The following is a 144179-nucleotide window of genomic DNA, read 5'->3' on the forward strand; positions in this document are numbered from 1 at the left end:
TCTGCACTGGCTACCTGTAAAATTATAATTTTTTATTTTTTTTGGAATGGGCAAAAACCTGATTAGGCGCAATTGGCCATTGTATATAGGGTGGGTTTTAGGTTTGTTGGGGAGGAGTAGGGGCACGGGAAGTGGGTGATGGGTATTGGGTTGGGATAGTGGGTTAGGCCTCCTGGGGAGGGGCAGGTTTTAGGGGTTAAACCCTTGGTTACCTTAGCGGTTAGTAAAGCATTTCATGGGAATTGTTGAAGCCAAGGGGGTACGGTGTATTTTTAAATTTGTATTAGCTCCTTTGTTTCCCATGCTATACCTTGGTAACCACAGGCATCAAAGTGGTTAATGTTATTTCAACTATTGGGTTCTGTAATATTAGATTACAGAAGCCTACAATATAAATACTGTAATAGTATTGCAATCGTGATGCAGTAATTAACGCATTTTTAACGTCGTGTTAATTCCTGCATTGCGATTCAGGGTAAAATATTACACCCGGTATTATTACCGCAATCTTGATGTATACCATTTTAAAATTGCAGTAATAAGACAAAAAAACAATCTTACAGGGTGCGTTATTAACTCCCTTTTAACGGAGTTTGATGTATCTGGGCCAACGTATCTTTTCAAATGCTTGGTCATATTACTTTTAATTTTTAGTTTGCATCAATTGTGGATTATTTTGGGACTCTAACAAAATAAATAATGTTGAAAATGATTCAAATGACAAAATTCAGTTCTTTCCGAGTACAATTCTGATGATGCCAGGATTCTATGATACCTAATAAAACACATTTTCCTGTTTAAACAGGAAGCTGTCAGGCTTCTAGAGGATATTAATGAAAGGCTGGGTGAAGCAGGAGCCCAATGTAAAGAGCTGCTGACAAACGCTTGGGATGAGTGCAAAGTTTGCCTGGAAAGTTCCTGCATGAATTTTTATACAACCAATTGTTCCCAGGGTTTTCAGTCGTTTGCTAGTAAGGTAAGAATAAAAAATACTACACTTGACACAACGTTTGATTTCCAAAAGGGATCTGCAATGTGTTGCCAGCTCCTCTGGCAGCAAAAAGGATTAAAGCAGCAAAACGGGAAAAATCCTATGGTTTTTTTTTAATTAATCGGTTCGGTATTATTAACTAATGTCTACATATTTTTTTTTAAACTCCTTTTTTAATGATTTATTTTAATGATCTGATCATCTTTTGGTTGCTACAGCAACCATTTAGAAAGTCATATCCACTTCCTCTTTTGAAACTGCCTCTGACACACGCCTTTTTGAGCTCTGCCCTTTGGGAACAAAATATCACAAACATAACTGTTGTTGTGTTCCAAACAGCAGACTGTCTATTATTCTGAAAGCTGTAACAATATTGTGCTAGACTTCGTAATATAATGTTACATATTAGCTGCAGCATTAAACACACTACAGCACAAAGTTAGAAGGTGGCCAATCAGGATTTTACAGATTTATAACAGAAGCAACAACTTGTCAGTTTAGGTAAGAAATAAAAATAAGAAGAAAATTAAAAAAGGGGGTAAAGGGGTCATTGCTGCTTTAAAATGATTGTATTGGTCATGGTATGATTTTGTAGGTGCTGGACATGGTATTGTTTGTAAGAGAGAAAAGCTCTTTTCCAAGTCCCATACAAAACTGCATTGTAACTTTGTAAAAAGATCTGGGACCCTAATTAAACATAGGCCTTGGGCTCATACATGTAAAAAAATAAGAGTTTTAAAGCATAAAGTATAATAATTTACAGAACATATACATTATTGTTTTGCTTCAGTGAGTCCAACTTTTCACTACACTTTGCATTGCAGGATTGATTGATTTTTGACCTTGTGAAATGAGCATTACATCTCTATAGCGTAAAAGCCTTGACTGTTGAACAATGTACTGTATATAACACCCAGTAATTCTCAATACATATCTTTTTGTTTTGTTATTTCAATCAATCCATTGGATATAATAATATAGAAGGGAAGATGGGTGTGGGTTGTTTAGAAAGACATTGTGACCTCTACTAAAATTAACAAAACTTTAAAAATCCAAGTTGTTGCAATACCAAGTCTTACAGCAAATCGGTTTGAAAACTCTGTTCCTGAATTAAATAAAATGTAATTGCACAAATGTTATGCATTTATAGTATTGTTCATCATCATATAATCTTTTTTGTACAAACACTGTATGCAGGTTCAAGGTTTCTTTAAAGAGTGGTCTCCATCAAGTCTTATTTTCCCAAATGGTGAAGAGAAAAACCTAATTGAAAGCTATGACAAAGAGGCTGTCCAGCTTATCCAAGAGGAGAACTCATTCAGCCAACTGGTTTCTGAAGTCAGCTCCTTGTTTAATCAAAGCATTGGGTTTTTCAAAAATATCCACCAGGAGTTTGATCAGTCATTTCAGAGGTATTTTATGTCTGATGTGAACCTTCCAGGTCCTGATACTTCCATCACTGTGCTTGACAATGGTCCTGTGAGAAATTACAACTTTCTTGATCACTGGGATTTGTCAGGCTGGGTTCAGTCTCTGTGTGACTTTGGCCAAGCTGTTTTTGAAGGTGTTAGTGCAGCTGTCTCCACATTGTTCAAGGATCACAGTGACCATTCCAAAGGTTATTCTGCACCACTGAAAGGTACAGTAAGCGTCCTGTTGATACTGTATATTCTTTTAAATATAAAGGGCTGCATCTGACAGATAGGGGTAATGCCTGTGGCCTGATAAAGATACCTTTTGTGAGCATCCACTATCAAAAATCTCGTTAACACATTTCTTACATTTGATTCAGACAAATGGTCTCACAATACATGAATAAAGAATAAAAGTGCAGCATTTCCGTGCACAAATATGGGCAGCCAGAGCAGTTTGGCTTTAAAAGGCTGCTCTGGAGAGCAAACCACCTACCAACAGTATGTGTTAAAGCAGTGTTTCTCAACCGGGGTGCCGCAGTACTCTGCTAAGGGTGTTGCGGTCCCAGGTACAAACACACTGGTCGTTGCTCAACAGGCGCACCCGCACTCCCTGAAGATGTAGCGGCTGCAATCATTGTGTCCAGGAAACAGGAGAGAAAGGAGCCTATCCATCTCCAGACACTGTGGGATGCACACCCGAAGCAGCTGACATGTTTTAGGTGTGAGGGAAGAGGGGAGGAGTGAGGGCTTTCTGAGGGGAGGAGAAGTTGATGGCTTTGTGTGAGAGGGGGAAGTTGTGTGGTGTAAGTAAGAGTAGGGCGGGTGAATGTGGAGTGTAAGATTGAAAAAGGGGGTGAGTGATGTGTGAGAGGGGGGATAAATGTGTGTGTTGAATAAAAGGGTACGAATGATGTGTGAGTGTGTAAGAAGTGAGTGAGTGAGTGAGTGTGGTGGGTGTACTCATGTGAACAAAAAGGGGATGAGTGAGGTCTGATTAGTAGGGGTGTCCCGAGATTTTAAAATCCTTCAGGGGTACCCCTGCTCAAAAAAGGTTGAGAACCACTGCCTTAAAGAATGACATGGTACCTACTGACCAATACAACACTACTGTATCCTCATCTGCATAAAACATTTGCAAACCATGGCAATCTATTACAAATGTGCTAAGTTTGAGCTTTAATAAATCAAGTGGTACATTTACTGTGCTGATTTATCCAAATGTGTATGTGGCCAGGTCTCCTGCTGTGCTCCCCCTTGGCCCCCCTTACCTCCGCGGGTGGTGCGGGTGCCGCCAGAGGTTGCAGTCAGACCGCCGTAGGTAGGGAAGTTGTGCAGGGGCGACTGCCGGAGATCCGCAGTGGCTCCCTTTGCAGGACGTCACCATCTTGATAGTGCGTGCGCATGCGCAGTACAGTTGCGCAAGCGCAGAAAGGTGTCGGGAGTTGCGACCGCCATTACAGGTGCACACATGTGCAATGTACAGAGGCCATCTTGGGGAAGGTGCTCCGCGGGGACTACAGCCCCCAGAAGGCCATGGGTCTGAAGATCAGATGGGGAAATAAAGCCAATAGGGCTGCAGCATTGCTCCTGCCACAAGATTGATACATTTGGCGCGCTGCGAGCCACGCCAGTCGGAGCTGGGACATCAGAGGGTATGGGTGCGTGTGCAGGGTGTCTGTAGGCCCCTGCACTAGGCCAGAGACCCCTATTGGGCCCTGACTCCCCTGTAGATTGTGGCTGCTACAGGGACCGGCCCCATAGATAGGGACACGGCTCAGTAGCATTCCTAGTGTCAGGGACACAGCAGAGAATGCTGCGCAGCAGATGCGGCCTGTGATCTGGGACCAGACCACCACTGCATACAGATTCTCTTATGGTGGGACCCTCCAGCTGGATACCACCCCATGTGGAGGTGGACGCCATCGCGGCCCACATTGCTGGATCAGCGGATCCCTGTCACCATTCTGTCGGCGCTACCGGGTGTTGGAGCACCCAGCAGGTATCACACCTCCATCTACATGTGCACCAACTCTAACACTGGTTGTGGGCAGCGATGTCACACATACATTGGGTGGGTTGACTTCTGTGGACACTGGGAGGTTGAGTGCCCAGGGCACCTCAGTATTTTGGGGAAAACCCCACCAGGATGTGGATAGGGTGTTGCACAAAGGGTGTGGTGTGTGGGTACGGCAGTGCGAGGCCACGTTCTATAGTTATTGTATTGCCCATTGCATGTTAGTAAACCTGTTATCTATACCATTGTGTGTATTCTTGTATTGAGTCCTGTGACGGGGTTATCCGACAGTTAGGATCCCGCACAGGTGGAGGCGCTGTCACCAGACAGATCAGCTCCACCCCAGGCTCCCAGCAGCGGAGGTTCAGACCTCCTCTGAGCCACAGGTAAAACACCACACACACTCAGTAGCCACCACATCTCCCATAGGGTGGGGAAAACTGTGCTACATGTACATGAACTCAGTTACTGATGTTCACTAAGGCCAGCTCTTGAAGTTGTAGTTACTTTTCCCTATTAAATGGATTGTTATATGAATGAATAGAACCCACCATAACAAAGTGTGCTAGGAGGTCACATAACTAAACTGTGTGGCTTTTTGCAAGTTGTGGCTAAATTGTACTTTGAGATCCTCTGGTAATATTTTAATGTAATCTCCACTCAAGTACGAAAACCTTTCTTTGAGAAACTGATTTATATTACCACAATGGGTATCATTTGCATGTCGGGCAGATGCTAAACAGTTACAATACGGGGGCACCAGAATCTATTAAAGAAAAAAAAAGTCAATGTTTAAACTGGATTATCTTCTATGCTCAATCTATTGCTGTTTTTGGCATCAATTTTACAGCCGGGAGACTTTGAAAAATAAGCTCCCAGTGTCTGCATTAGCTCTTTTGTTTGGCTCTCCCTGACTTCAGTGTTTTCACTGCATAACCAGACTCGTGTGCCCTATCTTAAGCAGTGAACTTTATCTTGAACTGACTCTCAGGAGAGTAATCATTGTAGATACAGACATTTGTCTCTGGTAAACTTGTCATGTCTCTGACTCAAGCAGTTGATAGTTAGAAATCCACAGAGAGGAAAAATACAGGCCAAACTGTATGAGTTATCACTTTTTTTTAATCCCTTTGCCACCAGTGCAGTTTGCATTGAAATGATTGTGCATATACTGTACAAACCATGAACTATATCCAAAACTCTAGCCTGGAATGAAGTCTACACCTCATATTTCCTAAATATTGTGGGTGAACAGCTAAAACCGTGCACGTTGTAAATAAAACAGATGTAATTTGCTTACATTATAACAGTGATTTTGTATTACTTATGTAGAAATATTTACAAAGCTTTTGTATAAGGAAAATATTGCCAATTATGTACAGAAAATTATGCAAAACATACATATATTTGTATGTACAAAATATATACTAATGATGGGAGCAATTTAAAATATCCCACTAAATGTAAAAAATATAATTACATGTTACAATTACAAATGATTCCATGTTGAAATTCCAACCTGCAGAAGTTTTTGCAAAGCCTTGATTTCCACCTTTTAGTGGAACCTTAAATTACAGCTTAGAATAGCAAACTGTGGCACTCTAGCTTTTCCTCACAATGATAAATGCTATGCAGAGATTGCCTCCTCCCAAATCTCCACCAGTGCTGGTATAGGTACAGTCAATATAGAAAAGGACAGCAACATACCGTAGCCTCAAAATGTAAAACATTTGGTTGTTTACTTTTAATAAGTTTTGTGAACATATAGTGATTAAAACATTTCTCCTTTCCCATTCGTGTTTGTAAAAATCCTCAGTACAGTATACTGAATGCAACTGCTTCTAGTAGCCAATTCTCCACTCCAGCTCATTCTTTGTGGTGTGTAAAGCCACTGCTGTTTATTACCTGTAATTTAACTTTGGACCGGCTCTCCAGTTTTTACTTTGTTGACAGACAGAAAAGTCACAGTAGTTCATAATCTGGTTTTATTTTACCTTATTTTCTAAAACTTCCATCCATGAGATATCAAGAGGACAGATCCAACGCAAGAGGAAAAGAAAAGATTGAATCAGAGACATTATTTTGAACTTAAATGCATTGTGATTTCTTATTTTTGAAGTGATCAACAGTAGTTTGCAGTCTCCTTTTATACTGTAGTTACTAAAATATGATGCATAAAATGCATGTGTATTGCTCTGTATGTTAAGCCTGTAGTTCTGACACTATGCATGTATGTTGCAGGATCTGTAAGTCCTTTTGGAGGAGTTATGCCCAAACCTAACAGTATGCCATGTAAGGAACTGCAGAATTCCTCAGGCTGTTTGCAGTTTAAGGAGAGATGTCAGCTGTGCTATGACACTTTGATGAAAGGTACAGTCAAATACTGCACACAGATGAAATATGTCAGTGTAAATAACCTATTGTTCATAAGAGGACAAACTCTCGCTTAAGTCCTGTACAAGAAATAGAGAGGACCACAAAATTATCTCAGAAAATACAACACCAAAAATACTACTGGTACTGCCGACAGCCACAGGTACAATTGTAGCACAAAGCAGATATGCACTGTGCCATTATATCACAAGAAAATATTTCTATAGTAATACGTGCATTGTGTCAATCACACAATCACAACATACCATGACATGATAACCAAGAGAGCGAGCTCATTTCTTCTTACAAAAAAGATGATTATAACATTTTCTTCTATACAGGCATACCCCGGTTTAAGGACACTCACTTTAAGTACACTCGCGAGTAAGTACATATCGCCCAATAGGCAAACGGCAGCTCGCGCATGCGCCTGTCAGCACGTCCTGAACAGCAATACCGGCTCCCTACATGTACGGAAGCTGTGCGCAAGCAGGGAGACTATAGAGCCTGTTACAAATGCGTTATTTACATCAGTTATGCACGTATATAACGATTGCAGTACAGTACATCCATCGATAAGTGGGAAAAGGTAGTGCTTCACTATAAGTACATTTTCGCTTTACATACACGCTCCGGTCCCATAGCGTACGTTAATGCGGGGTATGCCTGTAATCAGATACACAAACTGGCTTTTCTTGCAAAGCAGAAGCATACCAGAGCCTTGCTATATCCTGGGCAGATATACATGTTATAGTATATACATGTTAGATTGACATTATCCTATTTCTATTCTTCCTGTCATTCTGTTCCTTCTGAATTGCATATCTTCCATATACTTCTGCACTTCTAGTAATGAAGCAATGAAATATGTTACCAATAACTACTTTCATCAAAGACAATGAGAGGAAATGCTTAGGACTTCACCTGTATACAAGGAGGGTGGAGGAGAATATGATGTAAAAACTTAAGTACCAGAGAGATCTAAATAACGAATGTAGGGAAAGAATTTCGCGGACTGAGAAGCTTAAATAATCAGTTGTTCTCTACTGAAGCTGGAAGGAGGGGGAAAATGGGAAATGTGACAAAATATGTATTTATCAGAGGAATATGTTGAATGCGTAGGTACAGCGCATGCAGGAGAAGTGATGGAAACTCGTACAGTAAAGGGTTTAAAACCCACTCAAAATAGATATAGTGATACATAAGAAAATAAGGAGTAGGAAATATATGCTGGAAAGTAAAGGAGATAGAAGGGTTTATAATAAGCGCGAGGAATAGATGAACAAACAAAAACCTTATTTGCTATCAATTAATATGTATCTTTTTTTTTGTCTTGTTTGGTTGTGCTTGCCTGCTGATGCCAACAAGACTGCCCTGATGTGCTAGAGCTGCACGGAAAGTCTGGAGAAGCCTTCAAACTGGTCAATTTGTCTGAACAGCAGTATGAGGATCTCCTACTAATTGTTCACCGTCATGCTGAAGACACCTCCAACTTGATGAGCAAAATGAAAGAGCGATTTGGATGGGTGGCTGGGATCACCAATATTACCTTAGGATCAAATAACATGTTCAGTATAGAAAAGGTAAAAGCAAACGAATATAATTACGTACAATTATAGTGCCACAGTATTTGAATTGTAGTTAACAATTTAATCTCTTTCAGGATGTTTTAGCTTGTCTTGCCTATGTATTTGGTCATTGTATACATAGGAAAGACAGGGCTAATGCCATCCTGGACTATGTGAAAAAATATAAAACATTTTTTTTTAAATAGGTTTGTAGCAGCGGGTTCCAGGAGCTGAACCCTGTTAATTTCAGCTTCAGGACCCCATGCTTCCTGAGATACCAGCAGCCCTGACGGAGGTGTGTTTCTCTCTGCAGTTTAAATGTCCCTGTCACGGCTTCCTATTGCCCACATGACCAGGAGATTTAAACTGAAGAAAGATACCGGCACCCTCTCTGGACGTCTGTATCGCGGGGAGCTAAAATTAGCGGGGGTCTACTCCGGAAACCCCTTCCTTCAACCCTATCTAAAATAATCATTTTTAAAAAAAAATAAAAAAAAAGGATTTTGGAGTAAATCTGTATTATTAACAATTTCTTATGCCTAATCCGTGGGCAGTTTTTGGTGGGGGACGGGGACGGATTTGTCCTAAAATATCAGGGAAATTCAGGGGAACGAATCTGATCTGTTCCGCCGATCTCTAGTGGTGATGCTATGCTAGTACCTAATTTTGCATATCATTTTCACTAACGTCCGTCATAGCTATTGCTATGTTCTTTAACGTGAGAAAACGTGACTTAACGTTTCAGTATTTTCCTTGGATAAAACAGTGTTACTATTAACGTGACATTAACTTCCCGTTAAGTGGGTCGCCGGAGCTTTGAGTTCGGATTCCTTCTCGCTCCTCCCACAACCTGAGCATCTCCAATTCTGGAGATATCCTTTGATAAAAATGTGCCTCCCTGGAAGGTTAAAATGCCTGCTGCCATTCACAATTACAAAGGCAACAGAGTTTTCATGGAAACAGCGGATGTCAAGGAGAAATAAACAGGCGCAAACTGAGCAAAGAATGACGATTACAAAAGAAATACAGTACAAGTTAAAAATAGAATACCACAACATAACCTGATTTTATGTTTTGTGGCGGTGGGGATTGCTGCCTTAAAGGAAAGTTACACCATCATGGGGCAGGGTTACCACCTTCTACTGAAGGCCAACGCAGAGAATTATTTTTTTAAATGCTGCGCTTACCTTCAGCGGTGTCTCCCGGCATCTTTCCCCTGCAACTCTTCTCGAATATGGCTGCGTGGCGTCACATGGTGCCGTGTTGTCATGACAATTACCTACACGGCGTCAGCCGTCGCCGTTGTAATTGCGATTCCTGCCCTATGGTGCAGGAGACAAGAGAGAGAGACTGGGGGGGGGCGTGGCAGAGGCGTGGCCGTGAGTGGTCCGCCCTCATTGGCTGAACCGCTCACGTGCCGCTGATGTCACGTGGCGATCTCCGAAAAAGTCAAACTTATTTGACTACCGCCGATCACGACCGCTCCGTCACTCTGCAGCGCCGTTGCGGTTGCGCCCACTATGGGCACCCTTGACGGACTGCATGTACTTGCTCCGGTGCAGCGCGACGTTGCAGTCGCCGTAGCCAGCACTATAAGCACAGCCTAAAAGAAAGAGGAATGACCGGATTGCTTGTTGAACCATGGGACTGTGAATAGTCTTTTGTAGTACTTTTTAACATTGAACTTCAATGTTTCACAGGCTGACAATGTTATGTTGTAAAATTCCCTCCACTGCTATTCACTGACCGAGAGTAACAACTAACGGGAGCATTATACTTTTCTCATTTGCATTTCTAAGCCATAAGACACTTCCCATCACTAGCATACATTTTACAGCGCATTATGTTGAATGGACCAGGAAGGTGTCTTCTGCTGCTATGAAAGTGACCTATGGCAGGGGTCTCCAAACTCAGTCCTCAAGAGCCGCCAACAGGCCGGCTTTTATGGATATCCCTGTTTCAGCACAGGTGGCTCAGTGAAAGACTGAGTCACTGATTGAGCCACCTGTGCTGAAACAGGGATATCCATAAAAGCCAGCCTGTTGGCGGCTCTTGAAGACTGATTTTGGAGACCCCTGACGTATGGCATTGCACCACTTTGTAACTATGGGCCTTAATGTAAACATTGGAGAACAGCAATAGTAATAATTGAGCGGAAGCTCTAGAATGTTTTTAGGAAACCAAGACAGAAAAAAAGATTCAGAAAAGTGGGAGTATTTAGCACTAACCTGCATTGCATCATACTCCAGAATCCTGTTGGTTAAAGGTGTTTCCTCCTAGGGCATTAAAAAAAATATATAGGTATGAAGCAGGTGGTCTCCAGAGCGGCACCCTGTTAATTTCATCTCCCGGGACCCCCTACTTCCCTTGATACTTTCTCTGTAGCTCATGGCAGTAGCAGCCATGGCTAGGCACGCCACCTCATCCATCATGGCTTCCTATTAGCCTGCATGCCTCGGGACATTTAACCAGGAAGTAATTGGCATGAGCTTCTCTGGTATGTATCTCAGCAAACAGGGGGTCACGGGAGTGGACATTATTGGCTCTAGGAGACCCTGCTTCATACCTACAGTCATATTAAAAAATACAATTTCAGGAAATGCTACTTTAATATTGTATTAACTTTCATTTCTTTGCTTTGTTTTCCAGGTGTCTATCAATCGAAACAGTGAATTTTCTACTTTCAATGAAACTGTCGTAGAAGTGAATATATTGACTTCTCCCACTTTTACTGTGAGAGTCCCTGGTCATTTAGATTTAGAGAGCCCAGAATTCATACAATATGTAGCTGATAAAGCATTACAACTTTACAAAAAGAACTTTTAAGTACCATACCCCTTAACACAGGTTGTCATGTAATGAAGCCTTTCAAAAGCTCCCAGCATTGCTCGATTTTCATCAAATGTACTCCATGTTTCACATTCTGATTACACAAACGTACACACATGTTTCACGGACTAGTTGAGGTGTACTGATTTCATACAACAATGGATCTGATGAGGAGTCATCAGGCACTGCATATGCTTATGAGAAGGTCATTTACATGTATCACATTAGTGGACACATGAACATGGTTGCATTAGTGAGTTTAACAGTGCAGTCACATTAAAGTGGCAAGTAATGCATTGCTCTTGATCTTAAATACAAAAGGAGGAAATCATAAGATCTCCCAATGATCCCTATTTACTGCACTCAAAAGACTTTCATACTATATACGGGTTAAATACTCCCAGACTCAATCAGCTAGATTGCTAATTTCAGTACAATAGTAAATGCTCCCAACAATCGTCCTGTATATAATTAGAGACATGTGAGTGTAGATCTCCAATATAGCTGGGTGTATCTGAGTGAGTAGCAGGTATATAGCTCGCTAAATCACCACATATATCAAATGCAACACTTGAATATTAGTTACATATATTGGCAGTATTATGCCCAGCTCTTAAACATGTAGGGATGTGGATAATGAATTATTATCTATCCATTAACATAACCATATTGATGTACATAGCACCAGATATAGCACATTCCCAGGTTGTAATCAATAATAACAGTGCTATGCCTATGTCACACATTTATTAGTATCAGTTGGATACATGCAAAAGCAAAAAGCTTGTGGGTCAACATGTAGCACTTAGTATCAAGACGCACAGTGTAGCAGCAACAACACCAAATTTGTAATAGCCAAGTACAAAGTACAATGTATAATGATATCAACTTGATACATATAAAGGCTGTTAAGACAATATGTAGCGCTTAGTATCCAGACCCTCAGTGAAAAAAACAGCACGCTTCTGGTAGCCTGAGTAGATGGTACACTCACAAATCATTAGCGTGAATCACCCGCTAACCATATACAGCTAAATGCATTGCCACGATAACTCAGCTGCTTAAAATACATAGCTCAAAGCACAGGACAGCACTATACAACCAGTCACCAGAGACCAGGAACGATTCCACCCGTATCCTCCAAGACATCAACGCAATTATGTCATGCCCGACGTACGTTTCGCATTCGGGACTCACGCTTTCTCAAGTTAGGAGACGTACACTAAGACAGCGTGGGTGTCCTTTATACCTTCGTGCCAAGAGCATTTCCTAAATGTATCCAATCACATGGTTCAGTGATACATAGCCAATCATCTGGTGCTCCACGCACCAGTGTCAATGAGCAATAGTAGATTTACGGGGGAATAACCATACATAAACTAAAAACCCCAAAAAGGGAGAAAAGCCATCATTGTTTAACATCAATCCCCGTAAATCTACTATTGCGCATTGACACTGGTGCTTGGAGCACCAGATGATTGGCTATGTATCACTGAACCATGGTGATTGGATATATTGAGATCTTATGATTTCCTCCTTTTGTGTTTTAGTTCAGAATAACTATCCCTATGTGCATTGGGTGTATATATATTAGATCATGATATTATTAGGTGAGCCTGTTGTGTAAGCAATTGCTCTTGATCTTTTAATCTCCCGTAACCTTTTTCTAAAGGATCTTCCTGCCTCCCAGCTTTGTCCCTTGCAATCTATTAACATACTGCATACTGTATATCGTTCTCATTATCACCTGCATCATGCGTCTCCTCTTCTGAAATCGCTATACATTAAATCATGGGTAGCCAACTCCAGTCCTCAAGAGCTACCAACAGGTCAGGTTTTCAGGATGTTTCTGCTTAAGCATAGGTGGCTCAATCACTGGCTCTATCAAAGACAACATCACCCGTGCTGAAGCAGGGATATCCTGAAAACCTGACCTGTTGGTAGCTCTTGATGACTGGAATTGTCTACTCCTGATTTAATAGTGTGTTAACTACAAACTTCTCCTACCATGATGCCCATAGTCTCTTGTTCTCTTTTTAAAGCTTTTTACTTTCTGCTTTACTTATCTCTGGCTGTCTGAATGCATCTTCATTGTAGGGGTGGGATGGCTTGGGAGGAAGAGAGGCAAATGATTTTTATATGTTGGTCTGGTTGCTGCTGGGAGGTCAGTGACCCTGAGGATGGGCTGCTGCTGCAGTGTGGGGTTACAGCCATGTGGGGGCACATCAGAGCTTTCCTTGACTGGCCTCCCTGCTCCAGACCAGTAAATGTTTATGTTGGTTGGTCAGTATAAGTGTTATGTAAGTACTAATGTGTGCAGGGCCGCGGACAGATTTCCCAGGGCCCAGGACTACAGTTACGACCAGGCCTCCCTCCACCCCCCGTGTGAGCGATCTTGCAAGCCCCCCATTTAACACCTCGCAAGCCCCCTCTATTCCACCTCCCCTTTTCTCATGTATTTCTCGCCCCTCTGTCTCCGTCCCACTCTTCCTCACTCACCCCTTCTCTCCTCTCACTCTCACCCCCTCCATCAATTATCTCACTCAACCCCCCTCCTCACACTCATTCCCTCCTCCCACCCCACACTCATTCCCTCCCCTTATACACAACCCCCCCCCACAAAATACATAAATACATATTTTAAATAAACAGCCCCCCAAATACAAAAAGCTTCCCACTCCCCAAATACATACAAAAACATACCTCCCCAAAAAATATATACAACCCCACCCTCCCACCACATACATACAAAAAAAACTACCAGCAAATGCATACAAAAAAAACACAACCCTCCAAATACATAGCCCCCAGAAAACACCCTTGAATACATACCCAAACCCCCCACCCCCAAAATACATACAAAAAAGAAACCCCCAGCCCCAAATATATACCAAAAGTCCCCCACCCCCCAAATACATACAAATACCCCCACTCAGCCCCAAATACATATAAAAAATCACACCCAGTCTCAAATACATATATAAAGAAAAACACCCAGACCCAAATACATATATAAAAAAAACACCCAGTCCCAAATACATTTTTTTTTAAACACCCAGGGCCAAATACATGTTGCCATGCCACCTTTGGCTACTAACCTGCCCTACTCCTGGCAGTAAGCCCTGCTAGAATCAGGCTGCCAGTAGTCAACATGGGGTTTTCCCCTTCCTTGATGCTGCACTGGAGTGACAGTGGGAGGCGGTGACATCAGGCCTGAGCATGACCAATCATGGGACATACCCGGTGCCCTCCTCCCAGGTGTACTTAAGGGCAGTGCCGCCCCAAATTTAGTAGTGCCTCTCCACTAGGCAGGGATCACACAGGATTGCCTGGAGCTTGGCCTCCCCTGTTTCTCTTCCCCCTGGGGGAGAGTGAGTGATACATTATACCTCTGGTCTTGCTAGAGGGCCAGGGAAGAGCCAGGACAGCTGCGGGGCCCTGACCTTTAGTGGTAATCCAGGGACCATCCTCAAGTTGACCATCCCAGAGACTGCAGTGGGCAACCTGCCGTGTTCCTGTACTGCACAGACCAAGAGAATAAACCATTCCTGTTATTATACTCCCGCCTAGTGTGTGATCTATCACCTATCTGGCGCCTAAAGCAGATGGAGGCGCTGCACTGGTGGAGAACCATGTGGGTAATGTACCCCAGAAACCTGATCCTGTGTCCCTACTACCATCGGCGGACAGCTCAGCCCTCCTGTTACCAGCAGGTATCATGCACCACACGACCAGTAATGGCAGAATCTTCCAGAGGGTGGGGGAAGCACCATTACATACATATAAAAAAAACACACAGCCCCAAATACATATATAAAAAAAAACCCTACCCAGCCCCAAATACATTGAACAAAACCACCCCCCCCCCCTCAAATACATATATTAAAAAACGCACCAAATAAATACAAATTTACCTACTGTACCTTGGGGATGGACTCCTGCCTCTGCTGCCCCAGCTCTCCCCCAACGACTCTACCTGCGTGCCAGTCCTCTCATTGCCGCCGGGCCCGGCTCTCCCCAGCTTCAGGCCTCCCTCACTGACTGTCCCACGCCGAGCCTCTCTCTCTCATGCCAGTGCGCGCCGGAAGTAAACTGGGCTCAGGGTCCGCCACGCTACAGAATCAGAAGCTCAGTAACAGTCAGGGAGGGAGGCCCGCAGCTGGGGGAGAGCCGGGCAAAGAAGTTGGAACCACGACACTTGTCCTAGTTCTCTCCCCCTGTCGGCAGCCCTGAGTGTGTGTCTGTGTTTATGTACAGTATGGTTGATGTATTGATGGGTGTGGAAGTTGCATGGATCTGATGTATAAGTATGGTGCATGCATCTGGTGTGTGTGTGGTCAATGCATCAGTGGGAAGATCCCCAGAAGACCGTTAATTACTTAACTATATGTTAACTTCAGTTAATGTATTGTTAAGTGTTAGCAGGGATCTTCAAAGCTCTGTGATGGTGCGTTAAGTGCTGTTTTCAGCCATAACGAGCCCACGCGTTATTATAATGAACATTCAAGCTAATGATATGCAGAAGAGGCGTTCCGTCTAACAACGCATATCCTCAGAGCTCTGTTACAGTTAACGCACAGATTTAACATAACGTTAGCAAAAGGTGACGTTACTCACATCCAGACCCTGGAATAGGACTTTTACAGGATTTGGAGGTGTAAAACCATACCTATCGTATTGTTATTTACCTGGCTCTCCTGGCTTCTCTTTTTAAACTTTAATTAAACAACTATTCAGGAACCTGATAGAAGTAACGCCATCTATCGCTAAGACATGCTTAACGCCATATTATTTGAAGCTATTATTTTAAGCTAACGCGAGGCACTGCAAATGAGACAAATAGTGACCATTATTTTTGCATGTATTTAGCTTTGAGAATACCCCTTAAACCCGGGGAAAGTAACGTCCGTTAAATATTTAGGTAATGTCACATTAGTAGGCCAGATTTAACAGACTTCTGACGATCTACCCGTGTGTGAATGGTTCCTTTATCTGATGTGGTTATGGTTTAGGTAGTATGTATCTGATGTTTGTATTTGTGTGTATATTGCATATATCTGATATGTATGTTTGTGTACAGATGTAACAGATGTTTTTGCAGCCATTAATGCCGTGAGTTGTGTTTTTGCTGGCTTGTTATTTAACAGTAGTTCTATTGAAAACAGTGGTAAAGGATAACACATGTTGTTTGTTGCGTTATGTTGTGCACAATAATGTCTGCTACATCTGTATATTGTATGTTTATGTATTGTGGATGTATTTGATGTGTATGTGTATAGTGCATGCATCTGGTATATGTGTGTGCATAGTGTATGTATTTGGTGTACAGATATAGCAGACATTATTACCCCATTACCACACAAAATAACGCATTAAATAACGTGTTATCCCATTAACCATTGTTTCAATAGAACTACTATTGCATAACGTGCCAACATTAACAGTGCTACATCTGTATGTGTGTGCATGGTGCATATTTCTGGTATGTGGTTCATGCACCTGGTGTGTGTGTGTGTGTGTGGTGTATGTACCTAGTAAGTGTGTGTGTGTTTACACTGTAAACTTTACAGCATATACTGTATCTGGTGTATGTGTCCTAGGTGCATATATCTGGTGTGTGGTTGCAATTATCTGTTGTGTTTGTGAAGTCGGGTGAGGAGCATGACTCCTGGGGTGTGCCAGCATCCTCTACTTCACTTACTGTCCGTCTGCTATTCACATTTCTCACTTGCAACAGGATTAAAACTTTGCAATAAATGTCTACAGTTATTTCTGCATAGTACAGGTTTGTAATATCTTTAGGGCCCTTTCCCCAGTGTTTACGTGCCTGCTTGATGCTTTTTATTGTGTATGTAGTTCCCATTATTTGAAATTGTATGAATGATTACACTGTAAAGTTTAAAAATAAAGAAATAATTAGGTTTGTTCTAAACTTACATTACAGCAGATGCATGACTGATGTGTGTTCTTTTTATTATGTGTAAAGGGCATATGTGTGAATGTGTAACTTTATTGTATTCACCTGAAACTGTTTATTTAACATTGTATTAGAGTTTCACGTTCTGAAGTTAACCTACTTTGTTTTATTATAATATTCTATCAAACATTCTATATATAGATTCGTTTTTGCCCAGACCAATTCTTTTCTATTCGATTTGGGGGGTTTTCCATTCCCTCAGCTAAATTTTCTTTTATAGCTTTACTGTATGTTGTTTAAAATAGAGAGAAAAAAAAGGAGGCATAAGGAGACATGCTTATAAAGGAAGAGATGAAGAATAAGAAAGGAGGAAAGGAAGCAAAAAGTTCTGATTGTGTGGAGAAGAATATCCAGGGTTAATCCTGACTCCTAAATGACATTATAACACATAGTGGTACTACTAGTAGTTTTTACTGGCACTAGCAGGTGCAGCCGTACTATAGTCCTAATAAAATAGGCCAGTGTTACCATTGCCACCACGTGTACCATTAATAGGTTTGGGTCTGGTGTTGACTCTAGTGCCACACCATCACCAATCATACCAGTTACCAACTTGCTATAGCCACCAGTGCCACCACTATCAAATAGAGTTTAAAAAGGTGAAGAGCTTCTTTAGAGCCCCCTTACTGTGAGCATGTTTGAAACTGTTAGCTTGTTGGAAAACTTGGGGCAGCGGCAAGAGCTTGGGGCAGCGGCAAGAGCACTCTACTGCTTGAACTGTTATTGTGATGAGGTGGAAAGTCAGTGTGGGGACAAGGAGACAATGTGTAAATAGCAGTGGCAGCAAGGCAGCAGTGGTGCAGTATTGGGGCTGGTGGACAGTTCTATGTATGTATGTATGTCTTTATATAGCACCATTAATGTACATAGCGCTTCACGGTAGTAATACACGTGGCAATCATATAAATAACAAATAATACAAATAACAGATAATGGGAATAAGTGCTTCAGCCAGAAAAGTAACATTTAGGAAAAGGAGTCCCTGCTCCGAAGAGCTTACAATCTAATTGGTAGGTAGGAAGAACGTACAGATACAGATACAATAGGAGGGCATTCTGGTGAGTGCATCTGCAAGGGGTCAAGCTTTATGTATCAGGTGTATAATATTAGCCATGGAGCTACTCATATGCTTCGTTAAGCAGGTGTGTTTTAATGTGGGTCTTAAAGGTGGACAGAGAGGGTGCTAGTAGGGTATTGAGGAGAAGGGCATTCCAGAGGTGTGGGGCAGTCAGTGAGAAAGGTTTAAGGCGGGAGAGGGCTTTAGATACAAAGGGGGTAGAGAGAAGACATCCTTGAGTGGAACACAAGAGTCGGGATGGTGCATGGCGAGAAATTAGGGCTGAGATGTAAGGAGGGGCAGAAGAGTGTAAAGCTTTAAAAGTGAGCAGGAGAATGGAGTGTGTGATGCAGGATAACTTCTCAAGTGGTATGGAGTATGGTGAATGTGTGGCACTGGCAGGCAATATTGGTCTCGGAAAATGTCAGCCTATAGTCAAGCTATATCTTGGGTCTCCAGTTTATCAGTGAAATATGACATACATTAAATGAGCTAATCACAAAAGTAAAATGTCCAGGTGTTATGTTACCCATGTCATGATAGTAAATTAGCAAGCTGCCCGCTCTTACTCATTTATGTCTGTGGTATCTATCTGCCTCTTCCTTAATGACATGGAGATAGGGAGATTACAGTACTTGTGAATAAAGTTTATTTTAATAAAAGTAAGCCATTTACTCAGCCACTAGACCAAATGATCATACAAACTGTGGCATAGAAAGCAGCTGCACAGGTAGGCAGTTGCGTTATACTTGATGCCATGCTACCAGCTCAGGCCACACTGCCCTTTTTTCCCACCCATTTATTTAAGGGGTGGGAAACAGTAGGTCCACGGAGCTGAGCCGTGTGATCTTCATCTCCGTAGATTCCCCAGTTCCCGAGGTACTTATCATTAAAGTACCACTAGTACTTCCAGGTTTTTAAATCCATCGTGTGACACAGGCCAGTACAAAGCAGCACAGAATGATGTTTAAAGAAATAAAATAACGGGAACTGCTGCTTTAAGGTAAGTGTATGTATGTGTGTGTGTATTTGTGTGCTAAGGCGAATGTGTATTTTATTTGTGTGCTAAAGAAAGTGTATATTAAGTGGAGTTGTGTGCTAAAGTGTGTGTGTATTTGTGTGCTAAGATGACTGTGTGTGTATGAGTTTGTGTATTTCTGTTCCGAGGTCGTTGTGTGTATATTTGTGTGCTATAGATTAATGTTTGGAACACATCCGCTCCTGCTGGATCTCTATGAGCCTTCGCTGGCTCAGAATGAGCTGGTCTCAGTGGTTGGGGAGGCTGGGTTTACCCAAGACCGATCACTCTGAGGTCATGACCTGTCAAAGCGGGGTGGCCCCTCTCCAGCACGTAGGGACGGTTTGCCACACATTCGGCCGTGAGTTTCCCTGCATCACACAGGGTATGCTGCTTTAACCAGTTGGGCAGCGATGCATAAACAGCTCCCGCACGATCAGGCGCTGGTAGTCCTTGAGGGTCTGAACTGCCCTGCTGGTGACTCATCTAGTTTTTACCTCTTCTGTATTCACATGATTTTAATCCATGTATGGCATAGGTCGGAGGCAGGCGGCAGTGTATCGCAGTCAGGTCACGGGCAGGGGTCAGTAATGGGAATCCACAGGAACAAGACAAGGAACAGAAAGGAACACAGAGAAGATTACAGGCACACGTCTCATCCAAACAGTGACGGTAACCTGCCGGTGCTGGGTAGAGATAGGGAAGACCCTGCAACACCCCAATGAATCACAGAGACGGAGGAAAGCATCCAGACACACGGACTTGATAGGTGATTTATTCAGCAAAAACTTCCTTTTCGACTGCCACGCAGTCTTTGTCAAGGTGAGGGCTAAACATCTAACCAACCCGTGTACTTAAATACCTATGTACTCACCTATCTCGCCTCGCTACAGGTGTCCAACGGCGCGAAAGTTGAATCCCCCATGAAGTCACGGCGCCTACGGAGGTCCACGCATGCGCACAATGAATCAGCCCAGCGGAGGCCTACTGCGCATGCGCACGGCTCTCCATCAGTAAGCCGGTGCCTAACAGGGAATCCAGGCATGCCCCCCTCAGCTGCCATGGTCACCGGATGTTCAACACATGAGGAGCAGGCAGCACCACGATAGTAGAGAGTAGAGCGGCCGGACCCCACAGAGACGTCACCGTCACCGACAGCAATCCACATGTGCACAGTGCAACAGCCTACTGCACATGAGCATGGCTCTCCACCAGTTAGCTGGCATCTAAAAGGGAATCACAGCACACACCCCTCTGCTGTCATGGCAACCTGACGCTCCCCACAAGCAGAGCAGGCTCGACAATGCAAGACAGCGGCGCATTAGCGAGGCGCATAGCTGAACCCCACAATGATAGAAAAGAGAAAGACCAATCCCACCTACAATGTCCCTGTGTACAGTCCCCAAAAAGTTAAAGGTATAACACCTATAAAATCACAAAGGAGGCAACAAAATATTTGAAAAAGTAATAACCAAGTATATACAGTACACAAACATGAACACATACTGACTAAATGGAACCCATGAAAATAACATACAGAAGAAACATAAACAAACTAACATGACTACATGAGATTAACAAAAAGGAAGCAGCACAAAAATAGAGCCAGTTGATGGTATAAATCGTTCTGAATCTATATTAAAACTTCCAGTATGTATCAAACAATGGAGAGGATGACGGAGGTGCAAAAGACACAGGTCCACTACTGACAAATAAAGTTACTTATTTTTTCTGTATGTTATTAGCGCTCACCTTGACAAAGACTGCGTGCCTGTCGAAATGTTGGATTTTTTGCTGAATAAATCACCTATTATCAAGTCCGTGTGCCTGGATGCTTCCTCTTCCACATAAAACAAAGGCCAGGAGAAACAGAAGACCGGAAACTATAAAGGCAGGGCAAAGACAGAATACAGGGAAACACAGGAGAACCAAGAGAAGACAGAGGCAACCCCAGAGCAGACAGAACCAGCAGCACACCCAGTGGACAAACAAAGGAACTGTGTGGGAGCAGAACGTCCAGGAAGAACCTGACAGAGACTTGGAGAGATTGAAGTGATAGAATTGGAGGGGGTGGGAGTGAGAGAGACTTGGGGAGCGGAGTGATAGACTTGGGGAAAGAGAGTGAGACTTGGGGAGGGGGGAGTGAGAGAGTTGGGGACATGGGGAGTGAGAGACTTAGGGGGGAGTGGGAAAGACGTGGTGAGATGGGTAGGGAGAGAGACTTGGGAAGAGGGGGAGAAGACTAGGGGGCGTGAGAGATTGGGTTGGGGATGTGAGCATCATGCACAGGCTCCGCCCCCGTGAAGCTGTGGTCGCCTGATTGGCTCGATCCTGTCTGCTGCGCAGATCTGCTATTTATGCTCAGCCTCTTGCACCAGGAAGCATAATCTCTTTGATGTATGCTGGTCACAAGCACTTCTGCCTTGCCTTGACTCGCTGCTTTCTCCAACCGTTGGCCCGGCTAGTGACCCTTACTGCCCATCTCCCTCTGCTCCTTGCCCGTGGCTACCGACCTCTACAATCCGTTCCACTCCACTCCTCGACCTCCGCTTGCTCACCTACTACTCTATCCTCTCCTTCCCTGACCCGGCTACCCACGAAGACGAATCTCGCGGCTTCATGTCAGTGTATCAATATCCCACCTCGGCCTCACGGTTCTGTCCTGTTTGTGGCTAGCACCCGTTACACAGGGGACGTTGTTGGATGGCGCGTCGAAGCGGCGGGCGCGTGCACGACTCGGAGTGGCAGCTGCAAGGGACATTGACGAGGGTACGCAGGACTCATACATTTAAAGATGGTGCAGGGGTCGGAGCAAAGTCAAGGGGAGGAGCGCTGGTGGCGGTTTGGTCACGGTCTAATGTCCAAAACCATTGTCCAGGACCGATTTTAGAATTTTGACGCCCTGGTCTCTTGCAGTGTCCCGATGTCACGTCGCATTTTCATGACAAAGGGACGCCATTTGCCATCACATAGTCATGCAACACTTCAACATGTGACATCACAGTGTCATTTGACGCCGCGATGCTGCAAGAGAGCGTCGCTGGAGGAAGAGATCTTTACAGATGCCCCACGCTCTCCTTCGGCAATCAGTTTAATTTTTTGGGGAAGAGAGCGGAGCCTCTGTAACCGCATCACCGGTCCCTCCTGAAATTTGCCCCCCCCCTATTTTTGCCACCCTATGTGTAAATTCAGGCCTGTCATTGTGAACTAGCCCTGCAGAAGAGGCACCAAATTTTTAGTCTGCCAGGGCGCAATAATGTCTTGGTCCGACCCTGAATTTAGGGAACAAATGTCTATTGCAAACAGCTACTACCTGGAACTTGTTTTCACTAAAACCTTTGCTCTCTGACTTCTCCGTTTCCCCCTTTCCCTCACTGACCAACATCTTATCTCTTTTCTCTCTCTCGCTTCTCCCCTTACATCTACCCCTTGTTTCTGCTAAAACCTGTGTTCCATTAACCTCCTGGCTCTTTACTCCATTTTGCGCTCCTCCCTTTCCTCTCTCAGCTCTGCTACAGACTCTTTACAACCTGGTCAAGAACTACAACTCTGCCCCATCCTCCTCTCTCGATCTACATGCCCCTCTTTTCTCTCGCGCTATAGCCCTTCTAACCCCAGACTCTGGCTAAACTGCCAAACATACATGCTCCTGCACTCACTCCTCTGAACGCCTCTCGAGGAAATCTCATACTCTCGCAGACTTCCTTCACTACAAATGTATTGTAGAGGGAGAGGGGCGTTTGTCCGGTATTAAAGGGGTTGCACCCCATATGGCCTCCCCCTGACCTCACCAGGGAGGCGAGGGGTTAACTGGACTGCGGTCCAGGAATGTGGCTTACACCTTGTCATGTCAGGAAACTGTATGTTCCCATGTTCCCATGTTTCATTATAATCCTGTATTTTAATGTTTTAAAGTGCATTTCTGTATCTCCAGTTCTGGAGGTCGCAGAGAGTTGATATTTGGCCAATGTGTGGAGTCACTGTAGGCATTAAGAACTGGCAAATTTCGACCCACTGAGCCCACCAGAATGGAACTTATTAATATGTGTAGATATTAAAGTATATATGTATGGTATTTTGGATCTGCTCTGAAAATGCAGACCATCTGCTATGCTAATAGGTCATGAAGGGCAGCCGGCTGATTGAGCCTAAGCACTGTGATCAAAAGTTAACTGCCCGGATTGTTTACACTAAGTACTAATCAACAGACCAAGTACTAATCAACAGACTCTGCCACTCTAATTGTTACCTGAGGGTGGAGAATCATCAAACTGGAGTGGTTTGTAAGTGTTATGTCTACACCTACAAACAATGCAGATACTTCATTTGGTAAACTGGTCGTCGCCCCTGATTTAATTATGGGGCTACCCATAGAGTCCCAGTACACATGGGCTAATTAGCTGGGGGGCATGGGTTAATCTGTGTCTCCACGTTAGGGATTGGATACAGATAATTGTTCACCAATAGTCTGTATTCAATGTAAGAATAGGGTTACACAGGTATATAAACTGTGTCAACCCTACAGTTTTTAGTTGTTCTTCTGATTCCACCTGGGATGTCACCGGATTGCTGGAGAATTGCTAGCTGATACTTCTCCATCCCCCAACCCTAAGTAAGTGTTACCTTCTTGCCTGTTAATTGTACTATATTGCTGTGTTCACCCTTTTTAAGGAATAAATTATATTTTATTATATCTAAGCCTCATTCAGTTCAACCCAGATATTTGGTGTTCATTATATCTTGTCATAAGCTACCGTGACAAGCTCTATAATTAACTGGTGGCAGCGGCGGGATTGAACTGAACCTATATTACAGTGTTCTGTGGGATTCTGTCATATAGTGGGAACTCGAGAGTAATTGCGAGTTCCTGGGACTAAAGATATTGAACACACAGTAGTGCAACAGTTACTACAAGTTGTAACACCACCTCACTGCTGCGGCCGTGAACCATGAGCGAGGCGGAAGGCTCATCCAACATGAGGACCCGAGCTCAGCTGAAGGACAAGTGCAGTGAATATGGACTGCCCTATGAAAACCAGGAGGTCGCAGACATGGTTGACGCAATCGGTGACTATGAAGCCCGGCTTGCAGAGCCTCAGGATACGGCTCAGCTTGCCCTTATACAGCCACCCGGAGATCAGGGAAGGAACCCAGTGCCGGGGCGGCGGAATCTCGGGGAGGGAACGAGTGCACCTCCCGGGAGCAGTGCAACAGGAGGGGTACTGGTTGCTGCGGCTACCAGTCCGTTCATCCCTGAAATGTTGGCACTGATTACTGCATGGGGTGACAGAGGGACACCGGAGGAGCGGCTGCAGTTTATCACTATGGCAGTGAACAGACCCATTATTGCCCCCCTGTCCAACCCAACACAGATGAACTCAAACTGGATCAGCACAGTCTCACCAAGTTCGTGGAAGGTACTGATCAGATAGACAGTTTTCTAAAGAACTTTGAGACACAGTGTCGGCGGTACAAAGTGCTTCCCCAGCATAGGGTTGCACGTTTGGACCCCTTACTGTCCGACTTGGCTAAGCAGACGATGATGGCGCTTCCAGATGAGTATGCTGATGACTATGACCACCTGAAAGAACTGTTACTGTTTCAGTATGGTTTTACCCCTGAAGCCTACCGGGGTAAATTCTGGCAGGAAGAGAGGCAGCCCCAGGAGTCCTATGTTACCTACGTGACCCGCATGGCTTTGTACGGGATACGCTGGGTGGAGGGCTATGAGGCACGGACTTACCAACGCCTGCTGGACCTCATCTTTCAGGAGCAGCTCATGCAGCAGTGCCCGCCGGCGGTGAGGGCTTGGGTGTACGACAAGAAGCCCAAGACTTACCAGGAGGTGGCGAGGCTTGCAGACGACTATGTGGCCAGCCGAGCCCTGATGACCGCCAAAGCAGTAGCCAAGGCGGCGGCGGCACCGGCCAGAAAGTCTGCCAATACCCCCCAATGGACTCAGAGGCCGCCTGCGGGCAGCAGTCCACCGAAGGCGGGGGAGCTCCGGCACGAGCGCCGGTGCAACAACTGCAACCGCCCTGGTCACATCAGACCAGATTGCCCGGAACCCCTGCGTTCTGGCGGACCCCATCAGGGGCAACGCACCCCAGCTGCGAAGCCGGTAGCCCGCGTGCGGGTGGCTTCCACCACAGACTCCAGACCAGTCATGGAACACACTCCCAGCGAGATGTCCCATACAACACCTTTCCCGGTTTCATCGGTGCCTACAGCCAGGAGCGGAGGACATCTCAGCGCAGACCTGCAGCAGACGGACGGCCGGAGCAGACATCTCACCCCGGTCACAGTCGGTGACCGGCAAGCAGTTGGCTTGCTGGATTCAGGAGCTGCAGTGACCCTGGTCCGACCTGATATGGTCCGGCCAGAGGAATTGATCCCAGACCCTGGGATACAGATCACTGTGGCCGACGGAGAGACACGTTTCCTGCAAGTGGCCAAAATCTTTTTGGATTGGGGGGAGGGCCAGGGTTTGCGGGAGGTGGGGGTTTTACCCGGTTTGGATGCCGATGTTCTTCTTGGCAACGATCTGGGACAGATGACCTGCACCTATGACCGAGTGCCCAAGCCCGCTGCAGTGGCGGCGGTTACCCGGAGCCAGACAGCGGCAATGGCGGCGGCACCAGTCCCCCAGCCTTTGGGAGCAACGTTAGCGGAGGGCGCAGAGGAGCCCGGGGAGGTAAGCCAGGATCAGTTGCAACCACAGACTGACTTACTGTTCCCCCTCACCCTTCCCCATTCTCCGGACAATGACATGACGGGGGGGGGGGTGGCCAGAATTAGGAGCCCAGTTTAGGGAGGCAGTGAAGACAGACCCTACCCTGGCTGGTGTGAGACTTCGGGCGTCCGAATCTCAGGCAGGGGAAGGCACTGAGCACTGCCTATGGTATAAGGGACTCCTGTATAGAGAAGAAGGGAACCCAGGGATAGAGGAGGGATTGACCGGTAAGCGACAGCTAGTAGTGCCCCAGGGGTACTGACAGCAACTGTTGCGAATAGCTCACTCTATTCCGTTAGCAGGACATCAGGGGGTCAACAGAACGCGAGCCCGGTTATTACAGCATTACTACTGGCCGGGGGCATCTCGAGATGTAGGCACTTTCTGCCGCTCTTGTGATGCCTGCCAGCGAGTGGGTAAGGCGGGCGACCGTGTGAAGGCACCCCTGAAACCCCTACCGATAATAGGGGAACCCTTCCAGAAAGTAGCGATGGATCTTGTAGGACCCCTTATGATTCCTAGCAGGTCAGGGAAGTGCTACATCCTCACGGTGGTGGATTTTGCCACCCGGTACCCTGAGGCGGTAGCGCTTGGCACCATAGATGCCAAGACAGTGGCAGCAGCTTTGCTGAACATTTTTTCTAGGGTAGGTTTCCCTAGAGAGGTCCTAACCGATCAGGGGTCGCAGTTTATGAGTGAACTGTTACATTGTCTCTGGGATGCATGCGGTGTACAGCACCGGCGCACTACCCCTTACCATCCCCAGACAAACGGATTATGTGAGAGGTTTAACGGTACCCTGAAGCAGATGCTTCGGACCTTTATAGAGGCAGAGGGGAAAGACTGGGAGATTCATTTACAGCACTTGCTGCTTGCCTACCGAGAGGTACCGCAGGAATCTACAGGCTTCTCCCCCTCCGAGCTACTATATGGCCGCAGGGTACGTGGACCTCTGGACCTATTCCGTGAGGGATGGGAAGGGGAGGCTACTGCTACTGATGCTTCAGTGATCCAGTATGTAGTAGATCTCCGAGACCGGTTAGAGATGCTCATGGGGGTGGCCCAGGACCACCTCAGGGCCGCTCAGACCAAGCAAAAGCAATGGTATGACCGGAATGCCCGTAGCAGAGAATTCATCCCAGGACAGCAGGTGCTTGTTCTCAAACCCACTCGGGGGAACAAGTTGATGGCTGCCTGGACGGGACCGTACCTGGTTATCCGAAAGGTGAATGAGTACAACTACGTTGTACAGGTAGAGCCTGAGAGGCATAAGACATATCACGTCAATATGCTGAAAGAATACAGAGCACCGAGTATGGGAGCAGTAATGGCCATTTGTAGCCCACTGCTGGAGAATCCGGCGAGCAATGCTCTGCCTGATCTCCTAGGGGAGGCTAGGCAGGGAAACACTGTGGAGCAGGTAGAGATAGGGGCACAGTTGAGTGCTAGGCAGCAGGTAGAAGCCAGGGACATGCTAGATAAGTTTAGGGCCCTCTTCACTGACATGCCAGGGACCACACATCTCACAAATCACCCAGTGCACACAGGGGATCTGCAACCTCTGCATAAGCACGCTTACAGAGTGTCAGCAGAGGTCAAGACCAGTATGGAGAGGGAGAAAGAGGAGATGCTGGCCCTAGGGGTAATTACTCCGTCCCAGAGTCCTTGGGCAAGCCCGGTAGTTCTAGTCCCTAAGAAGGACAAGACCACCCGGTTTTGTGTGGACTACCGCTTGCTCAACGCTGGGACGGTGTCAGGTGCCTACCCCATGCCCCGCATGGATGAGTTACTAGATGAACTCGCGGGGGCAAAGTATCTGACCACTATGGATTTGAGCAAAGGCTATTGGCAAATCCCACTGACCCTGGAGGCTAGGGAGAAGTCAGCATTCATCACTCCAAGTGGCCTCTATGAGTTTTTGGTGATGCCATTTGGGATGAAGAATGCCCCGGCTACCTTTCAACGCCTGGTCAATAGGTTGCTGGAAGGGATGCAGAGCTATGCCAGGGCTTACTTAGATGACATTGCTGTCTTTAGTAATTCCTGGGACTCCCATTTAGGACATGTAGCTGCGGTGCTGGATAGGATCAGGGAGGCTGGGCTTACCTTGAAACCCACTAAGTTTATGGTAGGGATGGCAGAGGTCCTGTACTTAGAGCACAGGGTGGGTGGAGGGCACCTCAAACCAGAGCCAGCCAAGGTAGAAGCCATAGTTCAGTGGCCTGTTCCAAAAACCAAGAAACAGGTCATGGCATTTTTGGACACCGCAGGGTACTATAGGAAGTTTGTCCCACAGTACAGCGCCGTGGCCAAACCCCTGACTGATTTGACTAAGAAGCAACTGCCTGTGCTTATCACCTGGACTCCTGCCTGTGAAACTCCTTTCCAGGCACTGAAAACTGCGCTTGCTGGGGCCCCCATACTGGCTGCCCCGGACTATACCAAACATTTCCTTATACAGACTGATGCCTCGGACTATGGCATTGGGGCTGTGTTGAGCCAAGTGGGGGACGACGGTAGAGAGCACCCTGTGGTGTACCTCAGCCGAAAACTACTCCCCAGAGAGGTGGCCTATGCTACCATTGAGAAAGAGTGCTTGGCCATTGTGTGGGCACTCAAAAAACTCCAGCCCTACGTGTATGGAAGGGCTTTCACGGTCCTCACAGACCACAACCCCCTGAGTTGGCTGCAGAGGGCATCAGGGGAGAATGCCAAGTTACTAAGGTGGAGCTTGGCCTTGCAAGAGTTTGAGTTTACTATTCAGCACAAAAAGGGTAGTGAAAACAGCAATGCTGATGGACTTTCACGTCAGGACTATCCCTCTGAGACTGAGTTCATTAAGGGTGCCAGCAGTGCCCCACTCCCCATTAGGGCCAGTGGGCCACAGGTCACCCATTAAGAAGGGGAGGTGTAGAGGGAGAGGGGGGTTGGCCCGGTATTAAAGGGGTTGCACCCCATATGGCCACCCCCTGACATCACCAGGGAGGCGAGGGGTTAACTGGACTGCGGTCCAGGAATGTGGCTTACACCTCGTCATGTCAGGAAATTGTATGTTCCCCTGTTCCCATGTTTCATTATAATCCTGTATTTTAATGTTTTAAAGTACATTTCTGTATCTCCAGTTCTGGAGGTCGCAGAGAGTTGATATTTGGCCAATGTGTGGAGTCACTGTAGGCATTAAGAACTGGCAAATTTCGACCCACTGAGCCCACCAGAATGGAACATATTAATATGTGTAGATATTAAAGTATATATGTATGGTATTTTGGATCTGCTCTGAAAATGCAGACCATCTGCTATGCTAATAGGTCATGAAGGGCAGCCAGCTGATTGAGCCTAAGCACTGTGATCAAAAGTTAACTGCCCGGATTGTTTACACTAAGTACTAATCAACAGACCAAGTACTAATCAACAGACTCTGCCACTCTAATTGTTACCTGAGGGTGGAGAATCATCAAACTGGAGTGGTTTGTAAGTGTTATGTCTACACCTACAAACAATGCAGATACTTCATTTGGTAAACTGGTCGTCGCCCCTGATTTAATTATGGGGCTACCCAGAGAGTCCCAGTACACATGGGCTAATTAGCTGGGGGGCATGGGTTAATCTGTGTCTCCACGTTAGGGATTGGATACAGATAATTGTTCACCAATAGTCTGTATTCAATGTTAAGAATAGTATAAACTGTGTCAACCCTACAGTTTTTAGTTGTTCTTCTGATTCCACCTGGGATGTCACCGGATTGCTGGAGAATTGCTAGCTGATACTTCTCCATCCCCCAACCCTAAGTAAGTGTTACCTTCTTGCCTGTTAATTGTACTATATTGCTGTGTTCACCCTTTTTAAGGAATAAATTATATTTTATTATATCTAAGCCTCATTCAGTTCAACCCAGATATTTGGTGTTCATTATATCTTGTCATAAGCTACCGTGACATGTATCCTATCCTGTTTCAATGCTGCCCTCTCCCAGGCTAAACAAACATACTTTTTGTCACTAATCAAGACTCACAAGTTAACCCACGCAGACTCTTCTCTGTTATTGACTCTCTACTCAGACCACCACCTGTTACCTGTCTTTCTTCCTTTATTTCACCTCAGGACTTTGCTGACTATTTCAAGACAAAGGTGGATTTTATTCGGCAAGACATCCCCTCTGTATCCTCCTCACATTGTACACCTCTTCCTAACTCTCTTTCTGCCTTCCTTGACTCTATTTCCTCTGTCATAGAGGAGAACTTGTCGCTGCTGATCGCCTCTTTTCCCTCTACCACCTGTCCTCTTGATCCCATTCCCTCCCATCTCCTCAAACCTCTTGCTCCTACTGTAATCCCTACACTTACACCTATTTTCAACTCCTCCCTCTACTCTTGTACCTTTCCCGTCTCCTTCAAGCACACACCAGTTATACCCTTACTCAAAAATAAGCTTGACCCTACCTGTCTCTCTAATTATTGCTCTGTCTCCTTCCTGCCTTTTGCCTCTAAACGCCTTGAATGCATTGTATTGATTTGCTTGCTCCATTTTTACCTCCTAAATCTCTCCTAGCCCCCCTACAATCTTGCTTCCACACTGCTTACTCCACTGAAATAGCCCTCACCAAAATAACTAATAACCACCATGCTGCAAAAGACAAAAGTCATTACTCTTTGCTCATTTTACTCGACCTCTCTGCAGCCTTTGATAATGTGGACCACCCTCTTCTCCTTCACATTCTCCATACTCTTGGTATCCGTAACAGAGCTCTATCCTGGCTCTCCTCCTACCTCTCCCATCGTACTTTCAGAGTGTCGTTTGCTAGCACCACCTCTTCCTCTGTCTATCTCTCTGTGGGTGTATCCCAGGGGTCTGTCCTGGAACATCTTCTCTTTACACACTTTCTCTATGGAACCTTATCACATTTCTAGGTTTCAAATATCCCCTCTATGCTGATGACACACAAATTTTAACTTTTCAACTCGACCTTACACCTGCTGTACAGACCAAAGTCTCTGAATGTCTCTCTGCTATATCATCCTGGAGGGCCCTCCGCCAACTCAACAGGGCCAAGACGGAGCTCCTCATACTTCATCCCAAGGCTGACCCTACTGCCCCCTTCTACATTACTGTTGGCAGTACTATTATAGGCTCAGTATCACAAGCATGCTGCCCAGGGATCACACTTGACTCCTCCCTCACATTCTCCTCTCACATTCACAGTGTAACTAAAACCTGTCATTTTGACCTCTGTAACATTGCAACGATACACCCTTTGGTGCTTTGTCCCTCTACTGTTAAAACTGTCCCTCTACTGCTAAAACTCTAATGCAGGCTCTCATTCTCTCCCGTCTCGACTATTGTTACCTTGTACTGTCCGGTCTTCCTGCCTTGCCTACAATCTATCCTAAACGCCGATTTGAGAATCACTTTAATCTCTTCTAAATCTGTCTTAGCGTCTCTCTCGCTGAAATCCCTCTCCTGGCTTCCTAATTAAAATCCTTATTATGTACAAAATTCTCCTCCTCACATTTAAAGCTTTACACTCCTCTGCTCCTCCTTACATCTCAGCCCTAATTTCTCACTATACACCTGCCTGACTCTTGCATTCTGTTCAAGGATGTATTTTGTCTACCCCTTTTGTATCTAAAGCCCCTCTCCCACCTAAAACCATTCTCACTCACAGCCACTCACCTCTGGAATGTCCTTCCCCTCAATATCCTACTGGCACCCTCTCTCTCCACCTTTATGACCTATCTAAAACCACACCTCTTAAGCGAAGCATATTTGTCGCTCTACTAGCTGATACTATACATCTCAGATGCACTGACCCCTTGCAGACGCACTTAATATAACTCCCTCCTACTGTCTCTGTAAGTTATCCATAATTACAACTTAGATTGTAAGCTCTTCAGGGCAGAAACTCTCTTTCCTATTGTTACTGTAACATCTGAAGCACTTATTCCCCTTATGTGTTATATTATTATGTCACGTGTATTACTTCTGTGAAGCGCTATAGAAATAAATATAAATACATACATTGCTTTTGATGAATTAATTTTTTTGAAACATGGTGCTAGTTTTGATTTATCAGTGGCAAATCAAATGACAAGAAAAAAGGACCAAATGAATAGAATTTTGGAAGTTTAGACAATTAACAATGAAATTCACATGGTAAAAACTGTCGTTTCAAAGTGTGAGACCTCACTGGATATTATGACTGACTCCACAGTGATAAGACTGAGTATAACTTAGGTCCGTAATATAGTGGGCGCGCACATGACACACACTTTTTGTTTGTATGGTCCGTGCAGCTGTGAGCGAGACAGGCTTGGAAGGGTTCTGTGTGTGTGTGTATATTTTACAACACAGATAGAGAGAGAGAGAGAGAGAGAGGGAGAGAGAGAGAGAGGGAGAGAGAGAGTGAGGGAGAGAGAGCAAATAAAAAGATCACTTGTGAGCACATTCACATGTCTTAGGGCACGTCCAGGGTGGCGCTGAGCGGGCGCGCACAGGCCCATCTTAACAACATTAGAGGCCCCCGGGCAAAGCAGAGCACGGGGCCCTGCCTACACAATCACTCACCAGCCTCCCACGCGCTCACTAGCAGCAGCAGGCACCGGAAGTGCTGCACTGCTAGGCTGCGAGCGGTTGTGACGCGCGCCGGGGTTCCATTTCCGGGCGGGGAGAGAGCGAGCCCTCCTAGCTAGACTTAGAATGGTGGGCACGCATGGGGCCCCCCTATGCTGTGGGGCCCCCGAGCAACTGCCCAGCATGCCCATACGTTAAGACGGCTCTGGGCACGCACGATCACGCTAGACACATTGCGACAATGCACGTGTCCTGCGTGAGCGGGCACATGCGCCTGCTCGGCGCTCAGCCACTTGCCCTGCGAGCAAATTTGAATTTGCTGTTCGCAAGCGCGTCACGTGAGCGGTTCGCCCAATGAGGGCGAACCAGCGCTGTAATGTAGAGGCCGCGCCCCCAGACGCACGCACACCTAGCCAGTCAGGAATCGCCCGGCCGAGCAGGGTGCAGCGCTGGAGCGCCAGCGCGCCTCTACCCACCCTGGACGAGGCCTTAGGCAGGTCTGCAACCCTGCCTTTCACCATTATCACCCAGCATGCAGTGCTTTCACTGCAGCAAGGGATTCTGGGAAATGACATGCAAATGAGCAGACCGTGTCACCTTTTGCCTGAAAAAACATTGTTACATGGAGCCCATATAAGCGAATGCTTGCTGTTAACACAGCTTTAAAGCACAGCATGGGAATCAGATGCAACACCAGAGAAACCATTCACAGACATGTTTCAACCTTAATGGGTATCATCATCAGTGTGAAGTTGGTTGTACTGCTGGCTTTGCAATTTTCAAGGCTGTAGGGTTTACCATCATGTTAGGTGAAATGGGCTCCATGTAACAATCGTTTTTCAGGCAAAAGGTGACACGGTGTGCTCATTTGCATGTCATATACCAGAATCCCTTGCTTCAGTGGAAACACTGTATGCTGTGTGATAATGGTGAAAGGCAGGGGGCAGACCTGCCTAAGGCCTCGGGCATGGTCAGCGCTTATGCGCTGACCCGTGCTGCTGCTCGGCAGTGAGCCCCTGCAGCCGCAATGAGAGCGGCTTTAGCAGGGGCTCACTTGCGGAAGCGTGTGTCTTAGCAACATTTTAAATTCAAGCGCTCCAGGGAGCGCAGGGCCGATCACGTGAGCGGTTCGCCCAATGAGGGCGAACCAGCTCCGTAACGTCACAGCCCCCCCCCCTCCCAATACGCCACGATACGAAAGCACCAGCTTTCCCTCAGCCTCAGCGCGCCTCCGCCCAGCTCCATTCACCCTGGACGCAGCCTTAGACATGTGAATGTGCTCTCAAGTGATCTTTTTATTTGCTATATGCAATACGGTGGAGGTTTCTTGCTGCCTTTTTCACCCACCATAACTTAAAATGTATATATATATATATATATATATATATATATATATATATATATATATATATATATATATTGATACTATATATATATATATAATTTGCACGTTTCTACATACTGATTCTATTGCATATAAAATGGAAATATGCATGTAGTTCACCTTATGACACGATGCTGACATGAACATTACTAGGAGACTTGTGATTTGCACTGCACAGGCTGTGTAGACATCTTTTAAATTCACTAAATGTTTACTGTTACTGAAAGGTTCTTGTAGTGAAGAGAGTGAGAGAATATTTCTTATTTTCGCACACGTGATAACCAGCTCATTACTCTTGGCTAAGCCTAGTGTTGCTATACAGTATATCTTTTATATCTAAACAATGTTGCCTTTATTGGATGTATTCAATGTTCTTGCTGACACTGTTTTGATCTAGCTGGTGCCATTAAACTTGACCCTTGATAAATTGTCTTTATTTTGCAGTTATATGCATGGATACAGCTCAACAAATATTTATTTAGATATTTAATGAAATATATGAATGGGGCCGCTGACCTTTTAGGAATGCTCATTATACTGTAGGGTGTCAGTGGAGTTATACATTAGTTTTATAGGGCACTATTAAGAGGATTTACATAGAAAGCTATTAGTCAGTAAATACTTTATGTTGAATTTTACTGTATTTTCCAGGGAAATTAGAGTGTAGACAATTAATTTCCAGTTGCATAAACTAGATCAGAAACTAATCTCTTTTGATATCATCAGCTTTATTTTAGCGTTTCGGCAGCTAAAGTCTGGCAAATATGCACTACTCTCTAATACATTGCTAGCAGCTCATGCAAAAGTCTTCAATATGCTTCGATTCTGTAAAATAAATATAATTTATATCACACATATACACCCACATACAGTACATACACACACATACATTGCAGACACTGAGCGGTAGCGGCGCAAATACATACTTTTCGGAGTCTACCCCCCCCCCCCCAATCGCCCGGCTCCACACTCACTACCATGCGCGCGCGGCCCTAGCATACAATGGCTGGCTAACCACAGCCAATTATAAGTGCCGCGCGCGCCCACTATATTACAGGTCTTAGGCTGTGGCCAGGCTGGGAGCGCGCGAACTTGGGCTCCAGCACCATAATGTCATGCGCTCTGCTTGGCCGTACGATTCCTTGCCAGCTAGTTGCGCGCGTGTGGGGGCATGTTGGGGGGCGCAGCCATGACATCACATGATGCACCAGCGAGCGGCAGAAACGAATGTACTTGTCTCTGCAAGCAGCTGAGGGCCGTGTGCTCATGGGCATGCGTAGGCGTGCGCTCGCGCTGGCCACACACATTGTAGCAATGTGTTTTATCAGGGTGAGCGCCCGCTCAGCGTCACCCTGGCCGCAACCTAAGACTGCCTAAGGGCTGGCTCAGACAGGGCGCTACGCCTACTTGTTAGCGTTCGCGCCCCCGCCGCTCACTCCAGCAGCCCAGCGATCTGTGCTCAAACTGCAGGAAACAGATCGCAGCGTTTGGGGGCGTGGCAGGGGCGTGTAACGAACGCGTCACGGAGCTGGTTTGCCTTTATTGGCTGAACCAGCTCGCGTCAGGCGACTGTAGCCCCAAATTTCAATTTGGCTTGTGCCGGCAAAATGTCGCAGCGACAAAGCTGCACTTTGCCACCGGTGAAGTCGGCGCATGCTGCGCAAGAAATCAGTTTAAACTAATTTCTTGGCGCGACAGGCCGGTCACGTGAGCGGTTCGCCCAATGAGTGCGAACCGGCTCCGTGACGTCACTGGAACGCCCATAGACACGCCCACGGACGGCGCGTGTACCATGGCCAGGGAAAGCACCCACTTTCCCTCAACCTCTGCACGCCTCAACACGGCTGAAATTACTGTACCATGGACGCAGCCTAAGGCCTGGGACATAGTACAGCAGGCCGTGCTCGTGCTGAGCCGCGCTGAGCAGATGCACTTACCCACTGCATCTGTGATCAGCGCGGCTTTAGCAGCTGCTTCCGCACACTTCCCCATGCGTGCGGAGGCTCAGAAATTTTGAGGAGACAGGTTTGTTTGAATTTCGGCGCTGAGGGGAGCGGTCACGTGACCGAAAACAGCCAATGGGAGCGAGGGACTAGCCCCGCCTCCCGCCACGCTTCCGCTCCACCTTCGCCCCCAAAGCGCGCTCACTGCCTCGCCTGCCAGGACGCAAAAATGCTCCTGCTTGAGCAGGCGAGGCAGAGTAGGAGCGCGGATCAGCGCGGCCCGAGGCACCATGCCCGAGGCCTTATAGAACGGCTGGCTAACCACAGCCAATTATAAGTGCCCCGCGCACGGCGAAGCAAGCGCGCCCACTATAGAACAGCCCTTAGTCGGTACAGTGCAGTCTGAGGAAACATGCACTGGACCTCTGACTAGTTCCTAGCAAAACTAACTGAAAATTATTAATTACATTGAGATTATTCAACAGATTATATTAATAAAAAAGAAAAAATGAACGATATGCTTCATATTGCAGCGAAGCCGTTAAAGAAAGAAAGGGCCGGTCACATGAGCCGGACGTAGTACAACGTATATACTGGCAACAACCCAGTATCCGGAGCGCGGGAAAATAAAGAGGCAAGAAAGGGGGGGGAGGAGGAGGAGCTGTAAGTGTGTAATTAGCAAGCATGCCAGGGGTACCCGAGGGAACAGCAGCGCGCGGCGCCCAGGTAAGCAGCGTGTCACATGTAGCCGTGCGTGATATGCTTGGAGGAAGAAGCGGTCACTCGCAGACATGAATGCCCATCGGGTCACACCACGGCCTGTGCGAATCCGTCTGCCGTCGTCATCTGCGCATTTCTACTCACATGCCATGTAGGAGCAGGAGGGTTTTTTGTTTTTTTTGATCACCGCCTGTTATTGTCACTGACTTAATCCAAAAATGTTCTGTAATAGGAAATGACAAGTATGAGTATCTCGCGCGGTTACATAGCGCGCACCGTTACAGGTGTGAAACCCTTTTGTGATTTCTACGTTGCAGGAGCAGGCAGGGGAGCAGGAGCAGGCGGGGGTGCAGGAGCAGGCGGGGGTGCAGGGTGTCTCTGTGCCACACGATGAGCTGCAATACTTGGACCAGATCAGACAGATCCTGCAGCGCGGACACCGCAAGGAGGACCGGACCGGAACCGGCACAGTGTCTGTGTTCGGGATGCAGGCCCGGTACAGCCTGAGAGGTGAGAGGAGGAGCCCCTGGGAGTAATAGCTGCTGTAGGTTGTGTTTAATTATGTGTTGCCGGTGCACATGGACACCCGTTGCAAGGACTGCACCAGAAGCTGATGACAAATGTACCACTTGTTATAGTAATAGAGCCTCAGTGAAAACCGCGCTGGCCTGTGATGTTACAAATAGTGACTGCCAATGAGTTGCGCCTGAAATATGTTCCCTCTTCATTTATTAGCTGAGCAACCTAAAGTTACGGACTGTGCAAGCATTGAAAGTATTGAAATAATACAAAAAAAAACCCCCACTAAATTGGTGGCATTATATATATATATATCTATATAAAAAAAAGTATATTTACCAGATTGGGGTCCAGCAAAAAAAGAGACGGCACACTGCATGTAGTCTTCAGACAAAAAACTGTATTGAATCACAGGGCACTGCAACCAACGTTTCGGTCACCCAGAGGGACCTTCATCAGGGTTGTGCCAACTGCCTTCTTTTTTTCTATATATATATATATATATATATATATATATATATATATATTCAAAGGCTCCTTAGGACCGAAACGTTGGTGTTTTGTACCTGCTTTACTAATACAATTCTTTTTGCTAATAAGTGTGCAGTCTCTTCTTTGCTGTGCCTACTTTGGATTCCCTGGATTCTCTGGTCTGCCTGGTAAGGAGCCTTTGATTATATTCATTCATATGGGACTAAGCACCTGTCTTCATCTGTATTTGTGTGCCATCTGCTCTGTTATATATATATATATATATATATATATATATATATATATATATATATATATATATATATATATATATATATATATATATATATATATATATATATATATATAAATAAATGATCTATCACAGTGGTCGACAAATCACCCCAAAATCTACTCGCCCCCAGGCCCGCTTTAAATTTTTTTTGAATAAATTCCTAGTAAGAACAACAACATTCGTTTTTGACATAAGTTTATTTATTGTATTACATTATATTACAAGTGGCTATACGTTTGGGTGCAGCATTTTTGTTTTCTTGTCTCTGGAGTGGAAGAAATACATAATAGAGCATGATATTAGTAGTGTAGGACCTACTGAAATGTGTCTACAGTGACATGGTGCAGGCTTAAAATATTTTGGCCATAGTATTGAACTAAATGACCTATATTAATGAAGTATGAATATAGATGAAAGACAAATTAATGTATCCAATAATTGTACCCAATGCATGTAGCATTGGGGCCTTTTTGTATCTTGTGATATTAGGATATCCAAGATACTTGTATTGTGTGTTTTCTGTGACTAATCATATATATAGAGGCAGCATAGATATTGTTGTATACACTCGTTAAGCCTACTCTTCATATGTATGGTCTTTTGACTGATATATACCAAAACAGTGCAGAATCACATTTATGTATGTATGTATGTCTTTATTTATATAGCGCCATTAATGTACATAGTGCTTCACAGCACTAATATGTGACGATCATATAAATAACAAATACAAATAACAGAACATGGGAATAAGTACTCCAGACATCAAAATTAAACTTTAGGAAGAGCAGTCCCTGCTCCGAAGAGCTTACAATCTAATTGATATGTTGGTCCTCTGCCAGTACGTTCTTGCTGTGTGACTATCCATTTGGGTGGCTACATTAGGCTTGTATTATACTGGGCGCGCTAGCGTGTGTACAGGCAAAGCTATGTCGCACGTGCCTAGGAGACGTGGCCATGACGTCACACGGGCAGGCTCCCTGTTATTGGCTCACAGTGTCACGTGGCACGGCAGCTGCTCGAAAATACAAATTTCTTTGTATTTCCACCAAGCTGCCGCGCCAACGCTGTCTGCCGTGCGCACACGCGTCGGCAGTGGATACAGTGTCATAGGCAGACGGGTATCTTTCATTGCCGCGCACGCGCTTACCATAATACATGCCTTAGGTCGCTGGGGGAGGCGCCTTCGGATGCCTGTGTAGCTATTTGTCATCCGCTCCAGAACGCTGGCTGAGCTCTCCCTCCTGGATTTGGGCCGCACCTGTGCTTGATCTCTGCTCTCCATGCATGTTGGACGCGGTGACGTCATATATGACTTGCCTGCCGGTATGTAAATCGAGCAGATTATTCTGTATAGTTAGCACCAAGAGAAGGGTCAACGGTGTCCCGTGGGGGCAGTCCTCCTACAGATGTGGGGTGTCAGGGTTACTAACTGTTGTATTCCTGTTTTTGTCATCTATTTTTTTTTTCACTCTGGTTTTTCCTGCCATAGCTGTTTAATGTATGTTTCTAAATGAAGTTGCGTTTTCTCTTGAGTACTGGAACCCTCTTTTTGATCGTTCTTTCACACATTATGATGGCATGTGGGTGGTTCCCTTGTACCTTATTTGTCTAATTATATATTGTAGTCCGGTGCTCTGTCTCCTTTTCTTTATTTACAAACAATCCCATATACTGGTAAATACACACAAATCCACATCATTGGTTTAGTGATACAATTAACTTTTTTTTTTTTCCCCCACAGACCAGTTCCCTTTGCTGACTACAAAACGTGTTTTTTGGAAAGGGGTGCTTGAAGAACTGCTGTGGTTTATTAAGGTAACAATGTGGATTGTCATTTTGTAATGCAGGTGGCATTGTGGAAGAAGTACTTTGAATTGGTGTGTGAATGGTTCGAAGCCCATTTTTTTTTTCCTGTTAACATCATTGTAGATTTTGATTCTTTTGAGAAAGTTATCTTATACATTTATAGTGCTATTTATTTCCCAAAACGTTGATGTATTTCTGGTCTGGCGTTGAAAGGTTGGTGCAGAAGAAACAATATTTAAAATGACCACTTTGAGGTGGATAAGCAAGATGCACAGATTATTAATGGTGTGTGTGTCTCTGACACACAACTTTATGTATTCTAATCCTTTTAATCATGCAAAAACATAAATTGGATCAACATTACATTATAAACACGTGAGCATAGATTAATTTTACCATACATTCTACTAAGTTGTAAATACTTTGCATATACTGGTAGCTGTCAATATCATACAGAAGCCTTCTAAACAGGATAAAGCAGAGACGAAAACGAATGGCGGTGCTCAGCACAAAAATATCCCAGACGTGTACTGCAGAGAGTAACTAAAAAGTATTTTATTGGCACATAGAAAAGTTCAGAAGGTGGAAACACAAGTGTGCTTCGCGCCTACTATGGCGCTTTGTCAAAGAGTAAAGGACTCCGACTGACTAACGTTCCTTAAAACGTCATCGCACACCTGAGTCGCTGCCCACATCATTCCTGGAATTACATTAGGTGAACAAGAAGGGGCGTGAATTTAGTTCGTTTGTGGACAACAGCTTGGATATACTGACGACCTGACCACTCGCGTGAAATAGAATGTATGCAAGTCTAAATATACTGACATATTTATGAATTCAAAGTGTGGATATATTATATTACAACTTTGTGTATTTTCACTATGAAAAGCATAGAAAACAGACGCATTTCTTAGCTGCAATATCAACTGTGTGTGTTCGCGCTAATCCTCAATGGGAAATTCCCCATTCTCTAGCAAGACATGCACTTATCATTAATGCTATGATTATTTCAAATTGAATGGGGTTCATTGGGGTATCCTTTTTCACCCTCTTAACTGTGGACAATTATATAATATATCTTTATTTTCTCAGAATGAATGTATTGATGTCTGGACATTGTTGGCTCTATTAAGCATTACTTTTTTTCCTTATGTTTGGTTGTGCACTATGCATTATATATTGCATTAATAGTCACTAGATAAATAATTTATGAAAAATAATCAAAGAACTAAAGTAAGTTGTGATTTTAGATGTTATATTCACTATTCTTGTAAAAGAATAAATCTAATTTAGGATTGGTGTGTTGTATATTAAAAAAAAAATCCCTAACCATAGAAACATCTTTTGGATCTGGATTTGAGTATAGTGTGTCAAAGTCCAATACAAAGGTATTTGGATAGTAATGAACAACCATCAACAAACTAAGATCATTCTATACACAAACATATCGACTCCCAAGGTGTCGCCCCAGCAGCAACTGTCCCATAACAATCCGTTAGAAAAAGGGAAATGGGACAAAATATATAAAAATGAAATATTAAAAAATGACAATACATTGACAACGACAGTATATCAAGACGTGTAACATTTTAAACATCAGGAATTTATTTTAAAAAAAATTGGAGAACAATGACATCTCAAGTTGTGATCTCAGACTATATGCTCGTGAATCCAAGTATCTAAATATTAAAAGGAATATTTTTCCAAAAGAAACCCATTAAAATCCCTTAAAGGTATGCACCCACTTGAAATATCATGTTCTAACAGTAACCCTTAACCATAAAATACAATAAAGATGATAATTCCTACGTGTATTGGGAAATAATTGAACAATAATAGTTTTACAACAAATGATTTTACAAAAATTGTTGAAGCTCCCAATATCTATTAATGCCAGACGGGGCAAGGGTGTCTGTGAAGATATGAAATGTTCTGGTACAACACATTGTCTATCAACACCTTGAATGGGCTGTGGGACATGTTCAATCCCTGTGAACTTCAAGTTACTTGGTCCACCTTTAGGGCACTGAGAGAATGTCTAGAAACCAGATGTGTAATGTCTTCTTATTTTTTTAATAGAGGATACATGTTCCATTATTCTTTGTTTGAGGGGCCTGATGGTACTCCCCACATTACTTTTTGAAGTGTGGTTGCGGAAAAGGTTACCATAGTTCGTATTGCAGTTGATAAAGGTTTTCATTTTGAAGTCGGATCTCATTCTATTGACTCTGAGTGACTTAATACAATCGGCACATTTTTACATTTGATAATGCTCACATTTTAAAAAAATTCCTTGAGGAATCCCAACAACACATCTACTTCGGTCTTGGACCGAACCTGTTTATTTATTTCATTACAAGTGACTTTTTATTGATTATCCAACGTGGGAGCAAGCATAAGAACTGTACAGGGTCTGGGACATTAAACATCAATCCCATACCCCAATACCTGCTCTCGCCAAGACATGGTACAGCTAAACCCCGTTATAACGCGCCTCGTTATACCGCGATTCGGTTATAACGCGGTTTTCCCGTGGCTCCCGTTTTTAAAAAAAAAAAAAAAAAAAAAAAAAAAATTTTTTAAAAAATTTTTTTTTTACATTTTTTTTTTTGCACACTGCACACACTCACTGCACACACACTGCTCATTGCTCACACTGCCACACTGCACACACACTGCACACTGCACACACACTGCTCATTGCTCACACTGACACACTGCACACACTCACTGCACACACACTGCTCATTGCTCACTGCCACACTGCACACACACTGCACACTGCACACACACTGCTCATTGCTCACACTGACACACTGCACACACACTGACCACACTCACGCACACTCACACACACTTACGCACACTCACGCACACTTACGCACACTCACGCACACTTACAGACACTCACACACACACACACACACACACACACACACACACACACACTTACACACACTTAGACACTCACACACACTCACACACACTCACACACACTCACACACACTTACACACACTTAGACACTCACACACACTCACACACACTCACACACACTTACACACACTTACACACACTTAGACACTCACAGACACACACTCACACACACTCACACACACTTACACACTCACACACACTCACACACACTCACACACACTTACACACTCACAGACACTCACACACACTCACACACACTTACACACACTTACACACACACTCAGACACTTACCCACACTCACACACCCATATACACACACACACTTTCTCTCCCATATATACATACACACACACTCTCTCACTCTACACAGACGGGCCGCGACCAGCACCACCACCCGCTCCCCCCCCTCCTCCCGCGCAGGCAGCGGGAGCACCGGGGACAGCGGTGGGGAGAAGAAACCCCCCGCTACAACCTCCATGTAGGCAGCATGGTTCTGAGGTAAGCGGCGACCTGAGGGACATCCCCACTCCCATCTCCTGCCCCGCGGCCTGTCCCGCGGTGACAGGGTGAAGCGGGGACAGGAGGGACATCCCCGCTCCCATCTCCTGCCCCGCGGCCTGTCCCGAGGTGACAGGGGGAAGCGGGGACAGGAGGGACATCCCCGCTCCCATCTCCTGCCCCGCGGCCTGTCCCGAGGTGACAGGGGGAAGCGGGGAGCGGAGGGACATGCCCGCTCCCATCTCCTGTCCCGCGGGATGAATATGCGCTAAAGCGCGGCGGCCATTTTTTTTTCTCGCGACCCCGTTAGTAACGCGGTGGTCTCGGGGTGGACCCCGAGACCCGCGTTATAACGGGGTTTAGCTGTACCATGTCACATGAAACTTCCATCTTGATATTTTCAGAATTGTACTTTTACTACGATCCTTGTCATTGCCTGACTGACGGAAGGCCTATTCTTTATAAAGATATCCATATGTCACAGCCACTTCAGATTATTCTGGTTGATCGACGCATTTATATGTAGTTTTTGATGCACTGAAGTTGGTTTTTACCTTTTTTTTTTTGCTGTAAACTGGATAAATAATAGGTGATCTTCAATACACACGAAGTGTATTCCATGTTCCATTTGAAGATATTTTTGAGGTCCGAGTCTCCGCCTGTTCATAGTTACTTCAGTGGATGGTGCCACTATTTTTTAACCAACTGAGATAGAATGAATCGGCCCACTGCAGCGTTTAAATTAGATCTAGTTGTGTGATTTATTACTATGCACAATCGGGGGGAGGGGGAGTTGGACAATCTTCGATCTGTTTTGAGAACTTGAACATGTTGGTGAAATAATGACAATGTTTTAGAGTAAAATGTGATGTGCAATGCATATTTGTATTGATTATCAATTTATCTCCCAAAGTACTTCATACAGGGAGAGAGGGAGAGAGAGACACACCACTCATAAGCAATCTGCAGGGACCACTCCGGATTCTTCAGCACTATTAAATGACTCTGCCATTAACAACACAAATCTCAATGTAGAGAGATTAATGTAATCTTAACGAATTTGTGCTGCTAATTTAGGGTTCTACTAATGCAAAAGAGCTTTCTGAGAAAGGTGTGAAGATCTGGGATGCGAACGGCTCTCGGGAATTTTTGGACAAGCAAGGCTTCACTGCTAGAGAGGAGGGCGATCTAGGACCTGTTTATGGCTATCAGTGGAGGCACTTTGGTGCTGAATACAAAGACATGCATACAGGTGAGACAAATTTAATTATTATATGTAGAACAGACCTGCAGCTTAATTATGGAATCGTGTTATCACTACACAGTTTGAATGCCGTACAGACTGAATATCAGAAATAATATAAACAAAACAAATGTATGGTCCCACAGCTACAAATCAGCATTTAACAGCGATGTATAGAGTGCACAGGTTGGAGGTCAGAGCTGCCTGTAGTACATTTTTAAATGGGAACCAACACTTAAATCTTTGGGGAGCACAGATTGAGAACCACAACTGTACAATAAATCTAAATGTGCTAACTTATTCCATGTTACAAGTATCCATAATGTATTACTTGGGCCATGCATAGTATAAAGCACCACTCTCGCTCATATTAGATCTTGTGTAGGTGAAAATCAAATTGCTGTAATTCTTTAACATGTTCATTTAGCTGCTCTCCCAAGTAAAGAATGGGATGTTAATGCAAAGTAAATATATGAATAACAAACCTACAGTAGCTGTTATTGCCCTCAATGATGCCCAAACCAGGGTGGTAACAAAAAGAAAAGTTGCCCTTTTTAGTTATTTTTTTTTATTCATATTTCTGTTATTTTAATGGAGAACATGTATAAAAATAAACTGTTTAGCACATTATGTTCATTTGTGCATACTGTACATTTGATCATATTAGCTTAATTTTCATTCTTTGAGCTGTTGTACACATTGCTATGTGCAGGCACTCATTACAATCACATTCAAGTTGACCTGATTTGACCAATGTCACATGGAGAGTAGACACTGGGATCCAAATAAGGTCCACCTACTTTTAATGGCTGTGTTCTTACCAAGTTGTTCCTACAATCAATAGTTAACTAGGGAAGTTGATGTTGAGTGAAACTGTTTGGCCTTTCCAGCAGGGAACAATTGTATTGGCTTGTCTGTTTTTTTTCTGTATAAAGGAGGAAGAACATATAAAACAAAAATGGTATTTGTTCAATTTGTTTTTTTAGACCATCTAATTTTCTGTACTTGTTTATGTAACGCCTCTAATTTACCTCACACTAACACCTACTGCAGAGGCGGGGGCCTGAGGCCTCCTTCTATATACCTTACATGTGGTTGTAGGTCAGACAAAGGGAGGCAGACTACAGTAATGTTTAACACAAAGGTATTTATAAGTATTCCTGTACCCAGATAAACCTTTATGATCTTCAACTAGAGGATCATTTAATACACATACAATACAGAATAACCTAAACACTCCCAGCCAAACGTTGTAACGTAAGCGTGTGTCCGTGTTTGTATCTATTACAGATAAATATAAGGTTATGCATTTGGGAAACAAGAATAAATCGATAACTTACAAATAAAATTGGGAAAATGTAGGTGAAACCTTGATGGAGAAGGATTTAGGAGTGCTTGTAGACAACAGGCTTGGCAATAGTGCCCAAAGTCATGCAGTAGCTGCAAAGGCCAATGAGATCTTATCTTGAATTAAATGGGGAATAGATGGAAGGGATGTAAACATAATTATGCCCCTCTATAGTAAGACCACACCTCGAGTATGGAGTATACAGGGATATACCTAATAAGTAAACATGGGAAGGATGCTGATCCAGGGAGAAATCTGATTGCCAATATTTGGAGTCAAAATACTGAATAGTCCAGCACTCCCTATATAAAGAAATCAGATCACTGATATAGAACCAAAAAGGTAAGTTTTTTTTAATATATGCACAAATGAATCAAAAAAAGCATACAATACCACACATGGGAAAACTACAATAACATAAAGGTAGTACCATATACAGTATGAGGAAAAAAGTGGAACAAAACGGGGGGGGGGGGGGGGGGCGCAACAGCAAAAAGGTGGGTATACAGGGGGGGGCAACGTTTCGGGGATTAACCCTTCGTCAGGCCCGTTCCCTTCAGTCCCAAAAGGGTACTTCCCTGATCCCACAAAACCACAAATAGGCCCCAAATGAGAGAGAATAAACCCTCCACTTATTCTGATAGCAACAATTGGTAAGTCTAAATGAATAAGTAATGACAAATATATATCCTCCACTAATCTAAGTGTTCAATACTAGACAGAGATAAACATAGTGAGATTAATGCAAAATCTAAACATATCGATCATAAACAGGATGCAGCACTAGGCGTTCAAAAGTCATAAGAAGTAGGTAGAATAAATCAACCCACAAGGTTCTCTGCACAATAATCAGAACGCCTCATCCTCAACCTCATCTACAGTACTACTGTATGTAATGTAATACCACCCGACTAGGTGTAAGGGCCTGTGTGAAAGTGCCGCACTCTGTTGGAGCTCTGAATTGGTGTGTTTATGTAGCAGGCTTGTACTTTGCAAATGCTTTGATATCCTATACACACAATAGGGTGGGGGCTGACCAGAGACTTATGGATCTTTGGGAGATGGTGGAAAATAGATATGACTGAATCTGGCACATTCAAATGTTCTCTCCTGATCACTATGTACTTGGCGTATGATCCTAAGTCTAATACATTTTTCTTATCTGACACAAGAATGTATTGGTTGGATCCCGTTTTCATTTCAAATATGAATGGTGGTCTTTTAACTGTCTGAGAGCCCCATTGCTATAATTGCAATTTTGAATTACTATTGCTCGTTACTAATCAGCATTTTTAACAAGAAGATTTCTGTTCTTTTTTTTTTTTTTTTTTTTATTTCATTAACTTGGTTTGTTCCTCTTTTGTAATATTTGTGTGTCTATTAAGGGAAAACCTAAGCCCTTGAGCCAATATGTGTAGGTCCTATTCGACAAGTTTTTCAAAAGTCTGTTTTATGGGGTCCTTCGATGTATGTGGGATAAAACACTGATTTATTTTTAAACCCTAAACTTGTGGAACCTGTCAAGAAAGAAACCGCTACATCCTTAATATCACCGTCGACAACCTGTTCAAGTAAGGCATTCATATCCTGCAACGCACAAATCTCTGAAAGTGGAAAGCTCGCATCAGTCATGGCTGTCCACAGGGTGCTGGATCGGGGGTACCCTGGACCACCAGGTAAACCCGATCCATACCAGTGAAGAACAGAAGGGTGACCTGTTATGCCCGTGCCCGTTATTTATGCAGTGGTCACCCCTCACCCCATACGCATTTTTAGATTGACCCCATGACTGTGGAGTATCCTCCCGGTACAACAAATAGTTCCCTTCTTGACCCGGAACAGCAGTTACCATTATATATGGAGCACCGGAGTTGAACCACTGTGCTCTTGTTTTTTTCCATTCTTCAGTAAGACACCATTTTCAAAACGAGCCATCAGGCTAAAGGCATATAGTACTCACTTTTTCTTCACACCCACCCGAGGGATGTTAGCCACAGTGTGATCAGCTGCAGGGACTAGTTCATAGATCCATCAAGAGACCCCGTCTCCATTTGGCTGTGCGCTGCTTCAATCCTTTTTTTGAATCTAACAATTTGATGCTGTTGTCCTCAGATTATTCAGATCAGGGGGTTGACCAGCTACAGAGAGTGATTGACACAATCAAAACCAATCCTGATGACAGGAGGATCATTATGTGCAGCTGGAATCCCAAAGGTAGATGAGTATTTGTGCACAGTTTTATTTTGTTTTCTAAATGCAGTAACAGTGATGAAGTGACTGAATAATATATATCCTGTTTCAGCTCTATAAGTAAATACAACTGTTACATTTTGATCTGAAATCGCTGGACGCATACATTTGGTGTAAAATTATTTTTTTTAATGAAATCATAATTTTAAATAGACCATTAGAAGTAAATTGCTCTTAAAATGTAAATTCCTGTGTTTTCTGTTGCGTCTTGCAGAGAGTGAGTGTAAGTATATAAATAAATACATTTGGGACATGCATACTTGCCTTACTTCATATACTAATAAAGAACAGTTTATGCAGCGAAGGCTTTAGTGAATAGCCCATGCTCCTGGATATTGTGATACTGCTCGGAGTATTTAGACAGTCTATATGGAGCTTTGCTTTTGTACAGAAAAGTGATGCTTTATCCGTCTGGATATTTGTTTTGCTTTTTTAACAATTGTATTTTATTGGCATATACAAGAAACATTTTACTCTACATACAATTACTTGCGTTGTTCAACATGGACAATGTAAGATTTGGGGGGGGGGACAATGGACATAACAGAATGGGGTGGGGGGAGTACAGAAATAAAAGTGGGGTGAAAAGAGAAGGTGATAGCTGCAGACTGCGAATGTACACCTGATGTCAAATCCCATACATATGTGGTAAGGTCGTTTAAAACAACCTTTGGTTGAGGTATGTACACATAACTGGTTCAACCAATAGTCTACATGCCTGATCATAGCAGCAGTAGTTCCCATACTCGAAGAATTTTCGCTTGGAGTCATTTGATATAGCTCGTTAGCCTCTCCATCTACATAACAAAGTGAATCTAGTTCTGTATGTGAGAAATCATCCATCTCTGACTGCAGTTTCTCCAGCACACGGGGGATGATGTTGGTTATAGGACATTAAGCCTCGCTGGGGTGATATACCAATGGTAGAGCAGTTTGTATTTTTTTTTTTTTTATTGTGGTACACAGGGAACTAGTGGCTGTCGTCTCCTGCCAATCTTCGCATTCTAGGTTCTGACCAAACTCCTTTCCCAAGAAAGCATATATTTCTCCTTTTTAGTGTCATCACTTGTGAATAAGTTTTGGTAGATCATCGATGTTCGTTTACTTTTATCTAAGGGATGTCTACAAAGGTGCTCAAGAGGCACCATAGGGAATATCCTGTATCTTAAATTCTTTGTTTTATGAAGTTCCTAATTTGCAGGTATTTGAAAAAAAAAATTTTCACAGATAGTTGAAAATGATTTCCGTGAAAAACCCGCCATTATATCTTGGACTCTAGAGATTCAATTTCTCATCCAATTCGATAAAGTGTTATTTTCGCATCCTGGAGAGAAGTCAGGATTCACCCTCAGGGGTCATCGGGGAAGGAAGAGAGATCAGTTTGGCCCTGGACCGTACAAGGTCCCAAATCTTGCGTAAGTGCAAGATGACAGGGAAAATTCTATGTGTTGAGGGTCTATGCTGTTTTTTGAGGCACGGAATGTCAGGCAAGGCCCCATTCCCACAGAAGTCTCTTTTTAAATCTCGACCCATCTCAACCCACACATTACGTGCCGCATGACCATCTGGGCCCAGTTGTGCTGCCTGGTCCACCTTTATAGTCTGGAGTGGAATATTTTCCTATTAACTCTTGGATTGACGTTGCTCCATACAAATGTTGTAATTCCATCCTGGATTACTGAAATAGGTAATACGTGGAAGTGGTATAATATGTGGGGCAATATCTTGATTACATTTATGCGTCCTATCCATGAAATTGGGAACTCGATCCAAGCTTTCATGTCTTTTAAAATAATAATTGCCTTGAAAAGGGGAGGGTGATTGGCATCATACAAACGAACGTATTCCCTGGTAATCTTGACTACTAGGTATTTAATACTCTGTTTACACCATTTGAAATCCATTTTAAGATTAAACAGTTTGGGAGTGCGAGACGCAAGGTTTATGGTTAAGGCTTCCGCTTTTGTATTGTTTATCTTAAAGCTGCAGTAGTCTCCGAATTCCTGTAAAACGCTTATGCGTTTGGGCAAGGAAATCGGGGGGGGGGGGGGTTGTAATTGTTAACAGAATATCAACCACAAAAACAGACGGCTTGTACTCCTGGCCTATCTGGCACCTGGAATTATAAGGGTTGGAGCGAATGTGTTTACTCAGATTCTATTGAAAGGTCAAATAATAAAGGGGGTAGCCCTGTTTAGTACCCTTAAGAATGGGGAAGTAGGCTGATGTTGTGCCATTAATTTTAATTGTGGCTGAGGGACATTTTTATAGAAGGCTCCTATTCCCTCCATCAGCCTTGAGCCAAAGCCGAAACGTTGGAGTGTGGCGAACATGAAGTCCCATTGGTGCCTATCAAAGGCCTTATCTGCGTCATGGGCCAGGACCTTCAAAGGCGGACTTCAACCAGCCTCCTAGTTTTATCTCCTACTTATCTATTTACAATATATCCCACCTGGTCTGGAGGGATTATTGTAGGTAGGATTGAGTCAAGTCTGGTGGCAACCACCTTAGCATATATCTTAATATCTGTATCTAATGAGGAAATGGACCGATAACTACCACACCCTCCCAGCCTTCATTGGGAATCATAACAACATGCGCCTGGGCCATGAGGTCTGAAGGGACAGAGCCTGCGAATAATTCATTACAGAGTCGGGCCAGGTGGGGAGCAAGCAAGGCACGACATTCTTTTTATAATATGCGTTCGTGAACCCATTTGGTCGTGGGGCTTTACCCTTCTTCAGCGATTTTTATGGCCAGCGCTATTTCTTCAGTGGATATTGGCCTATCTAGGTCCACCTGGCCTTCTGGTGGGGTTCTGAGGTTACAGGAATCCCAGGAACACCTTAATGCTCTGTCTCTTCTGGACTTGGTTGTTTGGCCTTTTTGGCAGAGTGTATGAGGCTTCATAGAAGGCCTTAAATTCCTTACATATCTTAGATGTATCGTATATCATGGACCCCTGCCTGCCCCTCAGTACGCTCACCTGGGTGTGCATCTGTTTATGGCGCAGTGTAGTAGCTAGGATCCTATCTGGCTTGATGCCCTGCTGATAATTTTTGGTGGGACCACCATATGGCCTTTTCCGCCTTTATCGGTCATGAGTGAATTGAGCTTTATCTTACATTCCAGAACCTTTGTCAAAGTTAGTCTCTGAGGCTCCAAGTTGATGATTGGTGACTTCTTTCCTAATTCAATTGACAGGGTATCTATCACCCTTCTCTTCTGCCTCCTTTTCCAGGCTGCTATACAGATTACAAACAGTGGAACGTGGTATATAATGGTGCTCAAAATCACAATCACTCATAAAAAGTTTTTTTTCAAGTATCCATATAAATCCATGTAAATATAGGATGCTGTATTGATTGTCCACAATTAAACAGTCAGTGTATGTTTGTACTAAAGAGGCGTAAGTCCCTAGCCGTGTCAATCAGGTAACCAGAAATTATGGCACACGATACCCTCTATAAGGCATACAATATATGGAATAATATTAGGGTAGGGTAACAATTTTTAGGACTAAATAAAGCCCATTACCTGTTGGCCTCCCTCTCGGGTCAGTCCAGCAGATCAAGGGCGTGCATTCCGTTGGGTAGAAGATCCAGGAATTGGTTTGTAGAATCGGAGCACAGCAAAGATATCCAGAGAGAGAATAAAGGCAATCCAGGACAACTCCAAATAAAAATAATTTATTGTGCAGCTCAAAAATGGATAGCAGATAGAAAAAGCACCTACGCGTTTCGTGCGCAAGCACTTTATCAAGGTGTAAGGTAAAATGGGACCTGCAACAAAAGGTGCAAATGGTATGTATTTAAATGCCTATTTTACCCTACACCTTGATAAAGGCTCTGATTTTGGCATCCTCTGCCTTTTCCTCTAGTTCAGCGGTGCGCAAAGTAGGGGGCTGGGGCGTGAGATTATCTGTGGGGGGCACAGGGTTTACAGAGGTCCCGCGCGCTTCCCAAAGGCATTTAAATTAATACCGGGAAAGCTGCAAGTCCTCTGTAAACTTCTCCATACCTTGATTCAGACGGCTCCTGGTGACACAGCGGGGTCATGTGACGTTGCAACGTGATGCCAGGCCGTCTGAGTTAAGTGGGGGGGGGGGGGGGGGGCGCGAGGAGAGGGGACAGCCAGCAGGGGAAAAAGATTGCGCTCCCGTGCTCTAGTTGGTCGATCCGCCGATTCAGGGAGAGTAGCTCCTATCAGCTACCGTTTGGAACTGCAACACTTCCTCCATGTGGTCCTCTACATGGCTCGCCTGCTCCCCCAGTGAGGTAATTTCCGTTCTCATCTGGTCCATGGATTTCTGCGTCGTCTTCTGGAAGGTGTCTTTTTGATGTCCTGGACAAATTTGATAAGTTCTTGTTGTGTGTGTATAGACCCCCTTGAGTCCCCTCGTCCCCCTCAGATTCCATGTCACTTCCCGAGGAGCCTTTGCCATTTTCGACTGCGGAGGCCGCACGGGAGTCCCACCTGAAAAAATTTGACATTTATTGTGCATTTGGTTCGCCCGTCCTATTTTACGGTTTTCAGGTAATCCTGTGGCTCAGATTAGGTTTAAAATGGTGTGGCTTTTCCGCTCCCATGGGTCGTAGCTATCCTACACGTCTGCACTCGTGTCCTGTCTGGATGTTTTAAGCATACTCCTAACGAAGGAGAAGGTTGAAAGCACCTCTAGAACTCAAGATATTTAAGATTTTCTCTTCTCCACTCAGATATTTCACTCATGGCGCTGCCCCCATGTCATGCCCTCTGCCAGTTCTACGTGATCAACAAAGACTTGTCATGCCAGCTGTATCAGCGATCAGGAGACATGGGCCTGGGAGTGCCCTTTAACATAGCCAGTTATGCCTTACTCACTTACATGATTGCACATGTCACGGGACTAAAGGTATGATTCATCTAAGTGGACTCAATGCTGTTGTAATGTATATAAGCATACTGTACACTAGGTTGATAGGAAAAGGGACAATCATTTTTGTAACCTTAGGGCTTGAAAGGATGGATTGAATGTGCAATCTTGCTCCGTTTTTTGTTCTTGCATATTCTTGTTTTTTTTTTTTTTTTTTTTTCTCATTCGTTTTCTACATGTGGAAAATTAATTTCATTATTTAGAAATCACTTATTTCCATAAAAAAAAGTTTCCTCATTTTATGTTGAACTTTTTAAATATCAAAAACATCAACAATTGTCTTATCTTGTTATTAGTTGTTTTCCCTTTTTTCTAAATAAAGCCTAGTAAATGTCTAGAACAGATGGCAATGAATTATTGTGAAAGTGTTAAATTACCACAATCTTATTTACATCGGTGTTTACTAGTTGTTACTCTGCTGTTAAGTAATATGGTGAATTATAAAATCCAGTCCCTACAGTTTTACATAGCAGTAACAGTGGCGTATCATTCACTTTTGTGTGAGTATGCACACACAAATGTATAAGATTTGCATGATTCATTGTGAATTTGATTGCTCCTTTGCAGCGCATTTAACAGCAACCCGAAGGAACATGTGCAGGAAACAGATTTGTTAGAACATACTGTATACATGTGTTTTCTGTTATTCTTTAGACCTGCTGTAATAACCTGTGCTTTTCTTGTTTCGATGTACAACCTGTGTTTTTATTTATTTATTTTTTTTTGATTCCTCAGCCTGGCGATTTTATACACACCATGGGGGATGCTCATGTATACCTTAATCATATTGATCCTTTAAAGATACAAGTAAGTTTCTTGTTTTGGAGGTGGTAGACTAACACAAACATGTTCTGTAGTTGGGTTGTAGGCCCTGCAGAACTTACTCAGTGTCGCTTGCTCCTGTTATTGTCTTGTTATCGTAACAGACCAAGTGATGCGGTGCCAGCAATAATTTATTTTATTAATTAATCTTTAAAAGGGATAATAAGGCTTTTTGAACAGTGCTAACAACAATTCAATATGTCCAGTCACAGCCAGCAACAGATCTTGCGGGAACTCAATTGGTATGAAAAATGTGCAAAAACTTTATTCAGGACATACTGAAAAATACAAAAAGGTAATCCCACGCGTTTCACGCCAAACGGTGTTGTCTCAAGGAGTAACGAGTGGAGAATGAACAAACATACTTGTTGTGGGGAGTGGGATATTTATATGTAAACAGTGACACAAATTATCAAGTTATAATATTTAACATTGCTACAATATATGGAGCAACACAACTGTAATACATATATGGAGTGACCCGATTGAATACATATGTAATGACTGAAAATAAACATTTATCTCCTTGTGAAAATACAGATTCTCTATTCCAATAATTATGGTTCGACACAGGTTTCTTGCAGTTCCAAATATCATATATTCTTGAGGCAGTTTATAAAACCCAGCTTAAGTTGGTATAGGAAAGGACATAAACAGGCATTTTACAGGTTAACAATGGAGAACAGACTTGGGCATCAATTTTCTGTTTTTGTTTTGATGTATCTATTGAGAAACTTGATCACAATTAAGCAGTAATAAGATTAGCCGAGAGCTGCGTATAACAAAAATAATAAAACATAAACAAAAGCCTGAGCATAATAACCGTTAAGGAAATTAAAGTGTTAACCCTTCCCGGGAGGCCTAACCACCCACCCTGGGGCAACTACAACCTTAACCCACCCCCTCTACCACCAACAAACTGGGTACTGCTGTTTAACCCCCTTCATTACCTTGGCGGTTAGCCACTAAAGTAATGAAGCTTGTTATTTTTATTACACAGGATTAAAGTAGTCTCTGGAGCTGAACCGCATTATTTTCATGTCTGGGGACCCCTTGCTTCCCGAGTACAGGCCCCTGTGTGGGGTGCCGGTATCTCTTGCAAGTTTAAATGTTGCGGTCATGGAGACAGAGACCGGTTTTCTGCACAGCTCTTCGAGACTAGTGCGGCCCTGTAGGATTAACGCAATGGTTTTTGGGCATGGGGAAACTGCAGTCGGGCAGAGGGGCCAGGTTATGTTCAGCTGCAGTTTTCTTGCAGCCAAACTTCAAATAAGTGATACTGTATAGATGGCATTTAACAATTATCTGCTCGAGACCCGAATCTTCTCTTCCTCGTCTAGTTTTTAGTCAAGCAAATCAACAAGATACTGTAGATTACGCCGATCATAAACTTCAAATATGTCTCTTCATCCCCATTGTGGGCAGGCAAACCATCACTATCACTCCGGCCGCAGGTTGTATGCGTGACCACAGAATCAGTAGATGTCTGATTTGAAAAATCTTTTCAGAGGGAGTTTACTGATGTACATAAATATATCTATAATGGTAAACAAACAAATCAATATAAGCCCTCTAAAAAGCGCTGGCCTACACACTAATTAAAGTGAAGGTGGTTATATCAAAAAATGTGATTGACAATAATGTGATATAAATATAAAGCAGCCTAAGGAACAAAAAAACAGCAGATTATTCCAAATCTGTACAAACAATACTAATACACAAATTAATCGTTCCTGGCGCTGTGAATAAAGTCCAAAAATACCGTGAACCAACAAGGCAGTCTCTAGTATAGGCTTCCTTAGGCAGGTTGATGGTCTTTATAGTGATATTTCAGACAGGGGAGTTGTAGTCCTTAGGAATGATGTTCAGCTGTTTCTGAAATAACAGAAAAGACAACAGGGCACACCAATTGCGTAGTGTGTTTCTTCAATTGTCTCCCTATCTAAAATCCTAGAATCCTACTTACAGGATATGGGCTAGCAACATTCAGTTGAGAGAATCTGTGACATCCGTCCCTTTCCTTCAGATCATCTCACGGATCCCACGTGGTCTGGTCTGCTGGAATCTCCCTCACTCAGTGTCGATTTTTCACTCCAACACTCCCACAGGTTCAAGAGTGGGAGGGGGGGGGGAGGGGGTGGAAATTAAACAATACTAGTGTGATATCGTACAGGATTTAATAGCTCAAGAAAAAATGTTAAAATCACACTTGCATAAATACAGGGTATCAAATACCGCACAAACTGCCGTCCGCAACCTGCACTGCTCCTATAGACTGCCGAGGAGAGAATCGCCGCACGCTACACTCGATACCGGAACCTCGAGTGACGTCAGCGATGCCGCAAACCGGAAACTGGAAACCGGAACTCTCCTCGCGTCAGGAACTACGGGTGCTCAGACGTTCCAAATCACTAAGCTCCTCCTCCCTACGCGTTTCGTGACCCGTTGTCACTTCGTCAGGGGATAATGGAGCTTAGTGGATAGGTTTTTTATATACAATCCTAAATGGAAGGACCTTCCTATAAAGGGATGGGCTAGGCATTTAAAGCTGTACACTATATGATTCTACAATTGATTGAAAAGTAAAACGGGATCAAATAATGGTGCCTACAACTACTATACCTAAAATTCATCAATAGTATAAACAAAAGGGGGAAGAATATTAAGGAGGGATACCTTAAATTACTCCTGTGGCCTTTAAAATGAATAATTAAAAAGTTACACTTAATTTGGACAAATATATCAACTAAATTAAAACATTACATATATATAGAAAAATTAAAAATTAATTGATAATATTGAATGTAGATATGGAGAATTGTACATTACTGTCAATAACATTTAAACAATTCAAAAACAGTTATATGGAATTGTACACTATTACCTATATACTAAGACATTTACAAATGGTTATTGAAAAAGGTTAAAAGACACCAGTAAATCGCTAAAACATTATTAATGGCCTGGTTTTAGGAATCTTTTAAAAAGGCCGCTAAGTCAAAATCGATATTCAGGCCGTGGGGGGACAATGTTTCAATAACCATTTGTAAATGTCTTAGTATATAGGTAATAGTGTACAATTCCATATAACTGTTTTTGAATTGTTTAAATGTTATTGACCGTAATGTACAATTCTCCATATCTACATTCAATATTATCAATTAATTTTTAATTTTTCTATATATATGTAATGTTTTAATTTAGTTGATATATTTGTCCAAATTAAGTGTAACTTTTTAATTATTCATTTTAAAGGCCACAGGAGTAATTTAAGGTATCCCTCCTTAATATTCTTCCCCCTTTTGTTTATACTATTGATGAATTTTAGGTATAGTAGTTGTAGGCACCATTATTTGATCCCGTTTTACTTTTCAATCAATTGTAGAATCATATAGTGTACAGCTTTAAATGCCTAGCCCATCCCTTTATAGGAAGGTCCTTCCATTTAGGATTGTATATAAAAAACCTATCCACTAAGCTCCATTATCCCCTGACGAAGTGACAACGGGTCACGAAACGCGTAGGGAGGAGGAGCTTAGTGATTTGGAACGTCTGAGCACCCGTAGTTCCTGACGCGAGGAGAGTTCCAGTTTCCGGTTTGCGGCATCGCTGACGTCACTCGAGGTTCCGGTATCGAGTGTAGCGTGCGGCGATTCTCTCCTCGGCAGTCTATAGGAGCAGTGCAGGTTGCGGACGGCAGTTTGTGCGGTATTTGATACCCTGTATTTATGTAAGTGTGATTTAAAATTTTTTTCTTGAGCTATTAAATCCTGTACGATATCACACTAGTATTGTTTAATTTCCACCCCCTCCCCCCCCCCTCCCACTCTTGAACCTGTGGGAGTGTTGGAGTGAAAAATCGACACTGAGTGAGGGAGATTCCAGCAGACCAGACCACGTGGGATCCGTGAGATGATCTGAAGGAAAGGGACGGATGTCACAGATTCTCTCAACTGAATGTTGCTAGCCCATATCCTGTAAGTAGGATTATAGGATTTTAGATAGGGAGACAATTGAAGAAACACACTACGCAATTGGTGTGCCCTGTTGTCTTTTCTGTTATTTCAGAAACAGCTAAACATCATTCCTAAGGACTACAACTCCCCTGTCTGAAATATCACTATAAAGACCACCAACCTGCCTAAGGAAGCCTATACTAGAGACTGCCTTGTTGGTTCACGGTATTTTTGGACTTTATTCACAGCGCCAGGAACGATTAATTTGTGTATTAATATCTATAATGGTAATTAAAGAGATTAACGTTTTTTTGTTTGGTGCAAAAAGAAAAGTCCATAGTTAAAAACCTGTAATTCTGGTTGCATTAATGTAAAGTCCAAGATATTAATAACATTAGTACCCTCAATATTTTCTCCTTTTCTTCAACTCCCAATGCTTTCCTCTTCCTATTGTGTCCAGATTTTCTCTGTCTTTTGAATAACGATTGGATGAAGAATCCTAACCTCGACTCCAAAAGATCCTTCTGGGGAACTGAGCCTCGTCAGCTGAAGAGGCATTAGATTAGTTCCCTGAAAAGGACACTGTGAGAGAAATGGTCATAGTCAGGTGTATCTGTGTCTGAGCAACTACCAGTATTGTATGTTCCTATTGGTGATCTTTTTCAGGATGGACTTAGCCAGTCGTGATGTCCTCCTATTGAATTTATTATATGGAGATTTCTTAAAGGGTGTTTTCCTCAACATATAGACCTGGTTGTGCGCATAATCAAGCCCGTCTCTCATTTATTCTGTCTCATTGATATTGTTTTTTTTTCAAGTGTATATGTGCTTCTAAATCCGTAACTTCTTTTTCAGCAATCTATTTGTCTTTCATTGTGTTGAATTGTCAAGTCCATTAATTTAAATGAACGTTCATCAAGTGTCAAGCTGCATTGTGCTTCAAACTCACGGTCCTCAAAACCGTGCCTTGGTCATACGCAGTCCTCTCGGAATGCGCTTACTTTTGCGATCGTTTTGTAGCGTCACAATGTCCCACCAGATCCGCAGGTACTGAGCTATATATTTATCTAGGCGAAAAAAATGCATTTTGAGATCTTCTGAGTCCTCAGTGTATAGCTCTTTTATTTGGATCGAACACACTCTGCTTTTTTTTTTTGTTCCTAGAAGTTCTATTCGAACAATTGAAAGTAAAATGTGACTTACTTATGGATTCAAATCCATGATTGTATTCAAGTGTAGACTGTTGTGCTCCTGCAGTCGGTGCCACTACACCAAGCTCAGCAGTTAGAGGCCCCGTGCTCTCCCCCCACAACAATGAAACTGATTACCATGGAGGGTGGGGCCTCTGTAACACTCTTACCTTCTCCTCCGGTATCTCCCCACATCATTATGGCTCTGTGACATCAAATGGCACCTCGTTGCCAAGATAACGGGACCCTGGTGACGTGGTCATGCCAATGCCATTTGACGTCGCAGAGCTGCCGCCGGAGAAGGTAAGAGCCGAGCCCGCACATGTGACTGCACTGAGCCACACAAACATCCCAGCTTGAATAATAGAATAAAGATGCCTGAATAAAGTGTAGTCCGTTTACCCCCTCCCTAAGTTAGATTAAGTCTGCTACTCCATTTGTACTATACTGTGGTGTGGTGCGTACCTGCGAGGTAACAGGAGTGCTGAGCACTTCCGCGGTGCTGTGGGGAATCAGGACAGGTTCACAAGTTACCGCTGTTAATTGGTTGCAGCACCTCCAGTCAGCATGGATCCTCTGGATAGAAGGATGGTCCAGACTGACACCTTTCTTTAGCCCAAGTCAGTGAATCACACTGGTATCTGGTTCCATGGTATTTATTGGTGTTCAAGATCACATGAGACAAACGCATCCCCCTACACCATGTGGGAATTTTTCTTCTTTAAACATTCAATGCTTTATTGCTAATGGTTCAATTCCTGCATGTGTATTATATCAAATATATTCATATTCAACTCCCACATGGTGTAGGGGTGTGTATGTGTATATATACACATACACATATATATGTGCATATATTCAGCATCACACGCGGTACAAGAGACAGTCCTGTTGGCGAACATTTCTCTGACTCTGGCCATAAGATGAACGATCTGAGGGTTGCCATACTCAAAGGTAATCTTAAAACCCCGAAAGAGAGACGGTTGCATGAATACAAATTTATGCAACTGTTCGGGACACTTAGCAGTGGCCTAAACAGAGATCGAAATTTTATGAGTCATTACTGACAGTAGTGAACTCTCGTCCCATAAGCGCTAAAGGCCATGTCTGTACATACTGTGCTATATGTATGCACACACAGCTGTCTCTCACACATACTAATACTCCTTGTTTTTCCATCCCTATACACCAATAGGGACCACTAAGTATCCACACACACTTTTAGTTGTGCTACTAACTCTCACATTTCCACACCCACCCACATCATTTATATCCAGTCCCACTCCACACACACCTTGTGTTAAGCACTGTATATACCGTGGGCTCTCCATTCATTTTTATTCACACTGATACACATACACACTCTTTCTTCACTTGCTTTCAGTAACCATTTAACACCTCTAGCCATAAAACACATCCACACCGGGGGAAGGAACAGCACAGATAACATTCCAAGAGACACTGTTTTTAAGTTTACCTTTTGCTTCATTCATTGTAACATCGCCGGAAGAAGAGATCAGTGTATCTCGAAAGCTCACACAAATAAAAGCATTTCGTTAGCCACAGAACGGTATAATCTATTTATTTTTTAATTTTTTTGATTATTGAAGCTCGGCTAACACGGTACTGATACCTCTACGTGTGTGTGTATATATGTGTGTGTGTGTGTATATATGTGTGTGTGTGTGTGTGTGTGTGTGTGTGTGTGTGTGTGTGTGTGTGTGTGTGTGTGTGTGTGTGTGTGTGTGTGTGTGTGTGTGTGTGTGTGTGTGTGTGTGTGTGTGTGTGTGTGTGTGTGTGTGTGTGTGTGTGTGTATATATATATGCAGTGGTTGACAAATCACCAAAAAATCTACTCGCCACACAAAAAAATCTACTCGCCACCTGGTACCAAACGTGTGCTGCTTGGGCCAATATTTACTCGCCCGGGGGTTAAATCCACTCGCCCGGGGCGAGCAAATGTATAAGTTTGTCGAACACTGTATATATATGTGTGTGTGTGTGTGTATATATATCACACTCACACACACACACACACTGTTCGACAATCCTATACGTTTACACGCCCGGGGCGGGTGGATTTAACCCCGGGCGAGTAAATATTGGGCCCAAGCAGAACACGTGCTTGTTTTTTTTAAATTTCCCTGCTCGCGCTGAAGAAAAAAAATTCCCCCTACCTGACTGCTGATTGGCGCGCGCTCCCAGGCTTTGTGGGCGCGCGGCCACGCTCTATATGAGCCCGCCCCCAACGAGCGGCCATTCTTTCTGGCCGGAGATCTATTGGAGGGTAAGTACTCTCCAATCTCTGCATGCTGCGGCTCCTCTGCTCCTTCCCTGCGATTCCCCCTTACTCCCCGCTTCCCACGCAGGGCAGGAGATGGTAGTGGGGTGTCCCCCCTTCTGTCCCTGTCCCCGCTTACCCCGACTTCCCGTGCGATCCCCGTGAGGGGCAGGAGATGGTAGCGGGGTGTCCCCCCTTCTGTCCCTGTCCCCGGCTTCCCTCTGATCCCCGCGCGGGGCAGGAGATGGTAGCGGGGTGTCCCCCCTTCTATCCCTGCTTACCCCGACTTCCCGCCGATCCCCGCGCGGGGTTGGAGATGGTCACGGGGCAGTGGTGGTGGTGCTCCGGTCTGCCCGCCTGACCACAAGCTTCATGCCGTCGAGGGGAGCAGGGCAGTGGCGGCCACGGCGGGGCTGACTGTCCCCTGGGGCGCCCGCTGGGGGACACCTCGCCACGTGCCTCCCACCCACCCTGCCACCTCCCCAAAGCTTCCACTACCCCCAGTCAGTGTCAGTCACCCCCCACCCCCAGTCAGTGTCAGTCACCGCCCAACCCACCCATCCAGTCACCCCCCGCCCCACCCACCCAGTCACCCCCCCGCCCCACCCACCCATTGGAGGTGCAGGGGGGGTCTTTGGAGGTGCAGGGGGGGTCTTTGGAGGTGCAGGGGGGGTCTTTGGAGGTGCAGGGGGGGGTGATTGGAGGTGCAGGGGGGGGGTGATTGGAGGTGCAGGGGGGGGTGATTGGAGGTGCAGGGGGGGGGGTGATTGGAGGTGCAGGGGGGGTGATTGGAGGTTATGGGGGGGAGGTCATTGGAGGTGCAGGGTCATTGGAGGTGCAGGGGAGGGTGGTTGGAGGTGCAGGGGGGGGAGAGTGATGTGAGGTGTAGGGGGGGGAGAGTGATGTGAGGTGTAGGGGGGGGAGAGTGGTGTGAGGTGCAGGGGGGGGAGAGTGGTGTGAGGTGCAGGGGGGGGAGAGTGGTGTGAGGTGCAGGGGGGGAGAGTGGTGTGAGGTGCAGGGCGGGAGAGTGGTGTGAGGTGCAGGGGGGAGAGAAGGATGTGAGGTGCAGGGGGGGTGGGATGTGTGTGGTGTGCAGTGGGGTATTGTGTGTTTGTGGAGAGAGAGTATTATGTATGAGGGTGAGAGATGGGGGTATGAGAGATAGATGGGGAGTATCGCAAAGGTTGATAGTGAGGGGTTCTGGGGGAGATATGAGGATGATGATGAGGTGCTGGAGGAGAGATGATGATGATGATGATTTTACCCGTGCGGCCCAAATTTTTTTTCCTTGGAGCATTTCGGCCCTTCTCGCTTTACGAGTTGTGCAGGCCTGTACTAAACCCTCATCCTCTACAGTTGGACAATTGGACTATTTATTTACACCACTGTTTATTATTTTAAACACACATTGTATTGGTTTGCGCTGTTTGTTATATTTTTATACTAGCTGATATACCCGGCGTTGCCCGGGCGTGGAAGGGCAGGGGGCATGGAGTGGAAAGGGGGGGGGCAAAGGGCAGGGAGGGGGGGAACTCAATCCCCCCCACACACTCAATCCCCCCCCCACACACTCAATCCCCCCCCCCCCACACACACTCAATCCCCCCCCCCCCACACACTCAATCCCCCCCCCCCACACACTCAATCCCCCCCCCACACACTCAATCCCCCCCCCCACACACACCTCAATCCCCCCCCCCACACACACTCAATCCCCCCCACACACCACACACACTTAATCCCCCCCCCCACACACTCAATCCCCCCCCCCACACACACACTACACACACACACACACACTCAATCCCCCCCACCACCAACACCAACACACACACAATCAGTCCACAATTTCACCTGGGGGGGCGACATGCTCCGATCCCCCAACCCCCCCATGCTGCTGAAAACGGGAAGCAGACAGGAAGAGAAGGAGGGCTTGTCTGTGTGCAGAGAGAAGCCCCGCCCCCTCTGCAAGACACAGACATAGAAGCAGCAGCACGGATCTCCTGGCCCCGCCCCCTCTGCCAAGACACAGACATAGAAGCAGCAGCACGGAGCTTCTGGCCCCGCCCCCTCTGCAAGACACAGACATAGAAGCAGCAGCAGCACGGAGCTTCTGGCCCCGCCCCCTCTGCAAGACACAGACATAGAAGCAGCAGCAGACGGAGCTTCTGGCCCCGCCCCCTCTGCAAGACACAGACATAGAAGCAGCAGCACGAGCGCCCGTGCACAGCTCTGGCCGCCCCCAGGTTTCCCTGCAAGCTGCTCGCGCCCCCCCTACATAATCGTGCGCCCCACAGTTTGCGCACCGCTGAAAACACCCACCTCCCCACCTAGTGTGTGTTTGGCCCGTCACTCCGCCTCAGGCCAATGAGGTGTGCGGGGGCGGGCGGCCCAAGGGACCAATGAGATTTCCCCTAGGGACACCAGACATCCAGACAGGCATACAGTGCTTTCACTAATATAGTATAAGATATATTTTGGCATCGTGTGTGTCCTACACATTGTAGCAGCATCCATTACATCTAAAAAAATATATTTTTCAAGTTGAGTTGTACTTTTGCGCACTTTTGTATTTTTTCTTTCATATACATATATGTAGCTATGTATCTAGCTGCAGGGAGAATTTAGGTTAATTCTAGTTTTTTGTGTGTTCCCTGTGCTAAGGGTTAATTTTCTGCGCAGTTCTGTTTTCTTTCCAGATGCAAATATTATACTGGTCGTATGGTCCCAATCGCCACATAAAATGTACATTCAAGTATACAGTTTTGGAAAAAATCATTACAATATGCTGTGAAAGTCCTGAATATACTTACTTCACCATATTGGCTTCTTCTCTTTATTTTTAGATATACTAAACCCCCATCCTCTACAGTTGGACAATTGGACTATTTATTCACACCAGTGTTTATTATTTTAAAAACATTGTATTGGTTTGCGCTGTTTGTTATATTTTTATATATATTTATTTATTTTTAAATGCAGAACATATTTATCACATCCCATTCACTTCAAGCCGTGCCAAAGAAGCTGTAGGAGCAAGCAACTTTGAAATCGCTAGTTTGTAAATGGTTATTACAATTGATAGTACACATGATGTATGTATTGGAGGTATACCTGTACTGTGACCTTGCAAGTAATGTTGAAACAGCAGCCTGTGTATATTAAGATGGCAAACTCCCACCCACCCCCTTCTTAATTATTATTTTTTTTTTAATGGATGGTTATGGGGTGCTTACTGGTGAAGTTACCAGTATCACTAACTGGTTTCTACAAGGGGTTTAAATGGTTGTCCAATAGCAAGCTTCAACAGGCGACATTGTGGCTTCCTATAGGGCCTGAGTGACATGGAGAATTGAACGGCTGTTTTGTTTGCCCTAGAGTGGCAGAGACTCCACTCACTTCACTGGTGTGTATCTCCGAAACCAGGGGGGTAGAGGGGTCCTGGATAGGGTGACCAGGCGTCCCGGTTTTTCTGGGACGGTCCCGTTTTTTTGTGTTCTGTCCCGGGTTTTGGCCCTGGTCCCGGTATGCAGCGGGATGAGGATGCCGCCGTGCAGGAGCAGGTTTTTTTTTTTTTTCCTTCTATGCAGTATGAATGGATGCCGGGGGCGGGACTTAGAATGCCGGCCGGGCCGCAGGGGATTGGCTGCAGGTCAGAGGAAGCCGGGGGCGGCGCTTCCGCTTCCTTCTGCAGAGCACACGGTGAGTGGTGTGTCTCTCTTCCCGCTCCTCTGTCGGCTGCGCGGTGTCTTCACCTTCTGCCCAGGGAACCCTTGGCTGCCCGCCCGGGGGTGATGGGCTGGGGGGGGGCGGGGTTTGTACCTTTTGAGTCTCTTCCCTCCTGTCCCCTTGGTGGGGGAGATGGGCAGGCGGTGGATGCAGGGCGAGGCGGGGAGCCACCTGCTCGTCGCTGCCTCTGTACTCCAGTGTGTGTGTGTGTGTGTGTGTGTGTGTGTGTGTGTGTGTGTGTGTGTGTGTGTGTGTGTGTGTGTGTGTATCTGGCTGTGGAGAGAGAGAGAATAGAGGGATTGGGAGAATGGGGGTGGAGAGGGAAGGGAGACAGAATGGGGGGAGGGAAGGGAGAGAGAATGGGGGGAGGGAAGGGAGAGAGAATGGGGGGAGGGAAGGGAGAGAGAATGGGGGGGAAGCAATTAGAGCGAGAATGGGGGACAGGGACACCAACAGGGGGGGAGGGCGCCAGTGAGTTAGGGCGCCCACCCAAGAGTCAGTCACCCACCCACGTGTCAGTCAGTCAACCACCCTCTCACCCACTCACACTCTGTGTGTGTCTCACTCTGTGTGTGTCTCTCTCACTCTGTGTCTCTCTCTCACTCTGTGTGTGTGTGTGTGTGTGTCTCTCTCTCTGTATGTGTGTCTGTCTCACTCTCTGTGTGTGTGTGTCTCTCTCACTGTGTGTCTCTCTGTCTCTCTCTCACTGTGTGTGTGTCTCTGTCTCACTCTGTCACCCACTCTCTCTGTCTTATCTTAACTGCCGTATACCTACACCGAAATAACCTAAACTGCTTTTTTCCAGATCTGACTCAAGTTTCACAAGTGAGACCTTGGAAGACAGGTAGGGAACACCTCCAGTATAGTACCTTGAGGGACTGCTGATCAGGTAAGATCCCAGACGGGATTGCTGCTTTAGAAATTGTGAAGAGGGGGCGTCCTGACACTGGTTAATGGGTTCAGAATCATTCACATCTGGCTTTTTTTTTTTCTCGATTAGTGAGGTCATCGCACGCACACACGTAACTATGTAACAAGGACTAATGATAGTAAAGTATAAGTGTAATACAATAAACTGTTAATGTGTAAAAAAAAAAAAAAAAAAAAAAAAAACCGTGTCCCGGTTTTTCATTTTCAAAATCTGGTCACCCTAGTCCTGGAGCTGAAATTACCACGGTTCAAATCCGCCACAAAAAGATTAACAGGATGATTTCTGCTATAAATACACGATTAATAAATATAGTAAGTTCCACATCAATTAGACGACTGATTCAGCTCTATTGCTATACTGTCATTTTAAGTGTTCTGAGTAGCCTCGGTTGAAGGCCCAACTGAGAGATTTACTCGTCTTGTTTTTTCTTTTTAAATTAAATTGTACTTTCTAAAATGTTTTTTATTCCTGTAGTGTTGGCTCCACTGTGCTTTTATTTTTTTCTTATCAATCTTAAAATCGGTTATTTCTTGTCACCATAACCAGGTGGAGACTCTGGTCTCCTGGAAGAATTGGGTGGTTAGTAGAGGCTTGGTTGTTTGAAGCCTCTGCTATTCTTATCGCTAGGATCTGACTTTGTTATAACGCATGAATAAGTGATTCCTTAGCGTGTTTGTGATGTTATCACAAAACAGTATATAGCAGAGTAGAACTTGCACATAAGGGGTAATTTCCCAAAGTTTATTTTCCCAGCTGCAAAAATAACGACCTTTATTTCGTCAAAATATCCCATTAGATTTTGTTTTGTTGCATTTATTTGTTTTGCACCGTTTTAGATGCATAACTCCTATTGTACCCTAATTTATAGCACTGGTCTTTTTTTTTTGTTGCAATGTGTTGCAGACATTAGGGTTTAAGTACCACGTGAGGGACTTGAACTTTCACAATTTCAGCAAAACGTATGCATTGTACAGTACTTCACATAATTGAAACAAGTTTAAGGCTTTCAGATCGTATTATGTTTTTTCGTTTTTTCCCCAGCTTCAACGAGAACCTAGACCATTCCCCAAACTGAAAATTCTCCGCACAGTGGAGAACATCAATGATTTCAAAGCAGATGATTTTCAGATTGAAGGCTACGACCCTCATCCCACTATTAAAATGGAAATGGCTGTGTGAAACATTTTTTGTACCAGTGTCATAAGTTCAGCAAAATAAATCTACATCGCTTTCAACTATTTAATTCATTTTTTGCTGAGCATTCAGTGGTATGTTATGCAGGTTGGTACAGTATATAAAGTGTTTATATCTAGACTGGTGCAAGGCTTAATATAAAATAGATGCAAACACTGAAATTATTTTGGAATATGTTAAAACCGCTGCCGTTTAATGCTATTTATTTTCAATATGCTGAAATTGGTGCCTTTTTAAAGACAGGCATTTCCTTTGGAGTAAGGAAAATGGGACACGCCATCCGTCTCAACTGCTTACATGGGCTGTATAGCTAAAATGACATCGTACAAAGCTTTTAAAATATAATTATCTTCCATACACATGAAGAAAAGCGCAGAACAATATAATTTAATCTATAGAAAACTATCATAAAACATGCCTGACTCTCTTGTAATGAGAGAGTATCTATTATTATGTGTTTTGAAACTAGATATTGCTCAAAAGTGTAAACCTTCCAAAATGGCTTAAAAAAAAAACCCTCAAGAAATCACTGCATGTATCCAGTAGTTTTATTTTTGTCAAAAAAAACCTAAAAAATTTAAGTTGGTATAGCATGATTTAAGACTGGACATTTTATACACTCCCAAAGCATCTACAAATCAGATAGTACTACAGCATCAAAAATAAAGCAAATGAATCCTGTAGAAAGCGTAACAGTGCTTGTTGTTTAGCTTCCAATGCTTATTCAGTAATGACAGAATATGCAAGATATGTTGGTAAATTTCCTGCATTGTGACTTATGCTGGTTTTATTACAAGGATGAATTCTGTTACATAAACAATTGGTTTTCATAGAACACCATTATCGTGTGTGCTGATAGAATTTAATTTCAAAATCCTTAAAATTGGGGTAAAACTGTTGGTTTATCCATCGTTTAACCAAACTTTCATTGTAACATTACTTGGAACTGTTCTATAGCTGCACCTTTTTCTCCAAAATTAGCTGCTGCCAAACATGTCCATTGGGGAACTGATACTGTACCACGGACTCTTCTTTCATTTCTGTGGAATATCCAGGATCCTTGGGACACAAGATGAATAGTTTTAAATGGCAATAAATTGAGTTTGTATTGGTTTTCAATGGGTCAATAATGGCATGTGGCAAAAAATCTTTCTAAATCTGTTTTGCTTTATCTGCTACAACACAACTTGGTCCTAGAAAAACTCATTAGAATTTGTATACATTCAATAGCTGTATATAAGCAAACACCTTTTGGAACTCCTAATATCTATTACAAAGATCAACGTAACATACCTGCTGAATGAACTGTCACCATCCTAAATTATATATGACATGTTAAAATAAAAGATTTCGGTAAAAGTATTTTCATGTTCATATTATTTCGCTGTTCTAAATGCAGAGCGTGGCTAAGTTGTTATCTGCGGCAAGATTTGTGTTCAACCTGCCACCAACTACACGTGACGTTGGGCCCCAAAAATTAGATGGCAATCTCTTCAGGGTATGGGATTCCTTCTGTCTGTATAACTGTGTAAACCTCTGCATACTTAATACTATATAAAATACCTAATTTTGGACAGGCGATTTCTTTTCCAGAAGTGTTCTGCAACTAAAGCCTTTCATGTTGATCCTAATGGTCGCTCCAAATGTCTGTGTTAATGTAACAATCTATTTTAGCTCTATTATGAAAGTTTTTCGGTGGGTCTTTGTAACACAGAGATTAACACACTTTACAGATGTATTTCATATTTACACTTACCTTAGGAAGCATGTAAGCAGCACCCTTGATTGACACGGGGTATTTAAAGTGCTCGTGCAGGTGATCTACGTACTCGCACATCCTGAAACAGAGAGAGGTCTGTTGTGCTTATTTGCTTATTTGCTAATGAAGGGGAATATAGAAAGGAGCGTAGTAACAACGCCTTCTATACTGGCACTCTTCTTATTTTTATTCTGTAGCCACAGGGTATATGCTACTGTAGATATAAGTATTGCCAGATAGCTGAACTCATCCCCCTTTGAAAGCACAAGTCTTTTTGTCTTTTCTTAACTTTATTGAAGGAGTTACAGAAATGAAAGGGTTCTTGTGGGTGTTGTTGTTTGGAGAGTGCTTCTCTATGTGAAGTGCTTCTGTATCAAGGGACGGTCAAACGGATTGCTTTGCAAGGGAGTAAGTAAAAATGGTTGTACTCAGTAGCTGGATAAGAAAGGAAGTGTGTAATGTTTATCACACAGGAATAGGGACAGGGCTAAGCTACCTGTGAAAACAGACAGGGGAGTATGGAAAAGTCCATTTAGCCAGGGGAATTAAAGGGGTTGTCAAGGCAACCAACTTCTAGCAGGCTGGAGAATTGGGAAGTGTCTAAATGTATCCATTCCCACCTGCAGTAGGAGTGATAGCTGCAGGGAAAGCTTACATCCAAATAAAGGCTAGTAGACAGCTGCAATAAAGGGGGCGGGGGGGAGAAACAGAAATAGACAATCCTGTTCCAGGACAATTTTCATTTATGCAGATAATATTCTGTCCCTTTTGACATTTTAATATGGAATGTTTCAAGTTCCTTTTATTATATACCCATGATTGACCTCTGTGCTCTACAGATTGTAACGTGCAATCCGTTTACTTTTAAAGCATAGTTTCATAAAGCAGATTCACTGATTTCTATGGTATGGGTTGGAGCTCTAGCCGCAATCTACAGTACACCATTTTTAAACCCCTCTGCTTCAAAATGTTACAGAATGCATATCTGTCTATACTTTAAGGGCTATATAAGAAAAATATGAAATTAATAACCTTGAGATGTTTAATTTGGGTGATATATGGCTTATTCAAGAAACACATTTTTCTAGACATGCCTAAATTCCTTGGTGAACATTGGTTCACTTATTTTCCTGGCCTCTGAAATCTGCAAAATAAATACGGGGTGACCATTCTAGCCTACCGAAGTGTCTCCATATTCAGATTTTATTTGCGGTTATGTTCTAGAAATCTAGCAAACTGACGCTTAGGTTAGTTCTTCAGACCCAAGTTTAATAGTTTGTATTCTAGACGAAGATATCGGTTTTCTGATTGTCTAGAGAAGAAAGCTGGTTATTAAATGAGTTGGGACCGATTTCTTTACAGGACCAAACTAAAACTTGTACACTGTTCACATATAACAGATTTGGGAACCAGCCAGGGAAAATTTTAAAAGTTGCATTAACTTCAAATATTATCCTTCGAATTAGTAGCAATGTGTATTATTTCTGGGATATTTAACAAAGGGTAATTGAGCCTCCACCAAGCAGGAATTGCAGAGCAGATTGGCCATAAAAATTCAGTGACAACGCATGCTCTGACCAAGAACAATTTGAAATGATAGAGCTCTGCAGTAGGGGGTGAAAAATGTGGTCAATTCTGGAATAAGAGTGTTAGAAAAAAAGGTAAAATCTCTGAGGGGTGAAGACGTGTCGGTCAAAGCTTGTGAGTGCAGATGTCTAGAGAGCTTTGTTGGACCTTCCCTGGGAGAACTGTCTGAATCCAGATGCAGAATCAGACTAGAATCAAAACAGCTTGCCATGACAATCAGTCCTTTTTTAAAGTCACTACGAATTGGAAAAAGTTCACAGAAAAAAAAAAAAACCTTACATTGCAAGTTATTGGGGTATAAACATAGTTACCCCTTTGTCACCCAGGAGACTGGGAAAAAAGCAGATCTACCATTCTTATCAGCAATCAAACTGACCACTTTACATTTAAGACTGATATATAATCCAGGAAAATCTAAATATATACGTTTACTGGAGAATTCCAAAGGTTAGAAATAAGCAGCATATATCCAGAATGTCTCTTGTATTCAGCTACTTCAATAGTTATTAGAGGCATTTCACTGGACAGAAATAGTCAATTTTACCTTGCATACTATTACTGCAAACAACGATTTATGAACGATTAAAGCAAATTGGTTTCCCCAAGTCTAGACCCATAGCATCCCCCTCAAAATGAAACCAAAATAAAGAAAACAATTGTTTTGTAGACTGGAAGTTTTAGAAAGATGAAGCGCATTGACAATTATTTTATTAATTACTACTTTGGTAAGGGGTAGAGATGTGTATTGCATTTTTTTTCATTACATTCTGTTACAAAAACACTAACCTGTTTTCCAAACTTTGTGAAACTGAAACATAATCGAATATTATCAAATGTTGTACCAGTTCACAAAGCCCAACTCCTCCAGCATGCGGACAGACGGGAACTGAAAGCAAAAAAGTCATTTTAAACAAAACATTTTAAGAAGTGAAATAAATACCTATTGTGGGTGCGCTTCCTGCCTTTTTAATAAATATTTTTATAAAAGTAATACATAACGTGTGCGGGCATGTGATGAATATGAAGTGGATTTTTCCCTGGACATTAAACAATTTCGGTCTGAAAATGGGGCCTATCCTAGAAGGTTTAGAATGAAAAAAAGGAGGTGGGAGGATTGTGGTCACTGATAATCGAAACGGACTGAGGATTGGGAAATGGACTGAGAATGGGCGACAGGCCGGAATTTAAAGTTATTGTGGGAGGTACCTACGGCCCCCACAATTATAGGCTTGAGCCATACAATATTATATAAGATGAATATTCTTTAAAAAAAAAAAAAACTGGCCTCTGAGTCTCAGTGGCATGAAAAACATTTAATACACGAGGTGTTATTAATGTCTACCCATTTTTGTAAGTTTTCTCTTCATTTGAATCAAATTCAATAAATGCCTTATTTTTTACCACCTGCCTCTGAGAATGTTGCACTGGAATGTGACACGGTGTGCATACAACATGGCACCTTTTGGTGAGTTGCATATAATTTAGAAGTCAAAGTTAGTGATCCCCCACCCAGCTAACTTTGACTTCTAAATTATATGCAACTTGCCAAAAGGTGCCATGTTTTATGCACACCTGGATTTATACAGCACAGTATAAAACCACTTTCCTTGATTATTATAATAATGAATAACAAACATTTCCTGCACTCTTTCAAACAATGATCCGTTTGACCTCTTTAGAGCCATGTGGGCATAGCCTTTGTGGAACTGAATGGGTTAACAGTCTGGTTAGGGTCCAAAATGTTTTTACTTGCCTTATCAATACTGTATGTCATTGATGGGCAACAGGCGACTCGGGGGCACACACAGAGACATGGAATGTGCAGCCCACTGGAAAGCTCAAGGACCGTCCTTGAAATATATCATGTTTACCACTGCTGCACATGAAACCTCATTGTACAGAGAGCAGTAATCTGTGTTTGTTCATTGTGATTACAAAACTCCAAGTGCAGAACATACTGTAAAATACTGTGAATCCCATTAGGACATTTGGCAGAGGCTATGACCAATTCAACAATTTGCAATCTTTTGCTACTGAAGTCATTTTTTTATGTCTGTGAATGACCCCTGCTGTTTCTCACTTTTCCTCTCTCCTCCACACCCCCCCCCCCCCCCACCTGCCTTTCAGCCCATGTGCGCTTTGCACATCAGGCAGCGGTGTTCGTTCTGTGGCCCAATCGACTCCAGTACATGCCTGATGGTGAGCGATATATCTACCAGAACATTAAACTAAATACTCACAAATTAAATGATACTGGAATCATTCCAAATGGAAGGATAATGAACTTTGAGAGGAGAAGCTCATATATACAATCAAGAGAGCAGCGATTTCTGATACAAATTTTATATTACCACAGAGGTTTTTTTTATGACGCACTGATCTTTTATTCCCCCCCTTATGTACATTATTTTTTTCCCCTTATGTACATTATGATGTAACCAATGAGCTATATCTCAGAGGGGCATGTGTTATGGAAATTAAATTACTGCCTACACCTGTCTCGCCCCAAAGGCTGATGTCTAAAAGGGTTTCCCCCAAGAACTGCTCCCCTCTGCACATAACCAGCGTCCTAAGGGTTAATATCTGTTATTTCTTGCTGCTATGTGTTTTGTCAGCCCCACCCCTGCAGTGTTTCTGACTGGACAAAGGAATTTCAAAGCCCAGCTGAATTCATTCTGAACCCCTTCAGCCTAAATCTGCGTTGCCCCAAAGGCAGACATCCTTTGGCGGCAGATAAAGGGTGTCGGCTGTTTGCTGCCTTTTGCTGCTCATTACTAGGTTGGGTAAAGTCTTCTAACATAACACAATGCAGACGTGTCGTACCTCTTCTAATACCATTTTAACTTGTCTGTAGCTGTTACATAAGCCCATAATCATATTATCAATTAACTGTCCATGAAATGTCTGTAGATGTAATGTATTACCACTGTACATTTAATGCAACCATGTATTAACATAACTCTGTGCCAAGGACATTCTTGAAAACAAGAAGTACCTCAATATATTACTTCCTGGTAAATATTCATTGTGGTTACACAATTCCCAGTGCAGAACATACCGTAGAATGCTTTGAATTGCATTAACCTGTTTGGCAGAGGCTAATACAGATTCAACAATTTGCCATCTCTTTCTACCAACGTCCCTTTTTGTTGTTGTCAGTGAGTGACCCGTTGTTTCTGATATGTAGTGTAATCATAATCTTACTATTGAACTTCTTTGCCATCAGCAGCACAGACAGGTTTTCATTGACACTTCCCAATCTGCAACTGTCGATCTGTAGATACTGGAGAGCATTGGCTTGAAGAAATTGTTTAAACATTACCCTGTTGTGGCACTGCAAGCCAAAAAAAATGGAAAGAAAATCAATGATAATTAAAAAAAAAAAAAATGATTGATTGGGCAGTCAGTACCTGTCTTAGATTGTCAAATATGAGTCGTTAAGAAAAGAAATAAAGATTTTCTCAGAGGCTGAAGTGGAGCCAAATCCTTGGTCATCTTTAAAGAAATTATACTGTCAACAAATATGTAAAGATCAAACTAAATATAGCAAAAAATAACTAAATAAGGATCGCACGGTTTCATATTAAAAAAAAATATATTTTTTTCTTAGTCCTACCTATTCCGATACAAATTAATGGGAATTACGCACCACCCACATTGATGTAGGACACAACTTTCAACAAATCGGGCTCATCAGCCCCTATTGGGGTCCCTGCTCTCCTCCACATAAGTTATTTTTATACTACCGGGGATGGGGTAGGTTCTCTCGTCACACAGTTTATTTTTCTGGTACATCATCTTGGTACAGGGCTTCCCTATTACCAGCTAAAGAGATTTTCCTGAAGTCCACTAGTGCCACGATACGTTTGTTTGGCCAGTGGGAATCAAGAAGATGTGGTCTTAGCAATTGTTCCAAAAATGCACACCCCCTGCATTTGTGGTATTCAGCGGGCAAGCTGATCTTGCTGCTGTCAATTTGATGCTACATAGCTTGGCAGCGTGAGGGCCACAGCCATGGTGGTGCTATCCCTAGGCATGGCATGCTTTCTATGATTTATTAAGATCCTTTGTGGAGCATTTTCGTGCTGCAGCAGGATATGCAATGCTCCTCTGAAGGTATGTCAGCTTCAAAAGCAGGTAAGTGCCTGCTTTTGTTCCCTTCTTGGTTCTACAGGTAAGTTGTGTTATTTTTACTGACCTGAATGTGGTCTCCTTCTGTTGCACGAGATTCTCCTGTATGTAGGCTATTAGCCAATTAATGGAAACAAATACTAACTGGGACTCTGTCCGCGAGTTTGGCTATTAGTCCTGCTGAAAGCTTTTACTGGCACAAGCATGTTTGGCACAGACTTTTCACTGTTTTTTTTTTTTTAATGCATGGGCACCAATCTTCCAAGGCCTTAGGGCCAGGTGTGCAGGATGGAGTTACGTCAAGTTTTTGTGGCACTTTTGGCCGGGCGTTTTAAGTAACGCACATCACAGAACATCTAACTGTTTTGCCACAGGGCAAAGACATTCCCTGACGAGCACCTATCGCAGCGTAATTCGGCTGAAGATGGTCCTTTTGTAGAGCACCGTCTGCACGAGTGGCATCGGAGCACAGACACAGCAGGACTCTTGCTGGCCGAAGAAATCCTGGAAGATGCACCTGTGTACAGAATCCATGTTCAGTGCGTACTAAGCACTGTCCGCTCTAAGGAATTCATTCCTCAAGTTGAGTTGCCTAACCACATCTGTCCGTCTATTTTGGTCTATATCGATATACAAAGAAGGTCCAGAAAGTGAATGTGATGTAAATTAAAATCGTGTGTGAATTTTAAGTCAAAAGTGTTAACATTAATATAGTTTAAAAAAAAAAAAATTAAAGTGTCTGTGTCCTCTTTCCAAATAATAATTAAGTAATCTATAAAATGCTTATAAAAGATGATATTGTGATTCGTGCCAACATAAGTAAACTAATTTTCCCACCACCCCATAATTTTTTTCCACATAGGAGAGGGCAAACGTGTCCCCATAGCCGTGCCCTTTAATTGTAAATACAATTTGTGATTAAAAAGAAAATAATTGTGCGTGAGTAAAAAAAGAAATAGCTTCAAGAATAAATGTGGTGTTGAGTATTGAACTCTGGACCTTCTATGAAATGGCGGACAGTCGCCAACCCCAGATCATGGCTAATAATTGAATAGAAAGATACCACATCCAGGGTCACCCAAATGCACTTTTGATTCAATCTGACATCCTCCAATTGTGACAGCAGGTCACCTGAGTACAGAATGAAGGAAGGAAGTTTCCTCACAAATGGCTGTTGGTAGTTATTGACATAACGGGACAGCCCATCTCCCAAAGATCCAATACTTGAGACTAGGTCGACCAGGAGGGTCAACCAATGTCTTGTGGATCTTTGGTAGATGGGGGTCCACAGGATTCGGGTTCACTATAAATCCCACCTCCTCCTTGGAGAGGACCTTGGTAATAGACCCCAAATCTAGCAATTCCCCCATAAAGTCATTTGTGGGTGTCCTGGTAGTCCAGAGTAGGAGGACACATCCCCAAGTTGGCGGGCTGCCTCCTTTGATGGTTTCTTTAATACATTGATTTTTTATTCTCTTGACCCTGCTCTCTGTTTTTGCTGTGCGCTGCACTACAAATTTTTGGATATCTCGACTCCATACCGACTGCACGCTTGAGGGGTATTGGGGAGGATACAGTGAGTACTTTAATGATTTCTGTCTCAAGGACTATCCCAATGAAGAGAAGGGTTATACGGTTTTATATTCTTACGGTATATTTATTGCTTGTCAGACAAATGTTTGAGGCAAAGACCTAGATATGTAAATGCTATTTGAAAGTACATATTGGCCCAAATTTACTAAAGGTGTGCTAACTCCATAAGATACCCTCCACCGCTGGAAACACCCACCGATTCAAGTTCTTGGTCTTTAAGGTGCCTTCCACCTCTGCAAGGTGTCTTATGGCAGAGCACCGCTTAGTAAATATGGCCTATTGTCCTGATTTTTCACTTGGTTGTAACCATTATATTTGTAGCAAAATGTTCAAAATACAGAGCATGTATTTTGTGGTAAGACTGAGGCTACTTGATGGAATATATAAGCGTTATATTCCTACAGTACATAACCATATAAACGAATACAAGCTAAGCATTAAAATAAACAAAAAGGATATCTTAACGCCTTCAATGCAGAGCTGATATATCAGGCACAGACATTGCAAGTGTTAATCTCGCATTGAAGATGCTGAATGAAAGACATGATCATTTTGTGTCAGACATACCACACATTGGAATGCTAGTCCCTCTCTTAACTACTTAAAAAAACAAACGATAAAGTCTCTTTGTGTTTCTGGGTTTAAACAGGTTGCCTTTCAAGCAGGGACATTCAGGCAGCGAAACAGCTGCTAGGTTCTTAAAGTCTTGTAATCTCATAATCGGTGAACATTGTAACACATCTGCAGCTGTCACATGCACTTTATCAAAGGTCCCTTCAATATGCAGAGCACAAACAAATCAAGACACACTGAAAACTTACTTGCTCTCCTGTAGCGACACCAATTCCCAGTGGCGCTAATGCCTAAGTAAGAAACAAAGTCACTATAATGCATTTTTCAAACATGTAAAATATCATTTATTTAGATCTAGTTCTGCCAATATACACAGCAATGTACACAGAGTATCCAAGGTACAATTAATCCCTGGCCTGGAGAGCTTACAATGTACTTTCTTGGAGGAGATAAAGTAATTTGCCTCATGTGAACAAAAAATGGCAATCATCATTGATCCAGGGTTTCCTACTTCCTACACCTCTTCCTAATTAAAACCATGCCTATCTGAGCCTTTAAAGTGGCTAATGACAATGTTAGGGTTGCCAGGTGTCCAGTATTGAACCAGACTGCCCGGTATTTGGTTACTCTGTCCGGTAGAAAATGAGAGAATACCGGACATGTATGTGTATACCAATTTATTTGATTTATGCAGTGATCTTCCATTAATTATTTTTCCTAATTATTCACTTCCATAGTTTTTTTCTTTTCACATTATATTTACATATATTACTCACTATAACTATTAACCAAATAGCGCTACTATTTGTGTGTGTGTATATATATATATGTGTGTGTATATATACACACACACACACTCCTCTCCCCCTCCCCCTATGGGCCAAACATACCAAAACCCTACCTTCATTCTGCTTTTTGATAGCATGCCAAGTGAGATTTTTATATTTATCAAGAGTATAAAATTCTTTGGCGTTAAATATGGGGTTTATCGATTAGGAAATAGATAAGCTTGAAAGGATTCAGATGAAAACAGTTATGTAACCTTTGAAATAGTTGCATGACCAAGGATATCGTCTGGTGATGTAGGCTCCTCGATCCATAAAGGTTTAAACACGGCTAATTCTGAAACCCAATGTATGGCTTCATTCACATCCCACCTCTGGTTTGCATCAAGCATCTAAAACAACAAAATCATAACATTAACCTTACTATTCCATTTTAAAAGTACAACCCCTCCACATATTTAGAAAAAAAAAACAGCAATATTAGGAATATTTAGCTCTCTTTTTGTGTAATGATTCTGTAGAAATCATAGACCTGAGCTGGAAGTCCTTGGCCCTTAGGTTGGTGCTATGCCATAAGATACTTTACGGTGCTGGAAGACAACTTACAGTCCATAAGACATCTTCTGGCACCCGAAGATGCCTTACAGCCCATGCACTCGGGATGTGAAGTGCCTCTGGGCGTGGAAGGTGTGTCATGGCAAAGCACAGCTTAGTATTGTTTATTCACCATTTAGTAAATATGGCCCTTCATGGCCAATTCACTTAAACAGTGTTATTCCATAAGGCACCTTGCAGCCCATTCATTTGCTAAGTGGTACCAGAAAGTGTGTTATGGAGTAGCCCTGCTTAGTAAATATAGCACAAATATATAGGTGACGTTTTTTTAAAGTCGTTAGCATGATACATTAGTTGATGATTTAACTAAAACATAACACTGTGTATCACATGAATTTCCATATTGTAATATGGTAACATCTTCTCTTATTGAATATGAACGTGTATATATTTATAGTTTCTCATTAATATGAAAAAATATATATGTTACTCAATCGAAAAGCACTGAAAAGTATCTTACACTTTTGATCATTTGACCTCACCAGATGTTTTGTAATACAGGGCATCACAAATATATAAGATGCTCAATTTCTAATGAATAATATTTTAGCTTAAAAAATATGCGATCACAGAACTCGAATTTCCAGGCACCTGTGCATGGTGTGGGGGTTCCCCTGGTGAAACCGTGCGTGTGGTATCCTCACTCTAATACTGTCCGCAGCGAAGTATTTCAATAAACCCTATTTTACTAATAATCGGTGTGGGCGTGTCCATGCTTGTACTCGTGGGTGATATGGACAATCCGAGCAAGCATTTTGAATAAGTATTTCCTGTCTACGCGTGTATAAAGGCTCAATTTAAACTATATCGAGCCATATTAACTGAGCAGTCTTTTCCATAAGACCCCTTCCCTGCTTTAAAGCTTATTCAAGACAATAAGGTGTCTTCCAGCGTCTTATGGCAGAAGACAACTTAGTCGATATGAGCCATAATTGTTTTTTTAATCTGCTCCTGTTAATTGTTATGAGTACTTTGGTTCGTACTGGTGGGGGGGGAAATAGCAATTACACCAGGCTTAGCATAAACAGCCTCAGTTTAGGACACTATTAGAGTGGTAAAAAATACATATAAAGCATGGAAGTAAATATCATTGAGAGAAAAAAAAACCTTTCTTCTTTCCGCTAAAAGAAAAAATAATTATTTGTTGCAATAAAGGTCGTGACACATCACATTGTGTATATACATATATGTGTATATACATATATATATGTATATATATATATATATATATATATATATATATATATAATATATATATATAGGCTTTTCTATGCTTTTACCAGCTTAGAATCATATAAAAGAAAAGGTTAAGTAATGATAAATGTTCATTTCCAGGGTGAATCAAGTTCTGCTGTAATATTGTCCATGAATTAAAAAGAAGGTAAAATTGGGTAGTGTCCACCGTGCCTACATTTAAAGAATGTGTTGGGGGAAAACAAAGTTAGCAGTACTGAGATATAGATTTGTAAAGATGTATTCATATAAACAAACATATTTACCATTTGGTTGTTCGGTCCAATCATATCACTGATGAGTTTACACCTTCGCTTGTCATCGTCTAAATCTGCCCCAACTTTTACTTTGAACCTGAACAGAAAAAAAATAATAAAAGTATACAACATATTTTTTCATGAGCCATCAAATCTTCCTGGTAATTTTACTTCAGGTATCTGGCGGATTTCCTTTCCATTGTGTTACAATGCATTGCAGGGCCTTGTATCACATCATCATTAGCACACATATCTGCCACAATTGTAACCAATAGTTTATTGCACAGATCTGAGATTCAGCTCAAATTTAGGATTAGTCTAAATTCAAGTCTTTTATTTCCTCTTTATCTACTTTTTTTCTGTCTTCTCTTGCTACCTAAACATGGTAACTAATAACACATGATCGCGAGGTTCTCTTCATCCAGTATGCTGGTATGACTATACTCTGTGGTCCTCCATTCATCCATGTTACACTAGACGAGTATTTAGAAACATGATACAGAGTCAACCAAACCATAACAAATTCCAGCTTGGTTGAATGGTATTTCTTACCTTGTCCAGCCATCCTTCAGTGCATCAGTACATAGCTAAAATATAATAATGGTAATTAAATGTCTACAGCGTAATTGAAGAACAACTTATCATTAATAACCTGTCCCAAAATTCTAGCCCATGGCCTACAAATTGTACAGCATGCCTGTAAACATACACATTTTTCCATGGGCAAAACGTTGGCAGAATTTACAAATAATCAGTGATTTGCTTTTATAAATAAAACTAAGATCACTTGTGGGTCGCAGTACAGACATTTGGTGGGCATTAACTAGTCACATTCTGAGAATATTTGATTGTTAATTACTAACTACCTTCAATGCAAAATGGCCCCAAAAAAACAAAGAAGAAATAGATATAAAAAAAATCAGAACATGATTTAATTTGGGAGGAAAATGACTCGCTAATCAATGATAAAATATGAAGTATCCAAACCTTTTGTAACTGTTGGTCTGAATATCCTAACCATGCACATGACGTGGTGTAAGCAGGATATCCATTATTTGCCATGTATTCTTCTGCAAAGAAAAACAAAAAAGAATAAAAAGTACATCTCCTAGTTTCCCAACAAACAACATATCTTTTCCACGCAGTCTTTTAACTTTGCCAACAAGTCATTGTGGATTAGGATATCTTGTCTTTGTGGGTTGATAAATCTATTGTACAGTATATTTGGCCTCATAAGTCAACATTCAACACTTTTTTTATGGCTGTTCATCTAATTCACTATTGTATAGATCAAAAAAAGTACTTTCAATATTTTCTATTCTTATGGATTCTCCATCACAGCATGAGTTTAGGTATAACCAAATTTGCAGGTGAATTAATTCAAGTTCTAACTGGCAACAGTTGTTTGGGGGTAGGTGGCCCCTCCTTCCAGAGCTTACCCCTCCCCACCTTTTTAACTCAGGTTAACTAAGGTTTTTCTCATTTTGCTGTATGGACAGGACCTACTATGGTTATTTCCCCTCATACAGAGGTAAAAGGAAAGGTTCACAGTGTAGTGTTAGGACCTGCAAATTTGGTTATACCTTGACGTTGGTATGCAGGCTTATGACGCTTTGGCCAAAGGGTTTAACTAAATAACCAAGAAAATATTATTATTGAAGTATTTAACTTTGTACTCATTACCATATACTGTATGTTTTGTCAATTGGATGTAGCATTGGGCTCCCCTGTCTTTTGTTGTATACAGTTGCCACGCTCAGTAGCACTCCTTTTGACACATATATATGATGTGGTGAGTGTTGGGGTTTGAGCGTGCTGGGAAACTGTGTGTTGTTGCAGCTAAACTAGTCTTTTGTAAGTTAAGACTCAGATCCCAGGAGTACAACAGATGATCTAGTCCTGGACAACGCACTGCATACTGTATGTTACCATAGGAAACTGTTTGACCCTAATACACTTGCCTGAACCTATGCTAACCTAATACCCGTATTGAAAGCTTCATCAAGTAACTCTAGAACATGTGGTATATGCACCTTCTCCACTTGAATGTCTTGAGTAGATCACCATTTGAAGGAAATCCTCCGTATTGTGATAGATAACAGAATTGGCATATTTTTGATAGAAGCATGACATCAACAAGTGTTGCTGAGACAATCTGCTTCCTGATATATACGTAGCTGAGAGCCCACTTGGTAACTTCTGCCATTGCTTATGTATAATCTTACTAAGGAACGTTTCTGTATTTCTGAGAATGCAAGAAGCTCCTTGAATATTTACCTGAAGTTCCAATATATTTTGCCTTGGTCTCCTTTCGGAAATATTAACAGTACACAGCTTTGCAGACTGGTGTCTATTGTTAGGTTAATCGACTGGGTCTTGTTCAGCCTAATACATTTATTGGCTTTGTTTAGTGAATTCTTATCCTAGAGCCCCAAAATGTTTCTGTGTAAATATTGTAGGAGTTTTTCCATGTGCGCCATTGAGAAGGTCTATGAGCTGTACAAATGGAGTAATTCCTTCTTCCTGAAACTTATGACTGCCAATATATTTTTTCCTTATATTTTGATTTGGTAGAATAATCCAATAGGTATTTGCCTACTCAGTTTATGGTTTGACATGATTGTACCATTTCAGCGTGGATGTCTCTATCAATAAGTCATGTAGATAAGGTAATTCCTTGCTCATGTTGATGAGCTACCACTACTACGATAATCTTTGTAAATGTGCTCAGGGCAGTTATTATACTAAGGGAAGTGCCTTATACCAAATGTTTTTCCTTCAGTTCAGAACCCTAAATATCTTTGGTGAGAGAGCCTGATATGGATAAACAGATATGTGTCCTTCAAGTCCTCTGGGTCTTCGTAATCTCCAGTCTGTAATGCGGCAGTGACGGTACTCAGATAATCCATTACATGGTCTGAATCCTCCTGCTACAATAGAAACTAGTATACGATCCTAAAGAAGATTTTTAAGTACGTCCACTCAGACCAATCAATGTGTTATTGAGGACTTCCCTGCACTGCTTCAATAACCGGAAGAGGGACACGGCAATAGTGAAAAGGCTGCTCTTCTCTCTCTTCTTGGAGTAAGTAAAGGAGGGGCAGGCAAGTTAGAGGATAGAATCAGCACTGTTCCCTGGAGCAGGCTACCTATGCAACCCATGAACGTTTTCTGGGCTTGGAGAAGACTAAAAAATACATGACATACACCAGCGGGGGATCAGCATTTGCCAAAAACTCATGCTATCATGGCTGCTGCAGAAGAAAAAAAAAAGGTCTGCAACAGGTTGTTGAAACATGCGGGTATACACTTGCCAATGATGTGGCAGGCAGAAAGGGTGGTGGGGCTATAGAGGACAATAAAGTCTTGAAGGTGAGAAAAACATATAGGTGATCATTTAACCATGTAGAAAATGAAAACTGTAGGAGTTATAACTTGGTGAACATCTAAGGCCGCGCTTATAGTCCCGGCGACGTGACGTAGCTTCAAAACAAATGTATTGAATCCGTTACGTGCGATTATAGTAGGAGCAACGGCTTGGTCGCGGTCACTGGAAGTCAATTACATTTGATTTTTCAGCGACTGCAGCATGACGTCAGCGTCGCCGTAGCAAGGACTATACGCGTGGCCTTAGTCAGGTGGCATTATATTTCCCTAAATTAGTGTACAATAACAACATTACCTCTTGCTTTTTGTCCATGTTTTCCATTTTGAAGAATTTCTACAAAACAAAGGGCACCGGGGTTTTCATTGGATTTGCACTGAAGCTCAGACCACTTCATTTAGTTTCTTTCTTTAGTATAATGCAGCAATCAATTTAAGAAATTAGCTCACCAAGTGCTTCCTCCTCAGTCAGGGCATCCGTTATATATCTGAAATCTATGCATGATATCAACTGATTTGGACTCTGCCAATAGAAAGTTATAGTTTAAGAAATACAATAGAACAAAGCAAAATGTCTTGTACCAACACTTAGTGGCTCGTTCTATATCCCCCAAAGTGGCCGATCGAAATTCCAGAAAGGCTTCTTTGGTGGATATAGAAGAAGCACCTTAGTATAGATCAGGGATGCGCAACTCCAGTCCTCAAGGGCCAGTAACGGGTCAGGTTTTCAGGATATCCCTGCTTCAGCACAAGTGGCTCAGTCGAAGACTGACATATACAGCCACCTGTGCTGATGCAGGTATATCCTTAAAACCTGACCTGTTGGTGGACCTCGGGAACTCAAGGAGCAGACCCCTGGTATAGATGCTCTTCTAGGTAGGCTATCAGGTTGTATTATCCTATTCCTCTTGGGAGGTTTCCTGCCAGCGCTACTATCTCTGTTCATAAACTTTATGGCCTTGGCTTCATAAGTCACGTTGCTTTGTTTTGATTAACAGTATGCTGTAATTTTAAATTATTTCATGAATATGTGCCAGCTGGCTGGTCCCTGCTGTTGATCCAGGGATGGGAACAAACAAGGTTTCTAGAAAAGAAAAGAAAAGCAAGATACAATCCTAGTAATATGAAGGTGTAAATAAATTGCATTTTGCAAGCAAAACCTTCCCAGAGGCTAATCATAGAATACAATTCATAACAGCAGAAATCCATGCTACTCAATTTATTTATTTATTTTTAACTTTATGTGATTCCGGAAGTCAAATTACATTACCCTGATCTTGGGTAGTCTGAAAGAAAGTTGATGATGTTGCAGTTTTCCCTTCTTCAGGAAACCTGGGGAGTTTGCTGGAAGTCACCAAAAATTGGCACAACTACTCCCCCGCTCCACATAAGGGTGAGGGGGAAAGAGTGTAAATGGTGCCAGGAAGAGGACTGCACGAGGAGCCAAGAAGCAAACCTGGAAGTCTTACCATGTCAACCAATAGCTTCCACAAAGGCTGGAAAGAGGGGAAAGTAAACAATATAAACGGAGGCACATTTTCATTGAAGCGTGCCTGGACTTGTACAAGTGCAGTACATGCACACAAGAAAAGCAGGGAGAGGAGATTGTACTACTTAAGACAAATAAATGATCTACAAAACCATAAAGAAAAATGTCGTATTTAATCAGATATAAGAGGGGAGATGGATCAGGGCGATATGGAGCAAAACTGGCAACAAATGAGGAATGTTTCACCTTGCTTATTTACGCCAGCATGTTAATGTACTTTCCCCATCATTTCTTCGTGTGCATCAGGTAGGAATTTGGGGATGGTCACTTGCAGGAATCACCTTGCGCACAAATTATTATTGGATATATCAAATGATGTGCCTATAGTGCTCTATTATTACTATCACTGTCCCTTGCATCCATTTATTGCCCTGTGTATTTATTCATCATTCCCTCTGCCATTCCTTCTCTACCTCATCTGTGTTAGATTGTTATCTGGGATTGCACATCTGTGTTAGATTGTTATCTGGGATTGTACATCTGCGTTAGATTGTTATCTGGGATTGCACATCTGCCTTAGATTGTTATCTGGGATTGCACATCTGCCTTAGATTGTTATCTGGGATTGCACATCTGCCTTAGATTGTTATCTGGGATTGTACATCTGCCTTAGATTGTTATCTGGGATTGCACATCTGCCTTAGATTGTTATCTGGGATTGCACATCTGCCTTAGATTGTTATCTGGGATTGCACATCTGCCTTAGATTGTTATCTGGGATTGCACATCTGCCTTAGATTGTTATCTGGGATTGTACATCTACATTAAGCTCAGGGACTCTCTGTAAATCAGTATTGCTGACCTGAGGAAGAGAGAGGACGCTCGAAAGCTTGTCTTATAGTATCTACTGTTAGTCCAAATAAAAAGGTATCACCTAATATTGAAGTACCCATTTACTCTGCATTATTGCAACTGGACTAACACGGCTATTTCCATTGAATCGCTGTTATTTGGAAGAGAAAATGTGCTATGTCCGAGGTAGTGTAAACCTCTCAGTTTAACCATGTGCGCTGGATGTAAGTAATGTAACTTTACCACAAAATATGTAATATCAACAAGGTTTCCTACCTTCTTTTCTTTTTTGGCCCATAAATCCCACACCGCATTCAGGACTGCTGCTGTAGCCAACTGGACTGCTCCTTTCTCTGGGCCTATCTAATAAAAACAACAACTCCTAGTTTTACATCAACTCTCTACGAACCTATAATATTGTAGTGTTGCACTGTACCCTTTTAGTAATAAAAAATATATTTAAAAAAAAAAACAACAACGTGACTGTGTAGTGGAATAGAGGGTGTGTGTGTGTGTGTGTGTGTGTGTGTGTGTGTGTGTGTGTGTGTGTGTGTGTGTGTGTGTGTGTGTGTGTGTGTGTGTGTGTGTGTGTGTGTGTGTGTGTGTGTGTGTGTGTGTGTGTGTGTGTGTGTGTCCGGAATGGACCTGAAGGTGAGCGCTTTACTTAACTAGGGATATATCTATAGATATAGATATATCCCTAGTTAACTTAACCGCTCACCTTCATGTACATTCAGGTGAATGGGCATTTAAATTGGCTAAGGCTAAGTATCGTTTAGTAATTCTGGAGCTGGTGTCATACAAATGAAATATAAATCACAAAAGGAAAATGCACGAAGATTCCATCAGAACTATAAAACAAATTCAGCAAATGACATTTTCTTACATGAATGACACATTCATTTAATAAAATATTGTTAACAAAATCCATCCCAGTACTGATTTTTGTGCATGAAAATAAACCAAAACAGAAAAATTATTCAAGCAATTATAAGGACTTGCAGAAAACAACACCTGTGTTCATTCCGGTAATAACATCTTCGAGACTAAATTGTACCTTCTACAAAGCTGCAACTCAGAGCGTTTTCGGACGAAAATTATCATTAAGGTCATTGGGGACTTTAGCTAGAAAACGTCTGGAATGGCCGCTTCAGAATATATTCAGTTAACTCCCTGGTCTCTTCACTTATCCATATTTTTAAAATACATTTCTTGTAAAATGCTAAAAAAAAAAAAATACGAACAATACCCATCTGAGCTGCCCATCACTGGTAAGCTGCCTGTAGAAATCTCTGAAATTCTTTACAATGTCTTCAAGTTCTTTACCAACAACATGTGCCGAGAGAGCTTTCACAGCACACACAACTGCAAAACACAACACAATATATAAGTGACACCATAAAAGGTACTTATAGCACAAAACAATGCTCTTTAGTGATCGATACGGTGAAACATCTACATCTCACGTGCACTATATATTGATGCTAGTAGTTCTCGTATTACTTTTTGGTTCTTTTTACAATAACTAGTTTATTAGAAATAAATTATTAAAAAACAACAATTGCATTATTAAGGATTATTACATTGATAAGCTTCACTTATTAAAAATGAAGGGGAAAAAAAATGTTGCACTACAGGTATGTTATGATTTCTATTATCACGCACATCGCTTTAGTTTGTTGCTGGTTTTTTTTTATAACTTATGCAAAGGAAAAGTTGACTATCTGCATTACAGAAAGATTTTTTTTTTGCTGTTGGGGTCTTACTAATGGACAGCAAGAATGGTACTCGTGACTGAATGGGGCATGTGGTCACTTTTGGTCATCTACGGACTCGCAGCCGCTGGCCGCTTCTAAGGTAAATTGTATTATTGTTTAGGGGAGGGGGTTCATTTAAAGGCTTTCAGTGCTTGGGGGAGGGGGTTCATTTAAGGGGTTTTAGTGCTTAGGGGAGGGGGTTCATTTAAGGAGTTTTAGTGCTTAGGGGAGGGGGTTCATTTAAGGGGTTTTAGTGCTTAAGGGAGGGGGTTCATTTAAGGGGTTTTAGTGCTTAGGGGAGGGGGTTCATTTAAGGTGTTTTAGTGCTATGGGGAGGAGGTTCATTTAAGGTGTTTTATTGCTTAGGGGGGGTGCATTTATGGGATTTTAGTGCTTGGGGTAAGGGGTTCATTTAAGGGGTTCTAGTACTTAGGGTAGGGGGTTCATTTACGGGGTTTTAGTGGTTAGGGTAGGGGTTTTTAAGGTAAGGGCTTAGAGTAGGGGGTTTAAGCACTTATCCGTAGCGGCGAAGTGGCCGGCGGCGACAGGTTCCGGGAACGGGGCGAGACACGACGAAGCGCCTGTGGTCATTTGGTCGCAGTGAAAGGACCGCGACCAAATGTCCTAGGCCAACTCATGATGAGTGCAACCACATGTCATATACCATACATCATCAAAGCTTGCGCTGTCTTCTAAATATCACTTAATAATTATACTTCGGCATTCCGGTCCTGGCTGAAAGACATCACTGTCCGATCGTCTTCCAGTTAAAACCGATAAACTGAAATGAATCCTAATTTCCTATTGATTTCCACCTCTTGTAGCATCCCACACATAGGTAGGAGACAAAGGGTAGCACCAGGGGAGTATGGAAACAAAAAGAAAAACACCAAATTCAAAAGTGTACATTTTGTTTGCATTCTTAACACTGATAAACACTGATTTAAAAAAAAAAATAGAATTAAAAGAAAAGTAATAAACTCTTATTTCTTTTTACAGAAAAATAAACACTGAAACCTGGAATCCTTAGTTATACTGTGTTAAATCGATACTGGAAGTGAATATAGGAGTCAGCACACATGGCTGTCAGTCTTAGGCCTCGTTTATAGTGCCGGCGACGCGACCGTTGACGTCGCAGTCTGCACTGGTGAAAGTTGCACTTAGGTTTGGAGCGACATCGCTGGTGACAAGGCCAGTGATGTCACGAAGGGGGCAGAGTGCAGTAGGCGCTCTGTGATTGGTGTAGAGACAGTCACATGTTGCGACTGTCTCTCCCAAAATCAAATTGTACTGACTTCAACATTTTTTGCAGCTCCGTCGCCCTTACTATAAGAGCATGTGACTGATCCAATGTATTTGTTTTCGCGTGGCGGCGCCAGGCACTATAAGCGCCACCTTAGCTTTCATCCATTTCAGGTTTTAATGTTGCTGTCATTTTATTGTTTTTGGTATGAACCCAGCTTTTAGCATCACAATGCAAAGCAAGCACGTGAAGAGTTCAAACTGAAGTCATAGTTGTACAGTACTTCCTTAAACCAGACTTTGCTGTGCAAGCTGTGTGATAAGCAGGCCAAATCCTTACAGTAATACAGTACCTACAAATGGAGAAGGTAAATACAGACATACAGTGTGTTCATTTACACGTGAACACCCTGAATCCTAATACAGGTACTTACAACAAAAAAACAGTTTGCGTTGTTTTAGGCAAAGTTACAAAACCTGTGTGAGAGCTGTACAGTACATGGACACCAGTTAGTTATATCTAGGTAAAACCATGTTTGAATTGTCTGACTCCAAATCATCACCTGCTGTGTCTATTTTAGTTGTATCTACTGTAGGTAAAACCATATGTGAATCAAGGTTAGTGCAGATCTATTTGCACAATGTTATAGCAGGTTAAAGAAAATCAGCTTTTCTCAATGCTTTTCACAAATTGTAGGTGCTGTGGACCCACAGAGAGTATTTGTTAGCATGTATAAATACATAGGTACAGGCATACCCCGCATTAACGTACGCAATGGGACTGGAGCATGTATGTAAAGCGAAAATGTACTTAAAGTGAAGCACTACCTTTTTCCCACTTATCGATGCATGTACTGTACTGCAATAGTCATATACGTGCATAACTGATATAAATAACGCATTTGTAACGGGCTCTATAGTCTCCCCGCTTGCGCACAGCTTCGGTACAGGTAGGGAGCCAGTATTGCTGTTCAGGACGTGCTGACAGGCGCATGTGTGAGCTGCCGTTTGCCTATTGAGCGAGATGTACTTACTCGCGAGTGTACTTAAAGTGAGTGTCCTTAAACCGGGGTATGCCTGTATGTGTTTTACTAAACTGAAAAAATCCTCTAGCTGTCTTATGATCCCTATGTCTGCGATAAACAGCATAATAACATTTTATCCCAAAGCTGTAATTGTATTAACTACATAACTTACCGATTTCTGTGCCTTTTCCCAAAGTGAAAGTTAATCCGTGACCTTTTAAACCATCACCAGCATCAGTTTCTATAACAACATAGGCTGCAGAGTAGTCAGGATCTGTATGCTATATTACAATGTAAGAAGACATACGGAACAATAATATTACTTAGGATGCAGTGTGCATACTGTATGTACGTGTGTGTGTGTACGTGTGTATATATGTGTGTATATATATTCTATATATATATTATATATATATATACACACACACACACACAGAGAGGGTGAATCTGCATCGCCACAGCATCACGTGCGGAACAAGAGACAGTCCTGGCAGCGAACATTTCTCTGACTTTGGCCATAAGATGAACAATCTGAAGGTGGCCAAACTCAAAGGTAATCTTAGAACACTGAACGAGAGATGGTTGCATGAATACAAATTTATGCAACTGTTCAGGACACTTAGTGGTGGCCTAAATCGAAACCGCAGATTTAAGAGTCACTATTGACACTCTCTTCCCATGAGTGCTAAAGGCCATGTATATACATACTGCGCTATATGCATGCACACACAGCTGTCTCTTACACATACAAATATTCCATGGTATATACAGTATATAGAGACCACATAGTATTTTTTAGCAGCCAGAAGATAATAAAAACTTTGTCCAATGAAAATCTGTGACCCTGAATGCTGGAATTTGTGGTCTAAAGCAGGGTTGCGCAAAGTTGTCTCCCTGTGCCCCGTCTGCTCTCCTCTCTGCTCGTGCCCCCCTTCCTGCTCGGCTCCGGCGTCAAATAACGCTGCGGAGTCATGTGACGTCATGTTGCCATGGCAACGTGACATCATGCGACCCCGCGGTGTCATTTGACGCTGGGTTATCAAGACGACGTGACCAGATAGGAGAAGTTACAGAGGCCACGTGCGGTCCCCCGGCATTTAATGTACATGCCTTGGGGGAGAGCGCGGAAACTCTATAACCACAGCACCCCCCCCTGGAAAATCTCACGCCCGCCCCACAGTTTGCGCACCCCTAGTCTATAGCAACATAGCATTATATCAGAACAGCCAAGCTGCAACTCTCAGCACACTTTAAAAAAAAAAAAAAGATACCATTCAGTGCAGAGATTGTTCTAGTGAATAAAAATACCACTTATTTGCATATCTCTGACAGGTCTGCAACCCTGTCTTTCCCCATTATTGCTTAGCAAACCGTGCTCCCACTGCAGAGATTGTTCTAGAGAAGGACACATCGCTATAGGGCCGAATACTTGAGAATAAAAGTTCTAAGTCACAACAAATCACATTTGTAGAAACCTGGAAATGCCCCAGCTGTTCCTATTATTGTAGTGCACAGAGCAGTGTTGCAAGAGGAAATTAATGTTTTGGGGTTATAAATCATATCATAACCTTTTCTCTCTTCTCATTTCCAATATTGTTGTCTTTTCATAAAAAATAAACATTTATGTACATGCACTGAATGTCCAGTCCTATGTGATAAGGATTGGAAGATACCTTCTGGTACATTGGCAGGGACGGGCTGAAAGGCATCTTCCAGTGCCGAAAGCTGTCTTAGCACAGCACTGCTTAGTAACTACAGTAGGGCCATACAATGTTAACATGAATATCTGATATATCCTATAATCTGAAAGAAGGATTTGTCCTGAAATGTTATCATTTTTATCCACTGCAATAAAGCAATCATTTCTTAAATATATTTTACACTCACTGTGCAGATTAAATTTGTATATTTATAGGGACTTTAAGTAGAAGGGCCATTACAGGTTTCATTTTATTTTTCTGGGATTTTATTTACCTTTCTGATTATGTTTGCAGATTTTTGTGTTAAAACCAGCACACACAAAAATGAAATATATCTTGGGAATTGTGTGGTTCCCGAAGACGGAGCACCACGGATCAGATCTGATGGATCCCTCTGTTCAGTTAAGCAAAAAAAAAAAAAAAAAGAATATATATATTTTTAGGGAGGGATTGCAGCTTTTAAAGTAATAGCTTGAAGAAAAACAATCAGTGTGATACTTTGAGAAGTGTTTGGACTTCCTATGTTTTTCCCAATTGTTTTATTAAACAGGGAAACCTAGAGAAGTATTGGTTTATATTTTGTTCAATATTCAGCAAAATAATCTGTCTAATTTTGAAATAAGGCAAACTAAAAGATTGCTTTAAAGTGATCTTTTGTTAACACCGTGGTAAATATGTTTAGGTACTGTATGGATGGTTAGGCCTCAGATTTATTCCTATCAGCAAATAAAGTTGAGGGTATGGGTAATGATTACGTTGGATCAGTAGCAGAAAGCCGGAGTACCTGCAGCGTTACTGAATTGCTCATCATGCTGCACAGCAAGCAGAGTATGGCAAAAAAATATGCAACCACAACAATGTAATATATACTGTATGGGCTATGGCTGTGTCTGTAAGGTTAACATCTGATCCCTCTTGAATACCCTCATGAAGACTCCGCATCTGGATGTCTGCACTCTGACCCAGATACTGCCAGGCTGGCCCTTGCTCATGAAGGGTCTCTTCTGCTACAGTATGTGATTGAACCCTTTTACAGACAGACCACAAACCTATTGTAAGGTTGATAAGTGCTCTGCATAATTATTCTTATAGTTCCACTGACAGACATAAATATGTATCAACGTTTCAAAGTATTTTTTACAAAGGTTTTTTTTTTTGTTTTGGAGGCAATGGATTATCTCAAGCAACCCCCGAAATAATCGACCTTAATAAGAACACAAACAAAATCCCCATGCCATGACTCTGATCGATATTTGTACATCAGAAGGAGCATGTGATTGCAGAAGCCAGGAGGAGGAGCCGCATTAGCTGTGGGCAAGGGGCAGGCTCTGATTAGGATCCTTACCATGGCATCAGAGCCGTGGTGACCCACAGAGGTCGGGAACCGGACATCTGCCACAGTGAGGCCAGTGATCTTCCCCGTGATCAGCATGATGCAAAATAAGGAGACAGCCGCCTCGCATGCAGGACTTGCTGCTGCTACAGTAGGTTGCAGAGGGGATGTTGGCTTCCTCATATGCAGGTGACGTTAACTGTGGCAGCAAGTCCCACCCCCAGCAGCTAACTGGTTCACTATCTGTTGTTCTATTAGAAACTGAAGCTTGTTGAACCCTGATCCTGGTGTCATTAGTCCCACTTTAACCCTTTCATTTAAAAAAAATGTTTTAAAGCATTGCTGCGGCAGGTTTGAACAGGCAGAGACATTTAAACTGGCAGAAAGTACTGTAAGGTGATCATTTATTCTTGCTTAATTTTTTTATTGTTTAAAAACGCTGGGTTTACACTGTAGGTGTTCATTTAGATCTTCATGAAGATATTTTAAAAACCGTCTAGTGTAAGCACATTTACATACTTAAAAGATTTACTACCGAATTAAGATTCATAACCCTATCCAAATCTCTTTTGTTCAGTAGTTTGCATTGTGAGGTAAGAAGTATGAGAGACGGACACCAGAGGGCGTACTAAATCTGTACTGCGGATTAGCAACAATGGCCAAAATCTGTGGCAGTCTTTGGATAGGTTTCCAGGCACACTTGGCCTCATAGATTCCTAACTATCACCCAATCAATCTTTCCATGGGGGTCCACAGAGGTAGTCTGCTGGTTTCCTCAATATTGAGGACCACTTTGTAACGAAGAGTAAGCGCACTAGAGAAAGATACAGGGGGGAGTGGGGGCTGAGGGAGCAAATATTGTAATCATTGTATTCTGCCTTTTCACACTATATGGAGTGAAGGAAATGTGTTTATACTAGTGTACCCAAAGGTCAACATCAAAGCTTAGGCTGCGGCCAGGCAGGGAGCGAGCGCGCTGGCACTCGTGCGCGGTGACGTCAATCGCTCTGCTGAGCCGGGAGATTTATGGTCAGCTAGTTGCGCTCGCGGGGGACGCGGCCATGTCACGGAGCTGGTTCGTCCTCATTGGGAAAACCGCTCACGTGACGCGCCAACGAGCGGCATAATCAAATTTGCTTGCCTCTGCAAGTAGCTAAGCGCCGTGCATGCGCAGGCGCTTGCTCACGCTGGCCACACACATTGCAATGTGTTTCATTGCGGCCAGAGCGAGCGCGCTCGCCCACTCAGCATCATCTTCGACGAGGCCTTATAGAGATCTCATCTTGTCTGACCAAAACATTTAGTCCATAGTGACCGTACTTTGTGGAATATTGGAAATGTGCCATTCAGATAAATTGTTAGCTTTTCCATCTCCATAGTCTCCCATATGTTCACTTTGATTTGAGTTACTGTTGGGATGTTCTCTGATTTCCAGCATCTTGCTATTGCCCATTTAGTCACTACAAAAATACAGTATGTATTGTGTTTATTGATATGTCGCTGTAAATCTGGAAAGGGTTTGCCCAGTACGATTCACCAGGAATCTTTCAGAAAATATTGATATTAAAAAGCTGGGGTATTAATATTTATAGCCTGGGTGTGCACCGCATCTGCAAAACCTTTAGATAAAGCGGCCATCTTGGATGGCACAGTGCATGCACCTCTGAAACACTGGATTGGTATTTTTGTTTATATAACTCCAATAACGTATGCAGCACTTAAAAATAAATAGACAGAGTACAGCAAATTATACTACAATAAGCGTAAGGGAATCCCTGCCTTTCTGTTTTTGGGGGGAACTGTGGATAGATAAAAATGTTAATTGTGAATGCAATCTCGCACTTGTCTTTCATTTTGGCATTTTGTACAGTTGGTCGTAACGTGGGGTTTGCACCTGGTGAAAATTATGGGTAGATGGTAGATAGACATATAATAATGTCATATTTTTGTTTCTAAGAGTAATACTAATAACTATAGGAATCGTGATCTGCCACTGATGCTAGAGTCGAATCCACATTTCACACCCGTCTCTAAACACTTAGGTCCGTTCTATACTGCGGGCAGCCGCACATGCCTATGCGAACGCGCATGCACGTGCCGCATGCTTTTCCCTGTTATAGAGCCGGGAGCTGCAGGTACTGTGTATATACAGGCATACCCCACATTAACGTACGCAATGGGACAGGAGCATGTATGTAAAGCGAAAATGTACTTAAAGTGAAGCACTACCTTTTTCCCCACTTATCGATGCATGTACTGTACTGCAATCCCCGGCAGTATAGAACGGCCCTTAGACTGCATCCCCGCTAGCACTGAGCGGGCGGCGCTTGCGGCGGTTACATACAGTGGTGTGAAAAAGAAAGTACACCCTCTTTGAATTCTATGGTTTTACATATCAGGACATAATAACAATCTGTTCCTTAGCAGGTCTTAAAATTAGGTAAATACAACCTCAGATGAACAACAACACATGACATATTGACCTGCTAAGGAACAGATGATTGTTATAATGTCCTGATATGTAAAACCATAGAATTCAAAGAGGGTGTACTTTCTTTTTCACACCACTGTATATAGATATATGCAAGTCCCTGCGCGCTCGTGCGCGAGCACACAAGCTCACCCGCAGTCGGCGCTTAGGTAAGCAAAAAAATCTAACTTTCCAGCAAGCTCAACTACCCGCAACCCCCCTCCACCCCCCACCTCGCGTAAATGCAGGACACCCAGTGCTCATGCTTGGAACGCTCTCCAAGCATGAGCGTGCTCCGCGCCAGAGGGGACTCAGCCTTAGAAGTCTCTCATCAACGCAGAGAACATGATCATTTATACACTGCCATTTCACTTATTCACAGTTACGTTTATTGGAAGAATCGTACGAATCAAGTTTCTTACATCGATGGTAAATTGTTAGCCATTGAGATGTTTATGCCCCCTAAGACTAGGCCCATTTGATAATGCTCAAAAAAGGGAGGGGAAGTGAGGCACAAAATGCCAAATTTCATACTTTCTATATTATGATCTGTGTGTTGGGCAACTCTGCCCTAAATAACCTACTGACACTCCCCGAATTGCATGTTGATACACACAGACCAGAAATTGGAATAAAGTACCTGAATAAAAACACCTCCAATTGGATCAGTTTTGCTCCAGAATTGCCTTGGTTCAGACACATCAGGGTGTTAAACTGTGGTTCTCTTAACCCCTAAATTGTCAGCCATTATATGATAATAAAAATCACTAAAACATAAAAAGTATATACATAAATCAATGCTTATTCAAATTATTATTTTTCATTTGAATGTATCAATATGTATTCGGTATCGATATATGTACACTGTGAATAGAGTATACCTAGTAATTATTCTTCACGACACATTTAAAAAGTAAGTAAAATATACCTGTGTGGGGTGCCTTTTCTATACTCCACCTCTGTTTTGCTTCCTTATATGTACACAGTTCAAAGTTAACACTTCCTCTCCTTACTTGTCTATTCTGATGCCAAACATATGTAGCCATGTGTAAAATTCGTGTACATATCTCCTTCATACTGGCAGTAATACTGGTAAGTATGCAGGGTTGCCAGTAACAATCATGGAGGTTTGCCCTTACACCCTGGTGAAGTGTCATATGTACACAAGGGAAGTGACAACATGCTCTGTGTCCACTATTAGTGACACAGAGGTGAGTCTGTTTCTGAGTCTATATAAGACACAGCACTGCCTAAAGTTAGGTGTTCAGTCTGTGTTCTGACTGTGTTCTGGAGAGTCATGTGGAGATCTGCAACAGTGTTGCAGTGTCTGATGCAAGAGCTGTGAGTCTGTGCAGCTCAAGTGGCAGAGAGAGACAAGCTGGTGAATCTCCCTTAGGGGAGATGTGGAGAGCCACTCTATTGAGAGAGAAGGAACCTTCCCAATGGAATGCAGCAAAGAGATGAGCGGCTAGTACGACCGCTATGAGGGGCAGTCTGCCTGAACATGCAATAAAGATGCCCAGTTTCACAAGATCCTTGCTGTGTGAGAGTGAAGTTATTACACAGAAGGAGGCACCCAGAAGGAGGTCCCGACCAGAAACTTCTCCCTGCAGCCGCAGAGATCCTGATGGGGTGGAGGCGCTGCATCATATGTGAGTAAGACTCAGATCACACTACCTCAGATGCCTGTCGTGCTGATATCCCCATACCAACCAAGCGGGAGACTCAGGAGTCCTGTTAGCCAGCAGGTGCACCACACGACATACAAACATGAAATGGGGCCAGTAGACCACAGGGGCCAATGTGAGATTGGGTAGGGGCCTGTAAAACCGTTACACATATAAGGCACTGACCATGGTATTTGAACTTAGCTTTATCACTCTGCCCTGTTACCACTATGGCACTTTGTTCCTACTTACCCAGAACCCCAGTAGTTTGTATGGTTAGTGTGTCTATGATCTGCACAGTTAATTATGCCACGGCCAATTTGGCACGCTTTTCAGGCCAGAAACCACATCTGACTTAGGTAGTTTCTGCTGAAACTTTCAGTCATTGCTGCATAAAGAGAATTCATCCTGCATTGCTGGAATTTGCCTAATTTTATTTAACCCATTAAGCATTTTCACATATTTCACAACATTCAGTCCACAGGACAAGAAGAAATATTATGCATTTTGTGTAGGTACCTGAAATGGTTTTTTTTTATTTTTATCAAAAGATGCAACACCCATGCCCAAAATGTACTGTTTCCCTAGCAAATTGCAAACGAATTTGGGAGGCGTGCAAGATTCTTGTTTCCATTATTTTAATCCATTTTACAGCATTGGGGAGGGAGGTCAGTGAGCAAGGTTTACTAAACCTCGTGGCTCTGGCAGTGTGTTTTGGTCGATATCTAAATTAATATCCACAAAGGAATCTGCCACATACTCACGAGTGATGTGTGGGAAGCTGCACATGCCAATTGTTTTGTGTTACGTATATGCTGTTTCCTCCTGTGCACATAACACAGCGCGGTGATTCATATTTGTTTCCTATAACTGCTATTCTGTGCGATGAGCTTTTTTTTTTTTTTTAACCTTAGTACAGCTCCTATGCACCTAACTTGTGTATTGTAAATAAGCTGCTCTGTTCTGAGTCAGTGATGATTCAGGATGGCTTCAAGGGTGATCATTTTATCTATTGTTTCCACACTACAAGCTTTACAAAGTACTGCATCCACATACGTCAAGTGTCAAGAGCGATGATGCATATCATTGCAAGGGATAACTGTACAAGACAGGACTCAATGCTGTGTATTATACATTAAATAACGTAGGAAAAGGACTAGCCTTGTGACAATGGCATTACCTTAGACATGGCATTGTCTTGAACCTAAACCCACACTGAATCCTACAAATGTTCCTACAATTAGACTAATCTCTTTATGGCTTAGTTTTATCATGTCTGCAATATCCGGTGTATAACAATCATGCCCAATAGAGGAAATTATTGTTTTTATTTAGTATTATTAATGGCAGAAAGGTACAGTACAGTATTGCTATTGGACAGCAATCCAGACTACGGTTTCTGTGCAGATTATTAAAGCGGTGGCGGTGTGATGAAATGTACAGTAATAGCGGCATGAACTACACAGTCATCAGGCACCACTATCCATCTTTATCACACGCCAACCACAAAACCCACTGTGGAGAATCTGTGTTGTCATTTTTTCCCCTATGAGTTACTGTAGCATTTAGTGAGCAGACACCATACACAATACCTGACAAGATGCCGGAGTGAAGTTATCAAAGATTCCAAGCTGCCAAACAAATGCACAACTAGTGCAAAACAGCAGCACCTAACAACGCACAAATACAACCATCCAATTGAAAGCAATAGTATTTATTTATTTGATTGATCTGGTTCTGTTCTTGGCCCGTTTTGTAGCCAGTAGACTTTGATAGATAATGATTAACCCATGTGTGTATTACCAGAAGTATATGGACATGCTTAGTATCTTTACACATTGCTACATATTTTCCATGGTTGTTGGAAGCCCTGTAGACCAATGGCTGCTTTAATAAAAACACAGGCACATATTCACTAAACGGTGTTATACGATAAGCAGAGCGGTCAAGAGTCCCCCACTCCTGAGCATGAGAAGGGTCCTCACCTCTCCCCTCTGGAGAAGGGGGTTTCAGCGTTTGAAAGCGGGGAAGTTATGCTGAGTGGGTAGGGGTATGATGCAAACGGGCATGGTTTACGACTTCCGTCGGTGTGAGATTTACCTCATGCTTTGCGAGACTGTGAGACTGGACCTTAATGCACAAGACTCACACAAATTGTGTGAACCGTGACTGAGCTGGATAAGACACCTACCAGCTTCAGAGCACAACTTACACTTCTTTCAAATAAAAGGGGTGTTATGGCATTGCACCATTTAGTAAATAGGTGCCATAATCTGTTAATGAAATCAATGCATGAAAATTAATCATGTTTAAGAATATGTAAGAAAAAGTGGGGATGACCCCCAGGTGGTGCTTCTAATATGCCAGGTAGTCCAATGAATGATGTATAAACATTTAAAAAAAATCGGTATAACTAAGTGAATAAAGCGGTCTGAGTGTCCCGTGGGTATGCCGATGGTGTATGCGGGCCTGAATACCCTCACCTCACCTGTTTGTAGCCGTTGGAAGGAGTATCCCCACGCCGATGGAACACTTCCCCCCCTGAAAGATGAATGGTAGGGTGCTGGTCTCCTCAGCCGAACATGCGGCAACCCGGTAGAAAGAGACTGACAGATGTAATGGAGATCTGCATGCAAAATCTCCTGTCGTCTCACCGGGTGCCTGCTGGAAGTCTCCTGATGTGCCGGTCCGTCGCTGCAGGGGGGTAGGTGGCGGCTGCTGGTGGGGAAGACGGAACGCTCCAATCCTCCGCGCTGGATCCGTCAGTGTGGTAACTTCCCGGGACAGGTGAGGGAGCAGGGTTATCGGCTGCACACTGGCTGACACTGGTCCACTACGTAGCTAGAAGGGGAAATCCTCTCAGTTCGTACAGCTGCACCGCATTCAAATAACCGAGGCGTGCTGCAATGCTTGGGTAAAGATCAGGAACGTGGTGAGAGAGCAGAGCACTGCCGTAGAAAGGAAAATCAAAAAAAGGAGGGCCTGATGCAAAAAAATAAATTATATTATTTATTAGGCATAATGGCCAAAAAGAACAAACACACTAAGGTTTAAAACTCTGACGCGTTTCCCGCCGTGGAGGCGCTTTATCAAAAGACTCTTTGATAGCGTAGCTATCTTGGGTTAGAGGCTAGTGTGGTGAGCAATCATTCAAATGGTCTGTGTGCTTATTATTTGATTGTGCAACCCCAATTTGATCTAAAGACAATAAAAATAGCAGCGAGACTCAGGACAGATAAAACAGTGTCACATGGGAACGGACTGGCACGTATGTTCCATTTCTTCTGGGGAATATGATTTGTAGAGGAATTTATTTATAAAAAATGTATTTATAAAATATTTTACCAGGAAGTAATACATTGAGAGTTACCTCTCGTTTTCAAGTATGTCCTGGGCACAGAGTTAAGACAAATAATACATGGTTACAAATACAGTTACATAAATGAACAGGGTATACATTATATACAAGACATTGCATGCATAGGTTAAAGAAAATATATATTATAGACGTATGTAACAGTTACAGACCAGATTAAAATGTGAGACAGCCTTAGATTTGAAAGAACTTAAACTGGTGGTGGATGTGAGAGTCTCTGGTAGGTTGTTCCAGTTTTGGGGTGCACGGTAAGAGGAGGAACGGCCGGATACTTTGTTGAGCCTTGGGACCATGAACAGTCTTTTGGAGTCTGATCTCAGGTGATAAGTGCTGCATGTGGTAGGGGTGAGGAGCTTGTTCAGATAGCTGGGTAGCTTGCCCATAAAGAATTTAAAGATAAGACAGGAAAGGTGAACTTTGTGTCTAGACTCTAGTGATGACCAATCTAGTTCTTTGAGCATTTCGCAGTGATGTGTGTTGTAGTTGCATTGGAGAAGAAAACGACAAATTGAATTGTGGAGGGTGTCAAGTTTGCTAAGGTGGGTTTGAGGTGCTGTGCCATATACTATGTCTCCATAGTCAATAATTGGCATTAGCATCTGCTGTGCGATACGCTTTCTGACCAGGAGACTTAGGGAGGATTTGTTTGTAGTACACCTAGTTTGGCATAGGTCTTGGTTGTCAGGGTATCAATGTGTATTCCGAATGTTAAGTGGGAGTCAAACCATAAGCCCAGGTATTTAAAACTAGTGACAGGGGTTAGGGTGGTGTTAGCGTTGGTTCTGATCTGGAGCCCAGTCACTGGAAGCTTTAAAAATTTAGTCTTGGTCCCAAATACCATTGTTACAGTCTTGTCAGTGTTTATAAACAGTTTGTTTTGGGAAATCCAGTTTTCGAGTCTCAAAGTCAGACTGAAGTATGTGTTGAAGGTCAGAGAGGCTATGGCTGTGTGCATATAGGATTGTGTCATCCGCATACATGTGTATTGAGGCTTCCTTACAAGCTGTGGGAAGATCATTAATGAACACTGAGAAGAGTAGGGGCCCCAGAACAGAGCCTTGCGGGACACCACAGGTGATATCCAGGGGGTTGGAGTTAGAGCCTGAGATGGACACATGTTGGGATCTTCCCGATAGGTAGGACTGAAACCAGTTTAAAGCATGCTTCCCTATTCCAGAGCTCTGGAGTTTGTTGAATACATACTGCATTATAATGCACCCATTGAAATAGAATTGGTCATTCTATGTAATCTAGCACTTTTTTTTACTTTTGATTCATACATTGTTACATATACAAAATGGAAATTGTGTAAAAAAATATGTACATGTATTGGGAGTATGAATGGATTATCTCCTGCCTTCCTTGACTCTTTTTCCACTGTCTCAGAGGAGGATGTGTCGCTGTTGATCGCCTCCTCTCCCTCTACCACTTGCCCTCTTGACCCCATTCCCTCCCATCTCCTAAAACCTCTAGCTCCTACTATAATCCCTACACTCACACACATTTTTAACTCCTCCCTCTGCTCTGGAACCTTTCCATCCTCCTTCAAACATGCAACAGTCATACCATTACTCAAGAACAACAAGCTTGACCCTACCTGTCTTTCTAACTATCGACCCGTCTCCCTCCTGCCTTTTGCCTCTAAACTCCTTGAACGTCTTGTATTCTCTCGCTTGCTCCATTTTCTCAACACATATTCTCTCCTAGACCCTCTACAATCTGGCTTCCGCACTGCTCACTCCACCGAAACAGCCCTCACTAAAATAACTGACGACCTCCATGCTGCCAAAGACAGAGGTCATTACACTCTGCTCATATTACTCGACCTCTCTGCAGCATTTGACACAGTGGACCACCCTCTTCTCCTCCACATTCTCCATACTCTAGGTATTCGGAACAAAGCTCTATCCTGGATCTCATCCTATCTCTCCCATCGTACTTTCAGTGTCTCTTCTGCTAACACCTCCTTCTCTTCTATTGATCTCTCTGTGGGGGTACCCCAGGGCTCTGTCCTGGGACCTCTTCTATTTTCTCTGTACACACTCTCTCTAGGTGACCTAATAACATCTTTTGGGTTTAAATATCACCTCTATGCCGACGACACACAAATATACTTTTCAACACCTGTCCTTACACCTGCTATACAAACCAAAGTTTCTGAATGTCTCTCTGCTATATCATCCTGGATGGCCCTTCGCCGCCTTAAACTCAACATGGCTAAAACAGAGCTCCTTATACTTCCTCCCAAACCTGGCCCTACTACCTCCTTCCACATTACTGTTGGAACTACAATCATTCACCCAGTAGCCCAAGCACGCTGCCTAGGGGTCACACTCGACTCCTCTCTCACATTCGCCCCTCACATTCAAAACATTTCTAAAACTTGTCGCTTTTTCCTCCGCAATATAACAAAGATACGCCCTTTCCTCCGTTGCTTGACTGCTAAAACTCTGACTCAGGCCCTCATTCTCTCCCGTCTTGATTACTGTAACCTCCTGCTGTCCGGCCTTCCTACCTCTCACCTGTCTCCCCTACAATCTATCCTAAACGCTGCTGCCAGAATCACTCTACTCTTTCCTAGATCTGTCTCAGCATCTCCCCTCATGAAAACCCTCTCCTGGCTTCCGATCAAATCCCGCATCTCACATTCCATTCTTTTCCTCACTTTTAAAGCTTTACACTCTTCTGCCCCTCCTTACATCTCAGCCCTAATTTCTCGTTATGCACCATCCAGACTCTTGCGTTCTTCTCAAGGATGTCTTCTTTCTACCCCCTTTGTATCTAAAGCCCTCTCCCGCCTTAAACCTTTCTCACTTTCTGCCCCACACCTCTGGAATGCCCTTCCCCTCAGTACCCGACTAGCACCCTCTCTATCCACCTTTAAGACCCACCTTAAGACACACTTGCTTAAAGAAGCATATGAATAGCACTGTGGATATTCTGAACACGATACATAAAGCTTGGCCCCCTGCAGACGCACTTACCAGAACTCCCTCCTACTGTCTCTGTACGTTCTACCTACCAATTAGACTGTAAGCTCCTCGGGGCAGGGACTCCTCTTCCGAAATGTTACTTTTATGTCTAAAGCACTTATTCCCATGATCTGTTATTTATATTATCTGTTATTTATTTGATTACCCCATGTATTACTACTGTGAAGCGCTATGTACATTAATGGCGCTATATAAATAAAGACATACAATACAATTAGCTAACCCCTTAGCTGACAGAGGGGATTAAAATGCATTGCTTTATGGCTGCAATACTTGACTTCGATCCTTCCCATATATTTCAGTTCACCGCCTCTGCGGGTACCAAATGGATAAATTATACCAGTTTCCTCAAGCACTATTAAGAATATATAAATTCTCTCACCTCAAAAATAATAGTGCTTAGTGAATATGAACGGAATAAGAAATGTACAGTACTTATTGTTTGGAAAGGTGCATGCATTTATATAAAGCTAACTAGGTTAAACATATTAAGGTTTGCTAAACAAAACTATTTATTTACATCTGGAATACAGTGTTTCGTCAAATTATATTTAATACAATGTGTTTATTACTACTACCAGCGTCCTGATATTACAATGAACATTTGTTCTATTTTAGGAGACATACATTAACACACCAGAATATTACAATATACATTTTTTAGTTCAATAATGGTGTAGTTGCCTTTTTTCCTGCTAACACATGTACGTGGGCCTGTTGCACCATTTATACATTCTAGAAAGAAATAGTATTGTGCGCGCCCAAGGTCTCCAGGAGGACATTTTCACATTACCAGATATGATTTAACAGTTGGGAGAAGCATTGCTCATGATTGATTATTGTGTCATCTGTCACAACAGTGGTGGTACTCCATGACCGCCAGTGAGTCTGACCGCCAGATCTGTTAATTGGAAAAATGAATTTGATACAGAGTACATCCAACTTAATTAGGATAATATGCCAGTTTGGATGAGGCTCCCATCCTGCTGTTACAGTCAGGGAGTGCTCCTACCCTTCCATGCTTCACTGTGCAACGAAGTACTGTACATCCCCTGGAAGCCAGCAGGCAATGTAATCCCATCCCCACTTGTGCAGCTGTGACAGGTGGGCAGCTTTGCAATGCTCATCACTGGTTTTCATTATTTTCTTAACCAACATCAAAGAGAAGTTTAAGTCACATCAGAAACCAAACGCCAGCTGCTAATTTCATTCCAGCTACAGAAACGACATTTCAGCTGAGATAATGACAATATCTAGAATACAAACGTTTAACACGTTCACACCGCTATTCTTTTATTGAAGTATGTTTTTATAGGCTATACAGATCTAAAACTACAAAAATACTTTCCAACATACTTTACAAGAAAGTATTATTTGGTCACATGCTTACCAAACCATAAATATCTATTGGTTGGATATTTTCCTCAACAGCATTCTCCATTCAGAGATAAAAGAAATAAATAGATTTACAGCGACTTTCACCTGAAAAGACATTAGCTACAGTACCCTACAATTTACTATTTGCAGCAGAATATTTAAGGCAATTTAAAAATGTTTGATCATTAAAATACTACAAAGATATTATAGTAATGATTCTCCCGAGGTTAGAACACAGAGTTTTTATATAGTCTGTTCCAAATGCCAGGCAAATAATTTACTGACTAACATACTTGCGGAGTATCAGTGTTGTTTTCCTGTAAAAGCTTTGTGGTAAAGAAGTTGTTTCAGATTCAGTTTGTACCATGGAGATTTTTGGAATAAAACCCCTCAGAATGCTGAAAACACTAAGATCTGGAACACATTTTCCTCTTGGTTCAGGAAATAAGGCATTTAACTTAATCCTATGAGGAATCCCATTGCAATAAAGCAATGGAATTATACTAGCATAAAAAGGGGAAATACAGTATGGCATGATCTGTTCTTTCCTGGATCAAATACAGTAGCTACATCAGTGCTCACGGAGCCTGCTTCTGCAATATGTTGCAACTGCAAGACCCCAAAACAATGAAAAGGTTCAAAGGGAAAATATTTTTGTATGGTGACATCTATTAATCTATTTAGTGTGCACCGGCAATAATGGAAATAGCGTTCAAATTATTATAAAATATCATAGTATCATTATGGTCACTATTAAAAGAAAATAGACCAAACAATTATTGAAAAGAAACGGTCACTGCTGTGCCATTTAGGTTTGTAATGCTGGCTAATGCTTGAATAAAGCTATTATCACCTAGTTTTAACGGTCTTCTAAAATACATATGTAGCCATGCATAATAATGACTGCATACATCTTCCCTTTTGGCAGTAAGTCCTGGTAAATACAGGCCTGCCAACAGTAGTTATGGAGGTTTTCCCTCACACCCTTGTGTGGTGCCCTGTGTAAGGAAGGGAGTGGCTGTATGCTCTGAGTCCCTGGATAGTGACCTCAGAGATGCGCCTGCCCCCTGGAGTATAAAGGGCACAACACTGACAGTTAGTGTTGTTGTTGGTGGAGAAATAGTAACCAGAAGGTACAGAAATTGGAGAATCACTTTTGTGACCCTAGTGCAGTAACTAGCGGTAGCAGAGTGATCAGTTAAGTTTGTCTACGCCATACTGTGTCCAGGGACCTGGCACAGCGGTGATCTCCCTAGGAGAGAGGGAATCCCACTTCAATACGGGAGGGCGTACCTGGCAAAGGGACAGCACGGAGAGATGTGCGGCTAGAGCCGGCAGCTGCATGGGGCAGTCTGCTACATCCCTGTATTCAATAAAGATGTCCTTGAGAAAAAGAACCCCACTGTGTGAGTGTGAGATTACTCAACAGTGGATGGCACCGAGAAGGAGTTCCTCACCAGGACCATCTCCCTGCGGAAGCACAGATCCTGATGAGGTGGAGGCGCTGCACATGATGTAAGTTGGACTCGTACCCACTACCTCAGCTACCTGTCCTGATGACATCCCCTAATACCATCAAGCGGGAGACTCAAGAGTCCTGTTACTTGCAGGTGCACCACCACACACGACCTTGTAATGGGAGACTGGTTAGACTACACGGGCCAAAATGAGATTGGGTGGGTCAGGCCAGAGGGAACACCCGTTACAATTGGAGGCGCTGCTGAGATACCTGTCAACAGGACAGGCTTTTGCTAGGCACACATTAGGAAAGAGAGAAGTGTCTGCTGCCACTTTGTGCTGCGTGGGACGGAGCCAGGGGTAGTCAGGGAGATGCTGGAGCTGCATGCCGCAAAGACGCCTTGGGATCCGTAAGGGATTAGTGAGTCTGGAGCCGGGGGCTATTGCTGTTCTAGTTGCCTTGAGGTAGTGCTAGCGGGGGACGCCTAAGGGGTAAACTGGTAACCGAGAGCAGGAATTCTGGACGGGTCCGCACTAGGCTAGCCAAAAGTAGGTCGACGCCCAAAGTACTGCATGGAAGAGCCAGAGTACTCTAGTCTCCATTCCAGATCACTTACCAAGGAGCACAGACTGGAGGAATGTGTTACAGTAGACACAGAAAGAGTGAGCCTAGCCTGAGGTAGTGCAAACACGAGTCGGATATATGTTAGGTACACAAGGTGGTGCACAAGGCATGTTTATTGTACAGATGTGGTAGCTGCCCCGCAGAGCGGAGCTCCATGTACAAAAACCCCGTGTTCAACGATCAAGGGAGATCTGTCGGAATGGAGGATCTGCACAGAGCAGAAGGTCCAGGATGGCAGAGGGAGAGAACCACAAGAATGGAGGATCTGCACAGAGCAGAAGGTCCAGGATTGCGGTCAGAGGAAGAACACGCATATGAACTGTGCGTGGGTGAAGAACAGGCTACAGAAGAGACTTTTGTGGGCTTGTTGTGGAATGGCGTGAAAGCCGTGGCTGCGCCGTGTTTGTCCTGCCTATGTTCTTGGGAAGATACCCCCGAGAATAGTGAGGACGATAGTCTTGCGAGATGGGAAGAGCGAAATGGACTTTGTTATACCCCAATTAACAAACAGCCAGACGCTGCCTTCAATGACAGAAAAGACAATGCTTACCAAGATGGCGGTTCCCGCTTCCCCGGGACGCCGCGTGGGCATGCTGCAGAAAGTCTTGCAACTTTGCAGTCTGCTAAATGTTGGCCAGGATTGGCGCCAACCAGAAAACTCCACCCCGAGGGGAAGTTTGGCGCGAAAGCTGGAGCCGCGCCCTCATGGACTATGACTCACTCCGCACCTGTGCTGGGTCAGCCTACAAATCTACGAGACATCCCCCTAGTTTCAACCAGGGGGAGTGGTTTGCGGTTTCACCGGATGTCGACAGAGAAAATGGGAGGAAGGGTTGCTACATCAGCCCATGCCTTTCAGTTGCGAAGAGCCATTGACCAGTATAGACCTCTGAGACGAGTGCCTCCGCTGGTAAAGATGGCTGAAACTGCTGACAAAGTGGACCAAGGTCCTGTGATTTCCACTCACCCTTATTCGGCTCCAGGAGGCTTCCTGATAATCCGTGTGGAGGGTGTGGAGACTGTGGCGTGTCTTTGCCTGCAGTGCAGACTGCCGGGCGGAGCCGTGGGCAGCGAGGCCCGATGCCCCCACTGCGGACTGCAGTATATGTGGCCAATGACCACATTTGTACCGGTGCAAGCTGTGGGAGTGACCGGGAATGTCCCGATTCCAATAGAAGAACAACCGGGAGCTCTCTGGAACAAGAGTGCCAGTCCCGCAGAGTCGGAGCCAGCATTGGTGCTTCCGATAGAGAAACTCAGCCATCGGAGAGGTGATCACCGAAGAGCCCATCGCCGGTCTCCTACTGGGATGCCTCGGCCGAACTGCAAACTGGAATCCTCGGACGAGGAGTGTGCAAGGCTGGCGAGTAAGACAGTCATCAGACGAGACTGTCATACCATTGGTACGCCATGGAGGGATGAAATTCCTCGTGGTATGGAGACGCGGAGTCGAGTGTCTCCCGTACCGCGACCACCCGATCGCCGGAGTCCCACTGCCGTGGTGACTAGTGGATCGGACGCGGGTCGATCCACCCCGACCCTGCGAGGTACTAAGACACCGTGCCTGTTGCAGAACTAAGGGGAGGAAGAGCCGGAGGAGCGAGTCCAGAGCCAGACTGGATCGCGCAGCAGACGGGCGTTGCCGGATGTCCTGGTAGAGGAAGAGATCTCGATTGGGGATCCATCCCAAGATGGCGTCGCAGCACGTGCGTGTGCGGAAGTGGTTCAGGCGGACCAGGGAGGCCCCGAGTGGGAGATGGTGCCGCCTCTGAGGTCAAGCAGCGGGAAACGATCCCCTACTACCAGGGGGAACGGACGTTTGAACTGCAACCCCAGAAGCTCAGCTGTTGAAAATAAAGATGGACTTTGTGGCGACGTTAAGACAGGTATCACTGGAGAGCAGGTCGAAACCCTGTCAGTACCTACTGTTCGGTCCCGTCCCCAAACCCCATCCACACCCACGGTTAGTCCCAAGGCCCTAGTTAAAGCCCCTGTGCCCGTCACTATTTTATTTGGGTCTAGTTCCAGCTTAGGGTTGTCCGGGGAGTCACGGGGTCTCTCCGATGATCGGACTGGAAGCCTGGACTTGGGTACGTCGGATGATGGGTCGGAGGGAGGAGGGAGTATGTCTAGGCAAGTGTCGTTATCTAGCGATTGCCCTAGTGGGCTTAGTATCACCGTACGAAACACCTCTCCGTATAAAAGGGTTAATGAGAGATCTGAGGGTACATCTGGGGTGTCTTCTGGTGGGCCTGATGAGGAGTCCATAGAAGAGAGTACCGATCCTAGCTCCGAGGAACGGAAGGAAACTAGATGGTGGGCCCCATTGTACGAGGGCTATGTATCATGGTTCGACCGTACCCGCTTTATTTTAGAGAGGGAGGGGGTGGTTGATCACTGGTGGGCTGCCGGTGACTTTGACGACGAGTCATACCTTAGGGCCCTAAGGGTAAGGTGGGATCGGATCCAGGCAGGCCTTATTATTCCTAAGGGGTCCGCAGGGTTGGATGATCCGGTAGAAACGGATGAGCCCCTGTCATGGGTGTTGCCCGGGGCGGCTGGCCAAGGTGGCTTGACCAGGTTGTGTCGAGCTGAACGGGCTATTGCGGCAAAGTATAGGAAGTCCCATGGGCTTGATTATCCTTATGTCCCGGAACCTCTAATGAGAGAGATAGAGGAGAATAGGGAGAGATGGCTCAAAACTGATATACAGTATTATATCGTGGAGAGAGGGGGAGCTATTAAAGGGATACAGGCCGAGCAGAGGGTAGCTCAACTGATGAGGGTATGGAAGATAGGGCGCAGTGTATATATGCACAAGGTGGTATACTGCAATGAGCGAGGAGTACCCAGAGAATACAGCGTGACTGTACATGATGCCGCAGGGCGAGAGGTGAAGAAGCCAGATCCTCGGCATTATTATTGAGTATCCAATAGAGTGGTCTGTTGTTTTCTTTAACGCTCCCTGCTGGTCAGTGAGTGTACTGGGCTTACATTATTATGTTCATGTGATGATGTTTGCTATGTTATTTGTGTGTTCTTTTGCAGTGTTTCCTGGCGCAAGGTACACCAAATTTAGGTCCCAACCGGGACGGTGGGTATCAACCAGGGGGAGTATGTAGCCATGCATAATAATGACTGCATACATCTTCCCTGTTGGCAGTAAGTCCTGGTAAATACAGGCCTGCCAACAGTAGTTATGGAGGTTTTCCCTCACACCCTTGTGTGGTGCCCTGTGTAAGGAAGGGAGTGGCTGTATGCTCTGAGTCCCTGGATAGTGACCTCAGAGATGCGCCTGCCCCCTGGAGTATAAAGGGCACAACACTGACAGTTAGTGTTGTTGTTGGTGGAGAAATAGTAACCAGAAGGTACAGAAATTGGAGAATCACTTTTGTGACCCTAGTGCAGTAACTAGCGGTAGCAGAGTGATCAGTTAAGTTTGTCTACGCCATACTGTGTCCAGGGACCTGGCACAGCGGTGATCTCCCTAGGAGAGAGGGAATCCCACTTCAATACGGGAGGGCGTACCTGGCAAAGGGACAGCACGGAGAGATGTGCGGCTAGAGCCGGCAGCTGCATGGGGCAGTCTGCTACATCCCTGTATTCAATAAAGATGTCCTTGAGAAAAAGAACCCCACTGTGTGAGTGTGAGATTACTCAACAGTGGATGGCACCAAGAAGGAGTTCCTCACCAGGACCATCTCCCTGCGGAAGCACAGATCCTGATGAGGTGGAGGCGCTGCACATGATGTAAGTTGGACTCGTACCCACTACCTCAGCTACCTGTCCTGATGACATCCCCTAATACCATCAAGCGGGAGACTCAAGAGTCCTGTTACTTGCAGGTGCACCACCACACACGCCTTGTAATGGAAGACTGGTTAGACTACACGGGCCAATATGAGATTGGGTGGGTCAGGCCAGAGGGAACACCCGTTACACATATATTTCCATGTCATTAAGAGACTACTGTACATGCATACAAAGAACAAGGAAGGGGATACTAGCAGAAATAACCACTCCTCCAATCAAGGCTCTGACCTTGTACTGTACATAAAAACACAAAGATAATCCTTGATTTGTATCCTTACTGCATTTCCTATATGCTCCACCTGAAATATTCTGCTGCATGCGTGGCTGGCACGATAGAAAAATAAAAAACTATTCAGGGATTCAAAGTGAAATATGTGGGTTGAATAACTAGATCTGGATGTCATTTGCATGAAGTGGTAAACAAAACACCACCACTTAGGCCCATGTTCATTAAAGGACGCTAAACGTTAGCAAGCCTTAACCCCCATTCAAATTGCCAAGTATTTCTGGTACTACTTGATACCTGCCGACTCACTGGAGGCCAGCAGTGTGCTATGATTTAGGTTGGTGTTTTTAGGTTTTTCAGTTGTAACTTTATAATGCTCATTAGCTAATTTCATATCGTTGACCTGGAGTAAGTTCGCACATAGGACTCGGGATCTGTACCGATTAATGTTAAAGGAGCCGATTATGATGATGCCACTAAAGTTTACAGAGAAACAAAAGGGGGGTCAGTGAAGAGTAACAAGTTTCACCATCATGCAGGTCAGCTGAATGTTTTGAGAAGAATGATTTTCTGGAAGCAGAACCTTTCCAAATGTAGAAGATGATGAAAACAGTTTTGCTGAAAACAGTCTAATGTCCTCCATCCTGTCTGTGCAATTTGCAAGGCTTTCCTGGCACTGAATCCATTGTTAGAGATGGGCAAACAATTTGTCAGTTTGAATGCTCTATAAAAAACAGCGTTTCTTTGCAATTCGGACTTGTCACAAATTCGTCAGTTTGAAGTTTCCTTTATATAAGTGTAGCCCCGAGGTTATTTTTCCCTCCCTGACCCCCCTCCGCGCTTGCTGTGTGGTCGCGGGTGCCGCCGGAGGCAGCGGTGGACCCGCCGGCACTTCACGAGGGTGGGGGCCAGTGAAGGGAGCGCTCGGCATCCCTGGAGGTCCGGGCGGCTCCGAGAGCAGGGCGCCGCCATTGTGCGTTAGTTCGCGCATGCGCAGGGACAGGCAGGCGCAGGGAAGGCCCCAGAGGGATCGCGCATGCGCAGAGAAGGCCCCAGAGGGATCGCGCATGCGCAGAGAGGGGTAGAAAGTTAAGGCAGCCCCAGGTAGATCGCGCGAGGGCAGGACAGGGAAGAGAGAGGTTGTGGCGGCCATTAGGCGTTCGCGCATGCGCGGGAGAAGCGCGCACGCGGCCCCAGTACTGTAGCAGACCCCTGGGAACTACAATTCCCAGGAGGCATAGGGAGATAGGCACCAGATGCCTGATAGCGGCCAATAGGGCTGGAGGAAGCTCAGCCCGGGAAAAGAGATACATTTCCCGGGCTTTGCTCAGGCAGTCAGGCAGAGGCAGAGGAAGGAGAAGGAAGGGTGCAGGGAGCGAGTGGCTCCTGTACCAGGTAAGGGTTCTCCTTAGGTCCCCAGGCAGGCTCCAATTCCCGGTAAGGGCAGGGGGTAACTGAAGAGGGACGGCCCTAGATAGGGAAGGTCACCCCTAGGTGTGTGAGGGTGCAGGTTTGGCAGTGCCACAGCGGGTAGGGCTGTGCGCACTGGCAAATAGGCACAGCGTGCAAGCAGTGGATTTGCTGCGGGTTCCAGGTGTGGTGCATTGTGTTGTGTAGGACTGTTTGTTGTGTGTGTGTGTCGCTGCATGTGCTGGGCGCAGTGTGTGCAGTGTGTGTGGATGTCTGCAGGCTGACGGTGAGAGCTGTGTGTCTGCTGCAGGCTGTTAGGAGTAGCAAGTAGTTAGTAGTTACAGATAGGACTGGGTAGCTAGGGGAGGGGGCAGGTTATTACTCCGCAGGCCCTAGGAGTTTTCCCCAAGCCACCCCAGGTTGCGGTTCATCAGGGACAGGCCCTAGGTTAGGGTTCCTGTCACTTTAGGGATAGATAGGGATAGCGGCGGTTGCTGTTCCCGTGCGACGGTGGTGTTACCGAGAGACGGTTGTGTTCCCGTGAAGCGGTGGGACTCTTGTTGGGGTCCTGGAGAAGTACCTGGATAGGATCAGACGGAGGCTTCGCACGTCTGACCCTTTTAGAAGAGTGTAGCAGGCCCGAGCATCGGAGTGCTCGGAAGGTATTTCTACATATGTGCACCAACAGGCCTAATAGATAATTTAGTGACTGCGCAGTCACCCACTACCTCCGTAGGAGTACGAGACATTGGGTGTGGGGGATCACAGGACACTGGGTGGGAACACCAGACATTGGGCTGAGGTGATATGGTTAAGGTGATGCGGATAGAGCATGATGTTATGTAATGTGTTATGTGTTTAGTAAAGTGTTAGTTATTGGTTTATCGCATACGTGTGTTATTGTATTTCTTACCCAGGGCTATCTTTCATAACGGGGATCCTGGGTAAGTGGAGGCGCTGCACCAGGTAAATGGTAAGGGTTTCCCCAGGCTCCCAGCTAGCGGAGGCTCAGATCTCCTGGAGCCACAGGTGTTATACAGTTACCAGTAGTCCCTTAGAAGAGGTGTGCCGCAAGGAAAGGGACCGGTTAGACCACAAGGGGCCAATGTGAGATTGGGTGGGTCAGGCCGGTTCACAAAAAGGGCTACATTTGGAGGCGCTGCTGAGATATCAGACCTGGGGTGCCCTGTATGTTTTTTTTCCTAAATTGTGTTCTATTTTTGTTTCGCCATGGGGAAGCCCTCAAGGCGGAGGAAGCCACGTGCTAAGTTCCCGGCCGCGCGGGAAAATGTTGCCAACAGTTATCCAGGACTGGCGGGAAAACCCGAGCCCCGCCCCCACACTGTGAGTGACTCGGTACCGAGCTCGCAACATTCCCCAAAAGACTGTGCTGCCCCTCCTCTAGAGTCCACCAGGGGGAGGGAGTGTCGTGAGCAGAAATCAGCCATTTCTGTTCCCCCTAAGGAAAGCAAGAGATGCCGAGAGAAACACCCTTGGCTGTATAGAATCATACGGGCCCCCCATTTAGTCTTGCCAATGGTGGTATGCCCGTGTGCGTTAAAAGACTGGAAGGTGACAGGTGGCTGGATGGGCGGAGCATCTGAGTCACCAGTTGCCCTCACGATGACCGTGGTAGACGGGGAAGAATGCCTGCACGGCCGTCTGAATGAATGTGAGTGTGCCGTTGGTGAGCTGACCCAAGGGCCTAAGTGTCCTGACTGTGCGGCGCAGTTCCTGCAACCCAAACCGCCAGCGGCAGAGGACACTGTTGCAGAAATGGAGTGTTCCCTCCCCGAGGATGAGAGAGACTGCCAGGGGTTACACCCTGATGTGTATGAGCCCTGGAAATTGCCAGGAATAGAGGTCACGGTGCCTGAGTGAAGCCCTTAAAGAGGGAGTCGAACCGTCCCAGTTACAGCTAGGTTTCAGGTCAACTGAGGTGGACGGAGAAACGTTTACCCAGTGTTTTGGCCTCAAATGTGGCTGTTCCCGGAGGGAGGCACTGGCGTGGGAGCCTCAATGTGAGTGTTGCGGGGCCTGGTTCCTAAAGCCTATCCTGCCCCAGGCGGCGGAACCAGCAGAGGAAGAAGAGGAGGAGCCGGACCTCTCTCCTACAGTAAATTATGCTTGTCCTCAGTTTGTCTTAATTCCAGAGGCCTCCGGGGACCCGTGTGTCCAGACCACTGTTGCCAACCCTCTCAAAGGGGACATTCAAATGGTAGAGCAGGAACCTCTGATGGCGGAATCTGCGGAGAAAGAGGCGCCTGATGATGCTACCAAGGTGGGTGAAGCCGCTACTGATTCTTCCACTTCAGCGATGGAGGTGGTGGAGGGGCCGTGTGCCCAAATGGACTTTCCAGATGCTGAGCCGGAGCCGCTGAAGGCGGAGCTCCAGATGTCGGAACCCCAGATGTCGGTTCCAGACCCGGTTCCCGAGCAGGAACCACTGATGCCAGAACCACAGATTCCGGAGGCCCAGGGTAAGGTGTTTGTACCCCCGCCCATGTGTGGTGATTCCAGCGACCAACCGAGTGTGGTGATGCGCCTGCCGGCGCACCACTCCAGTGAGGTCACCGAGCCAACCACCTCAACTGATGCAGACCATGATGTGGGCCCGTGTGCCCTGCAACGGCCAGTCCGGCCTACCACCGAGGTACCAGCGGTCCCAGGCTTGGGATCAGTACCTGCCGACAACGATAGGGGTAAGTTGACTGCCCCAGGGGTGTCGGGTGTGAGCTCCCCGGTGATCGTGGAGCCTGGTGACTCCAAAGGTAGGGTCACCCGGGCGATGGGCTCACCCTGTCATCGCGTCCTGGTGGAGGTGTCTCCCCCAGAAGATCTCTGCAGATCATGGAAAGAATCCGACCTCATCCAGGTATCCGGTGTAGCGGACCGGAGTGACACATACTCCTGCACGAGGAGTCTCCAAGCTTGGCCTTCTCAAGACCCGGGCCTACCCGAAGAAGTTGTGCTGTCCACAGAAGGTGTCACCGTTAAAGGGATGGTTGGAGTGGACAAAGACTGTGTTGAGACCGCTCTGGTAGTTGTGGCCTCTCCCAGGTGCGCGATGGAGCGTTATGTCCGCCATGTGGTGGACCGAGGCAAGAGACTGAGCCTCCCTGTCTCCCGTGAGACGAGACCGGAGGATCCGGCAAGGGTCAATACCCAGGACCCCTTACTATTTTTTCTACGAGGGGGAGGCAGTGGTTTGACGGTAAAGACTGATATCGAGTTCCAAAAGACTCACAGGAGTCACGGTGGGATACCCTCACCCAATCAGTTAGGGGCACTCCACTCTGAGACTCAGCTGGCCTCGGGTATCCATGCGGGTATGTTGGGTACCGGTGAACAAATGCCTATTGTATGTGATGTACTGTTTGCTATGCATTTTTCATTGTGTAACACTATGTATGGTTGCTACCCAAGCGAGGTCGTTGGGATTCTGCGAGGGGGAGAATGTAGCCCCGAGGTTATTTTTCCCTCCCTGACCCCCCTCCGCGCTTGCCGTGTGGTCGCGGGTGCCGCCGGAGGCAGCGGTGGACCCGCCGGCACTTCACGAGGGTGGGGGCCAGTGAAGGGAGCACTCGGCATCCCTGGAGGTCTGGGCGGCTCCGAGAGCAGGGCGCCGCCATTGTGCGTTAGTTTGCGCATGCGCAGGGACAGGCAGGCGCAGGGAAGGCCCCAGAGGGATCGCGCATGCGCAGAGAGGGGTAGAAAGTTAAGGCAGCCCCAGGTAGATCGCGCGAGGGCAGGACAGGGAAGAGAGAGGTTGCGGCGGCCATTAGGCATTCGCGCATGCGCGGGAGAAGCGCGCACGCGGCCCCAGTACTGTAGCAGCCCCCTGGGAACTACAATTCCCAGGAGGCATAGGGAGATAGGCACCAGGTGCCTGATAGCGGCCAATAGGGCTGGAGGAAGCTCAGCCCGGGAAAAGAGATACATTTCCCGGGATTTGCTCAGGCAGTCAGGCAAAGGCAGAGGAAGGAGAAGGAAGGGTGCAGGGAGCGAGTGGCTCCTTTACCAGGTAAGGGTTCTCCTTAGGTCCCCAGGCAGGCCCCAATTCCCGGTAAGGGCAGGGGGTAACTGAAGAGGGACGGCCCTAGATAGGGAAGGTCACCCCTAGGTGTGTGAGGGTGCAGGTTTGGCAGTGCCACAGCGGGTAGGGCTATGCACACTGGCAAATAGGCACAGCGTGCAAGCAGTGGATTTGCTGCGGGTTCCAGGTGTGGTGTATTGTGTTGTGTAGGACTGTTTGCTGTGTGTGTGTGTCGCTGCATGTGCTGGGCGCAGTGTGTGCAGTGTGTGTGGATGTCTGCAGGCTGACGGTGAGAGCTGTGTGTCTGCTGCAGGCTGTTAGGAGTAGCAAGTAGTTAGTAGTTACAGATAGGACTGGGTAGCTAGGGGAGGGGGCAGGTTATTACTCCGCAGGCCCTAGGAGTTTTCCCCAAGCCACCCCAGGTTGCGGTTCATCAGGGACAGGCCCTAGGTTAGGGTTCCTGTCACTTTAGGGATAGATAGGGATAGCGGCGGTTGCTGTTCCCGTGCGACGGTGGTGTTACCGAGAGACGGTTGTGTTCCCGTGAAGCGGTGGGACCCTCGTTGGGGTCCTGGAGAAGTACCTGGATAGGATCAGACGGAGGCTTCGCACGTCTGACCCTTTTAGAAGAGTGTAGCAGGCCCGAGCATCGGAGTGCTCGGAAGGTATTTCTACATATGTGCACCAACAGGCCTAATAGATAATTTAGTGACTGCGCAGTCACCCACTACCTCCGTAGGAGTACGAGACATTGGGTGTGGGGGATCACAGGACACTGGGTGGGAACACCAGACATTGGGCTGAGGTGATATGGTTAAGGTGATGCGGATAGAGCATGATGTTATGTAATGTGTTATGTGTTTAGTAAAGTGTTAGTTATTGGTTTATCGCATACGTGTGTTATTGTATTTCTTACCCAGGGCTATCTTTCATAACGGGGATCCTGGGTAAGTGGAGGCGCTGCACCAGGTAAATGGTAAGGGTTTCCCCAGGCTCCCAGCTAGCGGAGGCTCAGATCTCCTGGAGCCACAGGTGTTATACAGTTACCAGTAGTCCCTTAGAAGAGGTGTGCCGCAAGGAAAGGGACCGGTTAGACCACAAGGGGCCAATGTGAGATTGGGTGGGTCAGGCCGGTTCACAAAAAGGGCTACATAAGAAAAAGTGATAATGCAAAAATTTGCCCAAGCAATAGTATAAATTCACTAAAAAGTAAAGTTAACGTAACCCAACGACCGCCACCAATCGCAGATCGGGCCCCCTAAAGTGTTCTGTGGTCTGGCTACATGTCTTAGTGTGGTGCATACCTGCTGGCAACAGGAGGGCCTGAGTTTCCCGCGGTGACATGGGTGAACAACAGGACAGGTTTCTGGGGTGGATGCCTTCGTTCTTCAATGGTGTAGCGCCTCCATCTGTAGTAAGCCCAGGAATACGGGGTGGAATCCCTACCACAGAAATCACCTCCCAGGGATGAGAGATTCCAGTCTCACTCAATAGATCCTTTTTAACAGCAGACTCCTTATTCAGTCTCCAGCAGCAGCAGCAGCAGTCAGGTACAATTAATATACACCACCTACTAGCTGTTCTCCCTTAGGATGCTCCCTGCCTCCACTCTGGACTCAGGGCCATCCAGAGTGGGGCGAGCTCTTCCCTTACCCCCTATGCAGGGTAAGAGGTATTTGGTCCACCAATAGCTCACTATCAGCTCCACTCATCAGGAACCTAACTAACTCACTCACCACACTGTCCAGACAGACAGCCCACTAAATAGGAAGTGACACTGCTCTTTGTAGCTTCCAGTAGGCACCGCCCCTGTGCCTCTTGATTGGACACAGGGTCAAGTGACCTACCTTCACTTACTCAGCACACTGTCAGAAGTAGGGAAAACCCATGATAACTCCTGGCAACCTGCCCTTAGCAGGGATTACACACAGGAGGAGGATAGAAATATAGCCCTAATCTTACCAGGGCTACACTAACATAAAAAACAACAACTTTGCAGCGAAATAGAGATATAGGAAGAATGCATGCTTTTGCATGTTTTTTTTTTTTAAATAGATCAAATTTTGGTGGGATTTTGTGATGAAATAGAAACGTTTGTCTGAACGTTCACAGGCCAAGCTGTGACACATTCACTCATCACTCTCCATTTATACAGGATAATACAACTTAGGAATTGTATTTCAATATTACTTACTAAGTAATTACTTATTAAGATTAGTTAATTCGTTGACATCAGAAAAATGTACCAAAAGAACAAAGTTGAACTTGCACTCACCCGTGCCTCCTAAGCGGTGCTTCACAATCGTTGCGTTCGGGTGCTTAGGTCCCTATTGCCGTTACAGCTACGCACCCACATTTTTTTTTTTAACCAAACTCTCGTGACTGAACAAAATTAATTAGTATTAAAAGTAGGGTGGATATGTAGGATGATGAAACAAAAACCATATCCAAAGTGGTAATACAGAAAAATGAAAACATTGAAGTATTGAATGATTAGCTGTAGAGATGGCCTGGAAGGACAACATGGGCCTGAATTGCAATGGCAGGACATCCTGCCTAAGCAAAAATCTAAATTATACATAAGCAATCCCCACTGGTCAAAGAATAGAGTGAAAACAATGTCCATGCACCAGCAAGAAATATATCTGTAGACAAATAGAAATATGTGGATTTGTGGGAGGGGTTATAATCAGGGCCACTGACATGGGGGGGGGGGGGGAAACCTTTCCCGGGCCCAGACAGTTAAGGTGCCCGGCGTCAATACAGTTTTCTATGTGCAGGCAAGAAGGCCCTCCCCTTTTCTGGCTGCTGCCATCTGCCCCCGCTTCCTCTCCTGCAGGACCCTCCCCCTTTGCACCGCCCATCTATCCCTCCTTTCCTTAGACTCTATGGGCCTGCAGGACCCTTCTGTGCACTTGGTAGGTTGTTCCAGCAGGCTCATCCATGGACCTCAGGTAAACCCACAAGCCAGATGCCCATATGACCCCCTAATACCACCCTCCCAGGCCCCTTGCCTCCGCCCAAGGTGTGTGTGTGTATATATATTTTGGGAGGGGAGCTTATTGTGGGCGTGTATTTTGAGAGGGGAGCTTATAGTGTATTTGGGGAGGGAGCTTATTGCGTGTGTATTTGGGGAGGGGGGTTATTGAGTGGGGGAGTTTGAGAGGGCTCCAAGAGGGAGGGGAGAGGGGGTTAAATAGAGGGACAGGAGAATGAGAGGCAGAAGGGGAGAAGGAAAGGATGATGGAGGGGGCGAGAGAGCAAGGAGTGCAAGAGAAACCAAGGGGGGTGGGATCCTCGCAAGGCTGCCGGCTCATGAGTGGGGGCCTCGGTGTCAGACTCAACAGGACTAGAACCCACAACCACTCTTTTCTAGGCCACAGATCTATCAGTGTGAGCTAAACCTGTTTTTAAAGTGTTTAAAATACCCTTTAGATATGTATAATGACCTGGACAAAGTAACTATTAATACATATAGAATTTAAAAAACGAGAAAGGACCCCCAAAGAGCTTCAAAATAGATACATTAACGTAATACAATGTATCCATTGTGTATTAACCCGAGTTAAAATTATACATATATTAATGCTGCCGTTTTTTTTTTAAATAAATGTAAAAAATTCCATTCAATATCTGCACACTGAAATGATTAGCCAAGTTGCAGATCGATCCATTCTCCTGTAATCGATCGCTTTGCTCAGGGTTATTGCTCAGTTATTGCTGCAAAACAGTACCCACGATGCAAAGTTATGTGGGGAAGATCATGTGACCAGGCAGTCACTAGATACAATTGGTGCACTGCTACAGAGAGGGCAGGGCTCTAAAAGGGGTGTGTCAGAGCCCGTTTCAGAAGAGGAAGGAGGTGTGATTTTGTAAATGGTTTCTATAGAAACAAAAATGCTTGCTACATTAGAATACATTAAAAATGTTTTTATAATTGTTTTAAAAAAAATGCTACAAGTATTTTCTCATAGTACAAAACTGATTTATATAAATATAATCACAAACATAAAAAACAAAGAATAGCGCTGTCAATGTGATGTGAGTTCTAATGTGTATATAAAATAATAAAACAAATTGTGATGTCTGTGCAGTGATAATTCTAATGATAATATACCATTTGAAAAATAAAATTAGTGTTCAGTGAAAAAAAAAAGAAAACAAACCAGTCCAAATGTTGAAAAATAGATGAAAAAGTCCACAAAAAAATGTATATCAGTCACAGTATGGAGTAGGCAGGGCTTCTTAAATGATCTAGCCCGATCACAGAAATCTAAAGGAAAGGGAGAAAAAGAAGCGCCAGCTCCATAGCATAATACTGTATGTATACAATAGAAATGTATTTAAGAACAAGAGTGGCCGCCAGGACATGCACTCACTTCAATAGTAAAAAAAAAAAGCATTCATGGGAGACAATCTGTAAAACCGTGAGGAGCTGTGGGAGGACTTTTAAAGTCATGACGCACTGATGTCACTACGCCGATATGGAGCTGTTCGGAGGTTGTTAGCCTGTGTTTTACACAAGGTGGTTGGAGCAGTGGAAACTTCCGGGTGGAGCAGAGCTGATTGAGGCGCTACTAACGGGCTGCTGTGGCAGTGTTCTTGCACCAGATACACGGAGTGTGGAGGTCTGCATACAAAATACTTGTACACTTTCCCTACAGTGCAGGACAGAGCACAGATCATCTGTGGGCATCACTACCTTCACTGCTGTTACAGAAGGGACTTTCTGGTGTACCATCCACCCACCTACGGATAAGTATCCGCTACTCACCACCCACATACACCTATGCTATATTGTGTGGCTGAATTATCCTCCCACAGCTCCTGACGGTTTTACAGATTGTCTCGTATGAATGTTTTTTTTTTTAATATTGAAGTGAGTGCATGTCCTAGCGGCCACTCTTGTTCTTAAATACATTTCTATTATATACATACAGTATTATGCTATGGAGCTGGTGCGCATCTGTCTGTCTGTGTCTCTGATAGAGATATATATATATATCTATATAGATATATAAATATATATATCTATATAGATATATATATAGAGAGAGATATATATATACAGGCATACCCCGCATTAACGTACGCAATGGGACCGGAGCATGTATGTAAAGCGAAAATGTACTTAAAGTGAAGCACTACCTTTTTCCCCACTTATCGATGCATGTACTGTACGGCAATCGTCATATACGTGCATAACTGATGTAAATAACACATGTGTAACAGGCTCTATAGTCTCCCCGCTTGTGCACAGCTTCGGTACAGGTAGGGAGCCGGTATTGCTGTTCAGGACTTGCTGACAGGCGCCTGCGTGAGCTGCCGTTTTCATATTGAGCGATATGCACTTACTCGCGAGTGTACTTAAAGTGAGTGTCCTTAAACAGAGGTATGCCAGTATATATATATATATATATATAATATATATATATATATATATAAAAAAAATCATGTAGGATATTGCTAAAACTGCAGCTTTATGAGACAGAATTAAGTGAATAATAAAATCAAACTTAATTATAAAAAGCACAAGATCTGAGGGTGATCAAACCAATATGTACTGGTCCGAGTAGGGTGACCTAGTAATGGTGGTAATTTAAGCACAATGATCAGCAATGAATTAAGTCTGTATATTTATATTTGCAGAACAAACAAAAAATCCTGATTTAGATCTGGTTTTATAATGCAGATTGAAAAATAAAAATGCGTTCAATCACGTTGGCTTCTTTAGATGTGCAGTCACCCTGAAAGTGACCCTATCCGTTTAAATAGATAGGGACAGTACATAGAGGAGAAGGGATTTAATGCCTCTTGTACAATCTATATAAACAAGAGAATATTCGTCTACAAATCAGTGCTTGCGTGTCAAACCCATTATAACTGTGTACTCCCTAGAGTAGGGGGCGCGCGGCGATTACAGAGGCCCCGCACTGTTCCCCAAGGCATTTAAATTAAATGCCGGGGGAGGCGGGAGGCCTCTGTACCTTCTCTTACCTGCTCTCAGGTGACGCGTCACCATGACAATGCCGCATCAATGTAGTAGTGCATGGAGAGCGCGTGCACATGCGCTACAGAGAGAGCGGCACTTCACAATACAAACAAGTTGGTTTTGCAAGCTCGACGCCGGAGGGTGGGGGAGGTGGGGGGTGGATGAGCGCGGAAGCTAGCGCGTCCTATAATGGAGAAAGCCTTGGGCGTATTATGAACGCTGTGTAGTTGGTATGGAAATCCTTGTAGACAGTGTGGGACGAGAAAGTTAAATATACTTTGCATAGCATTAGCATATCTCTTAGGTGTCCATTTTTAAGCCCAGGCATGTCACCCTAATTTATTGGAGGGTATACACACACACACAAAATCAGAAAGGTCTCTCTGTGTTTTCTTTTTGAACAATCTGCCAACAATTAAAAATTCGTCCTGGAAAGGATTGTTCTTTGCCTTGGAAAGAAAGAAAGAAAAATCCTCGATTTCAGATTTTTCTTTTGGAGAGTGATCCGCAGATCAAAGGAATCGCCCTATCGCCAAAAAATAAATAAATTGTCCATCTCTACAAATTATGTTTTTTTTTTTCTGTGTGGATCTGTTCATGTGATGTACCAGTACAACAAAATAAATAGAACAGGAAACGAGAATTATGCCGTTTCAGATTTTTCATTTCTGGATTCTGTAGTACATGCAGTCTGGGGACAGCAAGGGTAAGAACATGGACACCACCAACTTAAAATAAGCACAGAGGAATCAGTTATGGGTTTGACCTCTGCTGGAAGATACAGAAGTTCAACATCCTGATATTTCATCTTCATTGCTACTCTATGGGGGTGTGCAAACTTTTTAAGTTGCGACCCCTCCCACCCCCCCCCCTGCTTCTTACCTGCACCCGGCCTCTCATCTTTGCGGCTTCATTGTAATGGCGACACGTTGTCAGGAGAACCCAGAGAGACGGTAAGAGGCAGTTACAGAGGCCCTGCGTTCTCCCCGGCAATCAATTTAAATGTTGTGGGGAAGAGTGCAAGGCCTCCATAAGCGCAGAGCTCCCCCACCCAAGGAAAATAGGGTGGCGAGCCCCACAGTTTACACACCCCTGCTCTAACACATAAGGCAATTAAATGATCTGGATGTCCCTTCACTTTTCCAGCTCTACAAGCTAAAAGACTAAAGATTACCTTCTACTTTACACTTCTATCGAGGATGAACATAGATAAACTACCAAAAATCAAAGTGACAGTCTGCTGTTGAATAATGGATATTAACCAGCACTGTGGCTTACATGCTGTGAGCGTTTTCTTGCTTCTTTTTACCAGCAAAAAATATTTTATAATCGTACTAAACTAAATCCCAAGGATGAATACACAATCATGTTGCTTTTAGTCCAATTCTTAGTTATACATAATTTTATATTTAAAAAACAAAACACCGATGGCTTGTTTTGATGCATTAGCAATTAAGTAAATTAAGCAGAGCACGTGTATAGTGTTACAGCAACGGGACTAGTTTTGATCGTCAGTCTGTTTCAAGCACTAAAATTAGAATACACAATCTCAGAATATTTCATGTGAATTACTTGTGATATGACAATTAGGCTTGTTTTGGATTTTTTGAATACCGCCAGAAGAGATAGCACTGATCAGAAATATATAATGTTACATATTTAGGAAGCCTCAGGCTATATTATTCAAAAGTTATGGTTTGCAGAACCTTTCTTGGGCTTGACGAAGTACATACGTGCCTCCTAAGCCAAGTTACTTTTAACTTTGTCTACAGAAGTCTATATTTGTTGCCACATTCCACATTTTATCTTCAAGATGCAACCCCGCTTAAACTTTACAATAAACACATCATATGACGTAGTACTAGTACTACCAAATATAAATATCTACTGGCCTGTAAACTATTCAGTTAAAGGACTGCTACAGTATCAGGGCAACTCCCCATGGTTGCCCTTTCCTCTCCCGCAATCCCGTGACTTCTCTAATACCCACTATTTATTGTACTGTACCATCCGTCTATATGGGAGCAGATATATCAGACATATCCAGCTTCATCTGATCCATCTTGGACTTCCAAGGAAACTTGGGAAGGGATTCAAGAATGTGGAAGTAAAAAGGTAAGATCACTTTAAATGTATTTTCTTGGCTGCTTTGCGATCCTTTACCAATCTCAAGCTTTCTTGTACTATATGCTCTTTAATGCTCCCCCTCTTAGTAGCAGTAGTAGTAGTAGATTGTTTTATTTTGTATATGATCCCTTGTAAAGTCTTCCAGTTTCCACATTACGTTAAGGCAGGCCTGCACAACTCCCTCAGTGGCCTGCGATGCCGCCCCCCCACAGCAGACACAGGAGGGAAGGAGTGCCAGCATTTTGACACGCTCCCCACCCCCTCCTGAGCCAGCTCTGCCGACACATTGAAGGAGCGCGTGCATCGTGATGCCCTCCCTACCCCCCTCCAACCTCCTGAGCCCTCTCTGCCTATTAGGGAAGGATCGGCAGCAGTTTGATGCGATCCCCTGCAGGCAGAGAGGAGAGAAGGAACAGAGCTGAGGCCGGTCTGACTGCAGAGCGTGGGGGCAGGGTTAGTGACAGCGGAGCCTGTTAGTGAGAGCAGGAAGTGAGGTTCCTGTTGCCAGGGACCAAGATGGCTCCCCCACCCTCCAGCCATGCTCCACAGTGAAAGGTAGGACACCCCCCCCCTGCAGCTGCTCCTCAGAGCCAGTGGCAGTGTGTCAGAGTGGCAGTGGATCAGTGGCAGTGTGTCCGTATGGCAGAGTGTCAGTGTGGCAGAGTGTCAGAGTGGCAGTGGATCAGTGGCAGTGTGTCAGTATGGCAGAGTGTCAGTGTGGCAGAGTGTCAGTGTGGCAGAGTGGCAGTGTGGCAGTGTGGCAGTGTGTCAGAGTGGCAGTGTGTCAGTGTGTCGCAGTGGCAGTGTGTCGCAGTGGCAGTGTGTCGCAGTGGCAGTGTCAGTGGGGTGATGTGAGGTGCAGGGGGAGAGTGAGGTGAGGTGCAGGGGGATGAGGTGCAGGGGAGTGAGGTGAGGTGCAAGGCGGTGATGTGAGGTGCTTGGGGGTGATTTGAGGTGCAGGGGGGTGATGTGAGGTGCGATGCAGGGGGGAGAGTGATGTGAGGTGCAGGTACAGGGGGGGTGAGGTGCAGGGGAGTGGGATGTGTGTGGTCTGCAGGGGGGTATTGTGTGTTATGTGGAGGGGGAGTATTGTGTATGGGTGAGGGGGAGAGATAGGGGTGTGAGATAGAGGGTGAGTCTCGCAAAGGTTGATGATGAGGGGTGCAGGGGGAGATATATGAAGATGATGAGTGCTGGGGGAGATATGAGGATGATGAGGGGTGCTGGGAGAGATGAGGATGATGAGGGGTGCTGGGAGAGATGAGGATGATGAGGGGTGCTGGAGGAGATATGAGGATGATGATGATGAGAGGTGCTGGGGGAGATATGATGATGATGATGATGATGACTGATGATGATTTTACCCGTGCAGCCTAAATCTGTTTTTCTTGGAGCAGTTCGGCTCTTCTCACTTTACAAGTTGTGCAGGCCTGCGTTAAGGCTTTTCATCTTCCTTCTCATTGTCTTAAAGCAGTCTACTCCCTTCAAAGCAGCATTTGCTTCTCTGCCTCGTTTAAGAAAATTCATCCAGTGACTAAAAAGTTTGCACAGAGACTTTTCACATGCATCTCCCACCCAAGGTTAGTTTTATTTCATTTTAGAGCGTGTAATCAGCAATATTCTAGTTTGGCATGGCAGCTCCAAATAATAGTCTGCACTAAATCTTTCAACATCTGTAGAGATACTGTCCTCTTCCATTTTCTACCCCCCAAATTAAAATGTTGATGCTTTACGTCAAGGGGAATATCAAACACGTCTGCCATCTTTGAAACGCTCTAAGGTACCCGTTGACTAACGTTTCCTCCAGTTACACACACACACACAAAATTGTGCCATCACTTCTGGTTCTTCTCACCATCGCTCTTTCAATTAACATGCTTAAAACAATACAGAACCTCCCCTTGGTAAACATAGGCCAACATAAAGCTTGACCTACTAATATTTACCTGAGCCATCATGGACACCAACCCAAATTGTCTTCATAAGCAAGGTGGCCTACGAGTGGAAAGCAGTGGGTTTCTTCAGAGGCCGCTTCCAAAGGAGGAATCCCAGCAAACGCGATGCAGGTCCAGAAACGGATTATTGCACCCTGTGCTAAAATTCTTTACCCAAGTTCTGCAATGCCAAGTTCTGGTGCTGATCTAAGGGATTCAAATGTCATCTAAAATAGTTCCCACAAACTTAAAAGGGCAAGAACAAATCTCTCCAAGGACCAACGCAAACTAATTCCAGTGACATGTTTAAAGGGTTACATCTGCATAACTGATGCCTTTTTAAAACAAAATCTGACATGGTTAGTTTGTAAACATGGTGAAATGGGAGGGGTTTGATGTCCTCTTGCTACTCTTTTTAAGGTGACTTCACAGTGTATTCAATGAGAGTTTGCACATGCAAATCCCTGCTTATGTCTTAAAAGGATAAAAGGTAAAGAAAAAAAACAACACTTGATTGACAAAAACTCCTTCTCATTCAGAGGCCCCAAAGAAATGCATTTTCGTATCAAGTTCTACCAGCACAGCTATTAATTGAACTAAAAACACATTTCTATCTCCTTAGTGAAATACAGTACACATAGATTTTCAGGCGTCAGAGGAGACCATACACCTGAACATCTACTAGGCCTTTCAAAAAGTTTTGTGACAAATTGTACAGTCCTAAATAATGACTCCTCCCAATTAAACAAGCAAGAACATTACCACACTTTTGGAAAGAGATTCATGACCCTTTCTCCCAACTGCGTGTGTTCTTATCCTTAGATTTGTATAGCCTCTATGCACGTCCCTATCTCCCCCACCTCTCAACCAACATTGTATACATTCACCCATTTATGTTCCAATAATGAAACCAATTTTTACATTAGAAAAACCCTACAACAACAACAAAGATGAATGGATAACGTTTGTAAAAAACATTTTTCTTGTTTATTTTACATACTGGGCACCTGCTTTTCTAACAGGCATGTTTAACATAAAATTGTGTTAATGTATGAACCCCAAATTCCCCCTTTTATGGTATATGTATATTCACACGATCATTTAAAATAAATGCACTCAGTGTTTTAATTCTTTACTATACAAATGTTATTACATGATTTTTTGTAGTAATTAAAAAACACAATGGATGGCAGCATTACTGCCAGGCACTGTGCTTCGCTTTTACTGATTTAGTACACAAACCTTAACAATTATCGTTAAATTGGCTTTAAAAGGTTTATAAAAAAGATACAATTCCATAGTTTTCATATAAAGCCCTTTTAAAATCACTTGTCTGTTTAAAGAAAATTAAGATAAGAATGTAGAATGATGGCACTGCCATTAAAAGAAAATCATTTTGGTAAAAGGGACCTTTTAAAAAAAAAAAAATGTGCAGTGTAAACGCAAAAAACAAAAAAAATCATACATTTCTGTACTACATCAATACCCTCAAATCAAATACAACTGATCTGTCAGATATTGTTGTTATCACACTATCAAATGTTGGTCAGCAAGGAAAGCACTGAAGACCTTATGCTACAACTGCATTAAGTAAACCATATCTGCATAATCTTAAAAGTATTCACATTTTAACTCCCATTACCCCACACGCTCTTTTATAGTCAGCATCCAAGAAAAGCCAAAGTGCTATCACCTAAGTCCCTGAACTAGTGGTAACCATCTTCACATCTCATAGTGCCATGATTCTATAGAACTACTACTTGAACAATGACTGCAGACTTATTTTACAACAAAAGGTCAATCAATCAATAATAAAAACAAACATTGGCCTTTACTTGCATGTTGAGGTTTCAAAGTTAAACCTTTAACTCGTTTTTTTAAACAGTAATCACCAATTACCTCCGTATTCTACAACGGATTAAAAACAAAATCTCTGATTCTAATATCCCTCTACATTAATCATAAAAAAAATAAAAAAATTACAGCAAGTTATAATCTTCATTTCCAATATTGTGGTGTGTAATGCATTAACTTTTTACCTGAAAACCTCAATGACCTAGTTTGGTCAATACAAAAAAATTAAAATAAAAAGGCTTATTCCTGTATGTTATAATAACCATTCTGTGCCAACGCCACCGAGAATGAACGCATTAAATGTCGACGTTTTATGGAACAGGACTGACATTTTTGGTCCCACGGTATCCAATTGTGTAATCCTGAAATGCATAACCACAGATTTCAAATGAATTGGATGTATTTAAACTCTGGGCTGGTCACCACTACTCTACCTTTAGGATTAACCATCTGTATGAAAGCCAAACTTTCTTTGGGACCTTTTACGGAATCACATTACTTGTACATTAGGTTACAATACTTTAAAAGTGGTTTTGTGCAATTATACTCTGGGATTCCAGTTTGCCATAAGCATGCAGAGTGATAACTACTGTCTTCCTTTTCTCCTTACAAACAGGTCGGAACTTGATGCAAAGTCTCTTTTACTTTTGGCAGATTGTGCATGTCACTGTAGCCTTTGTGTTCTTTTTCTTCTCCTTATAGATTGTCTCCAGGTTGGTACTGTGGTTCTGTTGCAGTAAAGTAGTCTTCTAAAAATGACTGAATATATTCAAAAGTTGGTCTTTCATCAGGGTCCTTCTTCCAACATAGCTTCATTAACTCATGCAGGGATTCAGGACAACCTTGTGGACATGGCATTCGGTACCCACGCTCTACCTGCTCCAGCACTTCACGGTTTACCATCCCTATCAAAATGAAAGAGGTTTTATTCATCACAAAAAACTTACAACATCAAGTTAAATGAGGATGGATCATATACTTCACATAGGCAGAGATTCTGATGATCTTAAACTCAAGACACGTTACTAAACCTTAAGGAAAGGAGACCTAGGAATTTATATTTCTCCCCTCATATAAACAAATGTTACTGAACCTTGCAATTTCTTCCTCCACAACATTAAATAGAAATGCCGCTTCTTTTGTTCCCCGACTACTAAAACACCAATACATGCCCTCATTCTTTCCCATGCTGATTACTGCAACATTCTTTTATCTGGCCTGAATGCCTTATATCTCTGCTAGAAGCATCTCCTGCTCTTCTAGACTTGCATTCCCCCTGACCTCCTGAGATCTCTCTGCTGGCTTCCCATGGCCTCCATGTTAAACTACAAAACTCTCCTCCTTATATTTTGAATAAACTTTGTTTTTATTATATATCAGAATAAGATGCATTACAAGTATTTTAGACAGTCACATATTGGGGGAGGGGGGAGGTACAGAAGAAGAAAAAAAGAATCAGGTTAAATGAAAATGGTGGGGGGAGCTTGGGTTCGGCATACATCACTGTGGTTCATTTGTACATTTTGTCAAAACTTCGTATCTACATGTTGTTTAGTATTTATACCATTGTGTTATTATTCCTGCATTTTAAACAATTATATCCTGGTTATTACATTTTATTTACATTGCATGCAGTCCCAGACCTATACTCTATATCTATCTGTTTATAAGTTTCATGGTTCAGAGCTCCAGCGTCTGTTGGTCAATCACAGGATCCGCCATAGTATCCAGCCACGGATCCCACACTCTTCTAAACTTGCACATAGTGTCGTTTAAACAGGCCATGATCTTCTCGTACGGTCTGCCATATTCTATTTGTAATTTTGGCCATATTCGGACTGGGCCTTTCCAGGCTGCCGCTATGGTACATCTGGTGGCCGCCAATATATGGAAGCAGAGTTTTTGCTCATGGTAGCTCAAGTTCTGAGACGGTTTGTTAAATAACGAACCCAGGGATCTAGGGTAATATCTTTGTCTAAGATTCTGTTTAAAAGTGTACAGTTTTCATCCAAATACCCGTTATCAAGGGCATGTCCACCATGTGTGTATCACAGACCCTCGCTGCCCACAGAAACAGACTGGTGAGGCATTACTATACATTTTGTGCAATCCATCAGGGGTTAGGTACCAGTGATATAGTACTTTGTACGCATTCCTTTATATTTGTGGTAATAGATATGGTTGATATTGCCTCCCAATATACCTGCCCAATCAGTTGAGTCTTGTGGCTCTCCTAAATCTTCGTACCAGTGCCTAATATAGCTTGTATCTTTTTCTGTGCTGGGTGGAAGAATAGTTTGGTATAAACTGGTTATCAGTCCCTTGCTAAGTGGGTTGGTTATGTTGGTTTCTTCCTATGTGGTAGTATTACTGATCTTGCTCTTAGTTATTTGACTTGTTATAAAATGTCTTCTCTGTATGTAGGAAAATCATTCTGAATTGGGTAGCTGATGCATCTCTTGTAATTGTGGCGAAGTTTAAATTTTTCCACCAAAAAGCAGATCTTTAATTCTGACTATTTTTTGGTCCTTCCACCTCCGGTGCTTTTGATCTACGCATCCTGGCTTGAATATCGGATTATTAAATAATGGCAACTAGGGGGAATCAATTCTTGTCATGCCACATCTCAAGCCCGTTCTATCCCATATTCACAGGGAATTCTTGGTTGTGGGAAGGAGATTATCACAGGATGATCTATTAGGATTTGGGATCCAAAGAATTGATTCCATTGGTGTCGGTTTTAAGAACCCATTTTCTATTTCAACCCATCTAAAGGAGTTAGGCTCCGTGTGCCAGAGTGCTGTTTGGGCATTGCTGCTTGGCAGCAAGATCTAATATGCGGCACTGCCAGACCCCCCTCCTGCTTTGATCTAATGAATATGTTAAATTTTGTGCAAGGTTATTTATTATTCCATATAAATCTGGTAATACTTTTCTGTAGCTCCTTTATGTCTGTTTCGGATCGGTGCTGGGAGAGTCCTATATAAATACAAAATTCTAGACAAGAGCGTAATTCTTGCTGCCGCTATTCTTCCCAGCCATGATATTAAATATCTTGACCATGTTTCTAGGTCCTTTTTCTCCTCCTTTTCTTAAAGGCTCTGGACTCCTCTGTACATCCCTATTTCGCAAGTCTGATCTCTCGTTACACCCCAACTTGCCTCTCACGCTTGGCCTAGGGATATCAACTCTACATAGGGATATCATCTCAACAGCTCTCACACGCCATAAACTTATTTTTTATTTTTATTCATTATCTCTGCACAAGTCCATCCAATCTCATGAAATGGCTTATGCCTACACTACCGAGTTCTGATGCACCTGACCTGCCTGACTTGTCCTTTTCATAAATGCACTTTAACTTCTACTAATGTCCAGGTCTCCCAATATACCACTTGGAATGCAAGCTCTTTACGGTAGGGTCTCCCCATGCCGTATACATTACCATTTACTTTCTGCTCTTATCCTCATTGTTTGTACCTTATTTTTCTTAGATATTGTACTTTTGCGAAGCGCTGCATACACTGTTACACCACTATATACAATTATACCTACACGAGGGATTGATGGCAATTGCATAGGCATGTAAGCAGGAGGCAAAGGAAAGGGACAATGATAATAACCTCTTACGTACCTGGGTATGGAACTCGGCCTTTGGTTACCTGCTCAGTCAGGAGGATTCCGAATGACCACACATCAGATTTAATGGTGAATCGGCCATATAATGCAGCTTCAGGAGCTGTCCATTTGATTGGAAATTTTGCGCCTAGAATAATAGGTCACAAGTTTATTGAGGAATTGAAATAAGCCATGAGGAGACAAAAGGGTGCACTCTAAACCAAATGTGGCAATGTTCTAAGTGTTAGTTGGTACAGAGACCTTGAGATGTAAGTAGTGAAGTTAGGACCAACAAATGTTTGAATTGGAACTAAATTCCAAGGTGTGAGAAATATGCAGCTGGTCAAAAAGATGGCTCAGCACATCAGAAAGTAGTGAAGATAAAAAAAAAAAAAACAAGCGCAAGATTCTCATAAGATATATTTTTTTATTTACAAAAATATATATCTTATGAGTATCTTGCGCTTGTTTTTTTCTATCCTCAAGATAAGCCATGATTATCCAACTAAACACATCTAATAATTTGTCAGAGTAATATTAGTGATGTAACCATCTATTCTGGATATGTAGTGTTTGAAGACTTTTTAACTGCCCTTTAAAAAAAAAGACTATGAAATAATTTGTGAAAAGAAAAACCTGTACAACAGTAACTCATTGTGTCCTTGAGTAACTTACTTTATCTCTCTGACTTAAGTAAATTGTAAGTAAAGTAGCAAGTCAAATTGATGTAAGTTTTGCAGATGGGGTTTAGTGTGGCTGAATTGTCTTGCATTACATTGACTACAAAGGCATTACTGTAGGTCACTTTTTTCAAAAATTATTTTTTTTATTTTACACAAAATCGGTATAGTTGGTAACTGGAAAGGTCATAGTACTTTTAGACTAACTTCAGGTTCTATGGGTCAGAGATCCCTTTTTCATCTCTTCAATATATTGTGAAGATGTCCACCTCCTTGTGCAGGAGAAGATTTTATTCTTATTGATTGAATGGACCTAATCTCTTCAGATTCAAAGTGTATTAAACGGAGGACGATGCTTGTATTTGTTTCTGTTACTCAACCTTGTATCCTTGATTAAACAAGGTTTTTAATTTTACAGAAGTTACACAAAAAACAAATAAATTTAAAAAAAAAAAAACTATTCACACGGATCGATTATCATTTCTAAAAGGACTACACAATTGCATATAAAAACGATCAGCTTTATAATCAAGTATTAGAAAAATAAATATTTACCTTGCCTTGCTGTATATTCATTGTCCTCTATTAATCTTGCCAAGCCAAAGTCAGCAATTTTACATACAAGGTTGTCTCCTACAAGGATGTTAGCAGCTCTGAGGTCTCTATGAATGTAGTTCATTCTTTCAATATAAGCCATGCCATCCGCAATCTAGGGGAAACAAAACACAGGCAGGCCTTCACATACCACATTTTCATTGAGAAAATACATGACAATACCAAAAGCACAAGTGTGATATACCTGCGCTGCCATATCAACCAGTTGTGGCAGCTTTAAATACTTTCCATCCCCTTCTTTAAGGAAGTCCAGCAGGCTACCTGTAAAAAACAGACACATCTTCAAAAGAAGTGCAAGCTTTGCACATCATACAACAGAAGATTGCCCAACAAAATGGAGTAACATCCATCTCATTCATTTCAGCTCCACTATACATTTTGTGAGCACACTGCAGAATCACTTTCTCCCCTCCAAACTATATTCAGGATTCAATGAATTCAAAATGTATAACTTATTGTAAATACCTTTTTTTCATATCCCAAAACAACTTAAAAGCAGCCAGCACTACAATACATAAATAATGACATATGTACAGTACTAAGCTTTTTGGGACAGGGACTCATTTCTCACAAAGTTACATTTTATGTATTATAATACAGAGAAGAGTAATTCCCCCAAAATGCATATCTTGTATAATATATAATGCTGAAAGTTTTTTTTTTTGTTTGTTTGTCTGGCTACACAAGTCCACCCGATTAATCCTATAGCCACAAAACTTGGCATGCTATATGTAATGGGATTAAAAGGAAGAGCACATAGGTGGGGTTATGGTATGTTTGGCCCATAGCTGCATATATCATATCTATCTCTCTATATAAAAGACTTAGGTGTGTTTCAGTACAAAGGTTCATCTGTATAAGACATCTGCAACTCATGTCACCAGTATGATGGGGGCCTTCCTCCCCCCTAAAACGCCAAGCACACTGGCTGGTGCTACACAGGTACAAATACAATACAAAATATAATAATAATACTAAATAAAATAAAAAAACAAATCGCACAAAAGAATCACAGGAAATCTATCAAGAGGGAATAGTGTTTTAAAAACGTCAAAACTGGTCGCAAACTTGTGGAAAGAACAATCTTTCAATGAAACACAACAACATGAAGACATACCTTTAGTCATGAATTCTGTAACAATGAAAATGGGCTCTTCTGAAACAACAGCATAAAGTGGAACTAATTTGTCATGCCTGAGTTTCTTCATAATTTGTGCCTCTTGTAAGAAAGCTTCAGGCATCATTGTTCCAGGCTTTAGTGTCTTGATGGCTACTTTTGTCGTTCCATTCCAAGTTCCTAGCGGGATATGGAAAAGTATAAACACAGGATAGCATCAGAGAATATAGAAATAATCAATCAAAAAAGTTCTATTGGGCTATTGCTCCTAAATATGTGTAGGATTATTGCAATTCGCGATACATTTGTAGCGACAACACAAGCCTCCTCTTTATTATTGAATATATTGTAAAAAAGACAGACTAGTGATCGTCAAAAGTTCACAACTTTTATTTTATTTAACCACCTAAGAGCGACTTGTGTGATCACTTATCACTGCTTAGGACTTATGAGAAGGGTAGTGGATAAAGAATAACTTTGTCTTGACAGAAAAACATAACAAAAAACAAACAAACTTGACAGTGAAAAAAAAAAAAAAAAAAAATCAAGATTTGTATGTGTAACCCCCCAGCCCCCTCTTTTTTAACGTACCTGAACCAGAAGGGTCCTCCAAAGCCGATTCATCGAAAAAAATAAACCACAAATACGGCCGTGGAGTTACCAATACAAAGTCATCTCCCACAGACATTGCAGCTCTCACGTGCCCGCCAGACTGAGACTGATCCCCGTGGCTATTACGGTTTGCACTGGGCAAGTCGTCTTACCCAGGGGAGCAAATAGTTATACAGGTTTCCCAAAGATCGGGGGAGCTCCGAGGTGCAAACTCGTTCATATGCTAAAATGAAAATGTCCCCGTCCCCCCCCAAAAAAACAAAAAAACTAAATATTTCAATTGAAGCTGTTGTATAACCCACTTTCCATCAATCTATTAATTTTTTTAAAACAATATAGGCGTAAAACTGTTAGTAGCTTAACCTTTTGGCAATAATGGGACAAACTCCCATTGTGTTGTAGTGGCACAGTTCAGTCAGAATAAACTTGTAGGCTGTTTAAAAAAAAAAAAAAAACCTCGGAGTTAAAAGAAGGGCGGTAAAAGAATAATAACAAAGACCGTTCTACCGAGTATAGTTACAGAACTAAAAATATATTCAAATCTGACATGAATGTCAAAGATCAATTTTAACTACACATTGTATTCATCTTGTAACCTTTTCCTTATAATGTTTTTAAGTTTATAGGCTGTCTTACTCCTCATTCATGATTTAATAGTTACAGGTCTATTTGGATTTCACAGCCAATACATCACAGAAGCTATGTTTAATAAAGGTAATTCAGACTTACCCATCCATACCTCACCAAAGCAGCCTTGGCCCAGTTTAATCTCAAGTCGCAAAGATTCACGAGGTATTTCCCATGCATCCTTTGCTAATCCTTGTGTTTGCGGTTTTACAGTGGGACACACAGTTATTAATCTATAGCATAAGCCATCAGCATGTTCTGAATAATGAAAAACAATAACAATGCATAATTCATTTGAATGCACCACTGACAGTTCAAGTATATGCAGTGTAATATCTAAAAATTATACTTGCATTAAGTTCCTGCACAGAACAATAAACAGATAGTGGCGTTTAAACAAAATTCTCACAATTTCTATTCCATACTACAAATTGCACATACAAACATACATAGAATTTACAAATAATTCCAAATTCTAGTCCCTATGAATTTAGACAGGCAATCTGCAAATTGGGTTCTTCAGTAATACTTTACAGGCCTTTTTAATAAAGCGTTAAAAATGTAATTTCTATTGAATGCACAAAGATCAATAAACATAGTGCATTTAACATTTAACTTGCACTGATGTTACCGGTTTCGAAAATTAATTGGATTTAATTCCATAAATATATCTAGCTAAAATAATTTTATTTTTGTTAACCGACGCAGATATTAGTTGTTCAAAACTTTTTCAAACTCTATAGCATGGATTTTCAACCGGAGTTCCGCGAGCACCCCTCATGGGTTCCGTGGGGGGAGATCAGGGAAAACTCTTCAAGCTGTCCCGGGCCGGAAGAGCGGCGGCACCCCTCATGGCAGTAACCCGGCAGCTCCTGAGCTCAGCAGCAGCCCAGTCGCTGCTATCCTTCCTCTCCCTGCTCCTGCTGGCATCAGAAGTAGCATCAACTTCCGGTTGACAGGGAGGGAGGGGAAGGATCAGGTAAGAGCGTGCACTCTCAGTGTGTGTGTGTGTGTGTGTCTGTGTGTGTGTGTGTGTCTGTGTGTGTGTGTGTCTGTGTGTGTGTGTATCTGTGTGTGTGTGTGTGTGTATCTGTGTCTGTGTGTGTGTGTGTCTGTGTGTGTGTGTGTCTGTGTGTGTGTGTGTGTGTGTGTGTGTGTCTGTGTGTGTGTGTGTCTGTGTGTGTGTGTGTCTGTGTGTGTGTGTCTGTGTGTGTGTGTGTCTGTGTGTGTGTCTGTGTGTAAGGGAGAGGGGGAGAGATTGTGATAGGATGTGCAACTGTATATCTGTATATACACACACACACATATATATATATATAAATGAGAGGGGGAGAGTGAGCGTAAGGGAGAGGGGGGAGAGACACGAGAGATGCGGTTCCCCAGAATTTCACAATCAAATTCTGGGGTTCCGTAACCAAAAAAAAAAAGGTTGAAAACCACTGGTCTATTGTATGTCAATTTAATTAACATCAAAGCTAGAAATGAAATTGGTCAGAAGCCAATTTAAAAACTATTTACTGAAGAAAATGTTGCACTTATTTTGCAATGTCTAATAATGCATTCAAACGAAACTCAAATGGCAATGGCTTACCTGAATAGTGTTTCACCAGTTTTTGTAGTGACTCAAACTGTGCTCTTGTAGTGATATAGTATCCACCGTTGTCAAGTTTTCTGATCTTATAGTGTTTCACATTATCTCCTCTCACCTCATCCCAATCCCGGATGGAAAGGGAATATGCACCTATTGCGTGGGATGTGATTTAGAAAGGTTTTTATGCAACAACAATACATAGTCTGCACAACTGGTACATTTCGGTAACGTACAACACAATCCTAAAGTTTTAATTACAAATAAATCTTAAAAGATGATCCACGTTTTAAGTTCAGAATACATTTTCCAAAAGCTATTTGGGAGTTGATGGGTTTCTTGTACAAATTGCCCCCTTATGACTATCTTTTCTGGGATCTATTGTATTGGAACTCTGACACTATATTTAAGTAATTGTGCTATTAACATTATCTCTACCATTATTCAATTTCCAAAACATACTGCCTAACAGCAGTATCGTACAAGCAATTAAACACGTTCTTCTGAAGAACTAATATTTCCTCATCACCTCCTACCTGAACTATTGTGATCTTGTACTGGTTGTTTTATAGTACTCCCATTGTCAATTTAGAATTCCCGTGGTCGTTACACAAGTGAAACATAATAAGTACCGCTGCATCCAATATCCTATAGAGAATTTTATTTTATTCCAACAACCCTTAGTAATGCTGCAATAAGCAGACGTATAGCTGCAATGCTGGAAAAGAAAGAAAACCAAAAGTACCTTTAGTGGTTTCACTTTCTCGAACTAAAAATGTTCCTCTCTGGTTTCCTGGGCTTAAAAGTAATCTCTCTGCATCTTTCCTCCCCATTTTCCCAAAATACCATCTGAAAAGAAACCAGAGTAAAATAAATAATAGAAATAATTACATTCAGCCATTAGACTGCTGGGGTCGCACCATTGGGAAGAGGATACGACTATACAGTGGTGGAGTTGCAAAGTTTCATTGAGTGACAAAGAAAGTAAAACAGAGAATGATATACCTACACTTTTGGCCAACCCGCTTCAAAAAAAATATTTATATTAATATTTTGTACACCAAGATTGTGGTGCAACATGTATTATTGCATGGACCATATTATTAAAGATAGCCATAGAATTGTTACATTTATTGTCCACTTTAGTCCCTTCCATGTCTATCTTACACTGATCATCCAACTGATCCAAAATACCTCACATCAGAAATACAATCATTTTTTCCCTTCAGCACAGACAGAATTAATACATCCATACTGTCAATTACCTAAACCTTAAAGTCCTGGGATATACAAAACGGATTTCTGATTCAAAACATTTTACTGAAGAACGGTTTATTAAAAGGTTTAAAGGAGGAATCTTCCTGGTGATCACTTGTTTCTTTCCGATTGTTGCTGGCTCTGGGCAGATTTATAGCTTAGTAGGTCCAAGAGAGTAAAATTCCCAGCGATGGGGCTCTTCCGTTGATGCAATTCAGTGGTGATAAGATCACTGGCTGTGCTACGTGAAATGCACAAGTCTTTACACACACCAGATTGCCTATAATTCCAGATAAGCTGGAGGTAAAGGACAGTCAAAGCCCAAAACCCAAAAGCAGCACAATAATCATTTAATTATCTCTAGTAAATCAAGGGGCTCCGGAAGCAAGTTCCATTAAGCTCTTTGTTTCAGGTAAAATTTAAAGCAGCAATCCCAGCTGCTCTCCGTTTTTCTTTTACTTTGTTTGTTTTTTGTTTTTTTAACAGGTCTGGAACCAGGGGGGCTGGATGACATTTTCATCTCCCGGGATCCTCCGGCTCCTGAGATACTTGCTCGTTTCAATTCTCTTAAAAAATAATAAAATATGAATTTGCTGCTTTAAACACAGACGTATCAATACAAATAAATAAAGATCAAATGGTATCTTACTCTTCGGCCTGTATGGAGTCTGCAGGAGCAACATAATTACTGGGTATGTAGCCAGTTTTTCCAGTGGCTATGGATCTGGCTTCCCACCAGTCTCCTTCCCTGCAATAGAAGAACAATTATTTGCAAGAACAATTATAAGGCCTTAAAAGCTATGCAAAGGGGACATAAAAAAACTGTTGCATTGAAATATCTTCATTTCACAAAATGAATCATCTTTTCAGTTGCATCTGCTTACTACAGGCTGTAAAAGCCTGTACATAAAACATGTCCCCTTTAACTTATAATATGCTGGTTGTTTGTTTTAATATAACATAAAACATATTTTCAGCCACGCAGAATTCTGACATATTTCCTTTGTAAATCCTGTACTTGTCCCGTATAGACTCTCATTGGGAAGTAGCATTGCCCAATTGCTGTAACTTCAACTACTTAGCTTAACATTTTTTTGCAGGGCCAGCTGGGTGAAGCCGAGTGTGTTAATGAGGTCACAAAGTATTATCAAAGTTCCTGGGCCAGAAATATACAATTGTAGCTTTAAATCAAGAAAAACATATTTGCGCTACACAGCCAGGCTTAAATGGCGTTTTAAAAAAGTCGTGGAGGGAAGTGCATTCTTCAATCCTACAACAGTGACAATTCACTTGCTCATTTGCAAGAAGGGTAATTCCAATCTATTCATGGGTATATCTATAGTTCTGTATTTCACACATCTAATATACTGTGCTGTAATCTACAGTGCTGTGGGAAAAAAGAATAATGTAATGTGTCAAGTGATAAAGTTAAAAACATGTTCTGTACAGTGTAAAAAAAAAAAAAAATTATATATATATATATATATATATATATATATATATATATATATATATATATATATATACACACACTATATTTCTAAGTTTGTTATTCCGTTTGTTTTTTTGTATGCCCGAAGCATCGAAATCTCACAAACGGCACAACGTAGCACAACAAAACTTTTACTGGAAGATGACAGACATAATAGGATGTTTAAAACATGTGTTTTGTTTGTTTGTATTTAATATGCATTTATTGTATGTTACTTGCACATGTAGGATAATAATGGATTGCATTACTGAGTAATATAATATTATATCAATTAAAATTGTATATTATTACTATTATTTGGGAAATAAGAGCTGTATTTCTTACAACACCTTTTAAATTTATTAACCCCTTGTAATAATTTGTGTTATTGACGTTGCAGCTGTGCATGCTCTGTTAGAACAGCCTTTTTGCAGTAACCATAGTGATGTAGTCCTTGCAGTCCTTTTTTGGAATAAGTAATGAAATTAAGCAGGAATTGGCCACAGCTTTATGAAATTAGGATGAATAGATCCAAGGGAGGGGTATAAATATCAGAGCCCCCACACTAGTGACTTCACCCCCCGACAAAGCACTTCTCGTGCGAAACCGGTTGAGGGCATCATTACTATTACGGTATCAAGCACATTGACGCTGGAACCCCCTGACCCTAAGTAGCTGGAAGTGGTCCTAGCGCTTGGAGGCACAAGTGCGGTTAACCCCATTTTAGCGTTGGTGCAGGCGGCTGCACGCAGGACGCTCTCAGAGGCTGATCAGCTGTTGAGCTTTTGCATCTCTTCACATCCAGGTGCTGCGAGCTGTCGACCCACGGCTGTGAATTCCAGAGACACTGATAGTCGGTCGGCACAGCTCTCTTTCGGTGTTGTGAGGAGCCCGCTCTTAATTACTTACTGTGACGGTAGGGCTAGCTGGCATCACAAAACAGGGATGAAGCCCAGCTAGCTACCCCTAAATCTATGTAACTTGGCCACCTTTGTAAGGCTTATTTTGGCCAAATGTATTTAATATCTGGGGAAGAACAGGGAATGTGTAAATGTATTTCCAGGTCTGTAAGAATGTATTTCAAAGCCTGTATCTGTTATTCCCTGTATATGCAATCCTACAGTTTAGTGAATCAACATTGTTCTGTGATGTGATTTGGGAGTCAGCCCGGCAAGAAAGCAAATGAGCTATTCCATTGTTACTGTCATCTCTATGGAGAGGACTCTGTGATTTAATCAGCTGAGGTTCCTGCAGAGACAATGGTTGGGAGCGTGGAGGTGCCACAGACATTTTGTGAGAGAGTAAACAATCAGGGTTGGGGATGGTCTCTAAGCACGCCCTCTGGCTGTTGTGGCACCAACCTACTCCATGCTCTGATTGTTCAGCAGCCCATATATATATATATATATATATATATATATATATATATATATAGTGCTGCTGATCAGAGAATCATATCTACCTTCAGAGAGCATCTGAGAGCAAGAGAGGCTAACAGAGACACTCTGGGAAGGAGTGTGGAGATTTCCTCAGAGGACTATCTGAGAGATGGAGACATTCTGTGAAGGAGTTTGGATCTTTACAGTGACCAGCTGGAGATACATGCGAGTGGCTGCTGTGTGATCAGCACTCTGATATCCTGGACTAGAAGCGGACAAGGCAAGCCTTCTTGAAGCAAGTCCCTGCACCTAGCGAGACAAGAGTCTGCTCCCCAGGCCCCCAGTTGGTATTGTATCTTGTTTTGTGCACCTTTGTTTTGTCTGATGGCATGCCAGAATAAACCTCATTTTATTCCACAACTTTGTCCTGTCTGGTGCTAGTGATCCCAGTGGTTTCGGTGTAAAAGTTCTGGTCTCCCGCGACATTTACACGTGAGTAAGTTATGTATGTTTGTGTGTCCTTTAATACACATTTCTGCCTTTGAATCTGGTGCACTCTGGTGTCTTTTCTCTATTTGTTGAAGATCCTGTGAAGGACATTTTAGAGGGAGAGCGGAGTTCCCTCTGTGGCAACAGCGCCAAGGTGCAGCTTTTTAACCCCTTCATTACCTGGAACAGTTTGCGCGATTGGGACTTGTATGTATGTATGTATGTATATTTGCATTAACAGGTAAGCAATTCGTGAAAAAAAATTTTTTTCCTTCCTAACAAAAGAACGTTACAATTGTTTTAATATTTAAAAACAGCTACAAAAAACACCCAACACAATATGAAAAATGTCCCCAATAATGCATCTACTGAAGCGCTGGTGCAAAGATACTAACAGTACAGGAAATTATGCAATGGTATTATGTTCGTAAAACTGACGTAACAGACTATTTTCCATTCATAAATGCAGGAGACTAAGGATATAATCAAGATCAATTTAGAAAGCTATTTTGTAGCTAATATTATAAGTCTGAACTAGCTCATCTGAATTTTGAACATTACTTAAACAGATGACCATAACGGAGGAGCTTGAAGCCAATGTTCCCGACGACCAGCGATATATTTTCATTTTTCACAAGACACAAATTAGTAAGACAATTACTTTAAGGGTAATTGAATCTTTGTAACAAAGCCAATTACACAGAAAAAGTTTTTTGCTCTTACTACACTGACCTGCCTCTTTATACAAATAAGGCATTTGAATAAATTTTCCATTATTCCGGTTAGTTTCCGAGCATCTCTCTCGGGCCCCAGGTATCTCTGCTTTCCCAGCTTGATCTATTTGGAGATTTATTAGTAACGGAATCTTCCACGACAACTGGCTCTTGATCTCAGTCTCTCCCCCCCCCCTCCCCAAGCCCTATTTTGCAAACCTGAAGGAGACGACATGCTACCTCTTTGCCCCCCCCCTTCTGCTCCTCCCCCCCCACCCCCCAAAACATTTTTATGCATCAATCGTTCTTCATAAATATGGTGAAAACACTGGGTGTTTGTCATGTCAAATTGCATGCTGTTTTCGGGAGATATTACATTTATATTAGAGTTTAAATAATATTATAGGCTAAAGCAGTAAAATTCCGGGCATTATTGAAATCCCTGTCTCTGGTTGGTTAAAATTCCGGGCTTTATCCAATCAGTAATGCCCGGAATTTTTGCTGCTTGCATTGTGTATATTTTCAATGTGTTTATTTCCAGCCAATCAGCTTTCAGAACAACTCTGAGACAGGGCAGGGGATTGGTCTGGGAGTATCAGCCACGGGTTGACTTCTCCCCCTCCTTAGTGAAAAAGAGCTGACCGAGATTGTCTCAGTGACTGAGCAGATTCAGTTGAATTGGGGGGCGAGTCTGCAAAGTAAGTAAGTAGCTGCAGTTTCTGTGTGTGTGTGTGTGTCAGTCAGTAGCAGTGTTTATCGGTATAGCAGCAGAGTGTGTGTGTGGTGTTGTGTGCTGTTGTGGTGTGTGTGTGTAGAGCTGCAGTGTGTGCGTGTATAGCGCTCCAGTGTGTGTGTCAGTCAGTAGCAGTGTTTATGGGTGTAGCAGCAGCAGTGTGTGTGGTGTGCTGTTGTGTTGTATGTGTGTATAGCAGCAGTGTGTGTGTAGGTGTGTGTGTGTGTGTGTATAGCGCTCCAGTGTGTGTGTGTGTGTGTCAGTAGCAGTGCTTATGGGTGTAGCAACAGCAGTGTGGTGTGCAGCAGCAGCAGCAGTTTGTGTGTAGCAGCCGTTTGTGTGTGTGTGTGTGTAGAGCTGCTGTGTTTGTAGAGCTGCTGTGTGTGTGTGTCAGTATCAGCAGCACTGTTTATGGGTGTTGAAGCAGCAGTGTGTGTGTGTGTGTGTGTGTGTGTGTATCTATGTAGAGCTGCAGGGTGTGTGTGTGTGTGTGTGTGTGTGTGTGTGTGTGTGTACACAGAGGGGGCGGCAGTGTGTGGATATAGGTGCTTTAATGTATTTACCATTTTATTTTACTAAAAAAAAAAATCCATATAACTATACAAAAGCGTATTATTTATGAAATAAGCCTACATTTAGCCTATAATAGTAATAATCCCCTCAAAACAGGGCATTACTGGCCAATAATGCCCTGGCTGGGTTAAAGTCCCTCGGCTTCGCCTCGGGCCTTCAACTCTTCCAGCCAGGGCATTATTGGCCAGTAATGCCCTGTTCTGGGGGGATTATTACTTAAATAATAACCTTGAGTGTGCATATTTCCTTTCACCACAACCATGATACCTGTAGGCAGGGCTGTCGATGGGGGGGCGGGGGGGTCGGAACAAGTGTCCCGGGTCTGGAGGCTGCAGGGGGCCCGGCCAGCGCTGCAAGTTGGACCCGGCCAGAGGTCAGGCCCAACCTCTGCGTCCAGCTGCCTGCCCACTGGTTGCCGCCCCTGGGCCCCAGCTCTCCCCAGGTGCTGACTGCCTCTCTCCTCCGCCGGTGCATGCCGGAAATCAGGTCCAGTTTCCGACTCACACCCTCACACCGGCGTGGGAAGAGGCAGTCAGCAGCTGGGGAGATCTGGGGCCTGGCAGCAGCAACGAGGGGTGGGCATGTGGTCTTTGTATTTGGGGGGGGGGGATGGGAATGGTGGAGTGGTGTAGCAGCATCTGTCTCGGCGAGGGGGGCATCTATCTGGGTGGGTGGGGGGAGGTGCGGTGTTCGTATTAGGGAGGGGGGTAGCGGTGCCTGTATCTAAGGGGGGAGTAGCCGTGTCTGTATATCGGGCTGGGGGGAGGGGGGTAGCAGTGTCTGTATGTGGGGGGCTAGCGGTGTCTGTGGGGGGGGGGCTAGCGGTGTCTGTGTGGGGGGGGGCTAGCGGTGTCTGTGTGGGGGGGGGCTAGCGGTGTCTGTGTGGGGGGGCTAGCGGTGTCTATGTGGGGGGGGGGCTAGCGGTGTCTGTGTGGGGGGGCTAGCGGTATCTGTGTGGGGGGGGCTAGCGGTGTCTGTGTGGGGGGGCTAGCGGTGTCTGTGTGGGGGGGCTAGCGGTATCTGTGGGGGGGGCTAGTGGTAGTTGTGTGTGGGGGGGG

At 43.5% G+C, this 144179-nt stretch overlaps 4 protein-coding genes across 8 annotated transcripts in view; 2 read left to right on the forward strand and 2 right to left on the reverse strand.

Annotated features, from left to right (window-relative positions):
• The window catches only part of CLUL1 (clusterin like 1), a 42450-nt gene extending 25151 nt beyond the window's left edge, over window positions 1-17299 (forward strand). For both annotated transcript variants that reach the window (XM_075585247.1, XM_075585248.1), the window contains 5 exons: window positions 806-976; window positions 2189-2630; window positions 6662-6790; window positions 8162-8376; window positions 11011-17299. In XM_075585247.1, the coding sequence (XP_075441362.1) occupies window positions 806-976; window positions 2189-2630; window positions 6662-6790; window positions 8162-8376; window positions 11011-11187 (1134 nt within the window). In that variant the 3' untranslated portion in view covers window positions 11188-17299. The remainder of the gene's footprint in view (window positions 1-805; window positions 977-2188; window positions 2631-6661; window positions 6791-8161; window positions 8377-11010) is intronic.
• A 19218-nt stretch (window positions 17300-36517) lies between these two features.
• On the forward strand, window positions 36518-67017 carry TYMS (thymidylate synthetase). Its single transcript, XM_075585256.1, has 8 exons — window positions 36518-36595; window positions 36907-37099; window positions 39619-39692; window positions 44195-44369; window positions 47821-47922; window positions 52677-52852; window positions 53609-53680; window positions 66824-67017. Exons 1-8 carry the CDS (start codon window positions 36554-36556, stop codon window positions 66959-66961), a joined length of 972 nt encoding a protein of 323 aa, XP_075441371.1. The 5' UTR covers window positions 36518-36553; the 3' UTR covers window positions 66962-67017.
• Window positions 67018-67506: 489 nt separating this feature from the next.
• On the reverse strand, window positions 67507-92489 carry ENOSF1 (enolase superfamily member 1). 3 transcript variants are annotated; one of them, XM_075585252.1, is made up of 16 exons: window positions 92304-92489; window positions 89431-89539; window positions 86484-86599; window positions 85511-85597; window positions 84363-84389; window positions 83344-83416; window positions 83192-83230; window positions 80497-80579; window positions 80062-80096; window positions 79519-79606; window positions 77662-77796; window positions 76868-76909; window positions 73527-73656; window positions 71109-71208; window positions 68733-68814; window positions 67507-68035 (listed from the first exon to the last, which is right to left on the reverse strand). In XM_075585252.1, exons 1-16 carry the CDS (start codon window positions 92472-92474, stop codon window positions 67928-67930), a joined length of 1425 nt encoding a protein of 474 aa, XP_075441367.1. In that variant the 5' UTR covers window positions 92475-92489; the 3' UTR covers window positions 67507-67927. The 3 variants fall into 3 exon arrangements, with proteins under 3 accessions (XP_075441367.1, XP_075441368.1, XP_075441369.1); XM_075585253.1 differs by lacking the exon at window positions 84363-84389; XM_075585254.1 differs by lacking the exon at window positions 89431-89539 and having other exon boundaries at window positions 92304-92343.
• A 34723-nt stretch (window positions 92490-127212) lies between these two features.
• Window positions 127213-144179, reverse strand: part of YES1 (YES proto-oncogene 1, Src family tyrosine kinase) — a 55301-nt gene continuing 38334 nt past the window's right edge. For both annotated transcript variants that reach the window (XM_075585249.1, XM_075585250.1), the window contains 9 exons: window positions 138413-138511; window positions 137252-137355; window positions 136510-136659; window positions 135021-135176; window positions 133680-133859; window positions 132747-132823; window positions 132503-132656; window positions 131284-131415; window positions 127213-128554 (listed from right to left, as the gene is read on the reverse strand). In XM_075585249.1, coding sequence (XP_075441364.1) covers window positions 128346-128554; window positions 131284-131415; window positions 132503-132656; window positions 132747-132823; window positions 133680-133859; window positions 135021-135176; window positions 136510-136659; window positions 137252-137355; window positions 138413-138511 — 1261 coding nt within the window. In that variant the 3' untranslated portion in view covers window positions 127213-128345. The remainder of the gene's footprint in view (window positions 128555-131283; window positions 131416-132502; window positions 132657-132746; window positions 132824-133679; window positions 133860-135020; window positions 135177-136509; window positions 136660-137251; window positions 137356-138412; window positions 138512-144179) is intronic.

Source organism: Ascaphus truei, chromosome 2, assembly GCF_040206685.1.
Source record: "Ascaphus truei isolate aAscTru1 chromosome 2, aAscTru1.hap1, whole genome shotgun sequence".
NCBI lineage: Eukaryota > Metazoa > Chordata > Amphibia > Anura > Ascaphidae > Ascaphus > Ascaphus truei.

Coding starts and splice junctions, on each gene's coding strand:
- TYMS (XM_075585256.1), top strand. CDS start 36,554: ATGCCAGGGGTACCCGAGGGAACAGCAGCGCGCGGCGCCCAG. Junction 44,370..47,820: donor ATACAAAGACATGCATACAG/GTGAGACAAATT, acceptor TGTTGTCCTCAG/ATTATTCAGATCAGGGGGTT. Junction 47,923..52,676: donor GTGCAGCTGGAATCCCAAAG/GTAGATGAGTAT, acceptor TTCTCCACTCAG/ATATTTCACTCATGGCGCTG.
- ENOSF1 (XM_075585252.1), bottom strand. CDS start 92,474: ATGAGGAAGCCAACATCCCCTCTGCAACCTACTGTAGCAGCAGCAAGT. Junction 83,231..83,343: donor GACTGAGGAGGAAGCACTTG/GTGAGCTAATTT, acceptor TTTGTTTTGTAG/AAATTCTTCAAAATGGAAAA. Junction 76,910..77,661: donor GTCATGCAACTATTTCAAAG/GTTACATAACTG, acceptor TTTCTTACTTAG/GCATTAGCGCCACTGGGAAT.